The sequence below is a fragment of the Haliotis asinina genome, chromosome 11 (genome assembly GCF_037392515.1).
Source record: "Haliotis asinina isolate JCU_RB_2024 chromosome 11, JCU_Hal_asi_v2, whole genome shotgun sequence".
In the NCBI taxonomy this organism is placed as follows: Eukaryota; Metazoa; Mollusca; class Gastropoda; order Lepetellida; family Haliotidae; genus Haliotis; species Haliotis asinina.
This window is the reverse complement of record NC_090290.1, coordinates 46,680,812-46,819,799: the sequence shown is the minus strand read 5'-3', so window position 1 is coordinate 46,819,799 and position 138,988 is coordinate 46,680,812. Positions and strand designations below refer to the sequence as shown.

At 40.6% G+C, this 138,988-nt stretch overlaps 4 protein-coding genes across 4 annotated transcripts; 3 read left to right on the top strand and 1 right to left on the bottom strand.

The window, feature by feature from the left end:
* The first annotated feature begins 23,430 nt into the window (after positions 1-23,430).
* On the top strand, positions 23,431-59,664 carry LOC137256527 (uncharacterized). Its single transcript, XM_067794368.1, has 5 exons — positions 23,431-24,444; positions 46,764-47,252; positions 51,051-51,226; positions 55,257-55,511; positions 56,585-59,664. The coding sequence occupies exons 1-5, from the start codon at positions 23,985-23,987 to the stop codon at positions 56,849-56,851; spliced, it is 1,647 nt and encodes a 548-aa protein (XP_067650469.1). The 5' UTR covers positions 23,431-23,984; the 3' UTR covers positions 56,852-59,664.
* Positions 59,665-71,442: 11,778 nt separating this feature from the next.
* On the top strand, positions 71,443-74,620 carry LOC137256054 (cytochrome c). The gene is made up of 3 exons (XM_067793733.1): positions 71,443-71,531; positions 72,906-73,097; positions 74,196-74,620. Exons 2-3 carry the CDS (start codon positions 72,914-72,916, stop codon positions 74,339-74,341), a joined length of 330 nt encoding a protein of 109 aa, XP_067649834.1. The 5' UTR covers positions 71,443-71,531; positions 72,906-72,913; the 3' UTR covers positions 74,342-74,620.
* Positions 74,621-82,444: 7,824 nt separating this feature from the next.
* Positions 82,445-122,976, bottom strand: LOC137256083 (uncharacterized). The gene is made up of 21 exons (XM_067793781.1): positions 121,730-122,976; positions 119,197-119,546; positions 117,778-117,880; positions 116,895-117,319; positions 115,993-116,092; positions 111,476-112,145; positions 111,057-111,228; positions 110,479-110,547; positions 105,655-105,679; positions 102,098-102,208; positions 100,763-100,902; positions 99,701-99,872; positions 99,329-99,407; positions 98,233-98,285; positions 97,537-97,621; positions 96,289-96,978; positions 95,427-95,498; positions 91,649-91,727; positions 90,928-90,984; positions 86,506-86,706; positions 82,445-85,528 (listed from the first exon to the last, which is right to left on the bottom strand). The coding sequence occupies exons 1-21, from the start codon at positions 122,739-122,741 to the stop codon at positions 84,854-84,856; spliced, it is 5,340 nt and encodes a 1,779-aa protein (XP_067649882.1). The 5' UTR covers positions 122,742-122,976; the 3' UTR covers positions 82,445-84,853.
* A 2,277-nt stretch (positions 122,977-125,253) lies between these two features.
* Positions 125,254-132,353, top strand: LOC137256221 (tripartite motif-containing protein 2-like). Its single transcript, XM_067793943.1, has 2 exons — positions 125,254-125,392; positions 128,178-132,353. The coding sequence occupies exon 2, from the start codon at positions 128,185-128,187 to the stop codon at positions 129,982-129,984; it is 1,800 nt and encodes a 599-aa protein (XP_067650044.1). The 5' UTR covers positions 125,254-125,392; positions 128,178-128,184; the 3' UTR covers positions 129,985-132,353.
* Positions 132,354-138,988: the final 6,635 nt, after the last annotated feature.

Genomic DNA, 138,988 nt, shown 5'->3' with positions numbered 1-138,988 from the left:
GTGAGTTGCTTTGGACAGTATTTTGGGTGTCACTTTTATTGACGGGTAGGTGTGGCAGTGTCAGTCACTTCAGTGAAACCGGTATCACGACTAAAATGTGTAGGGCCGTGGGGTAGCTTAGTGGTTAAAGTGTTCGTTCGTTACACAGAAGACCCTGGTTCGATTCCCCAAATGGGTACACTGTGCAAAGCCCATTTGAGTGACACGTGTCAGCCAAGTCAGCGAACCTGACAACTCAGTCCTGTTAGTCGCCTCTTAAGACAAGAATGGGTCACTGAAGATACATTCGAAATCGAAAATTCACGGGTCGACAAGGGTGTTAGTAGGAAGAAGAGATGGAACGGCTCAGTATGGGCAGGCAAACGTAACATACACGAGAAGCTCGGGGTGGGGAGTAGTAGGAAAATGCTGGGAGTATCAATAAGGCAGATGATAGAGAGATGGACCTGAGAGAGAGAAGAGAGAATTAAGGGGTGGCTGAGTGTATGGAAGAACAATCTCACACATTTATCTCTTTTTCATTTCGTCCTTATCTATAAATACAACAGTGGTTGCCAGGACTGAGAATCATCTGTCTGAACGTCTGAGGTGCGCTAAGAGGGAGGGACAGTTGATGACAAGATAGGATGTGTGTAATGTAGGGAGGGGACAGTTCGGTGACTCAACCGGGGAGCACCTCTTTGAACGATGACCTTGTGATGACCTCATGATGACCCGGAATCAGTGGTATTTCCTACAATTCAATTCCACAGCCTCAAAATGAAAACGATGTAATTCATTACGCTGTTGTTGAATGAAAAAAAACGAATTTAGATTTTTTCATTCGTAGGAAAGCTTAAATACTTTTAACGTTATATCGACATGTTGCAAAGACACATTAGAACACGCGAATAGTCGGTTGTACGTGTGAGTTGAGTTAAGATATTTTGTATTTGTTTGTTGTTTAAAGCTGCTCTAAAAATTCCAGCTCTCTGGCGACGGTCTGTAAATAATGCAGTCAGGACCAGACAATCCAGTGATCAATAGCATGAACATCCATCTTCGAAACTGGTTTACGATGACATGTGTCGACCAAGTCAGCGAGCCTGACAACCCGATCCGTATAATCGTCTCTTGCGACAAGCAAGACCAATGTTAATCCGGATCTTCAGGGGTAAGTTAAATACAGCGATGGCCTTATGTTTCAACAAATGTGTTTCAAGACTGAGTTGACACTGCTTCGGCCAGTGATGAAGTCGTAGTACTAATACACGCATACCATGTGCCTCATTGTTCCATTGCTCTGATAAACGACGTCAAAACCAAACACTCGTCACTGACTCGCACATGACACAGCTCTGTCATCTGTATTAGTTGAACCGTTCTGACATTTTCCCACCCCAACAGCAATATCACGTTTAGGTTTTGTCTACTTTCATGATATTTATGTTTTACGATTTATTACGCACTATCATCCTGGGGAAAAAACGAGGAACTATTTACGACCGTAAGATATGCCAAGATTTTGAAATCAGCTCATTTATGCATTAAATTCATCTTTCCCGAGACGTAAGTCTAAGATGAAGTGTTTGAAGTTAACTTCGCAGACACTCGTAAAACCAGAACTAATAAGTATACATTGGCAGACAAGCAATCTTCTGTGAGTCAGGATCATGGAAATATGGCTGCCGGAACAGGTTCTGTGATTGCTGTGCGCAGTTTTGATTGCGATTATCTGCAGATGGTAGATCAGTCTGTTAGATCCATTTACATGTATATCAGAAGGTGGGTCTAAAATGGACAATAATGATGCTTTTAGTACATAAGAAAGAATAATTTCTAGTTAAATGTTGTAAATATTTCCGCTATGTACTGGATTTGCCTCTATGTGAGGAATGCGTCAGCAGTATACATAGTGTTTGACATAATAACAGCCCCCGTAGAGATTCGGCAAAGAATACCCCTGAAGACGTGGGAACAATATATGAAGCCCAGTTCCGGTGGCCCCAACTTTGTGTTGCTTGAATATCGTTAAAAGCGGTGTAAAGCCACACTCACTCACAACTGACAACTGTACTAAGGTCACTTTCAGCAACGGGCCGGTTTGGCAAGCGAGGTGTACCCTGATGGCGATTATGATCGCCACTGCTTCGAACGTGTCCAATTACTTACATGCCGTTTGTACATTAAACAAATAAATAATAACATTATGTTTCATGACAATGATACACGTGTTTGCAAGATGCCACTGCGATAAAGGATCTGGTGACGAACCCGGATGATGAGAAACTTAACCTTTATAACTACTTCCTTTGTGAATATGTTTGAAGCATATTTGAAGGAGGAATAAGACCTTAACACTTGTGTAGAAAGCGAGACAGTTTGCCTGGTCTGTCAGGTTCAAGAACGGCATCACTATTCCCAGTTAGGATTTACGAAAGCGACTTAAATGCTTCATTTATAAAAATTCACACAGTACATGAACATAAACATGAACATTCACACAACACACCAACAATACATCGACATTCACACAACACACCAACAATACATCAACATTCACACAACACACCTACAATACATCAACATTCACACAACACACCAACAATACATCGACATTCACACAACACACCAACAATACATCGACATTCACACAACACACCAACAATACATCGACATTCACACAACACACCAACAATACATCGACATTCACACAACGCAACATTCACACAATACATCCCGAACAATCACACAATACACATACATTCACCCAATACATCAGGATTTACCCGATACAACATTCACCCAATACATCAGGATTTACACGATACAACATTCACACAATACATCAGGATTTACACGATACAACATTCACACAATACATCCCCAACATTCTCACAGGATCAAGGGAATTTCACATTAGCACTCATTCATCTTGTCTTCCATCAGCATTCCCTTTCATCATCAATCAGGTGAGCCTCCCTGGATGAACATATCGCTTAATTAGCTGAACACTTAGAATACTTGTACATATTTCCACGCCACCTGTTAACAGGAATCAACTAACAATAATTGAGTTTTCTTGCTTACACCCCGCTAGTGCATTCAACCCCGGCGGACGTGTTTTCAGTAAAGTCAAAGCTTTCAAATTATAACTGAAAATTTAATTAGGGTTTGAAAAGGTCGTTACACCAATGATACCTGGAACCTTGCATCAGGTACAAGCATGGAGCACGTTGGTACGTCAAGCAAAGAAACCCCAGTCGGAACCGTTTGAAGTCCATCTACTCAGATGAAGATAATAGGTTTTCTGGTGAATAGTGTCGTTGAAAAGCCTTTAGCGCTGCGGAGAGAAAAAACCCGTGTTTCAAGACGTTAGGTATTAAACCAGTGCATGACATGTTTGTATGGGAGAGGTTTGGCGCGCGTCTCTCTGGTAATACTTCAAATATGTTATAATGGAAAGTGTTTTCATATTTGACTCTCTTTATAACACCAAACACATTTAACGTGGCTCGAAAGACTTAAGGATGAAAGATGCCGATTTAAGCCATGCTTCGTGAGCTACAGTCAGTTATTGAATGCATTCCGCTGGTGTAGACAAAACGGATGTCTAATCGCAGTAAACGTAACACTGCCTATTGTACGTAATACTACCAATTGTACGTAATAATAGTGTACGTATTGATACCTTGTGGTAGTGAATGATCTGGTTAGGATGTACTGAGGACACAGCAATAACGTGGTTCTCATTACGACGTCGCGGTGTTGGTTCTCATTAGACGCGATGAAGTGAGTGGGTGTTAGGCTGTGGTATGCCCGCTATTGTTTATCAAGTGCTTTGTTATTTTTATAGGAGAGCCTTTTGCAAAAAAACTTCGGTAACTGTGCCTTTAACAGTGTTTGGGTAAATTATGATATCAATACTAATCATTGTATAACTCTGCTTTGTTTGTTTATTGTTTAACGCTTCACTCAGCAATTTTCCAGCTACAGTCCCAGAAGCAGTCTGTAAATAACCCCTGCCTGTCTGTCGAGTTATCTACTAGCTCATCCACCCGTCTGTCGGTCTGTCAAGTGATTTATCAGTTGTTCCATCCGCCTGTCGGATTGTCAAGTTATCTATCAATGCATCCATCCGTCAGTCGGTCTGTCAAGTTATCTATCACTTCATCCATCCGTCTGCCTGCGAAGCTATCTGTCAGTTCATCCATCCGTGCGTCAAGTTATCTATCATTACATCCATCTGTCTGTCGATCTGTCAAGCTATCGGTCAATTCATGCGTCCATCTGTCGGTCTGTCAAGCTATCTGTCAATTCATCCATCCGCTGGTCAGTCAGTTCATCCATTCCATTGGGGTTTTCTTTGTAATCCATCAATTTCTTCATCCATCGATCCATCTATCCATCGATGAGTTTGTCCATCTTTATATCACTCCGTCACAGAATCTGCCTATGTGTATCTCAAAGTGTAGACGGTGGATGACCTCTTAGAATGCCATTATGGAAGTTGGGGCGTACAGTATTGATTACACTTTATAGACCACAGCCTTTTTTATTTCTGTATCGAAGCATAGCTTGACATCAGTGCACGAATCTGTACCTAAACGTCGCTCTCGCGAAAAAAAGAAGTTTGTATCCATAAAGGTTTTTTTTTCAGCATGAATTCTCAAAGTACACATACATCTATTATCTCAACCCTAACCTTATTATGATGTGACGTTCAGTCATGACAAGATGAGCTCACTATTCTGCAAAGTTTGATATACTCTATGTCTTGACACGAAATCAACAATTGCCCCGTGCATGTATATATAGTTCTACACATGATTGTATATCATGCTATTGGCCTACAGTTAAACGAACCTTTCCCAGAGATCCTTCCCCGCACCGTTTGACCGAAATCCGACAAGAGTGTTTGTTTTAACAAGTTCATTGCGTGGAAGACTCCACAACATCACCAAGGCATGTGTGTGTTGAAGATAAAACGAAATTTAGACAAAAAATACGAGAATTTGTTCACCTCGTACCAAGAAACATAGTGATTATGCCCTAGAATATCCGTACAGATATACACAGAGGTTGCTAAGCAAGGGGATGCCTTCCACAGTTCGGCAAAATATGGTACTCAACATTTAAACAGACTTCTTCCAGAACAAAACTCCTTACCAGTTGTCAGACATATCTCTTTGAAGTTGCCGCTCCTTCCCTTTGATGTTTGCCGACTTCAAAGTCAAGTGCGACAGAAGGGGATAACAGAAACGAGTTTGCTAGGCCGATTTGGTGTCGGAATCTGGAATATACGGCGAAATAAGGAACTTCAAAACAACATACCACAGATCAGTAACTGTATTTTTTGCTTCCTTGAAATTACGTCAGCAGAACGCGCTGACCAGTTAGAAACTTAAGTTTCCGGGTTCAACACGATGCAGTTTTCCTCGGGGTTACCGTGTGCGCTGGCAGTCATGAAATAATGAGTACCATGTTCAACCTTTATTACATATATTTACCTGTATTACCTACATTTTACCCTTCGTTTATGATAAATGTTCATTATAACGTCAGACAGACAGAACTTTCTGTATTGTTCTAGGTTTCTTCATGGTTAACGATATGTGTCAGGATACGGTGAATATTTGACCCGCTCTGGCGTGTGTTTGATACGGGAAAGGCAGGATGCTCCACCTTTTCTCGAGATAAGCAAAAAGAACTGCAAGTTTCGAAAATATCACATCATACAAAAGTAAGCGTTCATGTTTATGTCTCCTATTTAAAAACTTGACACAACAGGAGAGTTGCGTTTCTTTTGCTGTGCAACATACTATGGCAACATGACTATTTCGTATTAAGTCAAATGTTCATCTTTTTTATGTACTGGGTGTCGTAAAATGGACTGTTTTCTGAGTATATATTTCTTCGGATTATGGAGATCGTCTTGTGGCTTATATTTACACTATGAATGGTATGAATGAATACATTTAAACCCGGATCTTCGACAAACGAACGCGTAAAGTTAACATGCACCCATAAAAAGTACTGAATTACACGCAGCGATAACATCTTGTTCTTTTACGATTTGAAACCAATGTCCATCCACCTTGATATGGACTAACGCTTAGTCTCTCTGTTTGTGTGTGAGAGAGAGAGAGAGAGAGTGTGTGTGTGTGTGTGTGTATGTGTGTGAGTGAGTGTGTGTGTGAGAGAGAGAGTGTGTGTGTATGTGTGTGAGTGAGTGTGTGTGTGAGAGAGAGAGGGGGAGGGAGAGAGAGAGAGAGAGAGTAACAAGCAAACCCATGTATGAAAAGGAATCCCAGGGGGGAAGCCAGAGTTTCAGAACCAGAGGAAATCTAGATTTGATTCATTCCAGGTTTTAGCATTGTAGAGAGGGCTTGCATGGCAGTAGGGAAAATAAGGTGGTTTGGGGACTGTGAGACTCACTAACCCTCATAATAAAAGAGATGTTATTACAGATTATGCTACATTCATCCAGTGCTACAAACTGGCCATATTTTTCACCTTTTAGTGATATCTTTACTTTTTTTTCAAAATTACTTATGCTAAACGTGTGCAAAGATATTTTTAAGCAGGTGATACTGGGTTTGGTGTGTTCAAAATCTTTCACTCGGAATATAAATTTCTTAAACTAGCCAAAGTTCGTGTTTTGATTGCGGCGGCAAGGCCATGCTGTGCATACATATAACGTTAATATGGAAGGGCGAGGGGAACATAAACAAACATCGAAGTTACCTCAGCCAATGGGCCCCGAGGGACCAGTGAACAACGTATATTTTAACTGAACACCTCATGTCAATTTTGAACTGTTTGAACATGGGATTCAATCGTACACTTCGACTAACCAATGTGAATCAAATGATTCGAATGTTGCTGTTTTGTTTTGTTTTTTTGTTTTGTTTTTTGTTGTTGTTTTTTGTTTTGTTTTTTGTTTTGTTTTTGTTTTGTTTTTTTTGTCTTAGTAAAGTCGTCGCGATGTAATTCCCTTTCTTAATATTGACAGGGACTACATTTGGACGTTTTGTCAAAATCTTTTTATTGGAAAGAGAGTCAAATGTTAACGTAGCCATCGCTAGAGTTTTTGCGGACGACACCAGAACAATACTTTTAGTGTTATCTCCCTTCTATCGATTTCCATTTGCAAAATATCGGTAATTTCCGTTCATCATGCGTCATTTAAAGTTATTGGTGGTAAAAAATAGTAACTACCAGGAAGTACCGATTGAGCTGCTACTGCAGAACGGGGTACATTGTAAAGAATAGAAGAGCGCGCAGCCAATCAGAGAGTGATATTTATGTGTGAGGTAAGGTAATTAGTTTTGTGTAACCGAAACACAATCCTAGCATCTCATTCATCTCATTCGCTCAATTCAAAATCATATAGGAATATTTTTTATGAACAATTCGAGACCGAAATGGAGCTAAAGATCTGAAATTACCTTCATGAATATGATCCAAGAATTTCATTTATACCCAAGATATGATAAAAGGCATGCGTTAACCCCAAAATATACATCTCGCCAAAGCCATAAACACAAATCTCCGTCACACCAACAGCACCAGCTCATCAGTCAGAGCTAAATAGGCAGCGTGAAGGAGAGGCCTCAATAAGGTGAATACGTTCATCACACAAATCGGTGTCTCCCGGAGATATTCGATAAATGTTTGTTATCTGTTTCAAAGACATGATAGCCCAGTGGTATGTAGACATTTTAACTCTCCGGCCCCCCGCCCCCTCAATCTAAGCTTCTAACGTGGAATAGAACTGTTTGTTATGCCATGGCTTCTATCTTGATGTGCCCTTTCACCCGACTAATGAGTCTAGGAGCGAGCGATATCATTTGTTATCTCTAGCCGCGCGTTGCGCTGTTCCCTCTGGAGTGCGCGGCTTGAAATCACAACGTTAAAATGTTTTGTCTCTGGCGTTGAACACACCATCTCCGAGACGCGAGTGCGATCTGGTTTTAGTCCAGAAAGTCCATTAAGATGGCTTGTTTCAAATTTTCGGCCCGCATATGGTCTTGCATGGCTTGAATCTTAGTAGGTATGCTTCTGGCCTGTGATGGGAGTTCCGCTTAAGATGTGCCATAATGCCGTTGTGCTTTATGGTGGATAACGAAACAGACAACTTTATTGATGATAGCTTCATGTTTGTTGCTTTATATCTCGGCTTGATAATAGAGTCAGAATCTGCATTGAAACGTCGCTCTGTGCAGACTAGTTGTTATCCATAACGTTGCATGTGTTTCATTATAGACACCAACTTCTAGAATGCCGAACCCGTGAAGGTCTACCCGGGGTAGAATAGGCCATCAGCAACCCATGCTTGCCATAAAAGGCGACTATGCTTGTCGTAAGAGGCGACTAACGGGATCGGGTGCGAAGATCGATGCTCATGTTATTGGTCACTGGATTGTCTGATCCAGACTCAATTATTTACAGATCACGGCCATAAAGCTGGAATGTTGCTGAGTGCGGCGTAAAACTAAACTCACTCACTCACTCTAGAATGCCGATCAAACAATTAGCCGAACACTTGTGCCATTACGAGGGCATGGTACCAAGTGTTGAAAATGAAACAGCTCGTGTAGTATAATATTGCAAAAGTGTCGAGGATTCACCGTATTTTATTTTTTTATTATCTTCTAGGTTGTTTGTGTTCAAATGAGAACGACAGATCATTAAACAACTTTAATTTGGGATAGGTGCATAAACAGATAACATGTACTGAGACCACTGTAACCAACATGATCTGAAATCAGACGGTTTGTTTGTTTTGTTTTGTTTTGTTTTGTTTTTTGTTGTTGTTTTGTTGTTGTTTTTTGTTGTTTTTGTTGTTGTTGCTTTTTTTTTTTTTTTTTTTTTTTTTTTGAGGGGGGTGGGGGATATCGATCACGAAAACGATTGGTTAAGAAACCCTTATGTAATGTTGTGCTGTTTTACATCCCAGGTAACAAACGGCTGATAGAACAGCGCCTGACTAGCTTCATGAGATCATCTCACCTGGGTGTGCTGAGTCACATATGAATGTGCACAGGTGCTGTTCCACAACTTTTTCCACGATCGATCATAAGACGCCTGATTCCACAAACGGAAGCAGGCCCATCTTCATGCGACTGCACGTGCAGTCCGAAAAACCGAGGTTCTAGACTGACGCGATATGATAAATCTGTGATGGAACCAGTTATTTGTGTTTAAAATTAAATGAAGCTGGAGTGAAATGAGAGATTCAGAAAAAGAAATGAAGTAAGTCTAGATTTCTAGGTTCTGAATCTCTGGTTTCACAAGGGATCCTGTTCAGTTTAGATGGGTGTGTTTGTTACTGAGCGTCAGTGTAATATAATATATCCAAGGGTAGAAATCACCGTAGGTACATGTTAACAAACTGCCTGTTCTGCAAAATATTTCCAAGGATTGAGCCGTCTGCTATGGAAGGATTGCGAAAAATGCCATGAAATAAACAGCTATTTATGTTACAACAGATCATGAACACTAGGATCTTACTAAGATATACTGTCCAAAAGAAGTAAAGGACCAGTCGTTTCTTCCATATTACCGTAATGCATCATGTTAAGGACACTGGGTTCTTTCATATTACATCATGAAAGATTAGCTGAGCAATATGAAAGATGTTTCTTAATTTCATACCTTCTGAGGCATCTCTTCACACACTCACCCACCTTGCTAAATCGCTCCCTTGCTCATCCACCCACTCACCCGCTCACTCCCTTGCTAACCCACCCACCCACTCACTCACTCACTTTAAAGTAATCACCGTGACCTTGAGACTTATGCCTGTTTGAATTCAGTGAAAGAGACCTTTTAAAAATGGAAAATACTTATTGTGTTACACGTGTCACCTTTGACATTCAACATGCGAAAACATAACCAACAGATCACAGTATAACAAGGTTACACTACTGTAAATCTAAATCCACAAGAACCAAATCCAAGTGGGTCGCCTCTGCTCAAATAGTTTTACAGTTATTGTGAATTTAATCCAATTAACGCCAGCTGTTCACCTGCGGGTCTGCATCTAGTCCTGTGCCAATAGCATTTCCATCCCCGACGTTCTCCAGGACGAACTCTCTATAAAATACAACTGATTTACACCAACTGTTCTTTATCAAGAGGCCGTAATATTAGTCAAAATAGTTGTCAGAACCTTCCCACAGAGACAATTAAACACCGGCAGTCTTCTACGTAGAGAAATTCAAACGGCTCTGGAAGGCAACTGTGATATGTAAGGTCGGCGCATCTTTGGAATATTCTTGGCTTCACGTTCAACTTCATGTCGCTATGTACTTTACCGTTGTGTGTAGGTGAGTGTTTGTGCGTTGTTTGACGCCGCACTAGATGCATGGCGGTCTGTAAATAATCGAGTCTGGGACAGACAACCCAGTGATCAACAACTTTAGCATCGATCTTCGCAACTGTGATACAATGGCATGTGTAAGCAGAGTCAGCGAGCCTGGTCACCCGATCCCGTTAGTCGCCTCTTAAGACAAGCATGGGGTATTGAAGATCGACTCTCACCCACATCTTCACTGGCCCATTGTTTTGTGGGCAGAGTAGATGAGTGGCTTTGGACAGGATGTCACTTATGATGAGCTTATTGAGGGGAAAATACCCATGTGAGGCAGTATTAGCGACTTCAGTGAAACCGGTATCAGGACATATATGTGGGGCGGTAGGGTAGCCGAGTGGTTAAAGCGTTCGCCCGTTAGGCCGAAGACCCTGGTTCGATTCCCCACATGGCTACACTGTGCAAAGCTCATTTCTGGTGACCCCGCCGTGATATTGTTGGAATATTGCTAAAAGCGGCCCAAAGCCATAGTAGGGATGATGACTGGATCGACAGTGAGATCCGAAACTTTGCGAAGCGCATCCTGTTGTGACATTTAAGATCGACAGCCCGCTGTATATAACATTCTGATAGAGTAGGTCCGTTTTCCTGATGTGACAGGGTCTGCAGACGAAAAGGGTATTATGTAGCAAATCTATCGGCAAGCTAATGAATGTATCGTAAAATCGGCAGACTAACATGCATGACGTTTCCAACACGTCTGAAGACTATATAGTGTTACAGTCTAGCTTGCAGACTACTGATCACACTTGTCAAAACTGGTGTTCAGACTAAAGAGCATATTTTAAGAGTCTCCTTCAAACTAAAGTCCACATTGTCTTTCGGTTTCGTCTGCAGACCAAAGAGAACATTGCGCCACGGACTTGTCTGCAGACTAAGAAGTACACTGTGTCACGTAATCGTATGTGATCTAAAGACCACAGTGTGTTATAGACCCATGTATGACGGTTATGATCTAAACATGGAACTGAATCGAACCCGTTTGAAGACTAAAGGTCAAAACCATAGATAGAGCACCTGCAGACAAACGCAACCGTGTACCACAGACAAACCGAATGCAGACTAAGTTCTACATACTGTCAAGGACAGCCATAAATCTTGTAGGCTGAATCGCAGGCCGAAATGCACGTTGTGTGTAAGCTTCCAATTACAGCTTAATTTATTTCCCAAGCGACATTTAATTTCTTTTTAACTGCCCTCATTTCCACTGATTATGCAAGAAGCACTGAGAACGTTCCTGGCAGTAACTGTTGACCGCTGTTCTCGCAGAGCCCCATCTGTTCGTGATGCCATGTAAACAATTGGGCGTGTGTCGAAGATAGTCCAGGTAGTTCTTTCAACGTTAACGTGACGTAGAACAGCATCGTTGAAGGTCGACGTAGGGGGTGGCTGCCGACTTGGTCCGTTACCTAGTCTCATTTCGGAAATTGAAAGATAAACATCGGCTTCATCTTAATTATGTAATTACATCCAGGTCAGATGCCCGGATGTAAACCACGAGCATTCTCTGCTGGAAGGATGTGCTGGGATAAACAGCCAGGAGAAATCTGTACAGGAGACGTGCGACCCTGCGTGGGTGTAACGGACTTAACGTATACGTTACGCGTTGTGTCACACGGGCGACGTGGAACGTGACATGCTATTTGCACGACGTCTGTTGTTCCAGTGCTACTTAACTTGACTTCAGTAATGTCTTATGTGCCAGGCATAACGTAAGCGTTACTTGTATGACGTCAGATTCCCCACCCTTGACGCAGTTGCTTTTCCTGTGAAGTCAGGGGCGGTGAAGTAGCCTAGTGGTTGATGCGTTCGCTCGTCGCGCCGAAGACCCGAGTTCGATTCACCACATGGGTACAGTCTGTAGATCCATTTCTGGTGTGCCCGCCGTGATATTACTGAAATATCGCTAAAAACGGCGTAAAACTAAACTCACTCACTCTTTTGATGTCTGATGTCCCGGTAATGCCACAAGTGTTACTTGTAAGATTTCTATTGCCTCGCACATGTGTGTTGTCTTTGTCACATGCATGATGTTTAAAGTGTTATTTTGCAACGTGTGTAATGTCACACATTACCACAGGTGTTAGGTGATGTAGCCTAGTGGCTAAAGCAGCCGTTCATCATGCCGAAGATCCATGTTCGATTCCCACACATGGATACAATGTGTGAAGCAAATTTCTGGTGTCTTGATACAGCTGGACTGTTGCTAGACGTAGCGTAAAATGAAACTTGCTCACTCACTCACTCTAGCATGTATGTTCATAAAATGTCTCTGTTGAACGTTTATTGCACGATCGCGACGATGTCATTAGTTGAATTACAGATATCGAAAATAACGGTAATGAATCAATGTGAAATAGCGATCGTTTGTTGTCCCATTGATGGCACCAGGCCTAAATGGACAACCTTTGAACAGATCTAACCATCAACGTCCATTACATTTCCGAGATATTTGGAGTATTCATAGGGGAAATAATATTGTGGTCGGTAGAGTTCTCTTTACACTAATGCTCGGTCTCTGAATATATATGATATTGATGGCATCAAATAATTCCTCTTACACTGAAGTCCTAGTGAGATCTGGTGTAATCTCGATTGGACAGAAACGTCTGGGCGGAATGTAGTGAGTGAGTTTTACGCCACTGTTAGCAATATTCAAGCAATATCAATGAGACAGACACTAGAAATGAGCTTCACACATTGTACCCATGTGGGGAAATGAAGCCGGGTTCTCGGTGCAACGAGCGAACGCTTTTACCACCAGGCTACCCTGTCGCCCTTCAGGGTAAATATAGTTGGCCAGAGACTGTGAGACAGATAACGTTCTCTATCGCTGATACGGCCGTTATGTATCACGGTTATTAAATATGGTCCCTTCATGACTGAACGTTCCAGTGTGAATGGCATCGAATCTGCGTTTAAGCGGCGTATGCACTGCCGAGGTTTCAGTGTTTGTAGAATACATAGATATATACAAGATATTTCTCAATAGATCTATAGAAGAAGTTACCGTTATTCCATAAGTCGACCTATAGCCAGTTTGTCGATAACTAAGGTCGTGTTATCTGGTCTGGACAGGCTTTGATTATCTGTGTGACGTTGAGGAGGACAAACAGTGTTAGTCCGATGTTGGAGGGCATGGGAGATACGAACGATAGCATACAAAATCAGTACATATTGTTCGCGTAAAGTATGAATATTTTGGTATGATTCAAATAGTTTTCTTTCGATCAAGGGCCCTGGTTATTCTTTTTAAAATTATCCATCTTCAATCACCCGTGTTGAATGCGTTTAGGTATGAGATGTTGTCGGGGCTATAGGTTATTCTTTCTTTTGATTAACTGTTGCAACGGAACTTAGCTTCTTGGATAAACTGACCCCGAAGGAATAATTAAAATAATTTATCTAAAACCAAACGGAGATGAAAGCTGGCAGAACAAATAACACGTTATGGCGCTGGTAACTGTAGTCGTGTGACATTAGAAACGGTTGTCGTTTTCAAGATTCTGGCATACAATCCTCAGCAAATTACATAACATCAACAATGGAGCACAATGACAATATCTTCGCCAACTACAATAACATCACTGTCCATCCTCCTCATTGGCAGAGTCAGATGCTGAATTTGACGCTTGGGTTTAGCTTGTGGAAGTACATCAAGACTATGTACTGGAGAATTTGTGTGGCCAACAATGTTCAAGCAGTTTCTATGGGGTTGAGATCTGGACTCCTGGTTACTGCCGCCTCTTGACTTAAGAAATCACCAACAGTACCTGCAAGATGTGGCCTAACATTGCTGTCCATGAAAGCTGGCCTTGTGGTCGGGGGATGGTTATAGAAATGTGGTACAACAACCTACTTTGGATGCAGTTGTCCATTCAGATACTGTCTTATGTCACAAGGTCAAGTTTAGAGGTACTCCATGTGGAAGGTTCCCGCACGCCCTCACTGAACACTTGCCGAACGGGGCTTGCTTCAAGATGCTCCTTTGTGCATTTTCAGTGTTTCTGTGATGTTCAACATGAGATCGGCCATCAGTAATGAGCAAAGGACAAGCCTTTCAACATGAACCTGTGTTGAAAATAGTATATTCCCATTCGTAACTACTCGTGTCATTCTTGCAGGTCACGGAAAGAGGCGAGTGGTCACGAATGAGTAAGTTCCATATTTTAAAGTCTGTGAGGAACTTATTATCTCTTGTATTCAAAAGTGTATTGCTGTCGACCAAATGATAATTTCAGGAATGTATCTCCAAATCCTAAATGATATCATCGCTTGTTTGATGACGTCATTTTATCGCTTGATGAAGCCATTTAATATTATATGACACACATCTGTGACAGAAATGCCGGTGCCGCAAAAAAACGGAGGTAAGAGGTAAAATTCAATTCAACCAGGCTAGTTTGGGTTGCGTAAACAGAGAAATGGTTTTGGGTTCGTGTTATGAGTTATTTTAAACTTGGTTAACTGGTTGGACATTGAACTGGTTTGGGGTTCGTGTTATGAGTTATTTTAAACTTGGTTAACTGGTTGGACATTGAACTGGTTTGGGGTTCGTGTTATGAGTTATTTTAAACTTGGTTAACTGGTTGGACATTGAACTGGTTTGGGGTTCGTGTTATGAGTTATTTTAAACTTGGTTAACTGGTTGGACATTGAACTGGTTTGGGGTTCGTGTTATGAGTTATTTTAAACTTGGTTAACTGGTTGGACATTGAACTGGTTTGGGGTTCGTGTTATGAGTTATTTTAAACTTGGTTAACTGGTTGGACATTGAACTGGTTTGGGGTTCGTGTTATGAGTTATTTTAAACTTGGTTAACTGGTTGGACATTGAACTGGTTTGGGGTTCGTGTTTTGAGAAACGATGATACTTGGTTAACTGGTTTGACATTGGATCAGTTTTTGTATTAATGAACTGGCTCCGTGGTACATATATCAGACAGGCGTGAGCTCAGCCAGTAAACCGGTTGCATATTCAGGCGAACCGGTTTCAGTTTCCTGTGGAAGTTATCATTAAATAATATCTGACATGAATCTATGACAAAAGAAGAGAAATATATGTTGAGTATACTATTCGCATTTGTGGATAGCAAGGTGAACTGAAATGTTCAAAGACCATATTCTGTGTGTTATGGAAAATTAGGTGTATGAGTGAGTTTAGTTTTGCGCCGCAGCAAGTAATATTCCAGCTACATGGCGGCGGTCGAACAATACAGTCCAAAGATCAACAACATAAACATCGATCTACGCCTTTGAGGTACGATGACGTTTGTGTCAATCAAGTCAGCAAGCCTGACCACCCAATCCCGTTAGACTCTCTTACGAAAAGCATGGGTTACTGAAGAGAAGTGAAAACATTGATTACACAATAGTCCTGTTAACTGGGTTCCGTCCTAATGCAATAACCAGTCCAGAAGTTTTAGACTAATTCATTTAACTGGGTATATGGATATTAGTCAGTATGATTTGATACATCTGAGCACTTGTGTATTTCAACACTACGATCCTTCTCATCCTTGCAAACACGTCGTACTGTATATGCTCTGTCGTACAGCGAGCTCTGTCGTACAGCGAGCTCTGTCGTACAGCGAGCTCTGACAAACGAAACACTGGGAATCGTGGAAATCTCAAAACGAGGTTCTGCTGCTAGAAATGTTTGGCGGTCTGGCACGGAATTGATATTATATCAGTGTCACTGTGTGTTACAGAACCACACTGAATAAGCGTAAATAACACATAACAGGTGTTACCAGTGAGTGAGATACATTGTGAATCATTTTGTGAACTCACCAAACAGTGGCCGTCTGTGACGTCTTAGTTAAGGTCATGTTGCCCACACCTCGCCGTAAAACATAGAAATACGGCGTTATTAAAGTCTAAATTTAGAATTTATTTGTAAATACCACTTTCTTACGAAACAAAGTCTTGGAATTTAGTGTAACCAGGGTTATTTGTGATGTCTATTGTTACTTTCACACGAGAAAATTCGGATAGTCTAAAAAGTAGGTCATTGTCTGAATAGGTTAATGGGACTCATGTGTCGGTTTGCGATTCTAAACCGGACCTTCCGTCTTTTACGTGAACGCTTTATATCAGAAATGGTAGAACTGTTTGAGCCAAATCTATGTGCATGAAAATTACGCCATATGAAATGACTTAATAAGGATACGGACTGTGTTCCGAATACAGTGGAATACAGTGGGTCATATCTGAGTGCCTAGCGTTGTATCCATGAGGAGACCTGATCATTTATATCCTGCAGTAAGCGAATGAACATGGTTTTACGCCGCTCTTAGCAATCGAAAAGGGAAAGAGCCATCGCTTGAACCACGGAACCTTATTACAGGGGAAAAACCAGAAATGGTATTCACACAAGGGGTATGAAACTAGGAAAGAACGATCGCTTTGACCACTACGCTACCCCCACCGCCCAATTGCAGAGGAAAATAACAGAAATGGGCTTCACCCGAAGAGAATCGAACCAGACAAGAACGATCGCTTTCACCACTATACTACCATGGGAAAAACGGTTCCACGACGAAAATGGAACCGAACTGTGTCGTTGCTTTTACAAACTAACGTTTTCTCATTTCACGTTTCCATTTAATAGCATAAATATACAAAGTATCTCTGTTGTTTTCTCTCCTTTTGGAGGTCCACACACCTCCCAAAACACCCTCAGGATCGCGCAAAGGACACAGTTAAGGAAGAATAATACGGTTAATTTGATATCTTAATGTTTGAAATCGGATTACCCCGTTGTTCGTCCCTACATTAATTGAAAGAATTCTGTCAAATGTGATACTTAGGTTGTTGTTTATAATGTCTGTATAAACGCATGGCTAATCCACAACACACATACATCATCCGGCTTAACAGGTCTACCTGAACCTCGTTGCTCAACACTGATACGCGAGTTGTAGAGGCGAGGTCAGAATGAACCGTCTAATGTTTCCTTGGATTTCAAGTCTGGCATTGTCCGAATTCTTCCCTTCTGTTCGTTTTCTATGGCGCCGCCATTTGAGAAATAATTAAGTTCCTTATAATGCAAAATGTGTTTGTTTCGTTTGACCCGGGCGACTTTAGTCGACCACAGTGAGATACGAGAAAGTTAGCGAAGTCCAATTGCGTTATCAGGTTACGGTATTTTCTTATGTATATGTCTGGCGCTGTGTTGTGGGTGTGGAAGTTGTTAGATTGTTGTTTGTTAAAATTTATTGTTTTGTTTTTATTGTTGCGTTTTAATGAAGTTTACATCCAGTAATGATCATTGGATGATCATGATGTGTGGAATCGAACAGGTAAAGAGTCATCACTTTAACCACTATTCTATCCCATCATCCTGTAGCGTGAGGACAACCAATGATGGTCTTCACTCGACGGGAATCGAACAGGGAAAAAGACATTAAGAAGCAGTAACGGTCTTGCCACGACGGGAATCAAACCGAGAAAAGGCCATCGCACTAACCACTACACTACCCCAACGCCCTATCACGGCATACTGCCTCCATAGTGTTGGAAGTCGCGGGTTCGATTCCCCCAAATACCAAATGTGGTACCTGTTGGTACTTGTTGGTCCTTGTCTGGTGCTCGGTATTAATGAGTGAAAGAAGGACTAGTCGGCTCGGAGTCAGTATAATGTGTCTGAGTTGGGCATTCATGCTTAACTGCGACATGGTATTTCGGTGAGCTGGCTCTGTAAAACCAGCTGAAGTCTGGACTGATACAAGCAGCCCACATACACACGCATGCACGTCGTCATAGTAGCGAATCTTCATATATCAGGGGCATTAAACCCCATTTAAGCTAATCACATTATCTCACAGGAAGAATATCAGTGATGAACCTAGAAAGATAAATTGCTCTAAACACTATCCATGAACACGAAACACCCAATCACCTTTTCACGTTAAATAGGCCAGTAATGGCCTTCAAACAACGGGAATCGAACCGGGAAAGAGCAACTCCTACACTACCCTATCGCCCATCAAGGAAGAAATCCTTTAATGGTCTTCACATTACGGGGTTCGAACGGAGAAGGGGAAATTGTCTAACCACTACACTGTCCCACCGATGCTTAAATCACATTACATTAACGTAGAATTAATTCATTCCTTCAGCAATCGGGTTCAGACAAGGTGACGCATTACGAAATGATTAATCCGACATTTGATCTGCAGAGTTGTTTTATTAACACCTGACGAGTCACAGAAACTATTGAATGAAACCTTCAACACGGAAATAGCATAAGGCTTGCAATAAATCGTTCAGCATGTTTGCTAACATTTTCTGTTTAGTGGCATGGGTCAGTTCAAGGCCAGACGCTAGTATCGATACATGTTTTTCTTTTTTTTTTCGTTTCACCTCAAGCTGCAAGTAAGGCATAAAACATCCATTATTTTAGAGTGTAAATGGGGTTTAAGTAGTCGCAACACTCGAATCTGGACCACACAAGTCAGTGATGGACAGTATGGACATCGATCTGTACATGACGTGTTTGTTTGTTGTTTAACGAGACACTCCGCATTATTCCAGCCACACGAGACCCGTGAAGATCCGCTTAGAACTGATCTTCATTAACCCATGCTTGTAAGAGACGACTAACGGGATCAGGTGGTCAGAGTCGATTGTTTACAGACCTCCGCTACGTAGCTGTAATTTGGTGAGTGCGGCGTAAAACTAAACTCACTCACTCACCTGTTATCAACACTTTGGGTGTTCGGGATACGTCGACATGTGTCAACCAAGTCAGTGAGTAAAATCACACTAAAACAGGAAGCATGTCAGGATAACATACAGTTTTGACAAGTAAACAATATGTGCTGTTGTTGTCCTATTGTCTGTATATCGCCCGTTGTGTCAAAAGTACATAAGCAAGTGTCAGAGTTTAGTTTGAACACCGCATTCTGTAACACTCCAGCTATACGGCGGCCGTTTGTTCATAATCGAGTAGGGACCAGACAATCCAGTGAACAACAGCTTGAGCATCGATCTACGGAATTGTGATACAATGGCATGTGTAAACCGAGTCACCGAGCCTGACTACCCGATCCCATTAGTCACCTCTTACGAAAAGCATGGCTAGTACTGAAGATCAATTCTCGTTTGGATCTTCACGGTCCAGTGTTTCTTTACATCCTGTGTGTCTGACACCCTGTTCGTCTTGAACACTGTGTACGTTTTGACCACATCTGTAGTCTTCACTGAAAACGGCCACTGTGTTGAAAGCACCCGAAAGGTATACAATATAAGTTGTCCACTGGTCACGAGGGGGGCATGGGCTCATGTACCCTCGAGGTTTGTTTATGTTCCTCATGCCCGTAAAGCGCGGGTACCATAAACCCCGGGGGACCAGTGAACAACGTATTTATCTTACCGAACTCCTGAATTTGAATTTTAAACTGTTTGGAGCACTTCTGTTGAATGCTAGGCGAATCGCCATTTTGCAAACGGCACAAGGTAAAGAGATTTAGAGTTATCTCCCTTCCATCGATTTTCAATCTCAAAATATCGGTGATTTCCGTGCTTCATGCGTGATTCAATGTTATTCGCGCACTACCATGAAACACCAGAAGAGTTCGGAATTCCCAGCGGTGTACATTGAAAATAACGCATCGCTTGTAAGCGGGGTACATTGAAAATAATAGAATAGCGCTTAGTCAATCAGAAGGCGACATTCTTGAACATACGCAAGGTGTCTTGGAAACATCTACTGGGTACACAAAGCGCTGAACCGGTCGCTCACACTCTTCATCACTGTAACCAGCCTTTCCTTATTCCAGCGATTCTTACCATCAACTTCCGGGTACCTAGATACTCCGACCTGTCTCGACAACATACAGTGTTAGGATAATTTGCTACTGAGTACCCAGATACTTCCATCTGAAGGGACAACATGCAGTGTTAGGACAATTAGCTACCTAGCACTCAGATATTTAGATCTGTCTCGACAACGTACAGTGTTAGGATAATTAGCTACCGGGTACCCAGTAACTTCGATCTGACGGGACAGCATGCAGTGTTAGGATAATTAGCTACCTGACACCCAGATACTTCGATCTGTCTGGACAGCATACAGCGTTAGGATAATTTGCTACTGGGTACCCAGATACTTCGATCTGACGGGACAGCATACAGTGTTAGGAAAATTTGCTACTGGGTACCCAGATACTTCGATCTGACGGGACAGCATACAGTGTTAGGAAAATTTGCTACTGGGTACCCAGATACTACGATCTGTCTCGACAACATACATTGTTAGGACAATTAGCTACCTAGCACCCAGATATTTCGCCTGGACAGCATACAGTGTTGGGATAATCACCTCCCGATAACCTAGACCAACCTCTCTACATGTACAAAATAAGCTTTAAAATAATAGGCAATTTGCATATTTTGGGCATTCACGTTACCTGAAAATAACATCTCGGGGCGTTCCGGTGTATTCCCTTAAACAGACAAGACCCACATCACGTCCTCTATCCCTGTCAGTTTATAAATAGAGAGACACGTTCCCTGCATCTGAAAATTATGCATTAATTATCTGGGAAGATAACAGCTCTACCACACAAGAACTGCCAACGAGCCCGCGGTATAAACAACTTATTCAGCTTTAAGGAAATGCACGTCTTAATATTCGGGCGACTTCTACTATTACTATATATAGCGATAGCCTATTGCGACCAACTATTGCATTGCTATTGCTATGTTCCAGCAATATCACGGCGTGGGACAGAAAAGGGGGTTTCACACATTGTACCCATGTGGGGAATCGAACCTGAGATGACGAGCAAACCCTTTAACCACTGGGATGCCCAACCCCCCAACCCTAACACCCACCCACACCCCGACACACCCCTCCCCCTGCCCAGTACAGACCAAAGTACAACATATTTTCACATGTCACATATATAGCCACTGACTTTTTAATTGTATTTCACATAATGACGTCGAATAACCCAGTGATCATTTTCATGTAAAAGCACAGGTTAAATTTCGCAGGAGTAATTAACATTTTGCAAACTTATTTTGTAGTGTGTTGTGCTTGAATATTGATCGTGTTATCTGATAGCGCTTGTGCACCAAGTCGAGATGAAAGGATAGTCTGTATGAGGTACTCCAGTCACAACAAAACTCCGCAAATCATGAACTCGAATATCAAAGGTAAGATGACTCAAAACTCAACAGTGTTCCGTTGATCACAAAGTCCAACCTTTTATACCGACTTTTATAACTTTTCTTTATTACCGTGATTACGAACATCACAACACAATCGCTTCTTACACAGATTCTATTTGTGTGCGCGTTCTCTTTGTATAGTGTAGCTAGTGGTGTCGGATTTTTTTGGCCAAGTAACCCACATAATATGTCAGCGGAGTTACAGACACAACCCCGGTTATCAAACTAGGGCTGATTGTAATACGACTTAACATGATTGTCTTCTCATAAAGAGTGAGTTTGTGAATGTGTCACATCGCAGTCATGGTTCATTCTGTATCAGTGCCATGCAAACCCATGTACATAATTCCACAAAGTAATAGTGATACTGACAACCTGGTTACGTACACCTTTCACCTCTTTACCTTAAAACTTCCTCCATAAATTTAATTAGGAATTACATCGCATCGGCATCATTTAAAGAAGAATGAAACTCGATAACCTGACTATCTTTAATCCGAAAGCCCTGCATTCCGAACTCTTCTTAAAATAAATCGACAAAAATTCAATCCCATTGCAAAAGAAATGAAACCAACTTTTGAAGTAGGAAACCTAAACTTGAACTCTTTTTAATGAGATTTCATTTTTTCGAAACTTGCGTTTATTTTGCTGTTCGGTATATATCATGAGACTGGTGCGCGTAAGCGGCTCTATCTGTAACACTCCTCACAAACACGCGCAAAGGCGAGTCAAAGATTACCCGAAAAACACGGGAACATACAACAGTGGCCAAAATGGGGAATACCATCGGATATCATCCATCTGAGGAAGACGGTTGCTATGGATATCAACTTATAAGGAATACAACGTTTCGGAGTATCTCCTTACCCCCATCAGCTGAATGATTCACACGACGTTTCGGAGTATCTCCTTACCCCCATCAGCTGAATGATTCACACGACGTTTCGGAGTATCTCCTTACCATTTCATCAGGTAAATCATTCACCTGATAAAGAAGTAAGATGTACTCCGAAACGTTGTATGAATCATAATAAAAAAGTTCGTAGTAATAGAAACGTGTATCACTTCTACATGCCACTCAGTATCCTTAGAAACATTTACACGTGAACGTGAAAAGACAGGGGTTCCCTTTTTAATGCCATTGATGTGTGTGTGTGTGTGTGTGTGTGTGTGTGTGTGTGTGTGTGTGTGTGTGTGTGTGTGTGTGTGTGTGTGTGTGTGTGTGTGTGTGTGTCTGGGGGAAGTGGGGGAAGTGGGGGAGGAGGGAGCCCTGAACACACACACTTCCAACACCCTGGTTCCGCAATGATATCTAAGTGCAGACTGTACCAAGACTAACTCGTCTTAAGTGATATCGTGTTAGAAGTGTTCACGTGATGCAATCACAAAATAGCTTTCCTAGGTACATGCAAAATGATTACGTTAACGTTTTCTCACCGCACTAACCCAGCAATGCTTCAATTCCGGAAACTCTAATTGTTTCAGAATTCCTCTCTTGCGAAGAATTTTCAGTATCTAAGGTGACGGTATAATTTATCACATGCCGTATCCACAACACAAACACTCACACAACCTTCGATAGCAGTACACCCCGATAGACAAATCTCCTCACAGTCAAAAATTATACTTTAACCAAACTCCGAGAAGCCACAATACCCCCTGAATGAAAGCCCGTGCACCGAGCTCCCGCTGCGTGGCTTTCGTGTCGAGACTCATGAATGGGCACCCTCATACTATACGCCTAGAATTACTCGCATATTGTTCCTCCGACGGTGTTGAGCGTCGCGCGTAGGGCGAACGAAGCCAGTCTTAACATAAACCCAGTCATGTTTACTTCACGAAGGTATTCATGCCGACAAATCACCTGTTGGCCGTCAAGCAGGTGAAATGCTCACCACAGTGAGCGGCTTGTGGATAGTGGAGGTACGTGCGTTATGATTGAAAACCCCGCTGACCAATCATACTGACTTGTCCTGACCAGCGCGTGGTATGTTAAGTACCCTCGACCAATGAAAAGGCGTTCAGCTTTCTGCCTGAGATTAATTCGTTTTAGGTACCGTGACTACAATGACCGAACGATAGAGTTGACGAGTATTTCTACGTTCATCGGGTTCGGAAATAACTTGTGTGTAGTTTGTTTGTAGGCCTTGAGACAAGGAACCTCAGACGGAGCCGCTGTTTCAGCGGGAACAAGACATTGCAAGACCCGCTTGTGTTATAGTCAAGATTACAGGCAGTATTGGGAGGAATATTTACACTAGGAGAAAACAAATCCTGGAAAAATCGCCTAATTGATTCCGTTTTTCTGGGAGTGAGTGCACGCGGGGAAAATGGTGTCGTGTCGTGTTAGCTGAACGGCCGGTTTAGTTGAGAAAAGAAAACGAATTAATATTCTCATTTCACTGAAAGTTCTTCCTCCCACAGGCCCTTAAGCATTTCATCCAAAAATGTGTTTCGAAAGGTTGAGAAAGAGAACGTTTCTTCATATGTGTCTACAAGTGGCGCTTTACTTTCATCTAGTGTCGTCTGTGTTCAATAAGGACAAGTACACGCTGGGAGCAGACGACAATCACGACTTTCGACTGAAGCGTTGGGCGGATGCTGCCTATCATTACATTCATAATCTTAACTGTGCCGTGGTGTTCTTCACGACTGCGAGAGAATGTCGTCAGTTAGTGGCTATACCCAAATCCGCGATGAACGTGTATTTGGCTGCCCCAACACCGTACGGCAAATACCGTGCTAACTTGCCAGACGAAAGTTTGACAAGGTCCTCGTCCCACGAAGCTGTGCTAGTTGTCGACCCATACCCAGCCGCAAACTTTGGACACCTTGTGGTGGCTTTCTATGTGGATGGAGGGATTTCTAGAAACTTTTGTGAAAAATCCGGTGGAACGTATCTCCATGGTAGGTATAAAGTTTTCTGTTACTTTTTGAATACTCAAAGGTGTTGTCTGACTAATATCATGTAGCTGTGACAGTCAAACTGAGACAAGTAAAAATCTGGAAGCACCAGGTGGTTTGTACAAAATTATTTACATTGCATAACCTGTGGAGTGTTTGAGTCTCTCTCTCTCTCTCTCTCTCTCTCTCTCTCTCTCACACACACACACACACACACACACACAAACAAACACACACACACACAGACAAGTGCGCGCACACACACTTTCTCTCTTACACACACATTTTCTTTCATTCCTACTCTTCCTCGCTCTCTCACCTTCACTCTCTCCTCACTCCAGTTAGCATTGTGGTAGTTAACATGTACTGACACAACAACTGACTCACGAGGCCGAGACAAGTAAAAATCAGGATGGGAAGTTTTTTCTACCATATTATTCGTTATCCTCAAAAAAATAAGCTTAAGCTCCTCACCCCCGCCTCTCTCTCTCTCTCTCTCTCTCTCTCTCTCTCTCTCTCTCTCTCTCTCTCTCTCTCTCTCAAGACACTTTCACTATCTCACCTCTCATTCTCTCTTTCTCTCTCTCTCTCTCTCTCTCTCTCTCTCTCAAGACACTTTCACTATCTCACCTCTCATTCTCTCTTTTTTTTTCTCTCCCCCAGCCATATACGTTTGTTCATAATCCAAACACTTCCCGGAGTTCACGAACTAGCTCTCAAACACATCCCTAACGCCGTACGTTTATTGTTCCTATTATTCAAGGAATGCATAAATTGTCTATGTTTCCCCCTCATAATTAATGCCAGGAATTCGCATTTAGATTTATGCCAACCCCACGAGGTGTGTGTGTATGATTAAACACACACCTAAACAAGATCTTATCACAGCTACACGAGAGCGGCGTGTGTGATTTGCGAGACGCTCGTTAAAAGATGAAACACTGCGGAACATTGTCATAAACATTAACATCGCGTAAATCTACTCTAAACAATTGCTTCGTTATTCTTAATCAGCCTGTTTACACACGCAAGCGCGTGAATGAAGTGTGCACGTTTCAGTGTTAAAGGCGGTATGCGCGACTAACGACCGAGATCGTAGCGGACACCAACTCGGGGGCAGCTAACATTCAAAGAAAGTAGGGGATATTCCATTTTGTGAGCATACCACTAGTCAATGCCAATGCATATGAGAAAAAGTAATATATATCCATACAGATAAAACATTTTAAAGGAGTGGAATAAATTGTCCCATTTCGCCGTGATTTCTCTTCATCATGTGTTTCCTCCTTGGCTTCGCTATTTGCAATTTTTCAATCTTCAAATCCATTATCCCTTAAACTTTTAGTGGTATATGTACATGGAGGCGTTGTAGTTCATCCCTACAATGAGAGGAAGACAAGTTGAGCTGGATCTAAATCAGCAAATTGTAAATCTCATGTATTGGTTGTGGGTCAAATTGATTCAATCTGATTCTTTGGGTTTACTATGTTAATAGGTAATGATGCTTTAAAGTGTGGGTATAACTATATGATAAAGCAAAGCAGTGATCGCAGCCAACTTTAGAGACACGAGTGGCTGCTGTGCTGAGTTGCGTCCCTTTGGCGTGATAGGATCGTGGTTTCGAACCCTTGACACGCACTGGACATGATTAGTCTGGTTCACAGTCCCTGAACTACATTATTTTCCTCCTCTTTGCAACGATAACGCCCTACATGAAACAAGTCTAGATTTCCCCTGGTTCTTCCTTGGGCGTCTCAATGTATATGGACGTATTTGTTTCTATAAACAATTATACAGAGAGAGAGACTAAGCGTTAGTCTATAGACGCGATCACTGATTTGCCCTGGGATGGTCATGTAGCCTAGTGGTCAATGCGTTCGCTCGTCACGCCGAAGATTCGGGTTCGATTCCCCATATGGGTACAATGTGAAGCCTATTGCTGGTGTCGCCCACCGTGGCATTGCGGGAATATTGCTAAAAGCAGCGAAAAACATAACTCACTCACTCTGATTTGTCTACATCTTTCACATGAGTTTCATAAAGTTGTTAACTCCAATGACACGCGTCATTTAGCTTTCTACGACTCCGTGATGTAACCGAATTTCTAAAATTGGAATAAAACTCTACTCAAGCACTCACTCACGAACTCAGTCCAAGTGACACTCCGCCTTTAAGAGCCGTTTTGTCGCCCTTTATAATTGTATTCTGCAGCACATACCGTGGTTTACGGGTAAGTGTTTTCAACACGGTATAAAGCCATTTATTTAATGTTACGTTATATTCAAGTTTGCTCGCGGTAGATGTAAACAAAACAGGTCAAATGTAAGGTCATTTTAGTACTAGTGATCGCGGAATGCATTGCAGTAACACACAGCCATTGCTAGGTTATGCTCGCCCGGGGCTGGTGATGCATAAGGAGGAATTTAGATAGAGCATTTTGTGTCGGTAGTAATGCAGTATCAAAGTCAGTTAAGAGCACTTCAAGATTTTTAAAGGGTCATGGTTAGGTTTGAGTGAGTGAGTGTGGTTTCGCCGACTTTAGCTATATTCCAGCAATATCACTGTGGTGGACACATATTGTACCGATCTTTGGATTCGAACTCGTGTCTTCGGTGTGACGAGCCAACGCCTTAACCACTACGCTAGCCCACAGCCCCATATACGACTCACGCACATTATCACATATCACGATATCAGTAGAACGAGCACACTCTACCCACATCACAACCAGTTTTTATTTCATATAATTTTTTTTTCTTGAATTTGATCTTGGAGAGTGAGTTTGGTACAGTGTTTTATGTTTTATCACGTTACGTCTGTGTACTGTGGTGGATGAAAGGGATCGTGTTTGTCTTTCTGTATGTAGGTGTTTGTTTGTGTCTATCTGTTTCAACTTAGGGCGAGAAACCTGAGGAGATCCGGGTTTGAAGGTTTGAATTTATCGTCATTAACACATGCTTGTCGTATGAGGCGACTGACGAGATCGCGTGGTCATACTGGTGACTTGGTTGACACATGTCACCGGTTCTCATTTGCGTTGATTGATGCGTATGTTGTTGGTCACTGGATTGTCTGGCGCAGACTCGATTATTTACATTTTGCTGGAATATTGCTGAGTGCGGCGTGAAACTAAATTTGAGTATGGTTTTACCTTGCACACACCAATTAACATTTCAGCTATATGGCGGCCTGGACTTGACAATCCAGTGATCAACAGTATGAGCATCGATCTACGCAGTTAGGATACCATTACAGGAGTCAAGCGAGTCTGATCACCCGATCCCGTTAGTCGCCTCTGAGAACAAGCATGGTCGCCTTTTGTGGCAAGCATTGGTTGCTGAAGACATATTCTACCCCCGATCTTCACTGGTCGACTAGGGGAAAGGTTTTGACACACCGAATACTGACATCTAAAAAACTTGGACTCGAAAACAAATTTAACTTGAAAAGGCTAGAGCTAAAAACAAATGTTTTGACAAGGCATATCATGAAATACGTGACATATTTCCTTATCACTAATAAATGGATTAATGAATGCTATTAATGCATTAATGTTTAAGCACTTTATTCTGCAATGTTTGTGGAACACGTTGCCTTTTGGCTCCGTGTCCATTTACACTACAGTGTGTTTTTGCTTAACGCCACACTGAGCAATAGTGGAGGTATATGATGGAATTGTAAATGATCAACTCTAGACCAGATAATCAAGTGACTGACATTGGGAACAACGATCTAACCCGTCCACCTCGTCCCTATGCCGGACCACCCTATTCAGTTTATCACTGGTAGAAGCTGAGGACATATCAAGTCCCCAGGGACATAAATAACAAGAACACCGAAAAGATCCACAAGATATAGCTTGTAAAGATCGATTTTCCCGTTTGATAAATATGTATTTAAATATTAAATAGTCACGTACTATAATAAACAAATCAGTTCTGTTAAAAAAAATACATGATTCCAATTTCAATAATAGAAGTCCCGTTTTGAACTAATCTTCAGTATTCCATGCTTGTCGTAAGAGGCAACTGACGGGGTCGGCTAGTCCGACTTGCTGACTTGTTTGACACATCATCATATCTAAAATGTGTAGACTGATGCGCATGATGATGATCACTGGATTATCTGACCTAGACTTGATTATTTACCGGCCGCCGTCACACCCTATGCCGGACCACCCTATTCAGTTTATCACTGGTAGAAGCTGAGGACATATCAAGTCCCCAGGGACATAAATAACAAGAACACCGAAAAGATCCACAAGATATAGCTTGTAAAGATCGATTTTCCCGTTTGATAAATATGTATTTAAATATTAAATAGTCACGTACTATAATAAACAAATCAGTTCTGTTAAAAAAAATACATGATTCCAATTTCAATAATAGAAGTCCCGTTTTGAACTAATCTTCAGTATTCCATGCTTGTCGTAAGAGGCAACTGACGGGGTCGGCTAGTCCGACTTGCTGACTTGTTTGACACATCATCATATCCAAAATGTGTAGACTGATGCGCATGATGATGATCACTGGATTATCTGACCTAGACTTGATTATTTACCGGCCGCCGTCACACAGCTGAAATATTGCTGAGTGCGGCGTTAAACGACAAATAAACAAACGAAAATAAGGAATACTGATTACACAGCATTTGTGACAAAAATGTGAACGACTTCTGTAACCGATGTCAAAGACTCGATGTAAGCTCTTTCCTGTGTATTATACTGAAATAAACTACAGTTCAAACAGGTGTCACCAACTTGATATGTTACTCTTTAGTTCAACGCGGAATACATGTCCCGAAGTCCGCCAGATAGCCAGCTTTAATTAAAGTTATGTAATCCAATAATGTACTGGATAGCCCGCAGATTGTATCTCAAAAACAAACTGACATTTTTAGCGGAGCGAAATTGACAACGCGATGAGTGCTATAGACAACGTCTGTAATGTAATGAATTGCATCGCTCTTAACGGCAACACCTGTTTTACATCTGAATGTCCGGGGGCTACTGGTCTGATATACATGGAGATTTACAGAGGTAGATGATATCTTCCACTTTATCATTCAACCACACAAGACGCGAGTTGAAACTTACGTCAAGGGACCGTCTCAAAGATTTTAAGTGATTTTTTTTACGCGAAACAATGTCAGGTAAATAATTCTGTTATGTCTGAGGGCTTTGGTGAGTGAGTGAGTTTAGCAATATTCCAGCAATGTCACCACTGGGGACACCAAAAATAGGCTTCATACATTGTACCCATGTGGGGAATTGAAACCCCGGTCTTCGGCGTGACGACCAAACGCTTCCACTACTAGGATACCCCACCTTGTGGGACGTTTGGGGCAGAAGGGTGGCGTAATGGTTAAAGCATCCAGTTTAGACCCGGGTTCGGTTCTCCACATGGTACAGTGTGTGAAACCTGTAGCTTTTGTCACCCGCTGTGATCACTGGTCCGACTGGCTAGCGCATTTTCATGGGAACATTTTACAAATATATTGCTCTCTTAAGTTGAAAGACACTTTAGATCATGCAAAACGATGGTCTGATAAAAATGTCTACAGTCAAATTTCGGACTGGTGAATTATGTTGTTGCCTAGTAACTTTCAGACATAGCTAGCCCGACTGGCTAGTAAACTTTTGAAACTATTTCGCTCACTGGGTACAATGTGTGAGGTCTACTGCTGATGTCCCCCGGTTTGATGTTGCTGAAATATTGCTGAAAGCGGCGTAAAAACAAAACTCACTCACTCACTCATTTGGTAGGTGTTACAATAGCGTTGCGTTGACTTGAATTCTAAATTCACCTTTATCGTTTCCATAATACTAGTAGTTCAAACTATCTGACTCCGTGCGGATATATCTGACTGTAAATGTACCAGTGTATATCACTACGCCAGTGTAGCCCGAGGTTAGTAACGAAGTTAACCGATTTGGTCCGATTTGCAAAAATACTGTGCTTGTGCAGACCTAACGGTGGATGAGTACGGTTTGGGAATCATAAAAGGCGTACTTTGAGCCTCCAAATATACCTACCTGGTTATTCCCAGGTCATCCGTCAACGTACTAGCTGAGACATATAAAACGAACCGACGATCTGCTTGACGTCACATGGTATTCACCAATCAGCTGATCCCTTACAAAACATCATAGATCTACGGTGGCGTCAAGGAATCGGTTACCTTGACAACATAACCCTAGCAACAAAAGACATAAAACAAGACACCTCGTATAAATGTGTTTTTGCATGTATATTTTCGACTCACTTTAACCCGATGTATCAGAATGTTTTCATTGTATCCAACTACAAATGTATTCGACGGCTGGTGTCGAGTGTTATTGATGGCTGCGATGCTGTTGATTCTGTTAACACAATGCCGGTCGTTGTGTTCCTGTATCCTCGCATAAAACATGAGCCGGATTTAATGAGGAGTCTCATTCTTCTGTGAAGCCCTGTACTTTGTAGCGCGGAGGGCATGTTTGGAAATGTTTTGATGACTATCCGGACAGAGAATTATGTTCTTATGATGGTCATCCATCATTAACAGACCCACAGGCTTTCTCTGCAGCATGTACCACGTGATGCAGTGCGTGTCTGGCTACAGCTACAGTGGTCAGTAATGTTTAGTACACATAATCAGTTTATTTTTTATCTCCAAAAATATACGTATTTATGAAAAAAGGGGAAGCATAACCAAAATGGCACCCAGAAAGTTTCTTAAGAGACGTCTGGACTTGCCTCAACAATCCAGTTAATGTCTTGTAAGGAGTTGGTTCGTTCGTTCGTTGGCTGATTGGTTTACTCAGCGATGTTCCAATGGCGGTCTTTAAATAATTGAGTCTGGACCAGACAATCCAGTGATCAACAACGTGAGCATCGCTCTGCGCAATTGGGAACCAATGACACGTGTCAACCAAGTCAGTGAACCTGACTACCCGATTCCATTAGTTGCTTCTTACGACAAGCATAGTCGCCTTTTATGGCAAGCATGGGTTGCTGTAGGCCTATTCTACCCCGGGACCTTCACGGGTTAGAGATTAGTGCTCACAAGGCGATGCACTGACAGTTCAACGGATATTTGACATCATTAAAACCATGTAATATTGAACTCCGTTCATATATTTGTATCAGTTGTTGCTACTACTGATACTAACGACTATCATATTATTACCCCGTATAGCCCAGTCATATCTCACCAGGTACCCATTCACTGCTGGGTGAACAGATGTTGGTATTAATGTTATAATTTTTGTGTTGACACACCAAGGGTTATAATCGGTGCCGAAACAAAGAGGGATGGTAGTGGAAACCAATACTTCCTGTAAGATAAACTGGGAGCCTTTCAAATTACCACGTCAGAAGGACTCGACATTAAAAGGAATATCTTACGGAAACGTAATTACATGAATCGACATATCTGCTTTTGTTAATCACGTGCTGGTAGCAGTAAGTTCACACTGAGTAAATATTTTTTATTTTAAATATATTTAATTTTGCGACTAAACAGCTCCATGCTTTCGTACGTCATAGTTTGTCAGATATGTTTTGGAGTACGCATAGCTTGTATATCTTGGCCACATCTATGTAATTCGTTATCACTCTCATACGTCACACGGTAATATATGTAAACATTTTAAAAGTTACAAGTCACGAATCGTCCTTAATTATTAACACGTGTGCTGCTGAAGTTAGCTATTTCAGTGAATTCGTTGGGCACTGTTTCGATTTAAACTGAAATACTTGTTAAAGTTTTGGGGATATTCGTCCACTGTACGTTATAGCTATTAATTTGGTCGTGCATTTATAATTATTATAATTTATGTTCGTTTCTTGGCTTTCTTTGTTGTTTAACGCCGGCGCCGCACTCCAATATTCCAGCTATATATCTCCTGATCGACAGCATGTACATGGGTCAACACAATAAGGTTGCGATGGCATGTGTCAACCAAGTCAGCGAGATTGACCACCCGATCCGGTTATGGGTTGCTGAAGACCAATTCTAACCCACATTTTGGGTTGTTTCTAGTTTAACGCTGCTCTATTCCAGCTATATGACGACAGGATGTAAATATCGAGTCTGGGCCACATAATCTAGTGACTGATATAATGAACAACGATTCCTATTATGCAAACATTGTGGTCTCTACCCACGACCTGCTGATGGTGCTGTTGACCCATTGTGACCAAAAACCTCCACGACTCAGAAAACAGTCGAAACCGATTTTTTAAATTCGGCTTCAGGATCACCACAGGTGGTGCTTAAATTATATTCACTAGGATGGTTGGGTAGCCTAGCGAATAAAGCGTTTGCTCGGTACGTCGAAGACCCGAGTTCGGTTCCCACAATGTGTGAAGCCCATGACTGGTGTCCTCCGCTATATTGCTGGAATATTGCTTAAACTCACTCATTCACAATCCCTGTGCACGTGGCTTTCATAATATTATACTATTATTTCTTAATAATTAACTAATATATGAAACTTAATTAATAATTTTCTTTCAGGTTTAATTCTATAAGTCTAAGACTATTACCCGTGCGCGGTACAAATATACACCGTACGTCCAAACAGCAGTGACACGAATGCGTGACCGTAAGTAATGGTGGTAAACACGTGGCCTCACACAAGATTCACGTGCTTAGTCATGCGCATTGCGATATCGCTTAGACGTATTCTTATCATACCGCAACTCATTCATAGTTGTAACCCAAGTCAACCCGTCATCCAGCCGTCTTCATTCAGAGACAGTCTCACCAAAAAGTACAAATACTCTCGAATACCATTCATGCGGTCATGTGATCACCACCCTGTCATGTGATACGGTCACTGTCATGTGATCCGTTGGAATTCCAAGGCAGGTAATCGAGATATATTTCCCGATCACCGCGCCGGACCAATGTACCAGTTCACCGTATAGATCTAGTGTATATAATAGTTCCGTTTTGTTACGTTTTTTTGTTACTCTGTCGTTCAGTAGCGGTAATGTGGGTATAATTACACTTCAGGAAATCTCCACTATGCCCATTCTGATTGACGTTGCCCAAAATGCCATAAAAACTTAATGGAGCGAGCTAACGTGGTTTATCTGACGAGACTTTGCGAGATCACTGGCTGATTATGCGGATGATAATGCTTTGTTGCAACCTTGGGACTTGGTGGGGTGATTCATACAAGTGGGTGGCCTTGAAGGGGTGGAGCGGTCCAGAGGAGTTGGGGAACAAGGGTGGCTCTTTATAAGGATGACGTTTCGACGTGGTTGGCGCGTTCACAGGGGTGGGATACCCATATGTGTCTCAAATGGAATCGAACGTTGAATTAGAATCATGGTCAGGATTGTCACCACTGTAATGGTCGGAGACTAATGGTTAGTCTATGATTATATAATGTTGACTGAAACAAATAAACCCATTGAAATTGCAAAAAGAGCCCTGGGAGACCAGAAATTCCGAACCTGAGGAAATCTAGACAGGTTCAGTTAGGACTTTAACATTGAAGGGAGGGCTATGCAGTAGTGAAAATAATGTGGTTCATAGACTGTGAAACAGTCTATAATGGGCACAGACTTCTAGCAAAGTCCCAGCAACATCACCGCGGGACATAGGCATCACATATTCTACTCCTCCGGGGAATCGAACCCACCTGACGGAGTGAAGAAGGAACACTCCGACCACTAGGCCACCCCACCGCTCTTATATATTACAGTGGCGAGGATTTAGTGACGTCACGTGCAGCAACATTGTATGTTCTTATTTTATCAAGTCAGCAATGCTCTACCCTTAAACACCTGTGAAGATTCGGATTAGAATGGATCGTCAGCTGCTCATGCTTGTCGTAAGAATCAAGGCGACTAAAGGGATCAGGTGGTCAGGCTCGTATTCCGGCTGCTTAGATCGATGCTCATGCTGTTGGTCACTGGATTGTTTGGTCCTGCGTAAAAACAAAATCACACGCTTACTATACTTTAAAACCGAAATATAGCTTCTAAATGGCATCCACATAACTGAGCCCGACAGTCCCATTTCTGGTGTCCCCCGCCATGATATTGTTGGGATATGCTAAACTCGACGTAAAACCCAACTCACGCACTCACGCACTCACGCACTCACGCACTCACTATCGTACGACGAAATCCCCACGGCGCGCCTGTCAATATATAGATCCCTTACCGACAAAGATGATGATGATGATGATGATGATGATGATGATGATTGTTATACTGGTTCTTAATGATTATCACGGCACCTTCACATATGTTAATTGGTCCTCTGCGTGTGTTCGTGCGTGTACGTACGTGCATACGTTTATACGTGCGTGTGTTGCATATGCTTTATCTTACAAAGTCCGGGGTTATTAGTCTTGTTTTATGAATGGTACCTGAGTGGTCCCCCGTGCCTCTGCCCGGAAAGTGGGAGGTCTGTGAAGAAAAGTGGGGATAGAACCAGTACTGAACAGCTCAGAGTCATTATACGTCTTATGTGGACAGTGTTCCAGCTGTATTCAATCTGTAAATAATCAAACATGGACCAGACAATCCAGTGACCAACAACATGAGCATCAATCTACACAGTTGTGATTCGATGACACGTGTGAACCAAGTCAGCGAGCCTGACCACACGATCCGATCCCGACTCTTACGACAAGCATGGGTTCCTGAGGACCAGTTCTAACCCTGATCTTCACGAGTCGGGTATTCCATGTTAAACTGCACCATGATAACCCAGTGGGTTAACATATAAAAAAATATTACTACAACACGTGCATACACGTGGCTACGTAAGCGCAATATTGTTGGACACGATTTAAACTTTGGAGCAGGGGGTAGGGGGTGGAAGGGGGTTGTGTGTCGTGTTATATTCAATTTTTGGGGAGGGAGTTTTAGGGGTGGGGGTATCCATTAACGTAATGAAAATCTGCTTGGCTTCATCCAAGCAGGAACCCACTGATTGTTGACTGGCCGGACGCCACTTCCTTGCACTCCTTTAGAACAACACTTCAAAATTGACTCACCACCTCCATAAGTGCAGCAACGAGATTTATCTAAACATAGACAAATCCAGAACGGCTTTTGAAATTTGGCAGCAATAACATCGCTAATTCAGTGGTTCTTTGGACTATTTTGATCAATCGTCCACCGGTCAGCGTGTCTAATTGCCGCGCGGACATCTGATGACTGGTCCTTGACCATTAGATGTCCTCTTGTCATGATGGTCATTTGGACCACTCAACCCCAACAGTGACCATTAATCAGGAACGCTGGCCCTTAATTTGGTGTTGACCACCTGTCTGGGTAACGGCGGATGTAGACGACTACGGTGTAATTACCCTGACGGGGCTGTCTACACATGATGTATCACTCCGCGTTGGCTCTGTAACTGCGTGTTTCACATGACAGGGTCTTACAAGGGAAAGTCTTGCAGACGCTGTCGGGTTACACGGGCGAGGCCTGTCTGCCCTAAAGGAAATTTTTTTAAAGAATAAAATTCGCTCCCAAACTTATTAAGCCGCGTATCCCCATGTCGTAGTCTGTCTTCCAGACCCCAGTGCAAAAAAATAACCCTCAGGTTAAAAACACATAAATAAATAAACACCAACTCTAAAACGTGGCAAATCTTTATTAATTAATCTGAAATTAAACATTCTGCTGCGCTCAGTGTTTACATAGGATGATCTTATTCAGATGACTGCAAGTTTGTTGGTTTTTACATGTTTTTAAATGAAGGGTTATTCAACTAACCCCCAAATCACTGGGAAATTCCTTATTAATTAACCTGAAACTAAACATTTCCTTGGCTCCATTTAGAAATACGATGCACTCATTCCCGTGATTTAATGTTTATCATATTTTGTGTGTTTCTCTGTGCAGCATTATTCACCAGGAAGTAAAACGTGTCATGCTGAAATACAAAATTTAAATAGTCAAAACGAGAAAATATCCAATCTCTCTCGTCTTCAGAAACAGAGTGAGTGAGTGAGTTTAGTTTTACACCGCACTCAGCAATATTCCAGCTATATGGCGGCGGTCTGTAAATAATCGAGTCTGGACCAGACAACCCAGTGATCAACAACATGAACATCGATCTGCGCAATTGGGAACCGATGACATGTATCAACCAAGTCAGCGAGCCTGACCACACGATCCCGTTAGTCGCCTCTTACGACAAGCTGAGTCGCCTTTTATGGCAAGCATGGGTTGCTGAAGGCCTATTCAACCCCGGGACCTTCACGGGTCTCAGAAACAGATGTCATTAGGCATCAACTCAAAATAGCAATGGAATTTATATAAATTACACAGGAAGTGGTAAGACCAGATTTTCAAGAATTCATGACGACTTATTTCCTCGAATTGTTAGGTGACATTATAATGACCCGTTACTCTTCCTTGTGGGTTATGAATAGGGAGCGGGGCAGGGAGAGCGGTTCTTGAACTATTTTGAATTAGATCCATTTTATCGTACTTGTTATATCGAAAACAGATATCGTGAAATGTCTGGTATTAGGAATGCATCTATACAGTCCCTGTACTTGTCACAAATGTTCATTTAGAAATATGTTTCCATCTCATTTCGCTGGCTTTTGTTAGTCTTGTAAAGATTTGACAACCATGAAGCGCAAGCGGTAGATATCGCGAAAACCAGTCGAAATGGGAAGCGATGAAACCGAACGCCATCTTCAGCCTAATCTTCTGATCAGATTGAGGTACAAGCATCACTTTTGGTACTGGTATGTATACGCTACGAAGCACTCTGACAAAATATATTTTTGACACAAATAATCGGCCATACATAAGTTGAAAAGGGCCCTTGAGAAATAGTTTAAAGGATACGGAAAATATATGGAAATTTTTCCCTTATTGAGGTTCTACGTTACAGAATGCACTGGTTTTAAATTAACAGAATATTCTTCAGGGACTGTGAGACTGTGTGACTGTTTTAAAATGCCAATTAGATTTGGCCGATCTTGATCCATCATGTTTTGGGTAGATCCAAATACAACACTACCGCTATAATCCGGATAATTGCGGATTAACGATTTAGTGAGGTCGTACAGAGTTGTTTATAGACAGTGTTTGGTTGCATTAACGAGGTTCTTTCCAAAGTGATTAAGTTTACTCCAAGTCAAATGGATATTGAAACAAAATCAACTGTTGTCGAATATGTCTTAGCGTAATAACTGATCCATAGTACATTGGCAGTTTTCGTGTGTTTATTGGGGTTTCTTTTGTTTTGTTTTGTTTGTTTTTTGGTTTGTTTGTTTGGGTTTTTTCTTGGTGGCTTCGTTTGTTTGTTGCCGTTTTGGTTTTGGGTTTTAAACACGACTGTTGACCTTCATATGCACCTTGTGACCTTGCACTGGAGTCAGGTACACACTCAGAGGCCCCCCACCGACACGCGCTCTCTGAGGGTAAACACAGGGGTATTTTGTTATTGGTGTGGCCTCTTCAAATATACTGAAGCGATGTAAAATGCATTCCGGTTTATGCTGTGTATAAATATGTATGGATAGGTTTAATCTTTTTGAAAGGATTCAAGGTCAGAAAAGGCCATACTAACCCACGGAATAACGAACTAATGGGTATGGCTTTTAATGGTTGCGTGTTCTAGAGAGTGAGTATGGTTTTACGGCGCTTTTAGCAATATTCCAGCAATATCACGGAGGAGGACACCAGAAATGGGCCTGTCGCATTGTACCCATTTGGGGAATCGAACACGGGTCTTTGGCGTGACTGATGAACGCTTTAACCACTAAGCTACCCAGTGCCCTAATGGCGCTTGTGAGTCATCTTGCCACGTCGACATATACTTATGTTCATACTATTAGCCTCTGGGTTTCGTGGATTGAACCGTTTTCTGTTAGACCCCATTCATTCCATTACTGTCTTCAATGCTTAAATGCTTCAAAGGTTTGCCTGTATACAGTTTCGAGGGCTACGCCAGCCATTACCAATCGTAATCATTTACCCCGGTACCAAGTTTAAGTGTTATGATCTGTTAGTGGAGCGTTCGAATCCCAAATTATGATTTCTTTCTACCACCACTGTGTCACTTGTCCTCAGTCTCTTTAACATCAGGGGAGATGGGGTAGCCTAGTGGGTAAAGTGTTCGCTCGTCACGCCAAAGACCCGGTTTTGGATTCTTCACATGGGTAGGACTGGATTGTACTTTTAAACATAGCTGCTCATAAGCATAAAACCCTGACACAGAAAAGGGGAAAATATGAACATTTGTGATTATCTTGTTCACATGAACATTTCTTGGTATGTTTCTTTGGGATGTGGGGTAGCCCAGTGGTTAAAGCACTGATTTCGCTCGCCATGCCGAAGACCTACGGCTCCTTTCACGAAAAGAACTTAACTAAGATTAACCTTAACTCACATTCTTTAGCATTGCACTGAGGTTACCTTAGCTATTGATCACTCGATTAATTACAGACCGATGAATATTGCTAGTACGGCGTGAAACTAAAATCACTCATTCACTCATCCATTGTGAATGGGAGGGGCTGGGTTCTATTCACCACGGGGCTAAAATGTATGAAGTCCGTCTCTGGTGTCCCCCTGTCATAATGGTGGTGAAATAGTGCTACAAGCGGCATAAAACCATACTCACTCACTCTTCAACATTAAGTCCACATGTAATGGTAAACGTGTCAGCAACCCAAACTCGCTTACGTGTTCACTCACATTGGAAACACTGAGCCGAATTACTTTCGATATGTTCGACGTCTTCAAATAATGATGCAGATATATAAGCTATACATTTTCTGATGCCATTTCATTTTAACCAGTATCCGGCATCACTTTGGCAGTGATAAATCTAAACATCGGCTTAGGGTCTCCGTGTTATACTTAATCATGCAGGCAGCTTCACGGGAGAAATCAACACCAGACCCGAATATGTCTGGAGTGTGTTGTAACAGAGAAGGCAAGCACGTGGAGTTTTATGTTGTGCAGCATTCTGGTAACGAAAAAAAATTCACATTTCACCGAAATACAGCTTTGTCCTGTACAATATAACTCACAAGCGCCACTGAGGCACTGGGTGGCCTAGTGTCGAAAGCGTTGGTCCTGGTTCGATTCCCCGCATGGTGTAGCCTAGTGGTTAAAGCGTTCGCTAATCAAACCGAATCCCCGTGTTCGATTCCCCACATAGTTACAATGTGTGAAGCCCATTTCTTGTTTGATATTGCACGAATATTAGCAAAGGCGGCGTAAAATTAAACTCACTCACTCTCGAGAAGCGGGAAAGTGTTAAACTAGAACCCTGTTCCCGATAAGATATGAGTTAGAATTGTCTTACAGCAGTCCAAGCTTGTTGTGTGAGCAGCAAAACCCACCGCCCTCTTAACGGGGGGAACACTTCACAAGCGTGCCAAGTATATTAAAGAATCTACGTCACACCAATTTACAACGTTGACGTACAGAAAAGTTACGATATCCATTATTTCATTATTCTGGATATCCTGTTCTTGAGACTTACCCTCACATGACGACCATCGATTAGGCTAATAACTAGTCACTGAAAGGTTTGTATAAGGGTCTGTATCACAGACTTTACATCGATTTGATTAAACAACTAGTGTCTGAAATGAACATATTTTACAGAAAGAATAGTGCATAGCAAAAAAAACCCTAGAATATAATGAAAACGAGATCACAGGATCTAAACTTGCCACATTTTCTAGACTTGCGCGTGCTCTCTTGGATATATTTGCTCCCAGGTCTGTATGACAGACTATTGTATAGAAAGAATAGTGCATAGCAAAACAAACCCTAGAATATAATGAAAAAGAGATCACAGGATCTAAACTTGCCACATTTTTTAGACTTGCGTGTGCTCTCTTGGATATATTTGCTCCCAGGTCTGTATGACAGACTATTGTATAGAAAGAATAGTGCATAGCAAAAAATAACCGAGAATATAATGAAAAAGATATCACAGGATCTAAACTTGCCACATTTTTTAGACTTGCGTGTGCTCTCTTGGATATATTTGCTCCCGGGTCTGTATGACAGACTACTGTATAGAAAGAATAGTGCATAGCAAAAAAAACCTAGAATATAATGAAAAAGAGATCACAGGATCTAAACTTGCCACATTTTTTAGACTTGCGTGTGCTCTCTTGGATATATTTTCTCCCGGGTCCGTATGACAGACGATCCATCGATATACCGGGACATTAATAGGAACCACTTCTTTGTTAATCTACCTGTCGTGATCGGGAAAATTCGCTAAGAAACAGCTCAGCTGATACATTGACTATTGTAAACGTGAAACCTAGTGGTACAGTCTCATGGAGATCGTTGCATGGAATACCCTAGTGGTTAAAGCGCTCGCTTGTCACAACGAAGACCTAGGTTCGATTCCCCACGTGGATACAATGAGTGAAGCCCATTTCTGTTGCCCCTCCCACACCCACACCCCCATCCCCGTGAAAAGCGGCGTAAAACTAAACTCACTATTATGGAGAGTGAGTTTCTTCCCTCTGAATACTATTCAAAGAGCCATATATACTGAACAGCAAAAGAAACGCAACTCTGGACTTTTTTACAACTCCTTTTTGTTTTTAAAGAAAAAAGACAGAGGCATAAACATGAACGCTTGTGTTTATGAGATGTATTTTTTCGAAACTGCGTTTCTTTTGCAGCTCAGTATATCAAACTTCTGAGGTTAAACAAATGAATATCGGTTTTGGGGAAGGGTTGGAATGTTAAAAGGATGGTATTTGTGATACCGGGTGTCACAATCGAGCATCTGAATAAACATTTCGAAGTATCAGATATACATTTTCAAGTACAAGAAAATATCTCAAAGAGGTCGTGACAGAAATCTGTGATCTGTGAGTTGTCACAGCTATGTGTCACGTCTTCAGCATGCAAGCCTCTATTATCAGGGGAGCTTGCTTTCTTCTCGAAATGCCCCCTTTAACACATCATCAAAAACACTTTAAAGATTGTACTTTACACAATCACAACATTGACCATGCTCAAGTGTTCAACCCGATTTTATTGATAATGCAGATTAAGAGTCACACAGATTCTTTCACAAGCCCGAAACGAGAATAAATTAACGAAAGGGTTTAACAGCGCACATTGCCATTTTGATTACACGAGAACAGGGTTACGTAAATACGTATTGCAGCCCGGATCGTGCATTCGTAATGGAACGATCAAGCCGTACCCTACAGCAGGAAACAGTGTTGAAGCGAGACTCATTACAAACCACGCATGCGCAATGAAGCGTTGTGAAGAGGTATGCGAACAAATAACAAATATTTATATAAGATTAATACAAAATCCTTCTACTTGTCAGCGTTACCGAGTCCTTCTATCGGCATGTTTGGCACACGCAAGAGCCTACGGCTAGACTTGTGGTGAAGTAGGTGAAGTGTTTGGAATGGCTGTTTGTCTTCAAAACATAATTAAAGTGTGAATTGAAACACTCAAATCAATCGAAAGACTCTGTTCAATAACAAAAAGGTGTTTACCTATACAAAGAAATGGTGCTGTATTTTAGGATTGGCTATGTGAAACCGTTCCACAATAGTATAGTACCCACGTGTTCTGTAATTTACCAATCTATATCTATTACATTTTTATGTCTCTTAGTTCTATACTTTGTTTATTTTAAAAAATGTTATTGACCTTTTTGTATTGATGTGTGGGTGGATAGCTCGTGCTACTCATATATCAGCATTACCCTGTCTGTAACAGAGGTTCCTAAGATTCTTTGTTATGATTCACTGGTATGTAGCAGAGATAATTAAGATTCAATAGCATACTTCACTAAGATGTAATCTAAATTCTATACCAACATCCATCTGTACATAACAGATATCATTATTGTTCCATGGTATGACGCACCTATATCGCAAAAATAAATAATTAAAATTTCATAGTATGATTCTCCTACATGTAACATAGATTATTAAGATTCTATAGTATGATTCAAGTGTATTTTTCATAGATAATTAGGATAGGATTCCTTATTATGATTCTGTTATAATGTTAAATGGATAATTAAGCTTCTATGTTATGACTCACCTATGTCTGACATAGATAATTAAGATTTTATAGTATGATTCACTTACATGTAATATAGATAATTAAGATTGTATGGTATAATTCGCGTACAAGTAACAGATAGAATTAAGATTTTATAGTATGATTCAACTTTATGTAACATAGCTAAGTAATATTCTATAGTATGATTTACATAAATGTAACATTGATACTTATGATCCTACAGTATGATTCACCCCTCTCTCTCTCTCACTATATATATAGAGAGAGGGAGAAAGAGAGAGAGGTTCCATATATAATAGAGATACTTATATAGTCTGGTTCATAATTATTGAGAATTTTTCTTCTTACTTTGAGCTATCCTAACACCTCAACTGATTCACTGATACTTAAAACTAAGTAATGGTATAAGGGAGGTAACTCATCTTGGCCTACTGAGTATAGTACAATTAGAGTTACCTCCCCTGAATTTGTAGCAGACGTCATTTTCCTCAGCACTGTCAACAATGTCTGCTGAAGATAAAAGAAGGTTGATTTTTGAGTTGTGTAATCAAGGAATTGATGATGTAAATACATTGGCAGAGAGAACAGGAACTCCTCTTTCTACTGTGTATAGGATTAGGAAGAATTTTAAAGAGGGAAAGGATTTTGGGCACCAGAAAGGAGCAGGGAGACCCAGAAAATTGGACTTCTCAGATCGCGTCCGGCTGGGAATTTTAGAGTCTAAAAAGCAAAGGGCAAGCATCTCCAACATCAGGTATGAAATGATAGAAAGGGGATCAACAGTTGTATCAAAATCTACAGTTAGAAGAAATTTGATTGATCTTGGATGGGAGAAAAAGACTGGAATTCCTTCTCCTCTCATGAAACAAGAACATAAAGACAGGCGTGTTGAGTGGTGTTTGGCACATGAAAACTTTGACTGGGAAAATGTGATTTTTACTGATGAAAGCTCAATATGGGTATATCCCAATAATGTGAAAATATGGACAAAGTCTGCGTCAGCACCGTTGTATCGACGACCTAAATACAGCCCAAAGTTTCATGTATGGGGAGGGATATCCTTATTAGGAACGACCCCGCTGTGTGTGTTTGGGGGAAATCTGACAAGTCAACGCTACACTAACATATTAGATAATTTTCTCCTTCCAAGTGCACATGTGTTTTATGGAAATGACTGGATTTTGCAGCAAGATAATGATCCTAAACACACCGCAAAACATGCCAAGCAGTGGTTTCAGGAGAAAAATGTGACTGCATTACCATTTCCTGCATATAGTCCTGACTTAAATCCCATTGAGAACATTTGGGGGATGATGAAGGAATGTGTGAATCAAAAGGGGTTGACAAAAATTGAAGACATGAAGAGAGAAGCGGTCCGATACTGGGACAGCATAACTCACGAGACACTAACCTCTCTGATAGGAAGTATGCCTACCCGTCTTAGACTGTGCCGTGAAGCTCAAGGAGACTTGATAAAATATTAAATTGTTACCTACACAACATGAAAAGGTCAGTTCACTTTCACAATACATTCAATTTTATCTGATTTGTTCTCGTTTAATAATATGAAATGCTTTAGCTATTCTCAATAATTTTGAACCATACTGTACTCCTATACTTCTATAGTATGAATCAGATTTACTTACACATCTATAATATAAAAATTAAGCGTCAATATTCTTAACATATGCTTAAATGGCAAGCAGTATGTTTATACAGACTTTGAAATAAAGGCATTCTATAATGCCATTAACGTACAGCGAAAGGGAATGCGTTACAAGGCATTGTCTACTGACATTAAAGTATGATGAAAAGGAATGTGAAACAAGGCATTGTGAAACATGTCTACTGACATTAAAGTACGATGAAAATGAATGCGAAGCAAGTCATTGTTTACTGACATTAAAGTACGATAAAAATTAATGCGAAACAAGGCATTGTCTACTGACAATAAAGTATGATGAAAAGGAATGTGAAACAAAGCATTGTCTACTGACATTAAAGTAAGATAAAAATGAATGCGAAACAAGGCATTGTCTACTGACATTAAAGTACGATAAAAATGAATGCGAAACAAGGCATTGTCTACTGACATTAAAGTACGATAAAAATGAATGCGAAACAAGGCATTGTCTACTGACATTAAAGTACGATGACAATGAATGCGAAACAAGGCATTGTCTAGTGACATTAAAGTACGATGACAATGAATGCGAAACAAGGTATTGTCTACTGACATTAATGTTCAACGAATAGGAAGAACAAGGGCATTGTCTGCTGACATCAGCCCACAACGCTTGCCTGTATCGGATTTTAAAGGCACACACTCTGACGGTATGTTACACTTTAATAACCAGCTAATTCCAATACATTTAAATATATCTGAAGAAAACGCATCAATAAAAATATCGGGGGAGACACTGAACATTCCTCTGTGAAAAATACGGTCGTCCAAGTTCAATTTCCGTTTAATTGTTTTAGTGTGGACAATTCAAGACAAACGTTTATTTGGTCGTTCCAAAAGAATAAAATGTCTTGAAAAACGAAGAGCAAAGATTTGGGAACGTTATTCTGTTTACGTCATAGATCCCATAATTCATAAATCTACACATGATCCCACGCGTCGTGTAGAAGCAATTATTATTCAACTCAAATTTACGAAATTATATGACGAAAGCATATTCTGACATAAAAATCGATTCCAAGCTTAATCAATGTACATACAAGTTTGAGCGACTTTAACATTCGGCCTAGGAGCGTAGACCCCACGCGTATCTCGGTATACCCGGGGCTTATCGACGATCGCCCATGTAGCAAATAAACACGCTTACACTGCTCCTAAAGAGGGTAACACAGACCACACACGCCAATGCATTTACACTTAAAACGGCGCTAAGTCACGGCAGTCTCTCAACACACACACTGCCGCCATTTTCTTTTGCTCAGGGCGAGATCTCGTCCTTGCGAGAATTGACGGTGGTATCTCGCGCCATCTTTTAATGACTGCAGGGTGGGCTATGTTAATGAAATGGTGGGAATTACTTGTAAACGATGTTTAATACCCTCTGGTGTTAGAAAACGATAGGTTTATTCGCCTACGCATCGGACTGTTGTCAGTGCTTTCAACGGGTGTCGCCATTGGCGTTGAAATTGTGTCGTTAATCCTCCGGATGCAGTTCATTGTCAAACGCCAATCTCTGAAATATATGTCAGCGTCGTTGAACTGTTTCTTTATACATACGAGTCTGAATTTCTGATAGTCCAAATAATTTAAAAATTGAATTTGGCCAAAAAGGTCGACTCAGCTTCAGGTATAACGATGATGTGACATATGAGGGGGAAATCAGAGAGACAGCCGAAACTGCCCAACCTGTTTCGTATTCACATTTAACACCTGTTCAGGAGATGAATGGTAAAGGAAATGAGTCCTTATGATAAGGAGTCACTTTTCCATTTCTGTCTAGGAATATTCCTGCAAATATGAATGTCTACATATCAAAACTTTTGAAGCATTATCGAACATGTTCTTTCTACAAATCTTTCATGGAATGTAATCCAACACTTGCAGAAACAGTTATTTGATGAGTAAACCTTTCAAAATGTTTTCTTGTAGACAAATGGGAGACAATTCACACCTCAGTGACACCTCTTGTTTTCATTTGTACCGTGTGTTCCCGGGTTTCCTCGCTGACCTGTTCCTGCGAGTGCTAGTGTTTATCCTGCAAACGGTGTGAGTTTCCCGGTGCTACCGGGTGTGCACGGCATGCTTACAAGTTTAACCTTTTCGTGAATATCCGGGTGCCGTTGAACAAGACAAGCTCAACCCAAACCACACTCACTCTATGACCAGGAGGAATGGTCTAGCTAGAATGAAAGTGTTGACTCGTCACGCCTAGGTCCCGGGTTTCATTCCCCACATGTTTCAATGCGTGAGGCTTTCTTCTGTCTCCGTGTTTTGGTTATTGCTGGGATATTGCTAACAACGGCGTAAAAACTCACTCATTCACTCAGTTGCGTTACGCAGTCTTCCAATTGTTCTTTAACTAGTTTTGGGTGATATAACCAGCTCTAGTCAGGAGATAAACATCACGTGTTGGCCAATTTCATTGTGTCATTTAGTATTTGAAGCACGGGAATGCATTTGGAACCGACGGCGTCAGACGGAGGTTTCAAATAAACCTAATACCATTTGATAATGTTTTTCAACCGATCAGATTAGAGAACACATTGACGTTTGATTTACAGTGTTATTTTGCATCCTTTTATTTATGTAATATGTATGTTTTCATATTTATCTTCCAGATAAAGGAGAATGCGTAAGTTTAGCTTTAAGGCGAAGGTGCAAGAATGCCTTAGAAAGACGTTCTAGAAGACGGAACTTTGCAAGGCGGTGTGAAATTAACTTCCTTCCCGTGGTGCATCGGGCCAATAACCAAGATGGTGGACACTACATGGCGGCACGCCACAATCATTTAAAATGTTATTCTGGACTTGCCGGATTTGGCAGATGTCCAGAACTGAGATTACTGAACGAGACCACGGGTTTAATCTGCAACCATCTCCGAGACAATACCAGGAGATGTTCCACAACACACGAAACTGTTAAGAGCAGTTGTCGCCCCTTGGAAATTTGTGACCAAGCGGTCATTTTGTCCGGTGGATGGAATAGACAGAGCACCGGTAAAAGGCATAAAAAGAACGTGGAACTTGTTTTTAAAATGCTCAGAAGTAATGGATTTAAGAGAAGAAATATCAAAGTGTTTTATGCCAATGGATCGCCGTCTTTACAAGGTAAGTACCGTAATTTAGTTTCAAATGTAACTATTTATGCAACGATCACTTGTGTGATAAGTTGATCACCTATGCATAGAAGTTCTAATATACTAAAAAGTTAATTTGATTTTTGCCATCGTTCTTAATTCAAATATGGAACTGCAGCTAATACTGAATCTATTTGACCAATGAAGATCCGGGTTGAAATTGATCTTCAGTAACCCATGCTTGTCGTAAGAGGCGACTCGGGGGATCGGGAGGTCAAGCGTGCTGACGTTTTTGACACACAGCATCGTATTCCAATTGCGTAGTTCGGTGTTCATGTTTTTCATCATAGGATTGTCTGGCCCAGACTCGATTATTTTCAGACCACCGCCTTATAACTGGAAGATTGGTGAGTGGGGCGTAAAACTAAACTCACTCACATGGCGAACTTCTTTTACTAAACACGTTTCCCGATTTCGGATTACGGGGGGAGGAATTATTAATATCAAAAACACTTTTGAAACAAACCCTTTCCACTTCCCATGAAGACTCGGTGGGTTACTTGCGAAAGATAAGGTAACCTCCAAGTTCAAAGAATACGCTTCAGTATTTCTCATTGTAATGCCATATGTCACATCTCCGAGATTGAAGGACACTTTTAACGTAGAGAACAAGTTCCAGAATGATGAGAAGAAAACCCATGTGAGAATGATCTTGAACAACACGTATGGGCTTTTTATGATTTAAAGTCTAAGATCTTTGCTTCTTACTCCAGGGGTTCCATCACCCGACGCCTGGGACAAGTCAGTTTTCATTTCGGACAATCAAATAATATCATCTTACTTGCCCGTGGGCTACTGGATAATTTCTGCTTACGGTTTCAAACTTGGATTTTATTTCATATTCTGTTTAAAATGTTGTTATTAAATTGCATAATGATAATAAAGTAGGGTTCTCTTTATTTGATAAGTATCACTTTTCAATAAATAGTACGCAGAACATTTACATCAAGTACCATGTTGATTTATTCTTTCATAATTACATCATGATTATGTCATAAAAATCAGGGAAAGTTAGGCAGGACAAGTTACTTTCTTACAGTCAATGTGGCAAGTGGCTTCTAAGTTTTGAACCCCTGACACTCATTATATTTGTCGACGGAGACATCTCTTTTGTTTTGTTTTGTATGGGGTTATGCCCTTTTTGTTGTTGCCCTTGTTGTTTTGGTTTTGGTTTTTTGTTGTTGTTTGGGGTTTTGTTTTGGTTTGGTTTTGGTTTTGGTTTTTTTATGTTTTCTTTTCCTTTTTTCCTTTTTTTTTGGAGGGGGGAGTGGGGTTGGGGTTTTTTGTACACTTGCATTTAAGTGCTAGCTATCAGTTGACAATAATGTGACAGTCACACACATTAAGCAATGCGGGAAGTTGGTATATAGCACTGGAGATGGAAAAGCTGTGAAAGGTCATAGGTTAATTATCCAGCGTGGAATTCATTAAGCCGCAAGCAACGTTCGCTCTCTGTTTATATTTTTTACTCAACTCCATTCTACACTGTTTCCACTTTTTAATGTAACACAAATTTAGATTATACGATCATTTTAAACGTTTTTGCTGTATGTTTCCTGTCATTTCCGTTTCATATTATCTTGCTTGTTTTCGATTGAATACAAAACACAAATTTCCAAAAAGCACGCTTCGTTCCTAAAACGAAATCCCGCACAAAATGTATCCTTATATATTACCACACGCGTTTATCATAATATCATCGGATCTTATATCCACATATACGTATGAGCCATAATTCATATTTTACAAGAAAAACAACTCCATGTTGACATGATTTATAGCGTAAAATTTCACAGACGGCTTGAAACCAACGAACGGCAAAGCCTAAACCCTTATTCCGAGATTCACATACTTATGTATTTACCTTTCGTACTTCCATGAACTATAAGTAGGTCAAGTCGATGCGTAATTGGCAATGCGGCACATCAAAGAGATTTTCATCCAAATACCCGGTATTTCAGTTCGACATCTAAAGGTGAGTTCCCCGATCGGACAATGGGGAACGGCTAAATGATAACATCTGTTTCGGGACCATTGTTGTGACTCTTTGCGCTGGACACTTTTTACGTAGACTTCGACTCTCAAACTTTTTCCCAGGCATTTTTTCAGACACTCAGTTTCTAGTAAGCCTGATTATATACGAATGTGTCAAAGTGATATTAATCTTGAAAAATGACCTCTCTTTGAAACCCAGAAATATGTAGGTGAGAGTGACTGGGTCTATGAGTACATCATTCCAGTTGTGTTGTTCAAACGGTTAGATTTCTGAATATAGTTTTTGGGTTACGTATCTTTGGAAAAAGTGGTTTAAGATAAGCGTGATGGAGTTTTGTAAGTTACTTGATATCAAAAAACCTTTTCATCTTTATTTCTCATGGGAACAAGGTTTTCATACACGAGAGGGATAGCTGTTATCTCAAAAAGAAAAAAAAATAGGTGAAAATGGAATATTTCTTAAACACTCTTAGAAGGTTGAAAAGAATGTAACTAAATCTTGATAAAAAAATCTAAATGAAAGAGACGAAATGCATTCATTATTCATCAGAACATAATCCTGAAAACAGAGTCGATTCTATGATTCCGACTAGTTGAGTATCATATGGTGTTAAGACCATCAAAGGCGACGTCGCCAGGCGGTTCCCTAACAAAGCTGAAAAAGTGACAAAGTGGGACAGACATTTTTTCATTTTTTTTCAGTTTAAGTTGCATGTGCAGACAGAAAAGCGACACGTGTTGACATTTACATCATTAAGTTAATATAAAATAATTGTATACACATATGAGGGTGTGCGTATGTGGATCAATAGGAGCTAGGTGGAAATGTTTTAACAGTAGTGGACACATAAGTTTTGACTAAGTCAAACTGCATATGTACTAAATTAAACTGCCTAATGACACAACTAAATTGATTGTTTTTCATTCAAAAAAACCTTTTGATAATGGCATATGTCCTGAACTAGCATGAGATATATTTTGCTCTTTAAGGCTTGGAGTATAGATTAATCGATTGGCAAGTACATGTTGAAAAATGTGGTTGTTTGTGGACAGTCTAACATAATAGGTGTTAGATAGTTAGATGGTGTCAGGTTGGTTTGGCGTATCATTCAGGAATTCGGTTAAGACAGTATTAGTGCAAAATGTGACAATCGTCTATTGGTGATCAGTACAATACTGACAATAAACGAATTGGAATTTTTGGGTGTGATTTTTTTGTGAAATATTCTGTTGATAGGTGGAAATATGTTTACTTGAACGAAAGAGGCTGCCAAAGCGTGCAATAAAGTCGTTCAATAACTGATTTGGAAGTTTGACTGTAGATGCATGAACCAGTAAACTGTCCATACAATGTCGCTAAACATTCCAAAAATGCTTATTCTAAGAGAGAAACGAGTGAGTGAGAATGGTTTTACCCCGCTTTTACCAACAATCTAGCAATATCACGGCGGGTGACACCAGAAATTTGGCTTCACACACTTGTTCCCATATTGGGAATAGAGCCCGGGTCTTCGGCGTGACGAGCGAACGGTTTGACGACTAGGCTACCTCACCGCCCAAGGGAGTAGCAATGATATTAAATGTCTGGGTGGGGATAGTTTATCCAAACTGTCAGTTGTATGACCTTTCTTTGTGTATATGTTGCTTTTTGTTTGTTTCGTTTGTTTGTTTGTTTGTTTGTTTGTCTGTCTGTCTGTCTGTCTGTCTGTCTGTCTGTCTGTGTGCGTGTGTGCCTCCGCCATTTTTATCGTTTCTTGTCACTTCTTACCCATAGTTCCCGGTGACCCCCCGCAACGGGTACATCCGGCAGCAATGAAACACGCCTTCCGTTACCACATCCGGAAGATGTGCATGTCTCGCCACTGTGTCGACGCTCTTGTCATCTACATGAACAACCCGGCACGGAACGATGGCACGTCGTATCTATGGGACGTCAACAACGATGGTTTGGTAAGCTTCGTCTGTAATGTAGACTGATTTCTGTTGCTGATTTCCATTGAAGCCATGTCACGTCACAGTGATTCAGTATTAGAAATATGCGTCATCCATTGTGAATCATATAAGACAAGGAACACTCTTTGACGTCGGGGTCATTTCTCCTGACATCAGAATCATTTTTATTCATTTTTATTTCCAGCTCTGCACTGTTAACCTGAGAAAATAACCTCTTCCAAATTGTGAATTACGGAATATATGGCCCCGCTGAAAGGCTGGGGATTATGAAATGACCAGCCTCATTTAATTGCAATTTATAATATAATATTAACAGCATCGTAGCCTTTGCGTAATTCTTTAAGGGAACGATAATTTATTTTCAGTGGGGGAATGACGGGGAGGATTTTTTAAACAAAGATTTCTTCAGGAATATTACTAAAATAAAATAGTTTGTGGTCAGTAACGAATAGCGTATTAGTTAACATAATATAGTCTCAAGATCAGCCTCACGTTTACCAGCCCTACTCCCCTATAATAAATTATTCGTGCCTCGTCGGCATCTTTGGAACGACAAATCAGAATCGATCGACAGGAATGAAGTATTTGGTCTTGGCCAAATCGGTAGATATCACTTGACTTCCAAAGTCCAAAAGTCCTCCCCAAACCAGCGGATGTATCCTCATAAGTGAGGGGGCAAAAGCACCAAAAAATGAAACAAACAAAAATGAGTTTTCCTCGAGTCTTGCATAATTTTGGATCTCTTGAACATAATTATGTGATGTACGTTATTAAACTGTTTTGCGCTTGATTTCAAAGAAACACATTTCGTATTTGACGCGACGGCTTGAAAATATATCCTGTCTCCAAAGAAAATATCCCTCACAATAACATGCGGAGCTCTGAATCGACCCCAAGGTTATGGCGTTTGGCAGACATTACTAATTAAGCCATCTTACGGCCCAAAAGTGCTTACAGTTGCTTATCCATTGAGACATTATTAGATAAAAGAGTTTCACCTTTGCGGAAATGGGTACCAATAAAAAGCATTCGACTCATGTAGTTGTGTTTGATTTGTTATGACTCTTATCGTAGACTTTTGATTAGCCTATCCTGATTGTACTGTTCAGATGGCGTCTTGCCCGTCGTTCAAAAGCCGGTTCAAACTGAAGATAGATTCATTTCGAAGGTTCTTCAGTCCGTAGGATGTTTAAAGTTAAAAAGCAGGATCCTAATTCGTTGAAATATGACATCTGAAAAGTACATTTAGGAACGAGGACGCTCTTACAAACACATGAAAACATGTATAGTTGTATATGCCAGTGGAGACTTTAAAAAATATTAAGTGTCCTCTTCAAGTTTCGTCACTCGGTATGGTAAAATCGTTTTGGTATTCACACCAACAGTTATAAATTGCTATGATGTAACTGCTTGCAGATTTCATATCTATCAGTGGATAGTAAATCCAAGGAAATATTTAACAGTAGTTTTAAGTGTCATGGTCCTGGAGCAACCTTCCTAAGGCTAACCCCAACCAAGGTAACCGTAGTGACTTAGGATCACCTTAGTACTTTGTGAAAGAAGGCCCTGGCTGGTAGGGGATTATCTGAGAGGTGACGAATAATAGCCATGATTCATGAAGGAATGTCCTGCAAAGCAATTGGTCGTTTGTACGGTTACCACTACTGGACTGAGTAAAAAGATCGGCTCTGAAAAATCAGCAAGACGGTCTGGCCATGTGTGACGTCAGCAGTCGAAGTTAGCGATCTGCACCGCTGAATAAGGTGACAATCCTTTGCCACAATCAACTTTCAGAGGACATAGTGGATGCACCAGAGGCAGGGATGATCACGGACATTGACAGATTGACTCAGGTCTAGAAGGGAGATCAAGCGTTCTTTGTTGTCATCGTCATCACAGGTACCGCTTTGTGAGAGGTGCCATAGGGTTGGTATGTTTGTTGCTTAACGCCACATTCAGCAATATTCCATCCATATGGCAGCGGTCTGTATATACTCGAGTCTGGGCCAGACAATCCAATGATCAACAGCACTAGTATCGTTCTACGCAACCGGAATGCGATGACACTGGTCAACCAAGCCCGTTAGCCCGACCACCCGATCCCGTTGGACGCCTCTTCCAACAAGCATGGGGTACTGAAGACCAGTTCTAACCCGGATCTTCACGGGTCGGTACCAGATGTTATGGATGATGGTCCACTCGTTTGATGAGAGCAGGTTCTCGTGCGGGTCACAGATTGGAGCATTTTGGTTTGGTGACAAAGAAACCTTATGGACACACGCCAAGGACCATTAGCCCCGCACTGCAGCAAGATCAGTCCAGATCTTGGTATGGCTTGTCCATGACCGGAAGATAGTGACAGGTGTCTGCTCCTGCAGTCCAGCATGGAACATCTTGGTAACTTTGGTTTCGCTTCTTGTTGTTTAACGCCGCACTCCATATGCCAAGTACTTGCCGGTTGTCTGTAACTCATCAAGCCCGTACCAGACAATCCAGTGATCAACAGCACGAGTGATTAGGACACGATGCATGTGTCGACCAAGTCAGCAAGCCCGACCACCTAGTCCTGTTAGTCGCCTCTTACGACTAGCATTGGGTACTGAAGACCAATTCAAACCGGATCTTCACGGGTCTCTTGATAAGACCCGCTAGTTACCGGACCCGTCCACTTAAACAGTATTGCGACATCACGTCGCGTTCGACAGGGGCAGCTTCCACTCAAAGCACCATCGTGACCATCTCTACCCACGATAGCACATCCAGGAAACAAAGGCGTACAATACACGAAAGCTGCCCCAAAGGGGCTTGAGTATCCTGCCCCAGCTTCCGTATCAGTCACTTACCAATCTCGTCAATATTACTTACAATGAAACATTTGACATCTTGTATCAACCTTCTTACATCTGAAACGTTGACGTTGTATATAAGAGGTCTACAGTATTGACGTGACACATACACATGCACGTTGCAAAGATCTCTCCGTCCGGATAACTGGATCATTTTTCAATGGCAGTCTATGGGAATGGTTTGAAAATTCGCCGTTCGGGTACGGTTAAGCGAGTACAATTAATGAACGTAAGTTTCGTTTCACATAAAAATCGTCCGGAAGGCGGGATTTCCGGATATGTGGGGTCCGAGTAATCGGGGTTCGACTGTATATCTATATAACGTCCAGCTGCTCAGAGAAACAACGAAGGAGTTCTATGGATACACAACTTCTCATGGCGTCAGTAGCTACACCGAAACGCCGCTCATGTAACTGATAAAGACGTGTATCCACAGAATCCTCCCCGTTGTTCACCACACTAACTTCTAACTACCATTCAAAGAAGCTCAGAAAAACTTAATCAATAACTTCATAGGCATGCGCCATTCATGAAACCAAACATTGCCGGTATATGGGTCTAGAACCTTTTTTCTGAATAAACTGCGTGTCCGTTTTTTTCTGGCAGTGACATATTAACTGATACCATGGGAACACTTTCTGAATCTGTGCCGTTGTGTCGTTATTCGTAGACTATGAATTACTCTTTGGGGAAATAGCACGTGTTGCTTTCAAGGGGCCGTGGGGTAGCCAAGTAGTTATAACGTCCGCTCGTCACGCCGAAGACCCGGGTTCGATTCTCCACAATGACCCGGGTGCAAAGCGTGAAGGTCATTTCTGTTGTCCCCGGCCGTGACGTGGCTGGAATATTACCAAAAGCGACGTAAAACCTTACACACTCACTCACTCGCTCGCTCACTCACTCACTTTACTTTCAATGACATAGGTTTAGAGCCATCATCAGTTTTCAAACCTTATGGTCGGTTCGTTTAAATTCAAATAAATATTTCAAGTTAAATAAAACATGTGTTTGGAATCAAAATTACGTTCTGGCTCTGTGGAAATAATTTAAATTGGTGTTTAAATATCGATTCGAAATAGTGATATTGGAAAATCGAAAGTAAGGAGTTGGATGAATCGAACCGAATTAGTGCAGTCCTCGTAATTGATCAGTTTGTTGTTATGAGTTTCTATATACCACAGGCTGACGGCAACGAGAGGTATACCGTCGATGAGTTGAAGGAAGACCTGGCTGATTGTGCAGCCAAGAGTGTCCATCTCATCGTCGATCAGAGCTACTCGGGGGAAATCGCCTACGCACTTCGTAAATCTCCGGAACACCGAAACGTAATCGTATTTACCAGTGGACGTGGTAATGAATATTCATTTGATGACGAATATACCAGGCACTGGACCGGAAGTAATCACACCCGGATGTGCACTGCTGATATTCACCAGGTTAGTGTTTACCCAGATACTTTAATTATACCCCGGGGGGGGGTTACGTTTCCATGGAAATATGATTTAGGCTGTGGTTGACTGATTACGAGGATGTCACATTGTCCGGAGCAGATCTTCCAAACTAAACATGCTAGCTTCATCAAACTTGGTACACACATCAAACATGATCCCTAGATGTGCGTTTTGGGGATTAGACCCAGGTATGAATTATTTTTTGCAGTTTCCAGGGAATCATGATTTAGACTGTGGCTTGGAAGATGTCATCTTGTCCGGTTCAAACTTTATCAAACTTGGTACACGTGTTTGCCATGCTCACCATGGTCCCCAGATGTGCCTTTTGGGTCTTACTCCAGTGTATGAATTTTATAAAGGGATTTACACCTGTGTGTGAATTTTGTTTATGTGGTTTCCATGACAACTGGTTCGACTTGGTGGTTGTTCTCTTCCAGGGAAGAACTTTAAAATACTTCACCATTTCTTCACAAAACATTGCATATAGATAGGTCTGGATTTCTGAATAAAATATGTTTTTGCATTTCCGTACCAAGTTCGACCTCAACTGAATATCGTGGTAGTGTTCTTTTCCAGAGCAGAACTGTAATACTCTCCTTTCACGCTGCTATATGCAACCCAAAACGTTGACATACTGTAATCATAATTAGTAAATATATTTATGAAGAGTATTTTGCCTTTGTTGGCGATATTGATGACTTTGTCTTCTTGGTGCTCTTCAGTAGCCCTACTTGTTGTAAGAGGCGACTGACTTGGTTGACACATGTCATCATATCCCAGTTGTGTAGAACGATGCACATAATATTTGTCACTGGATTGTCTGGTCCAGACTCATTTATATGCAAACCGCCACCATATAGATGGAATAGTGCTGTGCGTGGCTTAACTCTAAATTCACTCACCCACTGCTTAAGAATGGGCTGAAATTAGGATTCGAACAGACGTTCAGTGGTTAAGGGAGGTAAATTAATTAAGACATCATTGGTCATATGTACTACGCGTAAAGGATTATGCTGTTCAAGCTTATTAGTATATATTTCTTCTTCTTCTGCTTGCAGCAAAGTCGTAACGCTATCAAGCACTCGTCCCCTCAACTGGGTGAAGGTCGCCACAATCAAGTCCGTACCACCATTTTTGGTGCTCCGTGCAACGTCCGGCCTCCGTTTACGCCAAGGGAACTACGCCGAGATTTCTACGGTTGTCAGAACGTGCCAACAGCAGTTTGGCTTATGCAGGTTTTACGTGCTGGAAATGACGACTCAAAGAACGATTACGACTATCATGATGATTATGATGAACACGGTGGATTTAACAGGATGGGCTGAAAAGAAACGATAGGAGAGAATTCAGTTGTCTCGCTTCTTAAATTGGTTGTCAGTTGGTGTCGACCGGAACAGATAGAACTGAAAATGGCGAGAACGAGAAAGACAGTTTGCGCCGTGTGTATTGCATATATTTTACAAAAGATGGGTTGCGAATTTCCCAAGAGTTTGGCTGCATTTGCAAAAACTATGAGTATCTAGAGTTATTTTCTTTGACGACCTTCTCCCAAACCTTTGCAGAATGGTACATGTATCGTGGTACAATTTGTGTCACGATAAAGTATGTTAATGTCACAACGATTTGGAACGTTTCGTTCATACGCTTCAGCTCCTGACACGATGCGCATATGGTAAGGCGGTGCAAGGAGGACTGCGATGTGAAGAATTCAGTGTTCAGGGGAGATTACCCTAACAGGTTTGATTTTGTCGTATCCCGAAAAGTATGGGTCATATAAAACGAGAGCTTGTTCAAAGGTGATCAACGGAGATGTTGATTTGTGATGTTTTTTATTGGGATTCTCCCGACTTGTCTCAAGGTTTACTCCTCTGTGGCGTCATCAGGCCACGGTCACTGTCTCGGTATAATCCGGAGCACGAGGAAATTTCATATTCAATCGAATTGGTGTACATGTATACATTATTTTGTTTTTGAACTACGGCGGTTGTTTTTGTGGTCTGTTTACGTTCAAATTGTATATTGTTTCCTTTATCAAAACTGGTTATAGTGGTTGTCCCTTCGCGAGGTGTGCTTCAAGCTACACAGTGCACAATACCAGAAAGCGTAAGTTGACAAAGATTTCATAGCGAATTCGTTGCACTATGACCGCTTTATATAACTGGATCTTGGAGTCTACGGAACGTATACATGTTACTCGAAGGCGATGGTTGCCGTCATTGTAGGTCATTGTAATCAAAGGATTGGTTTCACAAAGCGAGTGAAAATTATGATTAAACTTACGACCGTTTTAGAGCTAAGACCGCTTTGGGCACCCTGACCCTTTGTTCCGTCCAGAGGGCGCTGTACACGTGGTACGAATAAGGTAATTTACAGACACGTATACGTTAAAGTATACATGTTGCTATTGGCAACGTTATACAGAGAACGGGTAAGATCCTGGTTCCTATAAGTGATTTAGGCGTTGGTGACAATCGTATTCATTAAACTATTGAATTAATGGAATGATGTTATTTTGGTGAACAGGTCCTGTCACCTGGGCCCATGGTTCCGATCCACAAAACGTTTTTGACGTTACGGTATTCGTAAACCTCTGGTATACTGTGGAGTTACGACATGTCGTAAAGTTACGAACACTCTGCCGATCGAGACCCTGATCCACAAAACATTCTTCACGCTTGTGATATATTATAAAATTACGACATGTCGTAAGGTTACGAACGCTTTGTGGATCGGAAATTTCTGATCCTCAAAACGTTCGTAAGGCAACCTTCGTATGTCTGTGACATACTATGGGGTTACGGCATGTCGTAACTCCTTTCGAAAAAGTTGTGGAGCAGGACCCAAGACCTGTGTCATTCCCTCGACACAGGCACACACTGTGACAGCCATTATAAACATTTGTGTTACTGATCGTTAGAGAAAAATTTTGAACACCTTCTTCAGCAACATGTTGTTTGCTACTTTTGTCTGTGTGAAAATGGGGGCAGTGAACATCCTATGGGTTAAAGCGTTCGCTCGTCGCGCCGAAGACCCGGGTTCGATTCCCCAAATGGGTATAATGTGTAGAGCCCATTTCTGGTGTCCTCCGCCGTGATAGTGCTGGAATATTGCTAAAAGCGGCGTAAAACCATACTCACTCACTGTGCGATTCATCGTGTGTGTCATGTTATGGCGGTGATGTTTTATGTTGCACTTTCAGATTTCGACGTGGACACAAACGCTTTCCCACAAGGCACGCGTGATATTATGCATTAAGGTTCAAGACGAGAAATGCATTTTATTAATATTTCATCAAAAAATGTAATTGTCCTCCCTTCTGACATTTATTAAGATATTTGAACTAATCGTTCGTTACAGTTCTTTCGATCCCGAACATACACCGGTTACAAGGCATTCGTGATATTATGCATTAAGGTTCAAGACGAGAAATGCATTTTATTAATATTTCATCAAAAAATGTAATTGTCCTCCCTTCTGACATTTATTAAGCTATTTGAACTAATCGTTCGTTACACCTCTTTCGATTCCGAACATAAACCGCTTACATGCCTAGTTCATGGTTTTGTAAACCAGATCCTCCTGGTGCTTCTTCACAAAGGCGTTGTATACTCACAACTCGTCTCTGTAGAGGAAGAGGATGTTGTAAAGCAATGTTTACAGCATCGGATACCATACATCCCAAAGATAGCTTATCCCAAAAGTACACGACGCTTTCACAGTACCCACAAAAAATAACGTCATTATGGACCAGGCCAAAGTGAAATATATACAACATTGTCTAATCTTTTATGAAACCCATGATTGATTCCAAAACACTCGACGCACTATTCTCCAGGTGAACCATTCGTCGTTGCATTGCACACGTTAAAGTAGTTTCGTTTCCATTCTGAGAACGGACAGGCCGTTTTCAATTCTTTGGAATCTGCATTTTTCCTGGTGCAGTCTGTAGTAGGTACCGACTTAAACACATTCGTCTAGGAATCTGGCGATGCGTCCTTCTACTGACAAGATATTCTGTTGTACTTTCTATCGTGTTGTTATTATTTTGCAGTTATTATTATGTTCATATGTGTTTGCAAAAACTACAAGGTTGCAAATATATGTAAATTTTCTCAAGAAATAAATAATAGTAAATGAATTGTTTGTGCATTGAATAATTATTATACCTAGTAAAGCTGAGTCATCAACTTCTCTTTATCGGGGAGCCGTTGGGTAGCTTAGTGGGTCACGCGTTCGCTTGTCACGCCGAGGGCCCAGGTTCGACTTCTCACATGGGTACTATGTGTGACGTCCATTCTGGTGTAACATGCCGCGATATTGTTGAAATGTTGCTAAAAGCGGCGTAAAACTCAACTCACTCACTCACACTTTTTTATCGGACATTAGGTTGGCAAGAACCCTTGCCCTCGAAACGTTCATTGTCTTAAGGATTATTAACATTGATCGCAGCCGGTGTGTTAAGATTGGGTTACGAACGTTTCTAGAATAGCTAGCAAGATACGGACGACTATACGGTTGTATATAGCATACAATACGATACATCACGATAATAGCATACAATACGATACATCACGAAAATACGCTTCTAGTCATGATAATATATTGTGTACTAAATCTGTGAATGAATGAAACTTTAACTGGAAAAGAAGTCACAGTGGGCACTTTTTAAAGCAAGCACAACATGAATAAAGCATAATACTGTTAAAAACAGAAAACAGATTAAAACAAACCCGTTAATGTCTGCACGTTGCTGGATGCTGTCACTGCAGTCGCATAATAGAATGAAATGTGCGCGGATTTAAAAAACAGTGTAATCTTGACAGATATCGCGATTCGACAATGTTTAAAGTGAAACAATGAACAAAGTTCACTGCATCGGGGAGCCATGGATCGATGCATTGATGACTCGTCAGACTACTATTGCACACACCACTCGCTGTTTATAGACTAACGAATGTCCCGTACGGTATTCCATACAAAAGAGTACGCATTTTCCCTTTAACGCCTTTTCGTTTAACACCGTATATTAAATGGGAATGACTGGCGTCTAAAGAATCGAATCTGGACCACACAATCCGGTGACTGACCACATGGTCATCAGGCTACATAAGAGATACGATGGAATGCATCACCTGTTTGGGTCTGGACACCTCATCCGGTTTTAGCATCATATGTGAAACAGGTTTTTGTGGGACCATGACGGCCAGTTGTGCCCGGATATTAACACGTTATAGCCATGAGATGCAATGCTGAATCTGTTTGTACGAGGCCATGTATTTTTTATCCCACCCCTCACATAAAATATCCATGATTGGTGTAAGATCCAGATTTTCGAAGCTCTCTTAGCGCTAAGATTGTCTTGCCATACACTAACATTAACTCGGGACTATCTTAGCGCTAAGATTGTCGTGCCATACATTAACATCAACTTGGGACTATCTTAATGCTATGAGAGCTTAAACAATCTGGACCTTACGACAACCATATCCTATCTACAATTCATTGTGATGCACACCTTAAGGTGTTCAGTAAGATATATACGTGATCTCTCGAGACCCATGCGTTGATGTAACCTCGATGTTTGTTTATGTTTCCCTCGCCCTTCAGGCTCAGTGAAGTGATACTTATGATATTCCATTCGTGCATATCTCACTTTGGAAAAGGACATAAGTATTCAAGTAAAGCATGCTCCCTTAAAAACATCATAAATATTTGTTAATATTCGGTTCTATAGAGTGACCACGAATAACGAATAACTGAATCCATGTAGGGCTACGGTTCGATTCAGCGAATATGCGCTAGAATTATATCAGAATTATTGTTGCCGTAAGTGCCATACATTAACATCAACTTACGACGATCTTAGCGCTAAGAGAGCTTCGAACATCTAGGCCCAGGGGGTTAAAAACAATGCTAATTGTGGTTTCACTGCGTTGAAGCATCATACTCTTCTGCTATATGACGTCGGTCGAGTCTGGACCAGATAATCCAGTGATCAAAAGCATGAGCATCGATCTACGTAATTGTGAACCGTTGACGTATCAGCCAAATCAGCGAGCCTGACCACTCGATCCTGGCATGACAATGAGATGTATGCCTGTGCACAATGAAAACTCATCGGCCTTAATCTTTTACCCGACAAGCATGGGTTGCTGAAGATCAATTCTAACCCTGATCTCCACGGGTTTACTGAGACTGCGATGTCTTCCTTTCTTCTGATCGATGTACACTGTTGCCTCAATGTGTAAAGGAGTTGTTTAGTGCAAACACAGAAAAAAAATTCTACAGCTTCCATTGAGGTCAGAACATACTCATTGCAATATTTACATTTAAATCTGTTAAAATGTGAAAAGGAGGCCTTTAATTTTTTTCCTATTGTGTGGTGGTGGTGCAATGTAGTCATTAATCAGGGGGATCGAACAGTGTATTAGTTGGTTAGAATTGGCTGAATCAAAACGTGCTTGTCGTAAAAGGCGACTAACGGGATCAGATGGTCAGGCTTGATGACTTGGCCGACACATGTCGTCAGTTTCCAGTTTCGTAGATAGATGCTCTGTCTGCTTTCTGTTGATCACTACATTGCCTGGTCTAATGGGATCGGGTGGTTGACACCTGTCATCGTATCACACATTTCGATCATTTGCAGATTGCAATATAGGTGGATACATTATTGGCAAATGATCCGTCCATTGAGAGACAGGGAGAGGGGGGACACACGGAGAGGGGGAAGAGTGTTCCTATAGTGGCCTCGTGACCCGGAGTACAAGAAATAGACAGTTGTATGTGCGCATTCAATACATATCCATAAATATGGTACACCAGTATATAGCAGTCAAACTGGTAGGTACCTCTTCAAATAGATTGCTAGGCTTTTAATAACATTCATATTATTTACGCATAACCACTGCTCAAATTTAAAGACAGATGGATGTATATGACATGTATGCCTAGGTATAAACTGCATCCTACATCTATAGTAGCATGGACATACTAACAGAAAGTGGTATTTGTCTTCCACGACATGTAAATGACACTTAGGACACATTTCTATAGTATTATCTACATTGTCCTCATTGAAACGAAACTGTTGGACACCCAATTTGTGCGATAAGCAACGAAATTTACCGTCCATTACCACCTCTCGAAACTGCTAGTATCGAATGTCCATTAGAGTATATCTGTTTATCTGCTTGCTAGTTTTTGCACAAGAAAAGTTCATCTGATTCATTTAATACGAACATCGTTATTGGTGGCATAATGTGCCCGGATGAGGATACCATCTATTCAAGATTTTAATCTTTCAAGAATTCTACTGATAATTGATTTCACAATGTGTAGTCATGCAATGTGCAGTCACTGTTTCAATCCCTCAAAATATCCGATGCGTGTTCAAACCCGGCGTTTACACAAATACATGTCAAGTGTCAAGCGTGTTCCGAGTAGATGACTTTGCGCGGTTACGCCCCTGATTTTACGGTCGCTTCATTGTGTACGTACATACATGTTTAGTGCGTGCGATGCTTGACTCTGAAGCGAACAGCGCTGAAGCGTAAGAGCTGCTAACGGCATTGTGAACTAAAACACAAACAAACAAAAAAACATCCAAAACCACTATGTCCATGGGGGTTGTTGTTAGACATTGTTAACCCAATACAATGGACTGGTGATCAATTCCTCGACGCAGCATATTAACGCGTGAGTGCGTTTAGTTTTACGCTGCATTTAGCAATATTCCAGAAATATAACTGCGGAGGACACGGAAATGGGTTTCATACATTGTACCCCTGTAGGGAATTGAACCCATGACGAGTGAACACTTTAGCCACTAGGTTATCCTACCGCCCACATAATATATAAATGTTTCATGTATCAATCATACAACAAACACTGCATTACAAAATTGCATGTATGTTTTGCTCTAAATTAGCATCATTACTTTATCCAAGCATAAAATCTCTTAAAAAACGGACAGGCTAAAAATAAGGAAAACGTATTTAAGGGTACAGAAGTCGATTAAACGCTTAAGCACAGATGAAGAGAAGTCGATACACGGATGAACATACATACTGTTGTCACTGTCAGCAATAATAATGTTCGTTCACTACACATATTTGGACACAAGGGGGCGTTCGGGTCAGTGCTTAGTGACACCACTCCAAGGAGTCGTCACTGCTCGACACTGGGGGGCGGGGGGTCGCATAGGTCGTCAGGATTTTGCTTCAGGTAATTTTGTCAGAGCACAGAGCACGATGGTGACGGTTACGGACGCGTCGATCAGTTTCGTTCCGTAGATGCTCGATCGGGTTCAGATCAGGCGATTTGGAAGGTCGGGGAAGGGCAATGACATCTGACTTACGAGAGTTGTGTGTGGTCGAGCGTTGTTATGCTGAAACAGCTTCCTCTAATTGTTAAAATTGGGAGGAATTTGCTGTAAGACTCCCTTGATCTACCCGCGTGGGACACGAGTGAGAGGGTGGGTGAGTTCAGTTTTATGCCGCACTCAGCAATATTCCAGCTATATGGCGGCCGTCTGTAAATAATCGAGTCTCGGCCAGACAATCCAGTGATCAACAACATGAACATCGATCTGTGTAATTGGAAACCGATGACATGTGTCAACCAAGTCTGCGAGCCTGACCACCCGACCCCGTTAGTCGCCTCTTACGACAAGCATGGCCGCCTTTTATGGCAAGCATGGGTTGCTGAATGCCTGTTCTACCCCGGGACCTTCACGGGTGACGTGGGACACGGCTTCCCATACCAGAACGCTATCACTGTCAAATCTGTCGAATGCGGTTCGTCGCAAAACGTTCATATCGACGTCAATAGACACGTCTCACATCCTGCGATTTATTGCTGAACCAAACGCTTCGCTGGTTCCCCAGGCCCGATGCCTGTACCCTGCTGCTGTCAAGTAGAAACTAAAGCTCTTGATTAGCGCTTGTGCATATACAACACGTTATAGCTGTCTTCTTTAACCAGTCAAACGTTAAAAGTGACATTTTTACAGACACCAGACACAAATCTGAAAACAATTTTAACTTATTTTTAACTTGGAAGCTGGTCTTTGTTCATACTGACGTATGCTTTGGACTGTTCGTCTGTGCACATATGACACTGTTTAAAAACATATATTACCGAAAGAAATAGAGAAGACCTTTACACATTTGTCATCTTATCCCAGCTGCGTAGATCGATGGGCATGCTATTGATCAGTGGACTGCCTGGTACAGCCTCGAATATTTATAGACGGCCGCCATATAGCTGGAATATTGCTGAGTACGGAGTTAAACAACAAAGACAAAACAACAAACCATGATCCACAAAAACAGATATGGATCAGACAAACCCGGACATGTGACTTTGGCACACCGGAATTCTAACCCACGATGGTGACTTCTTAGTTGAAGTGTCTGATGCGTCCGTAAAATTGTCACAACTCTTGACTTTCAAAATATCCATACGGTAACGCAACATTACATAATCCCTTGGCGGGTCAGACACCGATTATCGTGATTATCATGTTCGTGTTGATACATCAAAGTTGCAAAAGTGCGTCATATAGGACATTCTCCAAACGTTAAGCTGACACGCTGTTAGAAGAACAGAAAATTGTTAAGCAGCTTTAACCGAACCCCCGAGCCCACAATATAGTGGAGGTCAAAATTCACTTCAGCCTTAACCCAACTCCAACATTCACCATACACAGGAAGGCCACAATTCACTTAATGTTCGCTTTAACATAACTGATATCCTCCAGCGAGCAGAGCAGATCCTTCCACAACTGTCACGTTCGAATAAGTCCTGGAAGTAAAGGAAGGTTCAGATTCATCGTCAAGTAAGTCCCGTTCTTCCTTTGGGTACAACGTGTGACGCTAATTTCTGGTGTTCCCTGCCGTGACATTGTCGGAGTATTGCTAAAGACGGCGTAAAACGAAACTCACGCACTCACGACTCCTTATGGTGGGGAAGAGATACTTCTTCAAAAAGGTCAAGCTCTTACTTCACGTAGACCAAGATCCACTTTCAAGTATAGTATTCCCAGAAATTATTGAGAATCATGTTGCGTCATGTAACTCATTACGTTTATTAACTTCTGGCGTTTTACTTACATAAACATGTTTAAACATCATCCTTTTACAGTCTCAGTCTTGTTTTAGTACTTTGTTAGACCTCCTCGCTCAGCAATGCATGCCTGAATACGCCTAGGCACACTACCCATCAAAGTTTGTAGGTAATCGTGTGACAGGGTATCCCAATATTGGACCACCTCGGCCTTCAATATTTCTCAGTCCCTTTTGGTTTATTCTGTCCTTCATGACTCCCCACACATTCTCAATTGGGTTTAGGTCTGGGCTGTAACTGGGCCAGTCTAAAATTTGAACATTTTCGCCCGACAACCACTGTTTTGTGTAGCGCGCAGTGTGTTTTGGGTCATTATCATGCTGGAAAATCCAATCATCTTCATACAATGTTTGTGCTGTCGGAAGAAGGTGACCATTTAGAATGTCAACGTATCTTTCTTTTGTCAAGTTTCTCGTGAAAACACACAATGGCGTCACTCCGCGAGCCGATATGCCACCCCACATGTGAAACTTCGGGCTATGTTCTGGTCGCTGGTAGATAGGTGTGACAGTATCTTTGGTCCAAATTTTCACACAATTAGGGAAAAGCCAAACAGAACTTTCATCCGAAAAGAAAACATTATTCCAATCTTGATTTTCATGAGCCCGACACCGGTTTAAACGTTTTTCCTTTTGTGCATCTTTCATCAACGGCGAGGGAATTCCACGTTTTTTCACCCAATTAAGTCTCTGTAATTCCTGCCTAACTGTTTCATTGCATACCTGAGGACTTCCTCTGCTAATCATTTCATTTCTGATGTTCTCAACACTTTTCAATTTACCCCTACTCACAATCTGCCCAAGTCTTCGGCGATCCACAACACTGAATTTCCTAGGCCGACCTGCCCCTGCTTTGTGCTCTATCCCGGTTCCTGTTTGAATATTCTTCAAAGTTCTGTATACTGTAGACAAAGGAATACCATGTCTACAAGCTAACACTTTAGCATCAGTCTCACCCCTTTCAAAATCATCTAGAATGAGCTTTCTTTTCTCTCTTACTGTAAATTCTGCCATGTCAACACAGGAAGCCGTCTGCTCAGACAAGGGAGATAACTCTTGACGTAATGAGCTGCCTTCTACGCCTTCAAGAGTTGTCTCCCTTATTTAGTATGCTTAGTGCATAGTGAAAGCCCTTTTCCAATCTTAGCATCATTAGAAAAAAAAACAAAGATTTTCTCAATAATTTCTGGGAACACTGTAGGTCCAGAACCACCTTCAAATAGGCCCAGGTCTTCCTCCTAGTAGCTCAGATCCCCCTTTTAGTAGGCCTAGATCCTCCTTCTAGTAGGTCCACATCTTCCTCTAAGTAGGCCCAGGTCCTCCTTCTAATAGGTCTAGATCCTCCTTCTAGTAGGTCCAGATCCCACTTCTAGTAGGTCTAGATCCTCCTTCTAATAGGTTCAGATAACCCTTCTAATAGGTCCAGATAATCCTTCGAGTAAATCCAGATAATCCTTGTGGTTGGTCCAGATCCTCCTTCTAGTGTGTTCAGATCCTCCTGCAGACATCATGTTTCTGATTATAGCAATACAGTATCCTCACTAGACACGTTCGTGTGCTTGGGTTATATAAAGATTGTGATTTACCCCCGCTGATTCCTGCAATGTCTCAAATGCGAACTCTTGAATATCCGGGTTAGAAATTATCTTCAGTAGCCAATGGTTGTCGTAAGAAGCTACTAACGACATCGGGTTGGCACACTGTGCGAAATTGTTTCCAAATTTTGTTAGCCAGTCGGGTTGGCCATGCCTAAAAGTTACTAGCCCACAACATATAACTCACTAGTCCGACATCTGAATGTAGACACGATTTTCTTCATTAAGCTGCTGATTTGATGGACATCGTTATCAGGCCTTACTCATGCATTATTTAAAGTGTGTTACAGCTTAACAAGTCGGAGAGAGCGATATATTTGCGAAATGACACCAAGGAAATTCACCAGCCAGTTGGAACCGTTACTGTGGAGACTTATATTTCTAGCCTGACTGGATTTTTATTAGTCACAGGCTAGCGGGCCAGTGGTTATCTCTCTCCCTGGGTGGTCATGCACGCTGACGTGGTTGACACATGTCATCATATCAAAATTTCGCAGATCGATGCTCATGTTGTTGATCAGTTGTCTGGTCCAGATTCGATTATTTACAGATCGCCGTCATATAGCTGGAAAATTGCTAAATATGACGTAAAACTCAACTCACTCACTCACTTTGTTCTTAGATGGATTGACACAATGATATCGTTTAGCTTAAATCTTTCAAATCCGATGAAGTTCAGACAGTACTTTTCTACTTCTCATATCTCCTTCTAAGCGACTGATAGTGGATGCCTGGTCCAGACTCGATTATGCAGACAGCCGCCATATAGCTGGGATACCATTCACTCAAATGTGACAGGCCTTCTGTCTCTCGCCGACAGAAGAAATGGCGTTTCGAATTAGGCCCAGATCCACCTGTAACTCAACATGTGCATTGTCAAGCTCTGCAGAGCGTTCAAGAATGTGGAAAGTGGAAGTACCATACATTTAATGCCAGATAACCTGTGCTCTCACACTTCACGCGCTACGCTCAGATTAAAGCAGACTAGTCTTTTGAACGTAAAAACAATTAGGTTGTCCGAACACAAGCATGTAAATGCATGTCTTGTATAACACCGATCAATGCAGACAGGTAAATTGTACATACAACACAGTATATCACCGTCACCAGCATTGAGATAAGTGTGTGACAGACCTTTAACCCCGTGCAACAGATTACAATCGAAGCTCGACATGGTTAACATGCGTGTTCGAACACGGCAGTTGGTGTTTTACATGCAGGGCAAATTCTGAAGTTGCCTCATAAATTGATGTGCAGACACAATCACCAGCCAATATACCTGGTCCGCACAGGGTAAATCTATCGACTGTACTAGTGTGGATTCGTGTTTGTTTCAGAGCTGGCCTTACTGAGGTTGTGCAGATTTATTAGGTCAGGTCTGGGGGTCTGACCACATAACTGGGTCACCGACTGACCCAGATAAGCGGGATGTCTCGACATCAATAGAGCTATGGACCTGACACTCTGTACCAGAGACCATATACCGGTATATGGTCTCAGCTCTGTACCAACCAACTCGCAAACAACTCTAGGACTATCACGTGAACTTACGATAGAAGAAAGTGTTTCGAGTTTTGTTTTTTCGTGTTGTTGAATATTCAGCAAATGTTTTCTTAACTTTTTATTAGGCCTGATGGTTCCATATGCAACTGTTCATTCCTGGGACGGAACATGGGGTAGCTTAGTGGTTAAAGCGTTCGTTCGTCACACTGAAGACCCAAGTTCGATTCCCCACATGGGTACGATGTGTGCAGCTCGTTTCTGGTGTCCTCCGATATGATATTGCTGGAATATTGCTAAAAGAGGTGTAAAACCATACTCATTCAATCAATGAATCTTAATAAGAGTGATTATATGTATATTACGGTCTAACTTCTCTAGGACTCACACGACCTACACAAGTCACAAGTGTTGTTTCGGTGTGTACTGGACCATTACATGAAACCAGATCGACACATGGGCAGGCACACACACATACTCGTTCGTGCACGTCGTCATTCGAGTGTCTGGTCCAGTCTCCGAAGTTTACAGACCGCCGCCATGTAGCAAGAATGTTACGGAGTGAAACATTAAACAAACAAAGTTACATGCAAACGTGCACGTTGGTATACGATCTTGCATGGACGATATAGGTTTTATCAATGTCCTGTTTCATCATAGCAGGGATACTCTACAACATATATATAGGCTCCCTGATCATAGAAACAGGAGCAGTTGGGTGGCCGAGTGGTTAATTAAAGCGTTCGCTCATCACTTTAAAGATCCGGGTTGGATTCCCACATGGATACAATAAATAAAATCCATTTCTGTTATCTTCTCCATGTTATGCTGCTGGAATATTGCCCCCAAAATCGACTTAAAACTAAACTCACTCAATCAGCATAGAAACATTTGTCCCGTGTCTTGTGCAATTAAAAACTCGTTAGAAAACCTACCCATGGTCTTTATTCCGTCACCATAGAAACATGTCTGGTATGATGCAAAAAATGGCACTACACCCACCTAAGTCATTATGCCGGAAACTCTGTTACATAATGTGGATACGACGAGGTAATTAGCTGCAGGTCATATTACAAACAGCAGGGGCCGTGTCAAAGTCTTCAAATGCAAGAGGTTTATAAAATACATGTCATAACGAACACGAACAAACTTGAATAGCTCTTAAATGCAAAGACCATGTATCGGGTATGGTCTTTGTTCAGTAAAAGAAAACAAAACTATAAATAGGGCCTATACATGTGTATTTACAACGAGTCCCATGCACTTTTTGGCATTCGTGTCAAAACATATTTTACGTAACGAACAACTTGGGTACACTGGGTTTTTTAACCTTGAAATGTTTTGATAAGACCCCTGAAGATGAAAGCTGACATGGGTGACGTAATCGCCCCAACACGTGGACAATAGCCGAAATTGCTCATTGTAAAGCGGGTTTAATTAGTCTTATTGCCCTCACACGGTGCTTTCAAGGTTAACTGGTTTCTTGTGAAAGTACAAATGGATTTGTCGTACACATTTATTGAAAACATAAAGCTAGAAGAACATATAAATGAACAAAATGAAACAAGCGTAATGAAATCTATTAATAAAAGAACATAAAACTCGAATAACTGCCTAAACAAGCAGTGTAAATTACCGTACAGAAAATATCCGAATAATTAGTATATGCATGTGTCCGTTCGTGTTTCTGCGTACACGTGTGTGTGTGTCGTGCGCCAGTATGTAAACGCCCGTTGAAGTAGTTATATATATGGCGAAATTTTGGTGTTCCTTACCTTCTTTTGAGTAGTATATATAAAACATAGCTACTTATACTACATGGCCGTTCGAGAACCCAAGGAAACACATACACTTACACTTCTCCGTGCCAGTGTGCCAAATGGTTTCCAAATTTTGCAAGCCAGTCGTGCTACCTATGCCGGAAAGTTACTAGCCCATATCATATAACTCACTAGTCAGAATTTTTGTAATGTAGACACAGGTTTCAATATTAAGCTGCTAATATGCTAAACATTTTTATCAAGCCATACGCATAGTTACATATAAAGAAAGATGCAAGGGTGTTGTTGTACATGTGTTTGTGGGTGAATGGTATGCTTTTATGATGATGCCGATGCTTGTATATTTCGTATTAAATTATCATTCAACTTTATAGTTTGTTGAAAATATAAGTTGAGTTTAGTATCATACAGTAGAGACACCAGTTTCCCGAATGACTAATTATGTAAGTAAGTCATTCGTAGTTTTCATTACATCGAACAGAAGACAATAACTGTAACAAAATCGATAGCAAGCTGTTGCATCGTGCACTGAGAATGTGTTCGTCTTTGTTCTTACCAATCTGAAATACATAATTGACATTTTAATTTGCATCGATTATCGATTTATAATCAAGATCTTTTGTTTTTTAAAAAATTGCGTCGAGGGGGGTTTCGAAAGAAACGGGTTTGATGACATCAACTGGAATCCGGAACCAGATCGGCATAGTTTACTTGTTTGAGGGGATATACAGAACTTATCTGCAACTGCTACCTAAATTGATAGAATTTACACATATCATAATTATAGCAAAGAATGGTGATTTTAAGTTATAGTATACATCACTAGGTCATAAGGTTTTGTTGTCCAGTCATAAGAAACGATGCGTTAAGTAATAGACGAAACACCCCTCAATACAAAATGAAATCACCCACTGACCTCAAAGTGACGTCACAGTCCTTTCATAAAGCAGCCATAGCTGTAGCCAGTTTACCGGTATTTTCACTGGAACGTTCGAGGACAAACATGTGAGTTGTTTTATAAAATTGTTCTATTTCATTAGCTCAGATAAGAAATTTGGTGATTGTGTCAAGTATGGATATGTTCTAACAGTAGTTTTAAGACCTGTGTGAAGTGAAACAGAAATTTCATTGAAATGCTGTCGAACGCTGCCTGTTGTGGACAGTTCAATGACAAAACAGACAGCCCGGGTAATTTTAGGAAATGTTTAAAGAACTTTTTGTTTGGATACACTATAAGAGACATAAACTATTTAGGGAGAAGAAATTTTGTCACATTTCGATGTTTGGTGCGTCTATGGATGTGTACGTGAGAGCTTTGAGAGAAGGTCACGTGGGTGTTTGCAAGGTCATGAATGAACCACGTGTGAATGTTGCGTAAAATGAGTAGTATTTGCTGTCAAACCTGTGTACTTAACTGTCAAGGGATGGATACACCCCAAGATCAGTCATTCTGGGAGGCAGGAATATTCTTGGATTAAAATGAGATCGATTTCAATTCATCAACACACCTCAATCTGAGGCAGTCCCACCCGGAAGATAGGTGTGTGCATGTTGTATTGGTCAACACGTCAACAGAAGTAATTTAGAGGCACCTCAACGTGTTCAAAAATCCACTGCACTAGGAACAGAGTCTTAACGAAACCACTGCTGACTGGAAATAACTATTGGAGAGTAGCGGGATGCTTTTAAGATGCTTGCACAAAAGAAATGTAAAGCATTGTTTACATGTTCAGGGATTGTGACAGAGAACTTTGACCACGAGCCTTTCCAGAATTTAGAAAGGGCCACTGCGCTTTTACTAAAAGTAATTTTAATGGACCATTTTTATTCTAATATGCAAAATGGCAACAAGGCCCCTGCCTTTCCCAGTGCCTGCATGTTGTGATTGAGGTACCTTGTGTGATTGGTTTACCTATGTTACAGGGGGTGTTTTCCCACTCACCCTTGCAAAAGGCATAAGGACATTGTCATTGATCATTAAAACATAGGAATGGTAGCTGTGTTAATGTTTGTTTGTTTTGAGCTTTATCCACAATTGTTTCCAATAGCATCTCTTTGTCTGCTGCTTACTTTATAATATGGCTGACTTCTAGTTCTATGAATGGATAGTGGTGGAAGTGAAACGATTAATCAAACAGTATGTGCCACAAGTCACTTCTGTAATTTTGCATGGTCCAGAAGGGTCAGAGGTCCTTGTTAGAAGTTAAATACTTTGGTTTCTTGAATGCAAATACTGTATGCACAGAGACAAAGAGTATCATAGTAGCCCCAGGAGGTGTTCTGTTTGGTTTGGTTTCCATGACAACCAGAACACATACTGCAGTATTGTTTCCTACATCATTCATTGTGTTTGAAAACGTCTTGTTCATGAATTTTCAGTTTAGAAAATGGCAGACATACCAGCCGGAAATGCTGAGAAGGGAAAGAAGATTTTTGTTCAGAGGTGTGCCCAGTGCCATGTTGTAGAAAAAGGGGGAAAGCACAAGACTGGACCCTGCTTGAATGGACTCATTGGACGCAAGACTGGGCAAGCAGCAGGTTTCTCTTACACAGATGCCAACAAGAGCAAAGGTGACTTGAACTGGATCTTTCCACATTCTTTTTATGTGTTCTTTTAGTGAACAGGTCAAACAGTTTGACAGTAGTTTTCCTTTGTATTTGCCCAATCTTTTGAGTTTCTGCTGCAAAGTAATATAGTAAATTGTGGAATATTTGACTTTGTTCCACTATTGATACAGGTTGTAAGATATTGTTACAAACACAACTTCATCTAGGTAGTCACACAGGAAAAAACAGATTGTGAACAAATAGCAGAAGCATTTCAAATTCTGGTCCTCTAGCCCAAGACCATCAAATAAGCAAATTCCAATGGTTATAGTCCTGGTGAACTAGGAGCATTCTACGTGCATTCTGAATGCATAAACTTTGCTACGGAGATGAGTGACAAATGTAACCAAGTCTTGTCTGTCAGGACAAGCAACAAATGTTGAGGAACAGCAGGGATGGCCATTTTCCATCAATCTGCAAATTTCACCAGTTTTATTTTAAATTGATCATTTCTATGAATCATCTAAATGACCCATTGGATAACACAATATGTTCCTGTTGCCATCCCAGAAATGGTGAACTTTGTTTTCACATGTGCCCTGCTCTCACTGACAAGTAACCATTTTACAGTGTTCACGAATGGTGTTTCATAGTAACAGGACATTGGGTCCTGTAAGCTTCAGATGTCTGTCTGAAAATTCACAGGACCCACTGAATAAAATTAAACACACATTTTTCAGATTTAACATTTCTCATTATTGGCACAGAAATTATTAACGTTATATAATGACAAACATTATAAACATAAATTTATAAACAGTGAACAAGTGTGGCATGCCACAAATATCAACTTCAGACAGTTATTGTGATATATTCAGTCAGACACTGGGGCAAGCAAGTTGGGAATTTCTGTCTGACTGTTGGAAAATCTGCCGGATTTGTCAGAGGGTCAGACACTGTTAACACTGTTTCAACAAGCTCTTCATCTTACATCTTGCTGTTGCCATAGTGGCAAGAGACATCTTATGCTAAGATGTATACACTACATTATATTTTGTGTTCGTATATTAAACTATGTCAACATGTAAATCACACTAAGGTTCATTTCATTTTGCTGTACAGGTATCACCTGGTCCAAGACAACACTGTTCGAATACTTAGAAAATCCCAAGAAATACATCCCAGGAACAAAAATGATTTTCGCTGGACTCAAGAAAAAGCAGGAGCGTGCCGACCTTATTGCGTACCTGGAGGAGTCGACAAAGTGATAACGTCAACTCTAGGAAATTATGAACTGTACAGTCTTGTATCAATTTGCAACTAGTGTGTCCGCGAATGAACTGTTGAACATATCTTATCTCCATCATTTTAACCATTCAAGGAGGCTGTGCCCCGATTTTGTGGACTTTAGAGCATTGGTTTTCATAAGCTGTCATGTTAAATTTTAACTGATGTCTTGATTTTAACTTATTGGTAAGTGGCAGATATAGAGAGGTGTGAATGTTTGTTGCAAATAAACACTATTAAACTGGATCAACCTTTTAAAATGGTGTAAGTTGTTTTTCATCTGTGTGCATGCAAATGACAGAAGATTATATAACTTTGTCAGATTGTCTTACTGCATAGGTGGGTATAGCCACCATTGGTCCTATACAGTAGGTGTTCAGGTTCCTGCAAACCTTGCAATAAAACTCTGTTGCCATATTCTCTTAGCCCTTGACTACTAAACCTGTGCAATACCAATGTGGTTGGTGTGTTGTTTAACGTCACACTAAACAGTCTATATGGTGGCAGACTGTAAATAATTGTCTGGACCTGACAAACCAGTGATCAGCATCATAAGCATCAATCTAAGCAACTAGGATATGATGAGTCATTCAGGTCAGCAAGCCTGACCACTCGATCTTTTTAGTTGCCTCTTGCAGGATATAAGAGTGACCGTGATATATATGCCTATGCACAATGAAACCCCATCATTCTTAACGTAAACCGGAACAAATGTAATTATGTGGTCAAGTACGTTTCCAAACACATTGTAAGAGGACATGGCTATTTATTCCATGTCTAAATACCACAAATGTCTGGATTTATTTTTATTTCAATGTGGTCAAATATTGTAGTGTTGTTGCAGTGTACAATTAGTACAAACCTCTTATAGTGAATTTGTCATGCTGGGTTCCAAATACATCGTACATGACTGGAGACCATGATTATTAAGTTCCCAATACCAGAAGAGTGCATTTAGAAATTGTTTAACAAAATATTTACATCATGTATAGAGTGATAGCATACCAGTACATATTTTGCGCAGGTAAACTGGACTAGCATGAAAGAAATGAATAAGTGCCATAGACATGTTCACACATCTAGTCCAAGAGATTCAGACAAGTCAAAGCCTGTTGTGAATATTGAGAACTGAACAATTCTGAATTTTCAACATCTAGGTTTGGCTATGGCACAGAATTCATATATTGCTATGAGAAAGCATATATTTTGAGATGTACTGTCCTTGGTGAATGTGTTTTTTTAAAGAAACTACTTATAATTGAGTTTAGTTTTGATTTATGCAGCAAAGACAACAATTAAGCTTTAATAATTTTTTTGTCATGATATTATTAAAACATATTTGGCTTAAATGGAACAAGGAAAAGGAACAATTTGAGATCAGCATAGTGGTTTGAACTAGTTTCTCCATTCTCAAAACCAGCCCCTAGATTCTTATAGCAGCTTGACCAGGTTCCAAAAAAATGAAAAGAAGGTGCGTATGATATTCGTAAAGTGCGCTACAAGCTACACTCTGCTGGGATTGCTTGAAATAATGTTCGGCCAATAGAGGGCACAAGAGTCGATTGAACAGAATGTTACATTATTTCATTGGTACTTTTTCCAAGCATTAAAAATTTTTCTGAATACTAGTAGATGTGAAAATAACAGTTTTTGATCAGCGCATCATTTATTGTATATCATATCTGCACAGCCCTGAGACCACAGATATGTCCTGAATGACCTGGTTTTTTTAAAGCCTTTAGTGCACATAGGGAATGATACGCTTTAGTAGTATAGGGAATGGGGAGAAAAACCGGTAGCGGGTACACTTTGCTTAGAAGCTTCTGAGTATAGCTAATTCTGCTACCAGCATATATATTCAACAAGACCCATTCGATAAGACCACTTTTAGGCTGCTCCCAATTACTCCCAATTATAGTGTATTCCCAATTAGAGCTATGCGGGTACATAGACATAGAAATATGCCAGGAACCAAGCTCTCGCGAGAAGCATATACCGAGATCCGATCGGGTCGTTTGTCCATTCGGGAAGCGAAGAGGAAGTATCACATATCGCAAGCTCGATACACACGAATCCGAGGTGGTATAGACAAGCCCACAACTCCCGATATATCCGAAGACTTGGAGGCCCTGCTGCAGAAGTGTCGCCCCATGTTGCTTTCCGACCGAGAGAAACAAATCCTGGAGCAATCGGGACACACCTTCTACGAACACTACCAGATCCCCAAACAGTTTCTCGAACTCTACTTGCTGTGCTTTCGTCCACTAGTAGAAGCCGGCAAAATAGTTGATTTCGTCTACATCTGCCCACCCAACCAATTTCGACCCTCGGCGGGCAAACTCCGAATCATTCTCGCTGATAACTGCTATCCGGGCCCCAAGGACAGACACAACCGATGCACCGACTGCCTAGCCACTCTATCGGAACTGCCTGCTCTCTTCGGACCCGACAACTCTACGTGCAAGTGTGGTGCCACCGACCACTGCGTCGACAGCAAGAAATGCATTCTCTGGGAACAGAAAGCGATAGACTACACACCCCAGGAGCGACTTCCACTCGAGGTTCCAGAAGAGATCGAGGTTGGCAGCTGTTGTGTGAATATAGAGAACCTATACGACAACGCCTGCCTTTTCTGGAGCATACAATACGCACTCATCATCAACAAATTGATGGACCGTTGTACGTGTAAGGAGAAAGAGTCTTGTATCTTCTGGCGGTTATCGGAGAAAGCAGAGGTACCACAGGGGCGGGGTAATATTTGGCATACCCCATTACCCGACTATGGTGGACCCAAGCATATGGAAGTAGCACCCCCTCCATGCAGCGAACACAAAAAAGCTGCGAACGTCCCAGAAGGAGTCTACTTATGCAAAAAGTTTGCTGTAGCGGGACACGAAGGGAAGAACCGGCTGTTATTGCTACTCGATCCCCCGACTGGGGAAACGATTCCAGTCTATGGCTACAAGATACGAGAAACGATTCGGGCTGCCGGGGGAATAGAACGCCTACGGTTAGTGCGGGAACCGTTTCTATGCAAGCTCGGTAAAATCTGCTACTCACCTATATCAGAAAAGAAAGACGATAGAGAAATCGAATTACTGCTTCCAGACATTGGACGAGAATAGGTCCGGCAGCTCGCCTAGTATTTTGGTAGATGCAGTCGTGGGCTTACAAAGGACGAATACTTATCTAGGCTAGTTTTTCGTATTCCAACTGCTTTTCGTGGTACCCTACTACTTTTTTCCCCTCAAAAAACAACACTCTACTGCATAATGAAGGGATCCCCACGTTTCGTCTTGGGTGTTTCTACCTTCTCGGTCGGTGTGTGCACTGATTTGCTGTGCTTCCAGGTCTTGTAGACGACCTTCCAGAGAAAAACAGCGGCTAGCGAAAGGTAGGTCCACCTTTGGGCTGTTTCTAGTATCTGCCGCACCTTCTGGATATCCAGATGGGTCTCTTCTTGTTCCTCCTCAACGTTTTCTATTTCCTCTTCCTCATTGTCCTTATCCAGCATCGACAAGATGTCAACCAACAAATTCGTGGTTTGCTCCATATGAGCCGGCAACGTATTCGTGGTTTGTTCCAAACGAGCCGACATCGCTGCAGTTTGCTTCACACTAGCCTCTAGCCTCCCCAAGCGGTTGTAGAAGTCCTGGATGGTGGACACAGTCGGCTCTGCAGCAGGCAATACGCTCTCGCTAGGGGGTAAGATGGCCGCAGGCAATACGCTGCCGGCAGACGTCTCACTAGCGGGAGCAGGCAATGCGTCTGTGCTGGTCGGAGGTTCTACAGCAGGCTCTCGCCATATGTCGTAGAGTCTTGTGGATCCAATACCGAAGCGCTTTTTGACCTCGCTTGCTGGGAGCACCCCTCGAAGGGAGCGTATTTCTTGGACCTTTTCCGAAGACAAATCTCTTCTTGGTGGCATGGGGTGTTTTTCCTGGGAATATATATATATACCATACTTCCTACTTGTCTATATAGGAACCAATCCTCTCCCAGGAAACTTCTAATAATGCTTAGCAATGCTTAGCAATGCTTAGTAATGCTTAGCAAATGCTTAGTATTATTAAGCATTTGCTAAGCATTACTAAGCATTGCTAAGCATTGCTAAGCATTATTAGAAGTTTCCTGGGAGAGGATTGGTTCCTATATAGACAAGTAGGAAGTATGGTATATATATATATTCCCAGGAAAAACACCCCATGCCACCAAGAAGAGATTTGTCTTCGGAAAAGGTCCAAGAAATACGCTCCCTTCGAGGGGTGCTCCCAGCAAGCGAGGTCAAAAAGCGCTTCGGTATTGGATCCACAAGACTCTACGACATATGGCGAGAGCCTGCTGTAGAACCTCCGACCAGCACAGACGCATTGCCTGCTCCCGCTAGTGAGACGTCTGCCGGCAGCGTATTGCCTGCGGCCATCTTACCCCCTAGCGAGAGCGTATTGCCTGCTGCAGAGCCGACTGTGTCCACCATCCAGGACTTCTACAACCGCTTGGGGAGGCTAGAGGCTAGTGTGAAGCAAACTGCAGCGATGTCGGCTCGTTTGGAACAAACCACGAATACGTTGCCGGCTCATATGGAGCAAACCACGAATTTGTTGGTTGACATCTTGTCGATGCTGGATAAGGACAATGAGGAAGAGGAAATAGAAAACGTTGAGGAGGAACAAGAAGAGACCCATCTGGATATCCAGAAGGTGCGGCAGATACTAGAAACAGCCCAAAGGTGGACCTACCTTTCGCTAGCCGCTGTTTTTCTCTGGAAGGTCGTCTACAAGACCTGGAAGCACAGCAAATCAGTGCACACACCGACCGAGAAGGTAGAAACACCCAAGACGAAACGTGGGGATCCCTTCATTATGCAGTAGAGTGTTGTTTTTTGAGGGGAAAAAAGTAGTAGGGTACCACGAAAAGCAGTTGGAATACGAAAAACTAGCCTAGATAAGTATTCGTCCTTTGTAAGCCCACGACTGCATCTACCAAAATACTAGGCGAGCTGCCGGACCTATTCTCGTCCAATGTCTGGAAGCAGTAATTCGATTTCTCTATCGTCTTTCTTTTCTGATATAGGTGAGTAGCAGATTTTACCGAGCTTGCATAGAAACGGTTCCCGCACTAACCGTAGGCGTTCTATTCCCCCGGCAGCCCGAATCGTTTCTCGTATCTTGTAGCCATAGACTGGAATCGTTTCCCCAGTCGGGGGATCGAGTAGCAATAACAGCCGGTTCTTCCCTTCGTGTCCCGCTACAGCAAACTTTTTGCATAAGTAGACTCCTTCTGGGACGTTCGCAGCTTTTTTGTGTTCGCTGCATGGAGGGGGTGCTACTTCCATATGCTTGGGTCCACCATAGTCGGGTAATGGGGTATGCCAAATATTACCCCGCCCCTGTGGTACCTCTGCTTTCTCCGATAACCGCCAGAAGATACAAGACTCTTTCTCCTTACACGTACAACGGTCCATCAATTTGTTGATGATGAGTGCGTATTGTATGCTCCAGAAAAGGCAGGCGTTGTCGTATAGGTTCTCTATATTCACACAACAGCTGCCAACCTCGATCTCTTCTGGAACCTCGAGTGGAAGTCGCTCCTGGGGTGTGTAGTCTATCGCTTTCTGTTCCCAGAGAATGCATTTCTTGCTGTCGACGCAGTGGTCGGTGGCACCACACTTGCACGTAGAGTTGTCGGGTCCGAAGAGAGCAGGCAGTTCCGATAGAGTGGCTAGGCAGTCGGTGCATCGGTTGTGTCTGTCCTTGGGGCCCGGATAGCAGTTATCAGCGAGAATGATTCGGAGTTTGCCCGCCGAGGGTCGAAATTGGTTGGGTGGGCAGATGTAGACGAAATCAACTATTTTGCCGGCTTCTACTAGTGGACGAAAGCACAGCAAGTAGAGTTCGAGAAACTGTTTGGGGATCTGGTAGTGTTCGTAGAAGGTGTGTCCCGATTGCTCCAGGATTTGTTTCTCTCGGTCGGAAAGCAACATGGGGCGACACTTCTGCAGCAGGGCCTCCAAGTCTTCGGATATATCGGGAGTTGTGGGCTTGTCTATACCACCTCGGATTCGTGTGTATCGAGCTTGCGATATGTGATACTTCCTCTTCGCTTCCCGAATGGACAAACGACCCGATCGGATCTCGGTATATGCTTCTCGCGAGAGCTTGGTTCCTGGCATATTTCTATGTCTATGTACCCGCATAGCTCTAATTGGGAATACACTATAATTGGGAGTAATTGGGAGCAGCCTAAAAGTGGTCTTATCGAATGGGTCTTGTTGAATATATATGCTGGTAGCAGAATTAGCTATACTCAGAAGCTTCTAAGCAAAGTGTACCCGCTACCGGTTTTTCTCCCCATTCCCTATACTACTGCTTTGGCTCTGTAATGACAACAGTATTTGACTACATTAATATACAGTCCACTGCAAATGGAGTTAGGCAATTCATCAGTGTGTTCCCTTGGGCTGCATAGGAATGTCATAAAAACCTTTGTGTTGACATCTCTGCCCTCCGTAAGTGCCTGCAGGTGTTCCTCACTGTAGTGAATGAGTGGTGTGGTCATTAACATGTATTCCTTAACTAGCTGTCACATTGTGTAATGGTGTTACTGCCTCAGGACAAGCCGAAAGGGAATTCTAGATCTTTGGACAAGCACCAAGATCAACTTGTGCAGAACTATTTTAGCATTAAGGCAATCATAACCCTTTGATAACTAGGAGAGTTACAGTCATGTTAGTGCCAAGATCTATCTCTGCATGTGGATCCAACTGAATATATCAGCACAGTAATTGTACAGTCATCATGATAATGGTCTACATTTAAGGATCACAAATCAGTTGGTCACTTTGCCTTTGTAGTCTACTGTCTAAATCGCCTGTGCCCTCTTCCGCAAAACAACCATAACATTACAACCATCTTTAGTCTGTGTTAAGAGTATGGGAGTTAAGATCATCCTGGATTTTTTTAAGTTTCTGGATTTTTATTTGTTTTAAGCCACACTCCACAATATTCCAGCCATATGGCAGCGGTCTGTAAATCATCAAGTCTGAACCAGGCAATCCAGTGATCAACATGAGCATCCACTTGTTTGGAATACAATGTCATGTCAACCAAGTCAACAAGCCTTACCAGTTGACCCTGTCAGTTACCTCTTATGACAAACATTGTTGTTGAATTCAGTGAAGGCCAGATCCAGTATGAATCTTGTTACAGTGCTTGTTGCCCCAATTTTTGGTACTTCCTGTTGCCCTGCAAGGTACTAAGAGCATAAAACAATGAAGGTGAGTTTGCAGTGTGACAAACATTTAAAGTCTGGGCTGTGATAATTTAAGATTCTGATAGCTTTGTAAACAAGACCTGCAGTAGGATGGGCATGAGTCGAGTATCCATGTTAACATGCCGTTACAAGCGTTTATTATGACTTGTTATATAATAGCAGTAATCTTAAATGCAACTCACTGAATAATCCAATGTAATGAAAGTTTCCCCAGGCAATGTTTGTGGTAGGCCTAAGCCCTAGGGTGCCCTCGTAAACCCCTTTAGGTATTCATCATGTCCATGGTGACATAGAACCCACACACAGATTACTATAGGGGCCTTTGACACTTGTTCATGAAACTTACATATGATTCATGTCAAAAATCCATGTTTCGACCCAGTGCCTAGAAGCAGATATGAGAAGTAGAAAAGCACTCTCAAAACTTAATCAGATTTGAAAGATTTAAGTTAAACTATATCATTGTGTTAATCTATCTAAGCACAAAGTGAGTCAGGTGAGTTCTACACCACACTCAGCAATATTCCAGCAATATGGTAGCGGTCTGTACATAATCAAATCTGGACCAGACAATCCTGTCATCAACAACATGAACATCAATCTGTGCAAATGGGAAATGACCTGTGTCAGCCAAGTCAACAAGCTTGACCACCCAATCCAGTTAGTTGCCTTTTACGACAAGCAAAGTCGCCTGTTATGGCAAGCATGGGTTGCTGGAGGCATATTCTATCCCCGGACCTTCACAGGTCCTAAGAACAAATGCAGACATAGGATATGTATATAGTCCCAGGAAAACATAACATAGAAACATGCATGTTTAATGTTTTTATTGTTTATATATATACACTATATTTACAAAGTAATTATTCCTTACCATCTCACATCAAAAACATGTAAACAGTTTAACACAAACGCATATCTTCAAACCAACTGCATATTAGATTCATTTTGTAACTGGTCTTAAATCAACTGATACAAGTGGCATTTTCGGAAACTGTGCCATGTGCAAAGACTGTTTTGCTGAAATGCATTGGCCCACAGAGTAACCCTTTTGTCATGGCTACAATGTTGAACCAGAAACATACAGCTTAAAACAATGTACTACACTTTCATTTACTTGAGGGCAACATAATAACACTCATTTAGACCTACATTACATTGGAACATCATAATGAAGCACCTTTAATTTGAGTACGTTGGGTTCTGCGCCTCTTCTAGCAATATTCCAGAAGTATCAAAGCAGAGGACACCAGAAATAGGCCTTATGCATTTAACCCATCTGTGGAATTGAAGCCGGGTCTTTGGTGTGATGAGCAAACACTTAATTCACTATGCTACCCCGCCACACTAGCTCTTTTTGAAATGATCACATACCAATCGGGCCATATGTTTGCATTAATTCCCAAATGTGTAAGAAAATGGAATGAACCAAGGTCATGATGAACTCAAAGAGAGCATTAATTTCAGTTTGTTATAACTGTAAATAAACATCAAGTGATGTGCAAACAAAACAGTTTGAAATATATGTGTTCACTATAAACATCTCACTTTAGCTATGGATGTGAGTATCTTTCCACTGTAAAGAAATAATCTTCCAATATATTAAATCCAATCAAAAAAGTAAATAAATATTACACAAAAAAGGACAAAGTCTTTTAACTTCTGACTTCCAAGAAAGGAAATAGCAAACCAACCTCAATAAGACAGGGTCAATATTCTACATTTATGTGAATGAAATAAAATGTGTGAAAAAAAAAAATCACTTATTTGTAAGCCAGGCCAAGCTGAACAAAGATGCCTATATGAAAAAATTACCCAGTGAAGTAGAGCAATAAACATATTGACTCATGTACATTTGTACTGATTTATAAGGTAGGCATATTATAAACTTTGCTTACAGACTTTTTATAATTTTTTAATTGATAGCAAGGAAACGTAAGTATAACACACATCGAGTTAAACTGTATTTGTGTGACAATGACTACTTTCATTTCAAGTTGATTGCACATGAATGAAGTATTTTGACAACCTAAAATTATAACACTGTAAAGTAAGTACACAATGAAACCTTTTCAAGCATTTCTTCACAAATCTTCATTTACGGATGAAATGCATCAAACTTTCACCCACTCCACTGCTGTGATTTACGATCAAAGCACTGGCTTCAGGTCACTTAAGACTTGAATAACACTGTTGATTGATTATTCAACACTTTGGTGAGAATGTGGATCCTAGAAGTCACCCTAGTAACATTCTAAGTGAAATCATTTGAAAAAATGTGCCTTCATTTATTGAAACTATCCAATAGATGGGGCTCATTGGCATAACCAAGTGAACTTTCACAAAGACAACAGCTAATACTCAGTGTTCAAGATTAAGTAAGCAACAGCTAAATATCTGTAGCCTTTCTACAACAACATACATACAACTGTACATTATGAACTAACCTCATTTCACCAATACCACACTGAAAAGATCACCCATTCAATTTGACACGACAATTTTATCCATGATATACACAGATGGGGTAGGCGAGTTAATATTGTTTTACTCACTTTCAGCGATATTTGACCAATATCTTGGCTAACATTGTACCCCTGTGGGGAACTGGACCCAGGTCTTTAGCATGACGAGAAGACACTTTAACCATTAGGCTACCCCAGCACCACATATACAGATGAAACAAACAGTCCAGAATTATGCAGGCGAGTCTGTGCCACACTTGAAGAATATCCCAAATCTACTTCTCCAACTGAAGAAGATACTCTCTCATATCATCATGTGTTATATAGTGTGGGATATGTTCAGCTTAACCCTTTATTGCAAAGATACTCAACTGTACTCAGGACTTTTTCATTGGTTTATAAACTTCTTCACCAAAACATCAGTTTCTAAAACAAAATATTTCTGACAAGATGAGGCAAGAAATTACCTCTGAAAAGTGACAAGTTTTTATGTCTAAGTTGTCTTGGTACTGCATTGTAAGATTTTGGAAATACATGTATACCATAACAAGGTTTTGCGTGGAATCAGCAGAATATTTAAAAAATGATGAAACATTCTTTCTATTTCCTGGGTAAGTGGAGTCGACAGATCCATAAACAACATCAGAAAAGGCAGACCTAATGGGACCCAAGGTTTTCAGACATTTTCATTGCTTTCTCCACGTCCTGCTGTGCTAATTCGACACCTTCCCATTACTGGATCAGAAGCTACACATTTCACACAGGAGGTGGTGGTGGTGGTTTAGGAGGCTCATAACTTGGAAGTGGGGGTTGAAAGTTGTGGAATGAATTACTTGTAGAGGTGTAATCAAGATGAGTGGAGCCTTGAGGGGCAAGGCCAGGGTAGGTTACTCCATGTGGGTATGCTGCTCTGGCCTGTTGTTCCAAACTGGAACTGTAATCCATGGGTACTGTGGAATCTGTGTGAGCACTGTCTGATGTCATTCTGAACATTCTTGAGGGAATACTTTGTGTTGCCCCATACTGGGATATGTTCTGGTTTGGTGGTGGAACACCTTGAGGTGTGTTCTTGTCTGGAGGAGGAACACCTTGAAACATGTTCTGGTTCGGGGGTGGAACACCTTGAAACATGGTGTGGTCTGGAGATGGAACACCTTGAAACATGTTCTGGTTTGGGGGTGGAACACCTTGAAACATGTTCTGGTCTGGAGGTGGAACACCTTGAAACATGTTTTGGTCTGGAGGGGAAACACCTTGAAACATGTTCTGGTCTGGAGGTGAAACACCTTGAAACATGTTCTGATCTGGTGGTGGAACGCCTTGAAACAAATTCTGCTCTGATGGTGGAACACCTTGATAGTCAATATGTAGTGAGTTTTTGACGGCTGTTTGCTGCCTGACTCGTTTTGAAGACGACGACCTTGGTGTCACCTAAAAACACAAGTAAATCAGAATTAGTTATTTGATAACAGCAACAGAAGCCACTCCAAGAACAGATTCTCCTGTGGATCCTACACCTCAGATCTCCAGAAGATCTAATATTGTACACATTTGCAGACATACTCAATGAAATGCTGTTCATAATCAAAACATCATACCAACTCTGTAAGGTTTTTGTAAAATTTTTGTCCTAATAATTAAAAAGTTGTTTAACAAACTATCATTAAAATATTGACACAGTTCACCGTTTATTACGAGGGGGGAGTGCAGAGAAAGGCACAGCGTTTCACTGAGTATGTTATGTTTATCAGTTTTCAAGTGCAATTCATTGGTCCGCTTTTGAGCCAAACAGACTATAGTTAATTGACAAGTGGACCAATTTACAAGACAGGCTATCTAAATCTGACTTATCAGCATAGGCCCTGTTCCACAAACAGATCATAGTGCTATGACTGTCAGATGTCTATGTTATAGTAGGGAGTTTCAATCATCTTAGCTCTATAATCACTTTGTGAAACGGGATCCTGATTTGCAAAGAAATTGAGGGAATCAGTGTCACTCAAGGGTCTGGTCATATCATTGATATCAACACAAGTTGATAAAGTTACAAATATCCAAGGCTTACAGAGGATAGTTTGACTTTTATCAGTGAGTGTTGATATATTTAACATCAGAGGGCACAACAGTGAGATTATATTTATCATCAGAAATAATCCTTCATTTGGTATCAATGAAAAATGTACATCTCTGCTATTAGACTTGCAGTGCAGCCATATCACAGCATTGTGACATCATCAGGTTTTTGATGCTATAGCATTGTGAGTCATGAAAGTGATGTCAGGGCATTGTACAAAATCTACTATCAAAACAATATCTCTGATATTTGATGTCAAACAAGCAATATCTCCTGTGGAACCCATTTTTGGATGATACTACGTTACATATGACACAGCTACAAAGAAACCTACCCTGGATGAACTATGTGACGATATTGCAGATCTGGGAGAACCATCTGGTATTTGTACCTGGGGGGTCAACTTCTGGACAGTCATGTTATTGACCTCTCCTGCATTGTTTCGGAGACGGAAAGACAACAGAGCCTGGGTCAAGGCATTTGACACCTGGAGGGCTACAGCCGCCTCGTCCTCTGTGGAGATCATCGAGGTGGACTGGAACAAGAAGCACAAAGAGACATGAATACTCTGTGAGACATCACATGACGAAGGAGAGATCATCCTCCATCGTGCAGGGGTTATGTGTGAATTCAAATATGCTAAATGTAATGGACCCATTTCTGTCATAGCTTTATTCTGGAGTCATTGAGTGAGTGAATGTAGTTTTATGCTGCTTTAAGCAATATTCCATCAACATCATGGCAGGAGACACAACAAATGGGTTTCTCACATTGTACCCATATGGGGAACCAAACCCAGGTCTTCAGCATTAGAAGCGGATACTTTAATCACTAGGCTACCCCACCGTCCCTTTTATTTTGAAAACATTGTGATCACTTGTGCACTTTGCATAGAACATCAACAACTTGTGAGGTAGTAATTATCAACCAAGTGAAACAGCAATAACACTTATCACTAAAAGTGCTTTATGGTTCAACTTCTTTATTATACCTGAGACAGGCAGCTGGGAGGGCTTTGTCATGGGTCAGGATAAGTATAAAATATCAATTCTATTCAGAAAACTACATATTTTTCCTTATCCTGACTCATGCTTAATTGCTTACAGACTCCGATGGAAATGGCGGCAGGTCAGGCCACACTGGCTTCTGCTGACTGTCAAAATTACATCCAATATTTCTGGCCCTAACAGGAACTTGTAATGGCAATAATTCGGTCCTGTCCTTCCAATATTCATCTGTAACTTTCTTGGGGAATCACATCCAGTCGAACTTGTCTTCTGGAGAAGGCTTCGTTGACTGGAACGAGATGTTATCTAGATTAACTAGCATGCTTCTAGTATCTAATGCAACTGAATGTCAAGATATTATAATCAAGACTAGAACCCTTCTTCATGTACAAGCATCTTCATTACGAGTACAGAGTCCTAATCACTCATGCTTGTCTGTTCAAGATGGACTCTCAACCATTATACTCTGCAGAGCATCTTGGTCTCCACAAGTCATGTGATAAATGGGTGAGTAAACTCAGCGCCTTTGAGGAACCGTTAGTTGCTGTGCATCGACAAGAGACCAGTGACGTCCTCCGTGGCTATCTCTCATAGATAATGATTGGCAAACACTGTGTTTGATTCCCAAGAGCAGCCCTCCATTATAGTTGATAGTGAGCAATTTTCATGCAGAGCTAATGTAGAGGCCAAGGCTCTGACATCATTTAGGTTGGAGGCTCTGCAGAGGCTCTAGACCTGCTGTTTCATCGGCCCTCAGTATAACAGCTCTGATCCACACTGAGATAGTTTTGCAGGATACTTCAGAAGGTGTCTTAGTAGATATGGGGATAAATAGGCACTTGAAACATGAAGTCAGAATGCAGATGGATTGCTGTGCACCTGTTTGGTGTGCGGATGGACAAGATGATTCTTCTAAACTGGTAGTTGTACTGAAGGGGATAACGCATACGCATTCCGTCCTTCCCACGGTATGCTGAGAACGTCTGTTGCCCTTACTACCAGATCTGGTACCTGTCGATACCTGTTGTACTTTGAAATTCATGGTGTGTAGATCTATCTGAAGGTCTAACTAATTAGACAAAACGCCTCTCACTGAAGCATCCTTTCTGTCAGGGATGGGAGTAGCAGGTGTGATAATGCGTCGGCCACGGTGTTGCATGGACCTGGGATGTAACATGCCTTTATGTGCAGATTCAGATCGTCAAATATGATGAATAGTAGAAAGGTCGATTGTAGCAGTAGCAGGCTGAGAGATCTTGTTGATCCCTGCTTGTTTATGTAGAATACTACTGTGGAGTTGTCTGTGTGAACCATCAGTAGTTTGTTCCTCAGTGCTGTCGACCAGAGACAAATAACCTTGATTACTGTTTACATCTCCAGCTGGTTGATATGTTGAGATTCCTGCTGAAACCTTGTTGTTCAGGTAAGGTCCCCAGTCTTGTAGTAATACATTTACATAGAGATGACTGATGTAGACAGGCTATAACAAATACGTTCCTACACAGACATTCGACTGGAGGGTCCACCATAGCGGGTATGGTCTCAAGATGTCCTGCATCATAAACCGATCAGGATGTGAAACTGTGACTTAAGAGCCGCTGTCATAGACGTAGTTGTAGGCATCTTCGTCTGGTCATATTCTGGGGTGACATGAGCAGACAGTGTAGACACTGTCACTGTAGTAGTGGTAACGGAGAGAGTGGAACTTCTAACATCGGCTTGAACCCACCAATCTTCTGGGACAGCGATGTATTTCAATGTAGTGATGAATCAAATCCCGGGGAATTAAGATTCACAAGTCATCCAAACTGAGTTAGTAGCCTGATAGTAAAGTCCAACTGTAGACTGAGTTGACTTCTCTCATGATGAGATTGTATGCGTCATTCTTCGTCTTAGGATCGTCAGCACTGTACATTATGAGCGAGTTGACATTTGTAGGAAGTCTGTTTATAGCTGGCTGTCTGTCCAATCAGAAACTGTCATTCATTGCTGCAAACCTCCTGATAGCCAATGTTGAATCTGCTGGTAGAAGACATCTATGCCTCCTGAAGAATGAAATGACGCCGTAAACTGCTAATCTAGTTTGTAACAGACATCTTTCCAATGTTGAAAGTCTATAAGCGAATATTGATGACTTCCTGACACTAGACCAATAACACCACATTCTGCACAAGGCGTTGTCTCTCAGGGACCAATCAGATTGTAGACATGAAGTCACTAATGTAGCAGCCAAATGATCATCGTGAAATCTTGTTCAGACGGAGATACCCTTGCTAGCATTTGGGCTTGTTTGTAACCATGCTCTTTGGCGAACCTGTCTCCATTGAAGTTCTCTTCTGTGGTCTGGAACCAAGATATAGCCCCGGAGACACGCCTGCCTGGTCACTAGAATTATGAATTCCAGCAGTTAATGACAAACAGATCCCTGCAGCTAAATCAACCGATTAGACATGACTAATGAATGAAAGCCGACGTTGCCTGTCCCTCGCTCGTCTGTGAACACAAGGAACATATAAAGTAAAAACTGAATCATGATAAATTTCTGCAAAATTCCAGCAAACAGTGGAAGAACAGATGTGCTTACACGCCGGACAAACTAAGTGTGGGTCAACCGCTGACAGACGTAATCTGCACTGCAAGCACGATTTTATTAGGTGCTAAATAAACACAAAATTATAACCAATTTAACAAATTATGATGCATATATATAAGCCAAATACTGCATACGACATAAATTTAGTTAAAGGACCAAAATAATTCAAAACTTATTGCCGTATTCAGGACCCCAGGATGCCCCCAGCCCACCTCGTCGGGCGATCAGGAGAGAGTCACAAGCATGGAAGGTCATGTGACCATTTTAGCGGGAAGAGGGAGGCTTCCGGTGGGTGAGTGTATTTTACGTCCGCTTCTCTTAGAAGGGAACTTCAAAGGATCTCAGGTATTCCACTACCTTCGCCAGGGAAGAAGAGATAAGCAATTAAGCATGAGTCAGGATAAGGAAAAATTAAGACTTTGGTACACAATTATACATAAAAATTGAAGGCAGTTGTCAGGCTAATCATACACATTGAAAGCAATTTCAAGGTACCATTACATGTAACTGCCTTTAAAACTGATGTAATGATGCATGTTGTTGATGTTCTGTGATAACATTCTGCCTACTTCTGGTGTACAATGGTGTCACTATCACTATCCTTGATGTGCTGAGGTGTCATCATGCCTAATTCTAGTGTACCAATGTGTCACCATGCCTAAAATAATGTACTATCATGCCTACACCTGGAGTACCATTGTGACATCATGCCTATTCCTGGTGTACCGAGGTGTCACCATGCCTACTTCTGATGCACTAAAGTGTTATCACTCTAATATACTAAGATATCAACAACATGCCTACTCCTGACACACTGTGGTGTTATCATGCCAATTCCTGATACATTTAAGTGTCACTATGCCTACACTGATTAACCAAGATGCTATTGTTTCTTTCCATGATACAACAGGGTGTCATCATGTCTACTCATGATACACTATGGTGTTGTCACACCTACTCTCATACACTATAAGGTGTTATCATGCCTACTCTGATACACTAAGGTGTCATTAAGCCGATTCCTGATACATAATGGTGCTGTCATGCCTATTCCTGTTTGTTTGCATTTTTTGTTTAACACAGCACTCAGCAATATTCCAGGTATTGACTACTTGTAATGTATTGAGGTGTTGTCATCAAGATGTGCGCCACATACCAGAGTCTGTAGCATCTCGCCAATTTGGCCCCCAACTCCTGCAGAAGACTCGGTCATCTGGAACAACACGTGGCGAATGCAAACATAATGAGTGAGTTTTAAGTTTCACAAAATATTCCAGTGATATGGCGGTGGTTGATAATATCATGTCTGGACCGGACATCCAGTGATGAACAGCATGAGCATGGATTTGAGCGCTAGGGAACTGATGCAGAGACGCCAACCCAAAAGTGTTGCAAATACTAGTTTCAACGTTCAAAATTAGTAGTTTGACCATAAAATTAGTAGTCAACTTAATAAACAAAATCAGGATGGATTCTGAGAAAAAAAATGAACGATATTACGGTCAAGTGGTTAAATTATTTCCATCAGAACTAAATGTGCCAAATCACAAAAGTATTTAAATCAGCTTCACAATCGTTGAAAATAAATGTTTTTGTCTATATCCAAATTTTAATGCATTTTATTCAAATTTCGTAGGATTTCTAGTGGAATCATACTGGAGTAGTTTGAAGTTAAAATTCGTAACAACTACGATAAAATCATAGAGATTGGCATCTCTGCTGATGGCAAGTGCTTACCAAGTCAGCCAGCCTGACCAGCCAATCAAGTTAGTTAACTCTGGAGACAAACATAGTCACCTTTTGTGGCAAGCATGGGTTGCTGAAGGCCTAATCTACCCCCGATCTTTATGGGGCAGATCTGGTAACAGTTCACTAACCTCCTGTAATGCTTGGGTGACATCAGCAGCAGACTGCGGCAGCTCCATCATCATTTTCCTCTCGCTCATTGGGCTCTCTCTGCAGCAACAACATTACTTAAGGTCCTTCATATCATAAGATATTTCACGTCGACGCAAAAATCGGAAGCTAGAGACAATTGTAACCCATATCATCACAGCTAGCTTACTTGCTTGAGTAAAATACAGAGATTATTACACAAGCAAGAGTGTCAAATGGCTTGTACAAAATAAGGGTACAATGTTGTATTGCCTGTTACTCTACCATAGGCAGTACACACAAAGAGCTGCCAACCCCAAGTTTTGCAAAAGTAGTTTTAAATTCCACTTAAAGGGGCACTGATGCGAAGCGAATAATGCTTCTCGCCAACGGTCTAATTACGAAAGCAGACCGCAAATTGGTCAGTGCCCACTCCTTCGACCGTGACGGACAAAGGAACTGGGCTCCTGTCCATATTAGCAGAATTTCTTCACCTAAACAGTCAGGAGGCCGGATGCCCATCACATGCCATTTGTTTAAAAATATCCATGGTATTCCTTGTCTGATCGTAACCATATATCCCAGCAGTGTAGTTCTTTTCGGATGCTTGGATGGTATACTTACTGATCCAATTTGATCCTATTTCTGTGTTTTTAACCTCGATATTTAATCATGTTACATGAAAATATGATGTCTACAGGCACGTAGCAACGTAGCAAGCCATTTGTTTCAGTACGGAAGATTGCAAAGCTTTATATTTAGGTAGTTTTGAGTGTTGGTTGAGCTGTGATAGCAAATAGCATACGTAAATTTTGGTAGCTATGGTAGCTACAATGGTTTATTATTTATGATAATAAAACACACAGTTGATTTATTTGAATTCGTAAACAAAAAAACGATGACTTTGCCTTTGGTAGAGAAATCTGAAAATTGTCTTGCGTAAAAAAAACTTATTTCACCTATTTACCAAAGTACTTAGCAAATGCCTGTGTGTATTCCTTATGTAACGAAATTCCGTTGGTATCCTCAAAACAGTTTCGGTCCATAAGTGTTTTCAGGCTGCATGCGACACAGAGATTACATTTTCCTTGCTGTAACTCGCGTTTGATGGTGTAAACCTACACGTGTTATTTGTCATCATTCTCTTGATGGTCAATTCATGAATTTATAGCAGGCATAATTAGTAGCAACACCACTTCGGTTACTCAACAAAGGTTCCCATTTGGCATTTCTCCAGTCTGGAGTAAATACTCAACATTATAAATTAAGGTCTGTAATGGCAAATGTATTGTATGTTATGTAATATGTGCATGTAAGTGATGCAAGAGGGTTTATCAGCTGAGTTACAAAAACAAACATCGATCAAAGGATAAACCGATAACACACTGATTGATTAATTACTTTTATCTTCTAGCGGATGTGTCAAAAGGCAGTGTGTGTAGATGACTACACCCTGTCGTAAAGTGTGAGTGCAAAAACAACATCCTCCCTTCAAAGAATTAACCACCCTTGCGTTGATTGATTGATTGCTCAATATTGGCTAAGTAAATTACTTAGAATAGTGGACATCATACAATTAGTTTGCCAGGTGTGCTATCTTGGGAGACCAATGAGAGGTCTATCAGGTTTTCACCAAAGTGAAAGACGTGAAACGATGTGTTACTTTTTCGCAAATGAGACAGTTGTAAGACACGCGACACAGAGCAGGATTATTTACCAGCTGCAGATGAATGGAATACGATTTCTTTTATGTGGATATTGATGGATACATTCCTGAACAAGGTAGTAGCCTGACATTGTTGCTATAAAATTAGTCTGTTTTACATTCATTATTTGCATTTTGTTTTAATTTATTTGTTGTAGCATTCAGCAGAATCTGTATGACAGAAACCACACACTAGATCGCGTATGTGTGTGAAATAGGATCCACATTGGCAATCTATACAATATATAAATGTTGCTGTCATGTTAGAAATTTACTATGAGTATAAGCAAATCGTGTGTTCTTTTATTAATTTTCAGAATCATACAAATATGACAATAAACTTATTAGGGTTATGAGACAAAATATAGAGACGTACATTGGCTTCGTTATTTTTCCGTCTTAATAGTTTTTTTACCATTTCTACCACTGGCAGATGATTAACCTTCAAAGTGTTTCATTTGTTTTCATAATACATTTGTAATGAATTACAACTGACTTCACCTCAGTTGATCTGTCTATAATTAAACTATCAGTTGCGCTTACGGACTGCGCAGCAGAGGTCACGAACCAGTCACGAATTCTGGGATATCATCCGGGTACTCACGGGAGAAAAACAATAACAAAAGTTTACACCAGTCCACGGAAATTGCTCCGCATCAGTGCCCCTTTAAGAATGTGGTAGTTTCAAGGATCAAAATTAGTACTTTAACCATTAACCTGGTATAATCAGCTAAATACTTAAAATCATGAATGATTCTGAGAAAGATATTATGACATTAATCAAGAGGGAAGCTTTAGTTTCACATACCATTTTCACACAATCAAACAAGAATGAATGGTTACATGGCTAAGTCATTCTGATAGGATCCCCATTTTTCGCTGGTGAGCAATAAGTGGGTCAAATCTCAACGGTATTGAAATCAGCTTCAGATTTCTGATAGACAATTTCACTAAAATTACGCCTGTTACTTGCAATGATTCCAGTTCAAATGTATCATTAAATTCAATGAATGGAGTGAGTGAGTGATTTGAGTTTTATGCCACACTCAGTAATATTCCAGCTATATAGTGGTGGTCTGTAAATAATCAAGTCTGGACCAGGCAAAACAGTGAACAATGGCATCAGCATTGATCTGCGCAATTGGGGTGAGCCGATAACAAGCGTCAACAAAGTCAGTAAGCCTGACCACCCAATCCCATTAGTTCCCTCTTAAGACAAACCCAGTCACCTTTTATGGCAAGCATGGGTTGCTGAAGGCCTATTTACCCTAGATCTTCAAGGGGTCAATGAATGGAAGATAAGTGAAGTCCGAAAATGTATTTAATCAATGAAAATATATGTTTTTGTCTATATATCCAAATTCAGAACTATAATAAAATCGTAGAGGTTGGCATCTCTGAATATATAATTTTGCAGTTTCGTGTAAGTCGTACGACTTCACACTTGCTTGAGTTAATAATTTCTTTAGATCCATTTGTGCAGCAAAATGAGGTGTGAAGTGTTCCAACCCTAGATGTCATCATCAATAGTTCAATGATGTCACAGATGACAAAATACAAAAACAATGGTTGCTCTAGTGTGTGTGTGTGTGTGTGTGTGTGTGTGTGTGTGTGTGTGTGTGTGTGTGTGGTTTTTACTCGCCCGTTGAAGATACTGCAGTGGAATATTTTCACTTCAATATTACACTAGTGTAATACCGCTTGACGTATGACGTCAAAATGGTTCAAAGTTGTGACGTCACAATGCTATGAGTAATGTTGATGTCGCGATTTTACTAGACCTTGCTTGACTTGAAAGCTGAGTGTCCTCACACTATAGGCAATATCGCCACAGTTTCTGTCAATTTATGTTGGCGAGTAATATACAGAATACTAAACTCGCTTCCGTGAGATACCATTTTCATTAAACTCGTTAAAGATTTAGTATAAAATCATTAACTCGTTTAATAAAAATGGTATTACACGGAAGGTCGTTTAGTATCCTCTATATATGCACATATGATACTTGTCACTGATTATGTTTCACCGTATGGGGAATACAAAGTAACTGTTCATACACTGAATAATGTTCTGACCTTTGGTGCATTCTCTTCCTCCTCATGTGTTGAAGCCCAGGATCATTTTCAAGTTGATCATCTCGCTTTGATCTGCAAAAATGTGGTAGTGTTACAAATCTTGAGTGAGCATGGTTTTTCACCTCTTTCAGCAATATTCCAGCACTATCATGGCTGGGGACACCAGAAATGGACTTCACCCACTGTACCCATGTAGGGAATCAAACCCAGGACTTCAGCGTTAAGATGATTACCAATGACCCTGTTTGATTTTTTGCTACATGTAAATAATCTGGACAACACAATCCAGTAATTGATGTCAGTTTACAGCAATGGTGTGTGGAGATCAACCAAGACAGACAGTCAAAACTATGTTGTACCAATCGATGACCAACATTTACTACGGGAAAAGAAACATGGACATTGACATTTTATTACTATACTACTGTATTTCTGTCTGACAAGAACCAATATCCGTGAGGTTACAAGTCAAAGCAATGTATTACCAGTCCATCATTAATTTATGTATTTGCCTTGACATTCAAACACTGAACAAGACGATGTATAAGACCATGAATCCTGTGTGCAAAATAGTTTCCACATTTTCCAAATCAGGGTAACTAGACCTGAAAGTTACCAGCCCATAAAATACTTCACTAGCCCAAAATTTGAATATAGAAACCTAGCAAAAGATTACAAAAATTACACAATATAACAATAAGATATTGTCAGCATGATGGGTTTCATCATGAAGCTACTACTAGTTTCCTGAGATTCCTTTGCTGTGCAGGTTGTATTGACAATGATGTGCTGTCATTTTCAGCTCTCAAATTCTGAAAAAATCTACAGAAGCTCTTGTGAAATAAAGACGAAGCTGCCTCACCTGGGAAGGTCCACAACTGGTCTTCTGCCCCTGTCTTCTTGTTCTCTCTGATTGTGATCTGTTTTTGATTTGGCGTGATTGTAGTCATATGTTACATGGTCATCCCTATCACTGGATATTGGATTGTGTCTCTGTTCATCTGTCATTGGACAGTGCCTTCTCTCCTCTTCCTGTGAATACCGACCACGATCCCCTGGCCGTGGATAGTGCCCTCTTTCCTCTGTCTGTGGATAGCGCCCTCTTTCCTCTGTTTGTGGATAGTGTCCTCTTTCCTCTGTTTGTGGATAGCGCCCTCTTTCCTCTGTTTGTGGATAGTGCCTACTTCCTTCTGTTTGTGGATAATGTCTACACTCCTCTGTTCGTGGATAGTGGCCACGATTTCCTCCTCCTGCATAATGTTCATGTTCTTCTGTCCGAGGATAGTGTTCATATTTGTCTCTGTGAGCATAGTGACCTTGGTCATCACTTTCTTGATAGTTACTTTGGTCATCTGTCTCTACATAATGACCTTCACCTTGACCTTGGTCATTGGGCTCTAGATAATGATCCTGATCATCAGTTTCTTGATAATCACCTTGACCTTCACTATCTTGATACTGATAGTATGGATCACCTGACCATGCAGTTTTTGAATATCGGTCATGGTCATACTGTCTAGACTCTTCTCGGTAACCTAACTCATCTCCCTCCCTGTCAAGAAATAACAAAATCATGCTATAAAAAATCATCATCATCATCATCATCAGTAAAAAGTGAGTGACTGAGTTTAGTTTTACGCCTCACTTAGCAATATTCCAGCTATATGGTGGCAGTTTGTAAATAATCGAGTCTCGACAAGACAATCCAGTGATCATGAGCATCAATCTATGCAACTGGGAACCGATGACATGTGTCAACCTAGTCTGTGAGCCTGACCACCCTATCCCGTTAGTCGCCTCTTACGACAATCATAGTCGCCTTTTATGGCAAGCATGGGTTGCTGAAGACCTATTCTACCCCGAGACCTTCACGAGTCCAGTAAAAAAGTAAAAGAATAGCCAGGACAGGGCTGTAAGAAATTCAACATGCCCAGATAAGTTTTTTGTGAGAACACAAACTGAAATAACCCATGTATCGCACAATTCACAAACAGATCAGCCTCAGCCTCAGCCTCAGCCTCATAATAGTAAAGAAATATTGAAACACCCTTCCTCAAAATACTAAGTTTATTTTGACATCCAGAAATGCAAATGAAGTTGAACGAAGTACCATCCATGAGCTTTGCCTGAAGCTCCTCCAGGGAATGTCCTCCTTTCTGTATCATCCACATCTCTTCCAAATCTCCTGGCAGTGACTATCAAAGTGAAAAGTGGACAGTTAATGCTTACAAACTGTTATAAATCAATCAGGAAATCTGTAACAGGTAAGCAATCCATAAATACAGACACACTAAACCAGGGTTGACAGCATGTTAAGTGAAGAGTTTTATTGTTTGTTTATGAGTTTATTTGTTTAATTGATATTCAGAAATATTCCAGCAATACTGTTAACCTGTGTGCCTTTCCAGTCCAGTGACTGACAGCATGAGCACCAATCTGAGCAAACTGGGACTCCATGAATAACAACAAATAAGTCTTCAAGTCTATCCTGTTTGGCTATTACCAGTGTATGAAATAAGGCCCGTCCAACTGCCTAAGACATGCTTGATGTCTGAAGGACAGTCTAAAGTTACAGTTCACCAGCCTGATGTACTAGTAAAAATATTAGATGTTCCATACATAGGAGTAAGTCTTGGTGTCTGGTCTGGTTAAATACATTTTGGGCTGACAACATTTTGAAGTTACCAGCCCTGATGTCTGGCAGGGTTTTAGGCTTATTTCATACACTGCTATTACACCACTTTACGTTATTGCTCCAGGCACTGAGATCAGCCCTGGAAGATTATGATCACACAGAGACACCTACCTGTGTCTTGTTGGCGATGACCACCATGTTTTGATGGACCTCCGTATCCAGTTCTGTGGATGACAAAATATAGTACATTGGATAAACATATCCACAGAACTTACATGGCAAGAAAACTTATGACACTGTGAAAACAAAGTGAATGATGACATTCAAAGTCAGAAGCAATTTAACCAAGTTGATAAAATGACTATCATTATATTAGCTAAGAATACTGGTTCTTTGTCACCATGATCATGCATGTCTGAATTAAATAGGTTCTGGATAATATGAACCAAGGGTTGAAAGCATGAGCATTAATAGTTGAAGGGTATGACACCCCATTTGTGTTTTTATTATCTTTAAGATTTGATAAGAGATAATGAAGGGTTAAATGTTCATTCTACTGTGCTAAACATGTATGTTACTGGGGTATGAAATTCAAAAAAATTCCAGCCAGGCCACAGAGCAGGTAAGATGTAAAACTTGCATGCCCTGATCAAAACTTACCTGCTTACCAAATAATTTTGGTTTGACAAGCGACATAGTTTACTATTAATTGAAATTCATCATATATTTTCACAAGTGAATTGTCTTGAATTATCTTACAATATGATGAATACCTTCATACACATGTCACAATTCTAACCCGACCATCAAGCAGGTGAATTTGAGAATTTGTGACTCCATGGCGAAAATAACCCATCCCAGGCAGTTGGGCAGGCAGGTATTTCAAACACTGATATTATAAGGCTGTAACACAGGGTGAAAACCACAGTGGACGACTTGTTACATAATATTATCACAGGGCAAACACAAAATCAGTTTTATTTGTCTGTGGACAACCATAAAACTTGACAGTAAGCTATGAATCAATGACTTGACCACAGTAATTGCCTCTAACAAACTGCAACAATGATGGGGGAGCATCTCTATCAATGCATCCCTATCAGATGCAAGCAGCCATAACACCCAAGTGTCACCCCTGCCAAATCTTACAGATTCTCCAAAAGCACATTGACAAAGTCTACATTAGAGTAAACTGACAATATGCAGAAAAATATTTTAACAAAGCTGATATAATCATACACCATATACATGAAACAGCTGTAGTCACCTTGATGAACTGTAGCCTTGACCTTGATCTGAACAATCTTCAGAAAAGTATGGAATGTCAGGGGCATATTGTGAAGGTTCTGTAGATCAAGAAAAATGTTTTGTTAAGAGCCTTTTCTCTAAGCTAACATACAAAATTCCAGGGTTAACAAATACCAAGAGTACCTCACATCTATGAATCTGTGCCATTAGCCACTGAGATGTTAACGAATCAATAGAATAAGAGAGATCAACGACATGCCCTTCTATGCAAATTACCACAATTACCTTTGTTTTTCCCAGTGTTAACATTACAATCAAATGGCCTTACAAAAATCTGCTATATTTTTCATAAGACCAAACTGAACCTTGCAAGATTCCAGGATATTCTTACCATCTTTTTCATCCTCGAAGTCATACTGTTCCAGGTCAACCTTCATGATGACCTGACCCCTACCGTCCTCCACCTCCAGGTCTCGGGCCAGCTCCTCTGCAAATGCTGACTGCTGAGACCTCTTCCCAGAGAACTTTTTGAAGTGCTCGTAAGTTCTAGGGTGTTTCTCTTTCTGCAGATGATCAGACAATCTGACATTACAACCTCAAACAACCACATGATATTCCAGACTCACAAAATAGGCTACTGTCAAGGCAAGCAACAATCTGATTTCTCCACTGTGTTACTTCACTAGTGTGACAATAAATTTTAATTTACACTCACGTAGAATCTCATGCCCTGCATCACGTCCTGTATTGTGCATCACCTGAAGTCCTATTCCTCCAGCACCTTGCCCTATATCACCTCCCACGCATTTTCCTGCCCTGGAACAGCTTCCCAGCATCACCCTACCCTGAAAAAGCTCCCCAGCATCACCCTACCCTGCATTATCCTACCCTGCAGTCCCATCCCTGACATCACCCTGCCCTGCATCACCTGAAGTCCTATTCCTCCAGCACCTTGCCCTATATCACCTCCCATGCATTTTCCTGCCCTGGAACAGCTTCCCAGCATCACCCTACCCTGAAAAAGCTCCCCAGCATCACCCTACCCTGCATTATCCTACCCTGCAGTCCCATCCCTGACATCACCCTGCCCTGCATCACCTGAAGTCCTATTCCTCCAGCACCTTGCCCTATATCACCTCCCATGCATTTTCCTGCCCTGGAACAGCTTCCCAGCATCACCCTACCCTGAAAAAGCTCCCCAGCATCACCCTACCCTGCATTATCCTACCCTGCAGTCCCATCCCTGACATCACCCTGCCCTGCATCACCTGAAGTCCTATTCCTCCAGCACCTTGCCCTATATCACCTCCCATGCATTTTCCTGCCCTGGAACAGCTTCCCAGCATCACCCTACCCTGAAAAAGCTCCCCAGCATCACCCTACCCTGCATTATCCTACCCTGCAGTCCCATCCCTGACATCACCCTGCCCTGCATCACCTGTGCATTACCTACCATGTAATTAAGCTTGTGCTTGGTGCCGATGATATGCGAGACCACCATGTTTTCGTCAACCTTAGACTCACACAGGTTGCACACACACATGGTGACAGCCTTGGGGTCCAGCTTCTGGAACTCTGTCAGGTATTCCAGCCCTGCAAGAACACTCATCATCATCATCCTCAGTAAACACAACATCACCATCATTATCATCGACAACAACAACAAGAGGCATCAGAAGCAGACATATCCCCCTGGCCCCCAAATATTTGAAATGACAATTCATCTGACAGTTACTTAATGTTTTTTTAGACTAAGTTTGAATCACTTTCATGGAAATCATGAAAAATATAAATGACATATATCTGCAAACAGCAAAAGGCACCATGTCAAGATCTGTCTCATATATCTGCCAAGATCTGTTGAAAGATATCAAGTGGTTTTCGGGTTGTGGTCAGGAACTGAAGCTCATCCCTCCCTTTTGAGTCTAAGTACAAATTGTTTCCTTGGAAACCAAGAAAAATAAAAATGCCAAAAATCTGTAAATAGCAAAAATATTGAACAATTTTGGAGTTATGCGCAGGAAACAAAATGATTACCTTACAGACAAGGTGTCGACTATATCCCCCTGCATTACATGCCAGGGGGATAAAAACCTAGTCTGTCAACAACCATAGTCATTTAACAAAACTGACATAAATAATGAAGTGATTTTCTAGGATTCCAAACTAAATGCCCATGACATACTGAGGAAAATGCTTGAAGATTAAGATTTTTGTTAACTTCGTATATATTCTAATTTCAGCAAGTACAATAAGTATCAAAAGGGCCTTCCTCTACATCATGCCTGCGGGTGTTGTCAGTGAAATAAAAGTTGTCTCAAAATATTTTACTATCATCTACACAATCATAAGGTAGTTTTTATCCATAATTGTTCATTGTTGCACCTACTGAATTGTCCACCTATCTGCATGTCAGGATATATCAACAAATCTCCTGTAATCTCCAAAGCTTCATTCCACAAAGCAATTGTAGCGCTAAGATGACCATAATACTTTAACACAGAACATAGCAGCATAATTGCTTTGAAGAACGGAGCCCAGGCATGTGCGTGTCTGTTGTTCAATTCAACCTAGTAACAGCCATATGACAGAGGCAAAAAAGACAGGACCAAACAGTCCAGTGATTGGTGATGTGAGGTGAAATGGGGTCACAAGCTCCCTGAGATACCATGCCGCAGTTAATTAAGAATACCCCACTCAAATACAGCAAACTGACTCACACTTTGGGTGATAGAGACAAAGTTGACTCCAGTTTTTTCTATACAGTTTTTAACCCTAGTTCACTCACCAAGTACAGCACAATCTGTTACTGATTCAAACAGTTTCTCAATCTTGGATGTTCGATTCAAAGAAATCAGGCCTGGCCGGATTTTCTTTCTGCTTTTCAGGATGATCTTAGCTGCAACACAACAAACAAACTGAGGACCATGTTCTTCTGACACTACAGATGAAACAATAGAGACATCATGGTTACTTGTCTTGCTGAAACTGTTTCATATCAGATTAACCATTTCCCATTCTCTTCCCACAGACGTTACTCCTGTCAGATCTTCCTACGTAACCTCTGTTCTAATACGACCCTTTCATGGCGCAGGTGTTCAAGAGTCACGATTGGAGGCATTCAGATTTAGTTGTGCAATCAGAGACGTTGTTTCAAGAGTGATCTTTTGTAAGAACTTAGTAATTTCCGATTGCACCTTGAAAACTTGCCACTACCAGTTTTTGTTTCAACAAACACACCCTGGCGAGTGATCCCTACACTCTTTTGCCAGTTTCTGATTTTCAGTTAAATATGAAATACCGAATCTTTCCTTCGCACGTTGAGGAACCAACTCCATGGGGGTCGCTATATTGGAGGTAAGTCTATTTAACGCGTGTTCTGATTGGATAGTAACAAGGGATATAATTCCTGTTGCGATTTTTTGCCGCAAGGGGATTTCTCGATGACCGGGAAATATGGCCGTATTAGAACAGAGGTTACGGAGGAAGATATGACAGAAGTAACCTCTGTGGGAAGAGAATGACCATTTCAATGCTATAAAATCATTCAAAAGATATACATACAGTTCCAAGCACAACTGTAATGGAACAATTCCATCCCGCAAGTCCTGACTAGCAATACTGGAGTTTTTCTTGTTATGAGGGAAATGTTATGAATGTGATTGACACCAGTGGGGCTACGATTATTTGAAATGATAGAAGATCCACCAAACGACCAAGCAATCATTCAAATTTTCCCATAATCGAACAAAAGTGATTTGGAATTATTGTATTAGTGTTTAAAACAATTGACGATGGAACATATGTTAGACGTTAACAGGACCTGAAAACATGTCTTATTCTAGAAACTCACTTTTCTCAATGAAAAGTCATGAGTGAATATTTCCTGAAGACTCCAGGAGGTTTATGTTCATGACGTATTAGTCATCAGTTTAAAGTCATAGGTTGCATCAGTTTACATTGGATGGGAAGTTTGTAAATACAGTTTGCACAGTTTCTAAATGAAACAAATGCGAACTGAGAACCATATTATACCTATCTGCAATAACAACCTGAATAGGAAAAACCTGAAAAGTGACGTTAACCAAGTTGTATTTTTTCGATGATTGATTGATGGAAATGAACGAATCATCAAATGTGAGATTTCAACAAATTCCTTACACAAATTGACTTATATGAAAGATGCATGAGGGTACATAATGCTTTTATTCTGATTCTGGGAAATGAATGCCTTATTTGGAAACGCAACATTTCAGGAACAAACATTGTCTTTTCAAAACAAATAACACTGATTTGCATGAGTTTCTCAGTCATAAGCCAAACTTGCTAAATATACTGTTTACAAAATCTGGCTTTGTATTCTTGTTTATCTAGGTTGTAATGTTTACATCCCAGGGCCTAGATTCGTTAGGCTCCCTACAATAGTCATAAGTGCTACAACAGCCATAACTTAAAGCTGATGTATGGCACTTCTGACTATCTTAGCACTAAGAGAGCTTCGAAAATCTATGTAGTTTGCACATGGTGCATGTTGATGCACTGAATATATACATATGTAGAATGTCATACTAGTGCACTTGGATGTTTTGTACTGAACGAGAAGATGTTATAGGAGCAGAGAAACGAGTTCAAAGAACGTCTTACAGAATGTGACGTCATCGATATTGCACCCTGTATCACGATCGTAAGTTAACATGGGTGTATAATAAATTCAGAGACTCATGCTGCCCAGACAATTACAGGCTAGAGAAGATACACATGTGAACCTCTCTGATATGCACTTTGTTGTATTAAGTATTTTTTTTAAAAAGGTGTGAACTGTTGCATGACTTGCATGACTAGTACAAGCCATACATTCTACTAGCATCAAGACCGTGGGCTGTTTCATAGTAATAGCTTCTGTTTGGGTCAAGTCAAGTCAAAGTGTTGATTATATTTAAGGCCCCCAGCCCACAAACAAAGGTATATGATGTACATACTAGTATGAAAATAAAGACAATAATACAAGCATGAAAGGAATAAAGTTAATCAACACTTTAGTGTTCACTTCACAAAGATAAATCATGTTTTACATGTAAGAAAGTTGGAGAATAACCTTTCATTATTTGAGCATAACACTGACACAAGGCAACGTCAGGATATTTTGAACGATATTGGCATAGATTTGGTTCTTAGGTCAGCACAAGATGAACGGAAAAATGAAGAGTAAATTGGATTTCATTTACAATGGCTAATTGATATAAGGACATAATCTTAAACATTTCTCTATTGACAATCTTCTACCCTTATTTACAAATAGCTCAGAATGACCAAGAGGATACTGAATAAAACTGCGTCTGACATTTTTGGATGTTAACACAGACAAGTAATTTTCTCGCTGAATGAGACTCTTGAAGGATATATATGTATCATAATGTGCACTTGTTTCTAATGTCAAATGTCATTCTTGATGATACATGTTGACTGATTGTTCTCGAAGTTCACTTTCATGGATGTGGCACAGAATCTGCTATCCTAGAAATTTACACTTTACTTTTATGCATGACGCAAGTAGTGATATGTTAGTACACAACTGTACCTTATCTAACTATGAAAAATGGGCAATGCCTCATATCATGTGGCTCTTCCTCCTTGGAAATATCTAGCTAAACATGCATTCATATGCAATTTTTTGCAAACTCCTGTACCTCAACTGAATAAAGAACTGTGTTTGTTTGTTCATTTTTATGAAGGTGGTCTGTAAATATAGTAGTAATGAGCTGACGATCTGGTGACTGACAAAATGAGCACAACTAGCATACGACAGCACCCATGAACCTAGTCAGCTAACTTGACCACCCAATCCCCTTATATAATGTGTATTAATGTACAGTAATTCTGAAGCATGAATGTAAAATGTCTCCTGTTCGTTGGAGTGTATACCAGTTTGATGGTGTAAGCATATTCTGTGATGTCTGCACATTACCCTCTCACAGTTGTACTAATGTCGGAAGTGTTGATCGAACAGATTAAAAACCAACAGTTTCTCAAACGTTGTCTCTTGATCGCTGCTTCAGTTCTTTCTCAAAATTCTGTATGCCAATCCATACAGACACATTTGAATAAGAACAGAGAGGCAGTGACTGGTCGAACTCGTTACATTTTTACAAATATCATCCCTTTACTGAAAGTGATCGATCAATACTTAACATCAGAGTGCATTTCGGACACCTTGCACACTAAGAAAAATATTTGCTCTTTTGTGGTTAGCTGGAATGACTATGGCGAGTTGTCTCAGCTGATTGTCTCTGTCAAGGTTGATTGACAGCTGTCAATCAATTCCCATCAATCAACTGGCATACTTACTTCCCTTTTTAGCAGCTTCAACATTCTGCAAATAAACATAAATCACAGCGTTCAATTATCAGCTTATCATCTCATAACTACAAATGCTCACGGACATGAAACAAAACACCTACCTCACCAGCTCACAGCGACTGAAATAAACTGTATCAGTTTGAATAAATTAACATTAATAAAGAACATACAAAATATATCATCATTTTCAGTTGCAAAACTCGGCACAAAAGACAGTACAGTCAAGTCACATTAATCTGACATCGTTCGTTGCACATCAAATTGTTGGAATAACAAGGATTTCAGACTAAATAAATTAGACTAAGTTACGTTAATTCAATTTGTTATGAACAAAAGTGTCCAACAGAGACGATTGTCGGATAAATGGAGGTCAGATTACTGAGACTTGACTGTAATTATGCTTAGGCCAGACCAGTTTTATTTCTTGTTTTACAGATGCATCTGTCCGTTTTTTTCAAGTATAAGAAAAAAAATACAAACAAATTTTCCCTACTAAAAATATAAAATCCAAATGTTTTTACTGGCCAAACATGTAAACTCAAATGAAATTTATTAGATTTGCAGCATAAACACTTCATAACTTGCCAAAAGTAAAATACTTTAAGCATTCAGCAGAAATATTACTTTGACTTGTGATTCTTTTTCTTGTTTCCCTCCTGCATTTAGGTTTTCTGAGAACAAAAATATGTAAAACAAGAAACACAATTGGTCGAGCCTAAACAAACAAAGTAGACATTTAATGAACATCTGGTGCTGAATTTTATTATAAATTTTTAAAAAATTTGTTTGGGACAAAATTAATACATCAAAATTTATCTAAGTCTATACCAAATTCATCGGATACCAGTTCAAATTTAATCCGATCATTTAAGAATTGTTACAATTGTTACTGAGAAAGACACATGTACCATGTTTTTCAGAAGAAAATTTGTACATGACGGATATTTACAATTTTCTTCTAAAAAATCATGGAGGTCTTCACACATATGTTGGACTCGTGAAGGTCCCGGGGTAGAACAGGCCTTCAGCAACCCATGCTTGCCATAAAACGTGACAATGCTTGTCGTAAGAGGCGACTAACTGTATCGGGTGGTCAGGCTCTCTGACTTGTTTGACATATGTCTTCAGTTACCAATTGCGCAGGTCGATGCTCATGCTCACTGGATTGTCTGGTCCATACTCAATTATTTACAGACGGCCGCCATGTAGCTGGAATATTGCTGATTGCGGTGTAAAACTTTACGCCTTTCATATAGCAATATCACAGCAGGGTACACAAGAAATGGGCTTCACATACACTTACGAACCTGGGTCTTCAGCGTGATGGGCCACAGCTTTAACCACTAGGCTACCCCACCATCCCCCCAACCTCACACGGTTATAGCATTGATGCCTTACGATAAGAATATTTTAAGCCAAATTCAATCTTCTATTCAATGAAAACATCTTTTAGTTGCATAATTGACACCAAAGCAAGGCAGATACTGCCTCCATGTCACCATTTTTGGTGTATTCTGCATAAAACAGTTGTGTCAACACAATAAAATAGAAAGACACAAATTCATTTTTTTTTCCATAAAGTAAATGTGAAACAAACACATTTTGTGAAATAATGAGGTCATGAATAATCTGTGTTCAGATGTGCTACGGTCACCAATCTGTGTGGCATATCAATATTATGAATTACACTGGTAGATCTTACAACAAACTGATCAGATCTGATCACAAAACGCATTTCTGAATAAATCACTCGTCATATCTAGTGCTGGTATTGGCATACAATCTGCGATACTTCATCACGATGCTAAAATTTTAGCCAGAATGATATATTGCTTAGGTATAGTGCAATGAAACTATGATACGATACAAATCCTTAGATAAGGGCAGCAATACGATATGTATCACAATAATAAAATCTTTAATTCTAACATCAAGTATAAAACACATTTACATCCAAAACAAAACCAATCATAAAGTATTTCTTCAAAATCTGCCATTGTTGTTCAATGTTTATTTGGAAACGAGATGGTAATTTAGTTCTTACACGGACTTGTGAATGTTCCTAACACACGAGTGCTATGTCTGGCACAGTTCTTGATGCTAAACTTTCCAAGAAACTGTTTACTTGGGATGGGAAAATAAGTAAGCATATATCTTTATCCCGAGATGAAATGAAGTTTCTTGACGATTCGCGATTTGGCAATTTTCAAAATTAAAAATGAATTTAGCGCGGCCCATTTGAAGTATCATATTCAGATATACAATAATGTAAAACTTTGTATTGATTCACTGTATTGGTGGACCATGGATCTATATGCATCGTCACACCACTAGTCATGTCATCGGTACCTTATCAAATCAGTTTTCAAGATATCTCATGGACTCGTATTCTTTATAAGAATGTAGGTGGCAAGATGTCTGGCAACCTCTGTTTGTGTGTGTGTCAAAGGACTGCTCACACACTCACTGAAGTTCTGTTTCTGTGTGTGTCAAAGGACGGCTCAAACACTCACTGAAATATAGCGCTGCAGCATCTGGTTCTAGGATGTCAAAATTATTTCTTACTATTCACAGGAATTTCAAGAAGTTTTTGAAAATTCAGCCACATGCTATGTACTATCAATTAAAAGTTAATGAGGGAAGGTGGTTGGGAACTGAATTAAATCAATGATAATATCATTTATGTAACACAGGAATTGAAGATGTGCATCATTTTATCTTTATATGTAAACACTACAGTAATTTAAGACTGTGTTATCTACCATGTTCATATCACCACAATGTAAATAGTCACAAATTCAGACAGCTAAAATGAATTTAAAGTGAAGTGGTGGATTAAATAATGCATGTAGATATGTTTGTAAAGCTTAACCGTAGGAGAAAATATTTTGAAATCTGTACATTGAATGTAATTCATGGTCGATTAACACATACTGTACTTTGTGAATATGGGCCAAGGGCCTTCATACCAATAAACAAATTGACAACTATGCTTATAAAATGCAGGATTTCACAATACAGGACTGTAAATGATATCATGAATCATGAACACTGGGACATGACAGATCATGTTTTGCAGGTACAGAACTGTGAATATAACAAACCTATTTGAGCAACCACTTAAACTGTTGGAATCATTGTGTGCATCACTGAGTCAGACTGTTTAAAAATGTTTTGATTCTATCAGCCCAAACATGGCTATTATTGGTATTAACAGTAGATTTTAGTGTAATTATGTGAATTATTAAGAACTGACTAACTAGACCAAGAAAATTTTACTAGGCTCGGGCTTCAATTCAGTCACTAACTGAGCTGGAAAGTAGTGTATGAAATCAGAAACCAAATCCTGCAAGATTGAGGTGTTGGGTGTAAAAGCCTTGGTGTCAACTTTGTGTGCAGACTCTTAGTGTTGTCACAATTCCTCGTGGACAATACACTGCCCTGTGCACCTAGGAGAACCCATGAATCCATTGATATATGATCAGATGGTGACCACATGAATGCATGCAAACACTAGTTGCGGGTACAGCAAACATTGTGAACTTTGAATGGGTACACAATAACTCAGTGCGCCAAGAGTTATATCCTCCCCAGTGAGTTCAGATCGACAAAATGATGCGCAGATAAAATTGACATCAATCAAGGCAAGTTATCATCAATTAAGTCCTGCGCACAGAGCTTAGGTTACAAATCAAGTGAAGTTAAGCAACGTTGGCCATCGAGATTCCTTGGATGGGTGACCGTGTTTGGCAGCTTGACTCCTGAGAGTTTCTATGACTTCAGTCCTGTCCCATAGCAAAGCAAATGTGATACATGTGATCTCACCATAGGCAAGTGAGTTTGTTCAAAATTGTGCCTGTTCACCCAGCAGAAAATGGGTATCCAGTGGGATAAGTCATGCAATCATTAACCTTCTAGCAGTCACTACTGATCACATTTCAGGTCAATCGTGATCATAGGTATGTATACTGTTTCACAACATGATACGGATTAACCAACGAAACCAGTTTCAAAGATTCTTTATGGAGATATAAAAATCATGTAAATATGATCACAAATAGCAACTCTCCTTGCAACTGACTAAAACTCAAGAGTAAAACTCTTTCTCACGGACTTGTTGAGAAAATGTGCCCAAATGATCAACAAGTTCTTTTCCTTGATGTGTTAATATACATCTAACGAGCACAACACTTCTGGGTCCAATGACAGGATTCGAACCAAAGATCTTCCGATATGAGATCAATGCTGTTTCCACATGACCAAAGAGGTGGTATGACTCTCTGCCAAGCAACACATGAAATAGCCAAGCCACACGAAAGCTCTACCCAACTCTGAGCACAGCAGTATAATCCAGTGACTACAGGTATTTCAGTTTATAGCATTACAATGATTACTACAATCATTCTTGAACGTAAAGAACTACAACTTACTCTGACATTTGACATATACTTTATGCACATGTTTGCACTATGTTCTGAGCTACTGTTGAGATCCTTGCACTATACCTAGTGCTACTGTTTTCAGAGGTTACGTTTTGGTCATCTGGCGCTCAGGTATGCAGGATCTGACTCTACTGGGCTCACTTGCACAAAGCAATCTTAGCACTACGACTGTCTTATGCCTATGTTGAAGAATGGCAGTTACAATCATTGTAGTGCTCAGATCACTTCATGCTATTCAGCCCAGGACTGTTGCCTCCAAAATATCATTACACAATACTTCAGGATATTTTGGCCACACATTTCTTTTGCTTTGTTACAGTCAACAGACAGAGCTGCACTTTGAAATTCAGGTATCTACAAACACACTTACGTTTTTGTGTTTTGACCCCGCCAAATGGGACTGGAACGTGACGGCCGATGTGCATCTAGCATCACACAGCTGCAACAGAATACACATACACACATCTTAGTAAGGTTCATGTTGATTGTGGGCAGTGAGGTAACCTAGTGGTTAAAGCATTCGCTCGTCATGCTGAAGATCCAGGTTCGATTCCCCATATGGGTACAATGTGTGAAGTAAATTTCTGGTGTCCCCTGCCACGATATTGCTGGGATATTGCTAAAAGCAGAGTAAAACCATACTAGCTCACAGATATCTACTGTTTCATAAAGCTTCAGTAATCTAGAAAATAGGTGATTTTATGTTGAGCTTAATATCATCTCACTCTTGTGGTAATCAATGTGCATGTACATATGTGAATACCTGCTGTGGTCATTCCAACATAAAATATTTCTGTAGCTTATACCCACTGAGATATCCCACTCACAATAAACTTACAATAGCAGCACGCCAAGCAGATTACTATTCAATGACTACATCTTTTGACTCCATTTTCAAGGATCCATAGAGAAATGGATAAAAAATGTCCATTATGTAAAGCATCTCACCTTGCACGTGAACTCCGATGGAAACTGACATTTGCCAACATCATCAGGTCGGAGTTCCTTCTCTGAAGGGTTGACCTTGGGCAAGGTCATATTGGCTTCTTCCAACATCTTGTCTGTGATGCCAGCTTCTTTAAGATTCCTCACTGACCTCAAGGACTGCTGCTCCTGAAGTCTTGTAAGACAGAAGAACTGGCAAATTATGCATTGGCATAGAGAAGTAAGTGAACTGGATTGAATGTAGCTTCAAACTGCATTACAGGTACATCATTACATTACATAAGCCTGATGTACAGCAAAATGTTCACTTCCTGGCCAATCAAATCAAAATGGTCTGTAATACAGATAACCATTATATCTTTCAGACTGAATGTGGTAACATTGCTGTCGGTAACATGGTTTACCATGGATACCTGCTATACCTGTTATGTTCTGTGATCATTGGCTCCTCTTCCTCATTCACTTCTAGGTAGCCTTGGGTTTCAACAGACTCCTCGGTTCTGGCCCTTCCTCCATACCTGGACCCTGGACGAAATCCTGACCCTCGAACACTCCCTAATCCACGACCATATCCTGATTCTTGATCATATTCTACTTCTCTTTCATATCCATCTCTTTTCCCTAACCCTCTTCTGAAACTAGACCCTCTACCATACCCTGACTCTCTTTCATACTCTAACCCTCCATCATAACCCAACTCCTCCTCATACCCTGACCCTCTTCCATAGTCCGACCATTCATCATACACAGGCTCTTCAAAATCTGGTCTTTCTCCACGACCTGGCCCTCCTCTGTGATATCCATATGGTTTACCATGCCAAACAGCTTCTCTGTTCCCTCTCAACCCTATTCCTCTGTTCCCTACCCCTCCTCTGTTCCCTACCCCCCTCCTGCTCATGGCATCTCTGTCCTCTGCATCTCCTCGGTTCACTGACCCACTTCTTTCTTCTGACCAGTCTCTGTTATCTGTTCTCCCTCTGCTTTTATCCGGGATCCCCCTGCCTCTGCCTCGCCTCCAACTGGCTGACACTCCTATTACAGATTCTGAGCCACGCCTTCTCGGTGTGGAATAAGTAATCACCCGGTTTTTGTCTACAACAAAAGGAACTTGACATCAGTGAGAAACATTTGGGAGATATGCATTCTATCTCACATATCCTATAACTGTGAATGCAAGTCAGTGATTTCATCACTTTCCAATCCCTAGTAATGAATTTTTTTGAGTAAAATCGACATTTTATACTTACCCTGACTCATACTTAACATGCTTGTCTCCTTCTTCTATCCGAACATTGTAGAACACTTGAATCCCTTGAAGTTCCCACTATCATCATCATCATCATCATCATCATCATCATCATCATCCTTTATCATCCCTACATCAACACTCACCCACGAGCCTGACACGAGAATTACATTTTTACTAAAAAGATTACATATTTTTCACCATCCTGACTCATGCTTATTATGCTTACAGAATCCAACAGCAGTAGGTCAGGCCATGCTGGATTCTGCTGACTGCCATATAAGTATGTCCAATACTTACCTCTCTTTCGGGAACAATAATGGCGATAGTTTGGTCCTGTTCTTCCCATATTCCTCTGTGAGATGGTGGGGATCACATCCAGTCAAACTTGTCTTTTCTTTAAGCATTCGTTGACTGGTACATGATAACAGATCAGCTAGCATCCTACTAGAGTGGCTAATGCAACTGTATGTCAAGATTTACAAACAAGACCAGCCGCAACTCTTCTTCATGTACAAGTACAGGGTCATAATAACTCATGCTAGTCTGTTCGAGACATGCGCATGGACTCTCAACCATTTCACTCCGCAAAGTGTCTTGGTCTCAACAAGTCATATGATAAAGAGTGAGATTTTAGACACACTAGTTTCTTCTTCCAACTAGCTATATATAGCAACTCTTTCTTCATGATGTTCTCATCATCGAGTTGCGATCCTTCTTTATGTATAAGTAACTCCTTTACAAGTACAGGGTCATCATCACTCGAAATAAAAAGGTGTGAGTGAAACTCAGCGCCCTTATGGAACTGTTAGTTGTTGTGATACAAGTGGCCTAAACTGGTAAATACCAGCGACGTCCTAAATGGTGATGTCACGTAGGTGGTGTTGGCAAACACCGTGGATGATGTCCGAAAGCAGCCCTCCATTATTGTTGCAAGCGAGCTATTTCTATGTAGAGGGGGTGTCGACGCCAAGGCTCTTACTTCATGTGGATTGGGGGCTCATGGAGGCTCATGGAGGTTCAAGTCCTGCTGCTCTGTAGGCCCTCAGTATAACGGCTCTCATCCATACTGAGACAGTGTTGCAGGATACTTCCATAAGTGTCTCATTAGATAGTGGGATGAATAGGTGCTTGAACTTTGTCTCCATGACTTGGTTTGCTGACAATATATTTCTAAAGCTCTTGACAGGGCATAATGAGGACTGTCAATAATGCTGGGATGCAGCATTGTCGTACTACTTGTCCAGGCAGCTGATTTTTGGGAATAAAACCCATAACAGTCGGACAATGATCGGTGTCAAATCGTGTACAACTGAAGTCCACAGCATGTATTTCTGAACATCAGTGCTGCCGTTGTTAGGGCAAGTAGGAACAGAATTTTGTGTCAACAGTTTGAAGGATGTTTGATCTAGAAGCTCGTAAATGTCAGCGGTGAGATGTTGGAATACAACATTCCTGTCCCAAGCTGGCGTTGGTCTTTCAGTTTCAACAAGCATAGTAGGGCGAGTAAATCTGGCACTTTCATCAGCTAGGTCCCAAATCTCATGGTGATGATAAAGTGCCGCTAAGAAGGTTGACAGTGTAGAACCTTTAAATCCTCTAGTATGGCATAGGTGGCATAAGAAGTCCGCTACTTGAGGATGTGTGGCATTTGATGCATTGAAGCGCTTCCGCTTTGTGTATGTCTCAAATCGCATCCCTTTATCGTCGCATAAGGTGCAAGGAGATCTATGTAAAGCTGAGGTGACTGCCTTCACTGCTCTAGCAGAATATCCTCAATATTTCAAACAGGTTCAAATATGATCCATATATGTAGTTAGAACGATGTCTGATTGCTGGGTGCTTGTTTGGTGTGTGGATGGATGAGTAGGTTCTTCCACTCAGGTAGACTCAGTGATGGTTGTCCTATTTCCTCGATGAGTACTGGGAACCATTCTCTCACAGGCCAGTATTTGTAACCAACATCAGGTGCAGCATCGTCGCCTAATTTATCTTTCCGACAACTTTTGTTGGGCAGAGTGGAGGTGGGAACGTATAAGTGTTCATTCCTTCCCACAAGATGCTGAGAGTGACTGTTGTCTATGCAAATGGATCTGGAACTGGAAATACAAATGTTGGTATCTGCTGAACCTGGAGGCAAATAGGTCTATTTGCAGTGATCCAAATGTCTGACTGATGAGTCGAAATGACTCCTGATGTATTCACTCTGTTGGAGATGGTTGTAGAGAAAGTGATATAACATCTGCCATGATGTTGCATGCAACTGGGATGTGGCATGCCTTTACGTAGAGATTCAAGTCAATGATGTCGAAGAGTTGAAAGATCATGTTGAACCTTGCTTGTTTATGCAGAATGCTACTGTTGAGTTGTCATTCTGGAACCACCAGTAGTTTGTTCCTTAATGCTGTCGATCAGTGTTGTACAATTTTTTTTTACAATTTTCATCTCCCAGTGGCTGACATGCAGAGTGATGTTCGTTGCTCACCCAAATTCCTGGAGAAACCTCGTTGTCCAGGTGGGCATACCAATGCATCTACATAGAGAAGACTGTTGCAGGTCAGCTCTGTCAAGTAAGTGTCTGTTGTAATCGGCATAGTTGTCTTTCTCTTCAGGTCAAATGTTCCGCTGAGGTGAGTAGACAGAGACAACATTGCTACTGTTGTAGTGGTAACAGAGAGAGTAGAACTTGCAGTTTCATGGCTTGAATCTTGTCATGACACGATCATGTTGCGAAGATTCGGAATGTAGAGCTTGCATCAGTACTAGGTCTGACTTCATCAGTAATCCTCTACTAATACTGTTCTGTGTACGCCATGCTCGTTGCTGCAGGAGTGTTTCAGTCAGTTGAATATACATGTCTCGTTCGTCTGTCACTGAAGGACTTCGAAGAAAAGCTGATCCGTTGTTTCAGCGAAGATTGGTAGTTGAAGACTAGTCTAGAAGGATGTACATGACTTTCATCTTCCTTGGTTGAGTAGACATCGATTCTGACGACTACCTCTTCTGAGTTTAGGTCCTAGTCTCCATGCTATCCTGATGGCACCCCCAGGGTACGTCTGGCGATTCACTATATGAAAATTAATGCAGACCAAAGCTGCTCATTGCTAAATTTTGTGTAAAAGATCAAAATATAAAAGGATATTAAACGCCATATCAGGGCTCAAGTTGACTCCAACTGTCTCGTCAGGCAAATTGAGAAGAGAGTGACAAGCATGGCCAGTTCTGTGACCAATTTGCACACCAATGTACAGGCTAAAGGAAGGCTACTCGTGGGTGAGTGTTGATTTTACATCCTCTTTAATGAAGGGAACTTCAAGGAATTCAAGTGTTCCACTATGTTTGGATAGAAGGTGACATGCATAACAAGCACGATTCAATATAAGGAAAAATTTGTATTTTCCACAAATAAACGTAAAAAATGGACAAATTGTATGAATTACAATTAACCTGATGAGGAGGAAATCAATACTAGTAAAAAACTGTATCTAACAATAAACAAGTCATTATCAATAAACATAATGAAGCTTATGTCCTCATGTTTCTTTTAAATATATACACATGTGCCGAATCGAACTCAGGTCTTCGGTATGACAAGTGAACGCTTTAACCATTAGGCTACCCATCACCCTTCTCATGCTTTGAAGAAGTCTCAAACAAGACTGAGAACACTGGGTAGATTTCCCCTCAACTCACCTCCAACAGGAGCTTCATTATACATAGTGCTTCCCTGGGCTTTTTCAAACTCTATCTGCCTCTGTGTGTGCATCAAGCCTTTCGTGTGGCGTACATATTGCTGATGAAGATTGAGATTTAATGATAATCAGAAACACTTGAATATTTCATATAGTTAGGAAAGGAAATGTATGTAATTGCTCATATACTTTCTTTTACAATGATTGACATGCTGTAGCCACATTTCTCTCAATATCAAAAGGACATAAAACTATAGGTAATATCACAAGAGTGCCTGCCATATTGACATATATAATATCCAGAAGGGCATGAAACTATTGGCAATATCCCAACAGTGCCTGCAACTATCATTTCTGTCTATTGCTAATATGCAAAAGGGCATGAAACTATTGGCAATATCACAACAGTGCCTGCAATTATTGCCAATATCAGTTAGTGAGTGAGTCAGTTTAATTTTACGCGCTACTCAGCAATATTCCAGCAATATGGAGTTAGTCCGTAAATAATCAAACCTGGACCAGACAATCCAGTGATCAACACCATGAGCATCAATCTGTGCAATTGGGAACCGATGACATGTGTCAACCAAGTCAGCATGCCTAACCACCCGATCCCGTCAGTCGCCTCTTAAGACAAGCAGAGTTGCCTCTTATGTCGAGCATGTGTTGCTGAAGGCCTATTCTACTCCGGACCTTCACATGAAACTATTGCTAATATCACAGATTTGACTCGAACTATTGGTAATATTAAAACAGTGCATGAAACTGCTGGTAATATCACAACTGCTATGTCTGCAACTTTTCCTCAGTTCACAATAATTCTCACACATATTTGAACTACTGTCACGACAGTCAATATATGCCCCATTTCACAACCTCCACAGGCTCTCAAAATGTACGTACCCCTCTATCCTTGAAAGATATCTTGCAGGTGACACAGTAGGTTTCATCATCTTTGACATTTGATGCAGCTGCAGAAGCTGGTTGCTTAGACTGTGACTGGGGCTGTTGTGTTGTCGACTGGGGTTGTTCTGCCAGTAACTGTTGCTGTGTTGTTGCTGACTGGGTCTGTTTTGCTGGTGGCTGTTGCTGTTTTGTTGTTGACATGGGTTGTTCAACCTGTTGCTGTTGTTTTGATGCTGACTGGGTTTGTTTTGCTGGTGGCTGTTGCTGTTTTGTTGTTGACATGGGTTGTTCAACATGATGCTGTTGTTTTGATGCTGACTGTGCTTGTTTTGCTGGTGGTGGTTGCGGTTTCTTTGTAGACTGGGGTTGTTCAGCATGTTTGTGCTGTTGTTGTTTTGCTGCTGACTGGGGTTCCTTTGTTGCTGAAATGGGATTTTGTTTGATGAGCCTTTTATTTCAGTCTCAGGTTGTAGATTTGGATCAGATTTTGTGGCAGAAACTGTAGAGAATAGTTTTAATATGTACAATCTAAAACATTAATCTTGACTATGTGCACCTCAGGCAACATCAACATGAGCCTTTTTCAAAGTATATATATACTGAACAGCAAAGAAACGCAAGTTTCAAAATAATATAATCTCATAAAAGTAAGTGTTCATGTTTACGTCTTCCATGTACAAACTTCACAAAAAAGCCAGTTATGTTTCTTTTGCCATTCAGTAAATGTGTGTGGGCGTGGGTATATATATATATATATATATATATAATTTTTCAAGTTTAGACATTACGAAGTGATGTGTTGAATTTCAAATCAAATATTTCTTTAAAAAACTTGATGCAACATGTGCTGGGTCAGGTCTCTCTAGATGACACAAGCTACCTTTTTCAAGAGTTTGTGTCGCTGTCTCCTTAAAGGTTTCCATCATGTCTTTTATGTGCATGGTCCGTGCATGAATTACTCCGCGCATATGGGCCATGTATCGCTGTAATGAAGAAAACAGTAAATCATCAAACAATCCCGTGGAAGATTGACAGCTGTGACCTACGCCTTCAATGTATGTCAACACACAATCATACAAGCCACAAACCAAACCACCCTGTCTTCTTTTGTATCTAACATGTCTAACCACCCAATTCATCACGGCACCTCTTTCAACCATCCACAGTTGCTGCAGACTAAGATGTAGTCCAGAAGACTCCTGATTACTGATTTGAAAGGTCTTTATATAAAATACATGATCCTCTAAAGTAATAAATGTTGTGTACTGGTGCAAGATTTCGTCTCTATTTTGATAACAAGAATGTTACAGACCCTGGTAACAAATTGGTATGAACATTATTGTAGGGCTTGGGAAGAAATTTGTATTTTTCTGTGTCCAGTTAGTATGTTTGTTAGACTGAGTGCACATTATTTTCTGCGTCATACAGTACTCAGTGGAATCATTTTAACTCTTCATACAGAACCCTGTACTCAGTGGAATCTTAACTGTTCACTTGTACTGTGGACAACCCAAATAGGCTTCCTCCTATCGCCTATTGTCGCAAACCCGTGAAGGTCCCGGGGTAGAATAGGCCTTCAGCAACCCATGCTTGCCATAAAAGGCGACTCAGCTTGTCGTAAGAGGCGACTAACGGGATCGGGTGGTCAGGCTCGCTGACTTGGTTGACGCGTGTCATCGGTTCCCAATTGTGCAGATCGATGCTCATGTTGTTGATCACTGGATTGTCTGGTCCAGACTCGATTATTTACAGACCGCCGCCATATAGCTGTAATATTGCTGAGTGCGGCGTAAAACTAAACTCACTCACTCACTCACTATTGTCGCAACAAGCGCTAACAAACAGGTTTGGCTGAGTGAGTGAATTTAGTTTTCATCGATTTTAGTAATATTTCAGCAATAACACGGCAGGGGACACCTGAAATGGGCTTCACATATTGTACCCATGTGGGGAATCGAACCTAGGTCAAACGCTTCAACCACTACGCAACGCCACTCCCATCAGGATTGGTTGAGCATGTTGAGAATTTCTGTTACTGATATTTGGTACTGGCATGTTTTTTCATTTCTAATTTTTTTATCACTTAGCAGTATTCCAGTAATATTACGTCAACCTGTTACCAGACAATCCAGTGATCAACAGCATGAGCATTGATCTAAACAAATGGGATACAATGACATGTCAGTCAAGCCTGACAACCCAATCCCATCAGTTGCTTCTTAGAACAAGCATTGGTTTCTGAAGACTAATTCTACTGGTATATGTGGTATAATGAACCGACAGCAAATTTAACCCATACCACGTGATTGGCAAAGAAGGCATTGCACGGTTTACAATAGGTGCTTTCTTCATCACTTTCCTTTCCACTGGATGCTGCGGACTGGCCTGACTTGGAGACCTTGGTTGAAGATGTTGCTGGGGATGTAGTTGCTGTAGATGTTGTTGGTGCCATAGTTGCTGTAGATGTTGCTTGGGATGTAGTTGCTGTAGATGTTGTTGGGGACGTAGTTGCTGTAGACGCTGTTGGTGGCTTAGCTGCTGTAGCTGTTGCTTGGGATGTAGTTGATGAAGATGTTGCTGGGGATGTAGTCACTGTAGGTGTTGCTTGAGACTGAGTTGCAGTAGATAATGGTGATGATGTCTTTCCAGCTGGAAAATATATCCAATTCATCAAAGTCATCCAGTCTCCAGGCTGATTATCTACTGCTTATTTGAGTGGCATTTGGAGGTTGGTATGATGAACAGGGAGCATTCTATGGACAAAATGCTTCTCTAATATAAAATATGTGATGTTTCAGTGTAGCTACTAACACCGTTACAGAGCTCCAGATAATTTTTTAAGCGAGTGGGTATTTACTCCAATGTCTGTTTATGCATTTCTTTCGGAGTAACTTGCCTTTTGTATACTCCCACTATTAAAAGAATTGAGTACACAGACTTTCTTGTCCTTACTATTGTCATACTGCCAAACATTTGGCAGTATTTTCGAAATACATGTACTCACCATGTGACTATGGCTAAAATAGTAGATATATACATAGGCATCACCTACCATTAGCTAATGCTGTTGTAGAGGTTGGGCGCCACAACGAATCATACGTAAGTCATTTTTGTTAACTGAGTAAAGAATGCAAGGTATCATAGACCTATTGGGTTTTAAGTAATTCTTATGCGTTTTTTGCACTCCCAGATTTGTAATTAATTGAGTAATTGTGATTTTTATGGAGTATAATACGCAAATACACGCCCTATCTGGAACTCTGCCACTATCAAGCAAATGATGACAATGTTAATAGTTACACTGAAACATCGCTGGTATCAAAATTATTACATTAAAGAAGTTGTATAATCATAGAACTTTCCTCGTTGTTGATTATCTGTAGGTGGGACTGGTTTGACAGTCTTACTGACAGCGGGAGGGCTTATTTCACATAAACTTTAGTACATTTCCTCAGTGATCAGGATGGATGTTACATTGGTATATTGTAGACAAAAAAAGTCATTAAGGAATAAAGGGGAATTGCAAACTACAACCACATTAAATGTGTGAAAAAGCAGTACTTCGTACTCCAGTGATCGGTTGTGACCTTACTAATTGGATATGCTCCTAATTTGTTTGCTAATTAATACACTTGAATTATCAGAGCGAAACTTAGACAACACTTCAGGCCTACACTTAGGTCCGCCTATGATGGCAGCACAACACTATACCTGTACTAGTTAATTCTACAAACCAACAGTGCTTTCTTGAGAAAAATTTCTCAGGTACTTGTTAGTTCTGATGATAATAGAGTATTGGGAACATCATTCCCTGAATTTCAACAGAATCTTGATAACTGAAGGAAGTACACGGGACCAAAATAACGTCATGTGCACAAATGTCTGTACCAAAATAATGTCATGTGCACAAATGTCTATATTTTATTTATTATGTTTGTCTGACTACATTTGTAAACTAATTTTTATGATACTATTGTTTTCAGCTGAGAATGTATCCTTGATATCTCCAGGCATACGTTCCGATGAATCTCCACTATACCCTGGATGCATCTATGGCTCCTCATAATTCATTACCTCCCTTTACTAGCTCTGCATTCTCACAGAAGCCACTCAGCTCAGCTGCAGTTACAACCAGGCTTAACAGTATCAACAAAGAAAATGGTGGCAGCTGTCAAGGTTTTTCACAGTGGAAAATCATGTAGATGCACTGACTGGTCTGAAACTTTAAAAACATTAAAACAATAACCCCTTCTACCTCTTTCACAGAACCTCTGTATGGCTTCTGCTGTCAAGTTTAATCAGATAATTTAAAAAACGAAAGGAGTTGTGATTGCTAAGCTCAACTTCCCAGCATAGACTGGGTGAAAAGCTAACCAAGGGAGGTAGTAACTTCATCCGGCTGAGCCGTTGATGCATCCAGGGTATAGTGGAGACATGTCGGAACGTATACCCTGGAGATATTGAGGATGCTGGGAATGAAAAGCAACTTATATTTATTTATCCAAGATCACCAGTCACAGAAACATTGTCACTTCCCTCATTCTAATTTAATACTATTTGTAAGATATCAACATTTACTTTAGAATAATTTGCCAGTCATTATGTTGCAAATTATGGCTTTTGAAACTGATGATATGACAGTTCATAATAACATGACTAAGGCATGCAGATACTTAAAAAAGTATAATTATTACATAAAGGTTAAAAAAGGAAGAATGATTTTAATGGCAGGGACTTTTAGTAAGTCAGTCCCAATTAATATTTTTTTAAATGCATCGACATAAACATCCATGCTGGCAAACCACCTTCTAAACCACTTGATGGTACTGTACCTGGAGTCTCTTTCACAGATGTTGACTGGCTAGATGTTGATGCCATTTTACTTGACGATTCCTTTAGAGATGTATCAGGAATTTCTTTGGCTTTTGCTCCCCCATCTTCAACTTCGATAGATACTTTTTTGTTTTCAGTTGAGTTTTTATTTGAAGAAGTGGATAGAGAATGTTTCTGATCAACAGAGTCACTTCCACTTTTGTTGGTGTCTGGTGTAGTTTTTCCATTTGAATTACCAACTCTTGGACTGCCCCTTGTATTAATCTGTCCTCTGCCTCGATTTACAGCCATCTTTCTCTGACTAATTTTTCCACGACTACGATTACTCTCATGAACAAAAACATTTCCTCTCCCTTGACCAAGTAAACTAGATCCTCTGCCATGATCTGGCCCACCTCGACCACACAAAGTAGACCCTCGTCCACGATCGCCTCCACGTCCACGATCGCCTCCACGCCCACGATCAACTCCACGTCCACGATCGCCACCACGTCCTCGATCACCCCCACGCACCCCACGTCCACCTCCAAAGCCACTGGCTCCCCGAACATGTTCAGCACCCCGACCGAAGTAACCAGTCCCTTGCCCACCTCGACCATATCCAACTTGAACAGGTTCTTTCCACTCCGGTTCAAAATGTTCGTGATCATGATGAAGCAATGGTCTTTTCTTTGGTGGTTCATATTCGTAATCATGTTCACTGCCATACTGCTCTTCGCTACCATACTGCTCTTGCTCTCTTATACGACCATATGGGTCATGATATGCATATCCTAGCGGTGGTCCACGAACAACACCTCGAGGTGGTCCACCAACACCACCTCGCGGTGGTTCACGAACAACACCTCGCGGTGGTCCACCAACACCACCTCGCGGTGGTCTACTATAACCGCGTTGAGGTGGTCGTAAAGGTGGCTGGTACGTGGGTTCATCGTCCAAAAGACCTCTTCGTTTCAGGCTTTCAAGCCTGTTTCGCGCCATGTCCATGGCTTGATTTTCATAGCCACTCATGTTCACAAACTCTAATGTAAATATTTTTTATGAAAGTTCGACAATATAAATTTCGGCACAAAAAAAATCACCTTGCATGTAGACCGAAACAAGCATAAAATATGAAACCTTTAAATTATTTTCATTTCAACCCAGATTTCCACTGTCGTGGTTTCAACGCATTTTGACACAGAAACACAAATGAATAAGAGATGTGCATTTCATCAATCAGATCTCAAAATTAGCGTCTGTCTTTATCACCGGAAGTAAACACGTTCTTCCGGTAACACATAAACTGGTTTTCCTTGTGTGTTGCGCAATTTTCATGACGACATTTCTTTGCCATTTTGACCAAGCACGCACGCAAAACATGCAGACAGACAAAAATATCCATTGTCCGTTGGAAGCTGATATTGAGCATAATGACATCCTACCTTCGTTTAAGCTAATAAACTATACCCAGCTCACTCAAATTCATTTGGGTGTTTTGCCATTTTCCATTACCTGAAAATATATGGCAACGTTTAAGTTGGTGTATTCATATTTGAGCTGTAACATGAGAAACGATACGAAAGACCGCAAGTTGCCAAGTGCATGTATTGAAACAAAACCTTTCAATATACATCAGTTATTTTATCTATCCATTGGTACGTAAGCTAAGATTTGACATTTGTGTGTACGTATGTAAGATCAAATTTACTGTGTATTTACACACTTCATGCATACTTGAATCAAAGACGTATATCCACGTATATACGTCCTTGCCTGAACGCAATAGACTAAAAGAGTTTTCACATACATATTTGTGTAATTCCTAAAAGCAGTTTATCTTTAACTCGGAGATTATGTATACAGCGTAAAGACAGTGTGGTTTTGCGCGGCGTCCAGGTATGTGCGATGTAGACATACTTTATGGATGAACAACTACATTCAAGTGCGGTGACGTTACGATGCAGATTTTTGTTTCTGATTTCTGGTGTCATTTCTGGTGTCCCCCGCTGAGATATTGCTGGAGCAGTTCTAAAATGGGTATAAAACACTCACTCACTCACTCACTCACTCACTCACTCACTCACTCACTCTCTCACCCACTCACTCACTCACTCACTCACTCACTCACTCGACCGACCGACCGACCGACCGACCGACCGACAGACCAATCAATCAATCAGTCGATCAATCAATTAGTCAATCAGTCAGTCATACTAATACGTCCGCCTTAGCTTAGGCAGACCCAGAATGGTGTGGGGGTGCCAGTAATACCCGTTTTTCCGGAAAGTTTATTAAATGATCATTGAAACCCCACCCCCACCCCATGGACTCCCTGTATCCGCCCCTGCTCTGACCTGTTCCGTCTGTACACACACACGTCAGTAGGTCGTGAAGATATCAATATTGTCACGTCACTCAAAGACATAAACATGAAAACAAACAAAAGGGCAGTTCTCGTAAGATTTTTTATCTTCATACACTCTCTGATTGCGTCCATGGATATGCCATTGGTGTGTGTGTGTGTGTGCGTGCGTGCGTGCGTGCGCGCCTCTGTGTGTGTGTCTGTCTTCATTAGACTTCGTCTTTTAAATACTACCTTAACTGATATTTACAAATAATCCCATTTATGCTGAAAAGGAGATGGGTCAAGTGAGAAGAGGGACCTTTAGAGGGAATCAAGTCTTGCTTAATTTTAAGTGTGCATGCGTGCAAAGGGTACTGTAGCTCATGATTCGGGAAACAATTTGCTTATGTTAGGCTGATTTTTGTTTTGTTCAAGAATGAACAATGGATTTAGTCAGTGTGGTTTGTTTCATACTTCACTCCGCCATATTAAGCACGCTTAACAGCGAGTGGGATTGGGTTTTCTAAAGCATTTCAATGCCAATATGGGGTTGATTTCATTCATGACTTCAAATAAATTAAATGTTCGTTTCATTTTGATCAGTCAACTGACATTATTATATATATTATCATTTGCTGATACATTTTAAATATGGAGAATGGATGCATGGTTGCTTCAGTGTAACAAAATTCTGTTATTTTGGTGGTCTGTCTCACAGTCTCTGAACCAAGGGATAATCTACAACTCTGTATATATAGTCTCCCTGCTGAACCACATTATTTCGTACTACCTATCTTTCCCAAAATGAAACAAGTCTAGATTTACTCAGGTTCAGAATCTCCCAACTTAGTGGGGCTCCTTTTCAGTATAAACGGATGTATTTGTTACTGTGGATATTATGCCATCAAAAAGGTAGGGGATATCGGATTTACAAGTTTGACAAAATGAATATGATGAAACCATGCATGGAGGAAACAGATTATGAAGAGACATTAAGGAACAATTTTTTCCATTTCTATGAAAATGTTTCATCTGTTTCATCTGTTTCATCTTTGTGCATCAGTATGCATTGGCTGTTGTATGGTAAAATGGAAAATCCTTCTTTTTTATTGAACGGTATTTATATTCAGAGACTTAGTGCGATCTTCCAGGCTTTAACCTTTTACTGTAGACAGCAGCCCAGTCAACGCTTTCAACAGATTCAAGGGCAAGTAACTCCATTTTCGTTTGACATCAGCGAGAGAATCAGAGTTGATTTGTGAGGACAGTCATTGACAAATGTCCCGTTAAAAACTCTGTCACCGATAGTAATCACCGACAGTTTCTTATACGAATGGTAAGTAATTCTTGAAAAAAAAGTGCTGACCACGTATATAGTTGAATATGAAGTATACATGTGTATTGACAAGTGGCATCTCGAGTGTTATGTGCAGGTGTGATAAAATGTACATTACAAAATTACTTGTGATTGTCACAGGAATGAACATAGTGGCACAGTGTTAGATATGCAGGTGAACAACTGCATATGTAACTAAACGATGTTGTTAAGCAGTGTGACAAGTCAGGCTGACCAGTAGCTATAGCTAGTCTAGATCATCATACCAAGGTGTTGTTATATATAGGCTATACCAGTAGACATAGTCTAGATCATCATACCAAAGTGTCATTATATACTCTCTACCAGTAGACATAGTCTAGATCTCATACCAAAGTGTCATTATATACTCTATACCAGTAGACATAGTCTAGATCATCATGCCAAAGTGTCATTATATACTCTATACCAGTAGACAAAGTCAAGATCATCACACCAAAGTGTCATTATATAGAATATACCAGTAGACACAGTCTAGATAATCGTGCCAAAATGTTATTATGTATACTCTATACCTGTAGATATTGTCTAGATCTCATACCAAAGTGTCATTATATACTCTATACCAGTAGACATTGTCTAAATTATCATACCAAAAGTGCCATTATATACTCTGTAAACCAGTTGACGTAGTCTAGATCATCATGCCAGAGTGTCATTATATACTCTATATCGGTAGACATAATCAAGATCATCATACAAAAGTGTCATTATATACTCTGTACCAGTAGACATAGTTGAGATCTCATTCCAAAGTGTCATTATATACTCTATACCCGTAGACATAGTCTAGATCATCATACCAAAGTGTCATTATATACTCTCTACCAGTAGACATAGTCTAGATCTCATACCAAAGTGTCATTATATACTCTATACCAGTAGACATAGTCTAGATCATCACACCAAAGTGTCATTATATAGAATATACCAGTAGACACAGTCTAGATAATCGTGTCAAAATGTTATCATGTATACTCTATACCAGTAGATATTGTCTAGATCTCATACCAAAGTGTCATTATATACTCTATACCCGTAGACATGGTTGAGATCTCATACCAAAGTGTCATTATATACTCTCTACAGTAGACATAGTCTAGATCTCATACCAAAGTGTCATTATATACTCTATACCAGTAGACATAGTCTAGATCATCACACCAAAGTGTCATTATATAGAATATACCAGTAGACACAGTCTAGATAATCGTGTCAAAATGTTATCATGTATACTCTATACCAGTAGATATTGTCTAGATCTCATACCAAAGTGTTATTATATACTCTATACCCGTAGACATAGTCTAGATAATCACTAGGCTTGTGGTAAGAGGTAACTAATGGGACTGGGTGGTGAGGCTCACTGAATTGGCTAACACTAATGTCTTATCTTTTTGTGTAGACCAGTGCTCATGCTGTTGATCACTGGATGACTGGAATATTGCTGAGAGCTGTGTTAAACAAGAAACAGACAACAAACACATCTTTCAGTTTATTTTTCAGAGAGTCTACATCTTCATATTTTGTCCAATCCAGTGGAAACCATGTCAGTTTGCATTTTTAAAAATATTGAATAACCTGAAAATGCAAAACAGTTCTCTGCCTTTCTAGGAGTGTGAGTGAGTTAATACTTAATGTCACATCAGCAAAATTTCAGCTATATTGTGACATGAACGAATTTGACATTGATGAGAAAGACAGTCCGATTGGGTTCAAAATCAGTTTGATGAACAATCAAATGACTCAAAATAGCTATGAATGCTCAAAACAGAAATAAGACACATGGTTTTTAAACCTCTCTATCCAGTAGGATCTGAAATAGGACGTTTTGTGATCAATCATTGAGAAAATTGTTAAAGAAACCATCATTTGATATTGTGCTATTTTCACACTTCACACCAAGGAGTCATAAAACAGCTAGCGGAACAGTGCCACCAGCCAGGAAACAGCGGGTGATGTTCCTTCAGCCATTTGTCACCCCCTTTGTGCCAAGCATGGAAATAGCACAACAGCGAAAAATAAACATGACTTTGTTGGTTTTCAAAGAGCTTTTCCTTAGACAGGCCTTGCCTTTTCAATTCAAATAAAGTAGAACATACAAAAATGAACAATACACTGGATATGATAAAGAACTTGTTATCCACAAAGTATGCCTTTCTTATTATTCATCAACTTCTGCAATCAGATGATTGAGTGATGATTGACAGTGACTCTATGTCATACTTCGTAACAATTCTGAGCTCATCCTATGACTAATTTGTGGTATTTGGGCTTGGTTCATGAGAGTTATGTGTACGTACATTTTATATACCATATGGGAAGTTAATTTCTGATTTGTTATTCGAAAATGCTTCGGTGAAAGATCAAAAGTGCCTACAGTACTTTATCAGATGATAATATGCTCTTTTTTGCATTTCGTAAAAATGCTTTGGTGTCAGCATGCCATTCTAGTCTGCCCCCTCATAACTGAACAGATTTTATTATTTGAAATTAAGGGAAAGTGACAGTTTACTCCATTCCTTTAGAAATGGCTCATCTGTATGGATATATATTACCTTTTCTCATATGCATTAGCATTGGCTAGTGGTACAGTCTCAAAATGGAATATCCCCTACTCTTTATGGTATAGTTTATCGTACTCATTTGTTCTCTCTGTCCGTAAACCCAGTCTCTTAGTAGTCACAGCACTACTTCTGAAGTTTTTTGCAACTTAAAGTAAGTGTTTTATTTAATTGTGTTTCAGAATCACGATGGCAACTGCTTCTCCATCTCATGTTAGCAAGGAGAAACTAACTGATGAACTGTCTTGCTCCTTGTGTCTGGAGTGCTACAAACAACCCAAAGTGTTACAATGCCAACATACGTTTTGTCTGCCATGTTTACAGAGGCTCATGGGAGGTTCCTTTCCTGGTATGGTAATCATATGTCCGCTGTGTCGAGAACGAACCATTGTACCAAATGGAAACTTGGAGGCGTTGAAAACAAATTACATTGTGGAAAACCTGCTGACTGTCATGGCCCAGTGTTCAAGCATGGGCGGAAACAGCGACCTTGAGTGGTCAGGTCAGACTGTTGCGAAATATTGCCAACTTTGTCAAGAGGAAAAGAAAACTGACATTTTTTGTGATGATTGTAAAATGTGGCTGTGTAAGTCGTGTTCTCTTCCGCACAACAGGCTCCCAGCTACGAAGTCACATCGAACCATGGCAGTCGCTGATATTGTCATAAAGGCAAAGGACAAGTTGAAGGTCATTGAGAAAGAAATGCAAGGTTTGCAGGGGACGATTGAGGAACAGCATCAGAAGGTTCTCATGAATCAGGAATTTCTGTCAGAGCAAGCAAATAAAGTTGCATCACAGATTGAGGCCTCATGGCGGAAGGCAGTTGACATGATCACAGAAAAGAAAGTAGCACTAATGCAAGACATAGCTGTGAGTGTGTCTCAAATTGATGCTAAGCAACAACAGAAGGTCAACCTGTTGCAAGAACATGCTCAGCGCATCAAGGAAGGTTTGAGTTTTGTGAAAGATGTGAGAAAGAGCTCCGATGCTCATCTCATCACAAATATGTTCGGACACGTAGAAACTGTGAGACAGAGTGTGTTGAAAGATTCCTTGGCTGGAGATGATTTTGAGAAATGTCAGATTGAGTTCCATGCTGTAGAACCGCTCTCTAACGCCATAAGCAGCTCATCTCTGGGTCACATCCTGTGTGGAAAATCTGTAGTGGATGATTCTCCTGTGTACCCAAACAATGCTGTGATGGTAGGAGAGCTGGTCCATCGTCTTGCATATGGGTACTACATAACTGGAATGGCCTCGGCTTATGATGGGAGTATCTTTGTTGCTTCAAACTGCAATTCTCTGAAGAAAATCAAGAAAGGTGTTTGTGAAGTAGAGATGTACCACGTTGTAAAACCTTGGGGTGTTGTCAAAGCCCCAAGTAGTGAACTGATCCTGACAGACTGTGGGAAGAGTCTAGGGGGAGGTTCTGTCAATATTCTTGACTTAGAAGGCAAATTGGCCAAAGTGATCGCAACTGGCCTCTCACTTCCTCGTGGGGTTGCAGTGGATAGCCATGGTCGTATCTATGTCTGCGATGAAAATGATCGATGTGTCTACGTGATGACTCCAGAAGGAAGAATTGTTCATATTATCAAGTATTCTTGGGATGGCAAGTTTTTGTTTGAGGCGCCAAGGTTCATTACCATCAACCAGAATGACTATATCTTCATTTCAGATGGAGGAAAGTTTTTGAAAGTGTTCGACACTAATTTCCAGCTGAAATGGACCTACAAGTCTCCATTTGCTCGGCCCGAGTTCTGGGACATCTTTACAGCGGACGTTGGAGTGCTTTATGTGGCAGACTGGAATCATGGCATACATATTGTGTCTGAGCAGGGCGAGTTCCTTGGCTTGCTGAAACAGCCATTTAATGACATTGTTGTCAAAGAACCCACAGCTTTTTGTCTCAATCATAATAGATCCTCGCTGTTAGTTGGGACATCAAATGGTGAAGTGTTTGCTCTGGACTCAATGGAAACAGAGTAAAGGTGGTCCCTGATGTTGTAGTTCTTGTGATGCCATGATAACCTTGTGGTCTCCAAGCAGTTAGACAGCCCTTGTGGTCTCCAGACTCTAGCAGTCAGCCAGCCCTCGTGATCTCCAGTATCAAGCAGTCAGACAGCTCTTGTGGTCTCACTTTCACTATCCAACTATTCTGTTTCCAAGATGTAGCTCATGTATCTACAAGCTGAAAATCTTTTGGGAGAGACAGAAGGATATACCCATAGCATCTTTTTTCAGATGCCTTACACATAAACTGTTCACTCTGTCAAATCAAATCTTTATTTGTATATTATGTGAACATCCCCTTTTTCAAAATCTTGAATCTGTGACATTACGAATCTGACTGCTCAACCCTTAGAAATCATACATAATAACAGCTTGTTGTAGTTGTAGTCCAAAGCTTGACCATTATTGCTTAGATGAGACTATACACACAAAATAGCCCTTGAATAGTGGAAAGAATTTGAATTGTTGACTCAGAACATTAATCTTATCGCATGACCAAATTTTGGAGTGTTGTTGCTGCTGGCAAAGAAGGATAAGTTGGACCAGAGCATGTAACACGTTTACAAGAAGTAGTCAGTGCATGGCAATGAGCAAACACATTTGGATTGTGAAAGAGCAGATGTATGCAAGTGCACGTGAAGTGCATGACGATGAAATTGAATCTGCATGTAGCTTCATACACCTTGCTGATAAAACTCTCACGTGGTTGGTGTAGCACTTCATTGCTGAGAACCTTGGGCCCCTTTGCTCACAATGACAAGTTCCATTGGGCAGCACTCATACATGCCAATATGGGTCAGTTGTCAAGTCAGTGCTCAACTTATTCTTGTTTGCCAGTACATACGGATGTAATTATTTTCATTGGAGTGGAAATCATATGCTTGAAGGTGTTGAGCTTAATATGCTGGGAAATTAAAGCCTGTATGCCATGCTTGTATATACTAGAGCAATACATTTGAATTATGAATCAGATCTTGTTTGTGTTATTGTTTCTGGTGGGTTTTGTGTCAACAATTTTCCCCTATCATCTGGTACAAGTTCATGTTTTAGGGGCAGTGGGTAGGCTAGTGATTAAAGATGATAATATGGAAAGGGTTGTCAGGCTTGTTGACCTGCTTGATTTTGTTATGCGACATTGCTCATAACATTGATCACTGGTTTTTCTTGCAAGGCTTTATGATTTACAGGCTGATTTCATGTAGCTGAAATAATGATTTGTGTTGCATTTATCATGTTTTACAGATTAAGATGAAAAATGTAGCAGAGAATGTTCAGGTGATCCTAGCAAAATGAGGCTGGTAAGGCTCATCATCACCTCAGCAGGGCCCTAGCCCCTTCAGCCTTAACAGTGAATGGGATTTCTCTCAGGAAATGCTGCCTACATGAACCCACTGAAATATGAAGACTACCCGACACTGCAGCCGTCTGTATTGCCCAGAGGCAAAAGGACTGTGGTCGCGTATTAATGTTATCACTATGCTATATCTGTACAGTGCCAATATCCAGTTCAGCTGCTAAAAGGTGCTTTGATTTTCCCCCGATCACTGGATGTCAAACTTATCGTACTATCACTCTCAACTCCCTGGGGATCAAGCAACTCAGTGCTGCCAAAGTTAACATGACTTTCCCATCCTTATGAAGTACATGTTCATGTTATTTACCAATGAATTCGTGGGATCTTTTAAGTACACAGGCTGTGTATTGAACACTAGAGGTTGTGACAAAGCCAAAAAGAGTCTGCACACAAAGTTGGCTCCAAGTTACACCAGGTCACAGGTGATCCCAGCACCTCCAGCTTGCAGGATCTTAAAGGGGCACTGATGCGGAGCAATTTCCGTGGACTGGTGTAAACTTTTGTTATTGTTTTTCTCCCGTGTGTACCCGGATGATATCCCAGAATTCGTGACTGGTTCGTGACCTCTGTTGCGCAGTCCGTATGCGCAATTGATAGTTTAATTATAGACAGATCAACTGAGGTGAAGTCATTTTTACTTCATTTCAAATGTATTATGAAAATAAATGAAACACTTTGAAGGTTAATCATCTGCCAGTGGTAGAAATGGTAAAAAACTATTAGGACGGAAAAATAACGAAGCCAATGTACGTCTCTATATTTTGTCTCATACCCCTAATAAGTTTATTGTCATATTTGTATGATTTTGAAAATTAATAAAAGAACTCACGGTCTGCTTATACTCATAGTAAATTTCTAACATAACAGCAACATTTATACATTGTATAGATTGCCAATGTGGATCCTATTTCACACACATACGTGATATAGTGTGTGTGTTTTCTGTCATATAGATTCTGCTGAATGCTACAACAAATAAATTAAAACAAAATGCAAATAATGAATGTAAAACAGACTAATTTTATAGCAACAATGTCAGGCTACTACCTTGTTCAGGAATGTATCCATCAATATCCACGTAAAAGAAATCGTATTCCATTCATCTGCAGCTGGTAAATAATACCGCTCTGTGTCGCGTGTCTTATATTACAATTGTCTAATTTGCGAAAAAAAGCCACATCGTTTCACGTCTTTCGTTGGTGAAAACCTGATAAGCCTCTCATTGGTCACCCAAGATAGCACACCTGGCAACTAATCGTATGATGTCCACTATTCTATGAAATTTAGTTAACCAATATTGAGTAATCAATCAATCAACGCAAGGGTGGTTAATTCTTTGAAGGGAGGATGTTGTTTTTACACTCGCACTTTACGACAGGGTGTAGTCATCTACACACACTGCCTTTTGACAAATCCTCTAGAAGATAAAAGTAATTAATCAATCAGTGTGTTATCGGTTAATCCTTTGATCGATGTTTGTTTTTGTAACTCAGCTGATAAACCCTCTTGCATCTCTTACATGCACATATTACGTAACTTACAATACATTTGCCATTACAGACCTTAATTTATAATGTTGAGTATTTACTCCAGACAGGAGAAATGCCAAATGGGAACCTTTGTTGAGTAACCGAAGTGGTGCTACTACTAATTATACCTGTTACAAATTCATTAACTGACCATCCAGAGAATGATGACAAATAACACGTGTAGGTTTACACCATCAAACGCGAGTTACAGCAAGGAAGATGTAATCTCTGTGTCACATGCAGCCTCAAAACACTTAGGGGCCTAAACTGTTTTGAGGATACCAACGGAATTTCGTTACATAAGGAATACATACAGGCATTTGCTGTGTACTTGGGTAAATAGGTGTAATAAGGGGTTTTTTTACGTAAGAAAATTTTCAGATTTCTCTACCAAAGGCAAAGTCATCGTTTTTTGTTTACGAATTCAAATAAATCAACTGTGTGTTTTTATTATCATAAATAATAAACCATTGTAGCTACCATAGCTACCAAAATTTACGTATGATATTTCCTATCACAGCTGAGCCAACACTCAAAACTATCTAAATATAAAGCTTTGCAATCTTTCAGACTGAAACAAATGGGTTGCTATGTGCCTGTGGACATCATATTTTCATGTAACATGATTAAATATAGAGGTTAAAAACACAGAAATAGGATCAAATTGGATCAGTAACTATACCATCCAAGCATCCGAAAAAACTACACTGCTGGGATATTTTGTTATGATCAGACAAGGAATACCATGGATATTTTTAAATAATGGCATATGATGGGCATCCGGCCTCCTGACTGTTTAGGTGAAGAAATTCTGCTAATATGGACAGGAGCCCAGTTCCTTTCTGTGTCACGGTCAAGGGAGCGGGCGCTAACCAATTTGCATTTTGGTTTCATAATTAGACCGTTGGCGAGAAACATTATTCGCTCCGCATCAGTGCCCCTTTAAGCCTGGCACCTCAGACTTCTCACTCACCATGCTCCAGTTTAACATCAAACTTGTTTGAAGACTTGCTTCTTTGTGTAATTGAATGTTTCTTACAATATTAATCACTGGATTGTCTTGCATAGACTTTATGATTAACAGACTGATGTCATGTAGCTGCAATACTGCTGTGCAAGGCATTACACAACAAAGAAGTTTGTGTGATGACTTGCTCCTTCATGTAGCTAGATGTTTCTCACACTGTCAATCATTAGTTTATCTAGACTAGTCTTGCAGTTTGTATGCCATACTAGGGATCTTTAGACTGCTAAACAAGAACAAAAAACAAAATATGGGCAGTCACAGACATGCTGAATAGTGGACTGCATTGTTGTCAAAATCAACAAGATGTGGTCATCAACATCTCCGTCACAGTTCCTGTTTTTTAACTCCACCGTGATATTCATTTCCCGAAAACACATACCAAATACGGTTTCCATATCTTTTAACGGTCACTGAGAAAATCTGTTCCCATTGGCGATAACATGCAGCATGTCAAGAAATGCCTGACAAGGGCCATAACACAGTAAGAATAATCACACAGATTCCATTTTTGAACTCCATCAACGCAGTCATGTCCTGAAAATCAAATCGGCTTTCCCGATCTGTTAGAGTTGCTGGGAAAACCTGTCCCTGTTCTTGGATCCAGCAGCACAAACACATCATCAAAACCATGAAGAAAGTTGAAGACATTTTTCAGATAATGTGTATTGGAACCCATATTAACAGTAAAGACTGTTGCAAATGCTACAATAAATGGTCTCAGTCAGCTACAGTGTATGATCCCATGCATTGCATCATGCTTTGGGAACATTCTGATGGCTTCATGAATAAACATGAACCTCTGATTCTTGTCTGCTTTTGACAACGCCACCTCTTCTCTGACAGAAAGCATATTGAAACAAACACAAAAGACTACAGTGAGAAAATATTTAATTTTTCAAATCAACACAATCATTCTCAAAATCATATACGCATCAATTTTGTTATCACGTTACAGGTTCACATCTTTGGTAATTAAATCAGTAATACATGTGTTGTCTGTGAAAACAACAAACTGCCTAACCTTTAAAATAACAGTATTGTGAACCTTATTCTCATAATGCGTTTAGAGGTTTGTGCATAAACTTGACAAGTATCTAGACAATGCACTATTAAAGAATTTAAGTAAATATGCATTTGAGAGATACTGCAGATTACTCATTCACTGTAGTGATCATGGAATTCCAGCACCCACAAACAATATAACAATATATTCACATATCCTTGTTTGTAATTGGATGGCACAACACTGATATATTTATGCGTTCATGTCTTCTGCAGTTAAAGTCTTAACAGTTTCGACACAAATATATTCAAAGTCATTTTGATTAATTAATTATGAATGATTAATACTGTCTTACATTAATAAATCGTGAAGATACCTCACACGTTGAATTAATGTGTCTCAAGATGGCTCAACATGAAGCAAAATGGAACTGATTGTCTCCCTTTACCCCAAGTTATCTCCCTTGAAAACCAAACCTTCAGCTTCTTACTGACAATGTACAAATTGTCTTGGAACAATATTTTTAAGGAGTAATGAATTTCTGAAAGTCATTTCATCACAAATAACACAATCTGATGGCATAAGATGTCTTCCTGCGAACATCAAAAGCATACACACTGAGCACTAAGATGTCGTTCATAATATGTACAGTAATCTTTCGCATATTCAAACACCATACATCCAAGCATACATATATCCCCTCACTGTAACAAATACAAGTGTTTTTTGTCACCATGTTGAATGTTCAGTCATATACAACAGGTTATGTGATTATTGAATTTGTACAAAGTGTATTTACACAATATGTAACAAAGCTAGATTATTTCGTTTTCTTTCATGAGATGAGATGATACTCAATTTCAGAAAAATGCTTTCTGAATCAGTGATTTCTTTTTTAAAAAAATGAAAAGAATTGAAATCTGTCATGTAACACATGCATAAGGACTGGATATTAAAAATGGGGGACAGGAGGTTATTGTGAAATTAGGGAAGAGTAGGTAAGAGGGACAGGAACATGGATGGTGGTGATGGGTGGGTGTGGTGCAGCAGCAAACAGGAGAGCTGGGGGAATGAAATAATTATGGAATTATTTATCACTGGGTCTATGAAAACATGTTACATGAAACTGTAATAGAAGGGTACTTGTAAAATTTTGTTCAGTCTTGGTGTGAGCGAGGTGGGTTTCATACCACTTTCAGCAATAATCGAGCAATATCATGGTAGGGGACACCAGACATGGGCTTCACACATTGTATCCATGTGGGAAATCGAACCTTGGTCCTCAATGTGACCAACACACAATTTAACTATGGCTGCCCCACCCTTTGAACCAAGGACACCAGCTCCCTTGAATGAATATTTCTTGAAAGAGTTCAAAACAATTACAGTTGAGCATATCTGTGCTTTTCTCTGCAAACAAAGTACAAATATCCTTGGCAGTGACAGTTTACACAATATGTCAGTTTTACTGATAACAAGGAGAAGACAACAACTTATGCTTCAGTATGGCAAACAGAATTCACAATTCTTTGACTCTGCAGCGCAGTAGAAACAAATTATTATTCTGAAATGTTTGGAATGGGATGAAAATACATGAGTAATCTACAGCTTAATGACAGTCATCTATGTGAAAGTCTGATCGTCGACATCTATCTGTTTCTGCGAATTTAGTAAGGCAGTTTGTCTCAAAAGAAAGAGAACAAGTTCAGTTTTGTGTCACTTTTGGCCATATTCTAGCAACGTCACGGCAGGGAACACTAGAAATGGGCTTCACACAATGTACCCATGTGAGGAATCGAAGCCAGGCCTTTGGTGTCACGAGCAACCATGTTAACCAAAAGACTACTCCACTGCCCACAAAAGTAAAGAAATGGATTAGTCATGTGGTGTCTTCAACCATGAGTATTCAACTTGCTCGCCTTCAGAAGGAGACACCTCCACCAGCATCAGGGATGAGAATGGAAATTTTCATTTACAGCTGAAAACTAGTCGGGGGTCCTGGGATTTTGGCATTTTACACACTAAATATGGCTTCTAAAATCAATATTAACACTGTATATATATTTAGACGTTTCAGAAAAATTACCCTGGGGATGCAAAAAAACGCGGATTTCCACGGATCCGCAGAAATTTCTCATCCCACCAGCATGCCATCCCCACCCTCTTCATGACACCAAGATAAATTCATTAATGAAAGATGACTGATGATGAATCGTTGCCAAACTTAAATATTCTCAACGTACAGAAAAAAACCACATAATTGACAATATATACAGGTATATACAGAGATAGTGTCTGCACCAATGATCTATTTCAAAAGAATAATCCTCACACAATGCTATGATGGAGAAATAAATTATATGATGTATGGCTATTAGAACACAGATCGTGTGTCCTCGTGAACCCTCAAACTGTATACAGATGCACATTGTATTTACTAAGTGAGAAGTAACTGCCCAAGTCTAGCTTGAGGTGCTGTGTCCGAGTACAAGAAGTCCTCGAGCTCACCTTCATTGGACAACAAAACTCTGATGAGGCTCTTCTAAACACTGAACCAAACTCACTATGATTACATCAAGGAAAGAAAGAAAACCAACCATTTCATCCAAACAAGTAAAAGAAATATATTGCTATCCATGTTTGCCATTGGGTACTCATAAAGATGTTTAACTATGCCTTTGGGATCAGTGTGTGAAACTGCACTGGTTTCCTAGCCTGTGGCTAATAATTATTTATGAAACCTGTGTCATGCAGACAATACAAAATTTGCACCCATTTCCCCTATCTTTTGCTTAATTTCTGGGGCCAGTGAATTATCTAGTGGGCTATTGAAATGACTCTCATCAGCCTAACTGGGTGTTCAGTTAGGTAAGTCAGAGGATTCCCTGGGAAATTTTCATATTGTTTATCTTCATAGTAACAGATGAGACTCAACAGTAGGTACATCATTTATAATTTCAGCATTTTTACATCAAATATCAGTTCCTATGAAGCTAAGTCTAATATCAAAATACAGTATCACTGCACACTAATCTGCATAAAGCCATGGTCAGTTCTAAGTATGTTACTTTAGACTTACAAAATAAAATGCATTGCTCATTTCTGCACTAATCTCTCCTCAGTAAAGTCCTACCTCCCTGCCTCTGAGACTGTATTTGGGCGAACTTCGTTTAACAGATATTTCACACTTTCACACATCAACTTACCAAAATTGTACAGATAATTGTGAACTTGTCTTTTTCTATATTTCAGATAGTACTTTAGTAACTATCAGGCAGAGCTAGCCTGGCTGGCTAGCAGACTTTGGAAACTATTTCGCACACTGTTTGGGATACAAATCTGTGAACCAGAATAATTCTGTGAATCTGTGATCTCAGTGATGCTCATGCCAGTCAGTATGGACAGTAAAAGAAACATCTGCCACTTCCTCATATTGAGATAATACCATCACTTTCTGAACCAGACACTTATTTGATTAATCTTACATACTAACATGTTCATTGACCATGCACCTATTCAGTTCACTTCAAGCAATATAGAGACTGGAGAGTCAATTAATAAACACTACTGAAACAACATCATTTGTAGGTGTGCTCTTTAAGTATTGGGAATCTATATCACTGTGCCTGTGTCAATCTATATTCTCTTGAACATATCTTTGAATGTGACATTCATCTTGATCTTAGCATAATAAAAGTCTGGATTTGTAGATACAGATTCAACTGTCTTGAAGGAGATAAAATTTTCATGACAAAGCACAACAGAAGCCTAAAATGATATGGATATGAGCTACCAAACACCTAGTTTAACATCTAGGTATAAATAAAACCGTAATTATTGCTAGATTGAATACAAACAAAACCTTGGCATATTAGCTGGTATAAGGGTGTGTTACTTTCATAAACACTTGCAGTATTTTCTGCTTGTATAGAACATTGAGAACTTGAATGGATTGAAATACCTGCCTGCTGGACCGCCCAAGACATTGTATTTTCAACACGGACACCAGATTCTCAAATTCACCTGCCTGACAGTCAGGTTAAACTGCAGACATGTACATACGAAGA

What these genes read in the sequence shown, in the direction of transcription:
- LOC137256527 (XM_067794368.1), top strand. Translation starts at nt 23,985, where the DNA reads ATGTGTTTCGAAAGGTTGAGAAAGAGAACGTTTCTTCATATGTGTCTA. An exon ending in ACGTCAACAACGATGGTTTG is followed by an intron (nt 51,227 to 55,256) that starts GTAAGCTTCGTC and finishes TATATACCACAG; the next exon opens with GCTGACGGCAACGAGAGGTA. An exon ending in GCACTGCTGATATTCACCAG is followed by an intron (nt 55,512 to 56,584) that starts GTTAGTGTTTAC and finishes TTCTGCTTGCAG; the next exon opens with CAAAGTCGTAACGCTATCAA.
- LOC137256054 (XM_067793733.1), top strand. Translation starts at nt 72,914, where the DNA reads ATGGCAGACATACCAGCCGGAAATGCTGAGAAGGGAAAGAAGATTTTT. An exon ending in AGATGCCAACAAGAGCAAAG is followed by an intron (nt 73,098 to 74,195) that starts GTGACTTGAACT and finishes TTTGCTGTACAG; the next exon opens with GTATCACCTGGTCCAAGACA.
- LOC137256083 (XM_067793781.1), bottom strand. Translation starts at nt 122,741, where the DNA reads ATGAGTGGCTATGAAAATCAAGCCATGGACATGGCGCGAAACAGGCTT. An exon ending in AACAGATTGTGCTGTACTTG is followed by an intron (nt 100,903 to 102,097) that starts GTGAGTGAACTA and finishes GTGTTCTTGCAG; the next exon opens with GGCTGGAATACCTGACAGAG. An exon ending in CGTCACATAGTTCATCCAGG is followed by an intron (nt 85,529 to 86,505) that starts GTAGGTTTCTTT and finishes TTGTGTTTTTAG; the next exon opens with GTGACACCAAGGTCGTCGTC.
- LOC137256221 (XM_067793943.1), top strand. Translation starts at nt 128,185, where the DNA reads ATGGCAACTGCTTCTCCATCTCATGTTAGCAAGGAGAAACTAACTGAT.